The sequence below is a fragment of the Ranitomeya imitator genome, chromosome 2, assembly GCF_032444005.1.
Source record: "Ranitomeya imitator isolate aRanImi1 chromosome 2, aRanImi1.pri, whole genome shotgun sequence".
In the NCBI taxonomy this organism is placed as follows: domain Eukaryota; kingdom Metazoa; phylum Chordata; class Amphibia; order Anura; family Dendrobatidae; genus Ranitomeya; species Ranitomeya imitator.
The window spans coordinates 350,211,900-350,336,424 of NC_091283.1; the positions used below are offsets into that span (position 1 = coordinate 350,211,900).

Below are 124,525 nucleotides of genomic sequence, written 5' to 3' on the forward strand. Positions count from 1 at the left end.
TCCGCAGGCGAAAACTTTCTGGAAAAAAAGCACATGGTTTCATCAAAGAACCATCAGAATCCCTCTGAGACAAAACGGCCCCTGCCCCAATCTCAGAAGCGTCAACCTCAACCTGAAAAGGAAGAGAAACATCTGGCTGACGCAACACAGGGGCAGAAGTAAATCGGCGTTTAAGCTCCAGAAAGGCCTCAACAGCCGCAGAGGACCAATTCGTCACATCAGCGCCTTTCTTTGTCAAATCAGTAAGGGGCTTAACCACACTGGAAAAGTTAGCAATGAAACGGCGATAGAAATTAGCAAAGCCCAAACATTTTTGAAGGCTCTTCACAGATGTGGGTTGAATCCAGTCATGAATAGCTTGGACCTTAACAGGATCCATTTCAATAGACGAGGGAGAAAAAATAAAACCCAAAAAAGAGACCTTCTGAACTCCGAATAGGCACTTAGACCCCTTCACAAATAAAGCATTATCACGAAGGATCTGGAATACCATCCTGACCTGCTTCACATGAGACTCCCAATCATCGGAAAAAATCAAAATATCATCCAAATATACAACCATGAGTTTAGCAAGATAATTGCGGAAAATATCATGCATGAAAGATTGGAACACAGATGGAGCATTAGAGAGCCCGAATGGCATCACGAGGTATTCAAAATGGCCTTCGGGCATATTAAATGCAGTTTTCCATTCGTCACCCTGTTTAATGCGAACAAGATTATATGCCCCTCGGAGGTCAATCTTAGTGAACCAACTAGCCCCCTTAATCTGAGCAAACAAATCAGAAAGCAAAGGCAAGGGTGTTATGATAAGGTAATTCAGTACCACAATGGACATAGAGGTCAGAGCACATACAGTGACCTGACAATAACCCAAAAACATAGAACGAGCTCTGAGACGTGGGAACTCTGCTGACCGCAATCCCTAATCCTCTCCAACCACACTAGAGGCAGCCGTGGATTGCGCCTAACGCTCCCTATGCAACTCGGCACAGCCTGAGAAACTAGCTAGCCTGAAGATAGAAAATAAGCCTACCTTGCCTCAGAGAAATACCCCAAAGGTAAAGGTAGCCCCCACATATAATGACTGTGAGTTAAGATGAAAAGACAAACGTAGAGATGAAATAGATTTAGCAAAGTGAGGCCCGACTTTCTGAACAGAGCGAGGATAGGAAAGGTAACTTTGCGGTCAACACAAAACCCTACAAAAACCACGCAAAGGGGGCAAAAAGACCCTCCGTACCGAACTAACGGCACGGAGGTACACCCTCTGCGTCCCAGAGCTTCCAGCAAGCAGGAAAAAACAAATAGACAAGCTGAACAGAAAAAAACAGCAAACAAAATAGCAAAGCAAAACTTAGCTATGCAGAGCAGCAGGCCACAGGAACGATCCAGGAGGAAACAGGTCCAATACTAGAACATTGACTGGAGGCCAGGATCAAAGCACTAGGTGGAGCTAAATAGAGCAGCACCTAACGACTTCACCACATCACCTGAGGAAGGAAACTCAGAAGCCGCAGTACCACTTTCCTCCACCAACGGAAGCTCACAGAGAGAATCAGCCGAAGTACCACTTGTGACCACAGGAGGGAGCTCTGCCACAGAATTCACAACACAAGGGGTATTGGAATTTGACCGTGATCTTATTAAGAAGACGATAATCTATACAGGGTCTCAAGGAGCCATCCTTCTTAGCAACAAAAAAGAAACCCGCTCCCAATGGTGACGAAGATGGCCGAATATGCCCCTTCTCCAAAGACTCCTTAACATTACTCTGCATGGCGGCATGCTCTGGATGCTCTGGCACAGACAGATTGAAAAGTCGGCCCTTAGGGAACTTACAACCAGGAATCAAGTTAATAGCACAATCACAGTCCCTATGTGGAGGAAGGGAACTGGACTTGGGCTCATCAAATACATCCTGGAAATCCGACAAAAACTCAGGGACCTCAGAAGAGGGGAAAGAGGAAATTGACAGCAAAGGAACGTCACTATGTACCCCTTGACAACCCCAACTAGTCACAGACATAGTTTTCCAATCCAGCACCGGATTATGTTCCTGTAACCATGGAAAACCCAGTACAACAACATCATGCAGGTTATGCAACACCAGAAAACGGCAATCTTCCTGATGTGCTGGAGCCATGTACATGGTCATCTGCATCCAGAACTGAGGTTTATCCTTGGCCAATGGTGTAGCATCAATGCCCCTCAAAGGAATAGGGCTCTGCAAAGGCTGCAAGGAAAAACCACAGCGCCTGGCGAATTCTAAGTCCATTAAGTTCAGGGCAGCGCCTGAATCCACAAATGCCATGACAGAAAAGGATGACAATGAGCAAATCAGGGTCACAGATAAAAGAAATTTAGGCTGTACAGTACTGATGGTAACAGACCTAGCGACCCTCCTAGTACTCTTAGGGCAATCAGAAATAACATGAGCAGAATCACCACAGTAAAAACACAGCCTATTCTGACGTCTGAATTCCTGCCGTTCTGTTCTAGTCAAAATCCTATCACATTGCATAGGCTCAGGACTCTGCTCAGAGGACACTGCCATATGGTGCACAGCTTTGCGCTTGCGCAGACGCCGATCAATCTGAATGGCTAGAGACATAGATTCGCTCAAACCAGCAGGCGTAGGGAAGCTGTTGTGAATTCCGCTCTTGGGCTCCCTCCGGTGGTTGTAAGTGGCACTTTTGTGAGTTCTGCTCTTGGGCTCCCTCCGGTGGTTTTAAGTGGTATGGCTGCTCCTTGGATTTAGCAGTCTGCAGCTGCTTCCACTGATTGTCTTTCTGCTCGGCTATTTATGCCTGGCTCTCTCTTCAGCCAGTGCCACTTGTCAATGGTTCCTGGTTGGACTCACATCTCTCTTGGATTTCCCTGTTATCCTGACCAGTTCAGCAAAGCTAAGTCCTTGCTTGCTCTTTTCTGTCCACAGGTTGTGGACTTATTCGTTCTGTGCTTTCTATGTTTGTCCAGCTTGTCAGTATGAATTAATTCTGTGTAGCTGGAAGCTCTGGGAAGCAGATTTACCCTCCACACCTTTAGTCAGGTGTGGAGATTTTTGTAAACTCTGTTTGGATGTTTTGTAGTGATTTATACTGACTGCACAGTATTCCATCCTGTCCTATCTATCTAGCTAGACTGGCCTCCTGTGCTCATCCTGGTTTCATTCTGTGTATGTCTTTTCCCTCTCCACTCACAGTCATTACTTGTGGGGGGCTATCTATCCTTTGGGGGATTTTCTCTGAGGCAAGATAGTTTTCCTGTTTCTATCTTTAGGGGTAGTTAGTTCTCAGGCTGTGACGAGGTGCCTAGGGAGTGTCAGGAGCATCCCACGGCTACTGCTAGTGTTGTGTTGAGCTTAGGGACTGCGGTCAGTACAGGTACCACTTCCTTCAGAACTCGTCCCATGTTGCTCCGAAACCACCAGATCATAACAGTACAAGTGGCCAAAAATGAATTAGATGCATCTCAAAAGAAGGAAAAAAATCTGAGCCATTTTTTTTCTGTGCTCTGTTCTGTCTTTTTTTTCCTCTTGATCTCTGGGTGGTTCGGGATATATGCTCTGGCATGGATGTTCAGGGTTTGTTTTCTCGTGTGGATCAGCTTGCTGCAAGAGTACAGAGTATCCAAGATTATGTTGTCCAGACTCCGGCTTTGGAGCCTAGAAATCCTACTCCTGATTTGTTTTTTGGGGACAGATCCAAGTTTTTGAACTTTAAAAATAACTGCAAATTGTTTTTTGCTTTGAAACCCCGTTCTTCTGATGATCCCATTCAGCAAGTTAAAATCATCATATCCTTGCTGCGTGGTAACATAGTAACATAGTAACATAGTTAGTAAGGCCGAAAAAAGACATTTGTCCATCCAGTTCAGCCTATATTCCATCATAATAAATACCCAGATCTACGTCCTTCTACAGAACCTAATAATTGTATGATACAATATTGTTCTGCTCCAGGAAGACATCCAGGCCTCTCTTGAACCCCTCGACTGAGTTCGCCATCACCACCTCCTCAGGCAAGCAATTCCAGATTCTCACTGCCCTAACAGTAAAGAATCCTCTTCTATGTTGGTGGAAAAACCTTCTCTCCTCCAGACGCAAAGAATGCCCCCTTGTGCCCGTCACCTTCCTTGGTATAAACAGATCCTCAGCGAGATATTTGTATTGTCCCCTTATATACTTATACATGGTTATTAGATCGCCCCTCAGTCGTCTTTTTTCTAGACTAAATAATCCTAATTTCGCTAATCTATCTGGGTATTGTAGTTCTCCCATCCCTTTTATTAATTTTGTTGCCCTCCTTTGTACTCTCTCTAGTTCCATTATATCCTTCCTGAGCACCGGTGCCCAAAACTGGACACAGTACTCCATGTGCGGTCTAACTAGGGATTTGTACAGAGGCAGTATAATGCTCTCATCATGTGTATCCAGACCTCTTTTAATGCACCCCATGATCCTGTTTGCCTTGGCAGCTGCTGCCTGGCACTGGCTGCTCCAGGTAAGTTTATCATTAACTAGGATCCCCAAGTCCTTCTCCCTGTCAGATTTACCCAGTGGTTTCCCGTTCAGTGTGTAATGGTGATATTGATTCCCTCTTCCCATGTGTATAACCTTACATTTATCATTGTTAAACCTCATCTGCCACCTTTCAGCCCAAGTTTCCAACTTATCCAGATCCATCTGTAGCAGAATACTATCTTCTCTTGTATTAACTGCTTTACATAGTTTTGTATCATCTGCAAATATCGATATTTTACTGTGTAAACCTTCTACCAGATCATTAATGAATATGTTGAAGAGAACAGGTCCCAATACTGACCCCTGCGGTACCCCACTGGTCACAGCGACCCAGTTAGAGACTATACCATTTATAACCACCCTCTGCTTTCTATCACTAAGCCAGTTACTAACCCATTTACACACATTTTCCCCCAGACCAAGCATTCTCATTTTATGTACCAACCTCTTGTGCGGCACGGTATCAAACGCTTTGGAAAAATCGAGATATACCACGTCCAATGACTCACCGTGGTCCAGTCTATAGCTTACCTCTTCATAAAAACTGATTAGATTGGTTTGACAGGAGCGATTTCTCATAAACCCATGCTGATATGGAGTTAAACAGTTATTCTCATTGAGATAATCCAGAATAACATCCCTCAGAAACCCTTCAAATATTTTACCAACAATAGAGGTTAGACTTACTGGCCTATAATTTCCAGGTTCACTTTTAGAGCCCTTTTTGAATATTGGCACCACATTTGCTATGCGCCAGTCCTGCGGAACAGACCCTGTCGCTATAGAGTCACTAAAAATAAGAAATAATGGTTTATCTATTACATTACTTAGTTCTCTTAGTACTCGTGGGTGTATGCCATCCGGACCCGGAGATTTATCTATTTTAATCTTATTTAGCCGGTTTCGCACCTCTTCTTGGGTTAGATTGGTGACCCTTAATATAGGGTTTTCATTGTTTCTTGGGATTTCACCTAGCATTTCATTTTCCACCGTGAATACCGTGGAGAAGAAGGTGTTTAATATGTTAGCTTTTTCCTCGTCATCTACAACCATTCTTTCCTCACTATTTTTTAAGGGGCCTACATTTTCAGTTTTTATTCTTTTACTATTGATATAGTTGAAGAACAGTTTGGGATTAGTTTTACTCTCCTTAGCAATGTGCTTCTCTGTTTCCTTTTTGGCAGCTTTAATTAGTTTTTTAGATAAAGTATTTTTCTCCCTATAGTTTTTTAGAGCTTCAATGGTGCCATCCTGCTTTAGTAGTGCAAATGCTTTCTTTTTACTGTTAATTGCCTGTCTTACTTCTTTGTTTAGCCACATTGGGTTTTTCCTATTTCTAGTCCTTTTATTCCCACAAGGTATAAACCGCTTACACTGCCTATTTAGGATGTTCTTAAACATTTCCCATTTATTATCTGTATTCTCATTTCTGAGGATATTGTCCCAGTCTACCAGATTAAGGGCATCTCTAAGCTGTTCAAACTTTGCCTTCCTAAAGTTCAATGTTTTTGTGACTCCCTGACAAGTCCCCCTAGTGAAAGACAGGTGAAACTGCACAATATTGTGGTCGCTATTTCCTAAATGCCCAACCACCTGCAGATTTGTTATTCTGTCAGGTCTATTAGATAGTATTAGGTCTAAAAGTGCTGCTCCTCTGGTTGGATTCTGCACCAATTGTGAAAGATAATTTTTCTTGGTTATTAGCAGAAACCTGTTGCCTTTATGGGTTTCACAGGTTTCTGTTTCCCAGTTAATATCCGGGTAGTTAAAGTCCCCCATAACCAGGACCTCATTATGGGTTGCAGCTTCATCTATCTGCTTTAGAAGTAGACTTTCCATGCTTTCTGTTATATTTGGGGGTTTGTAACAGACCCCAATGAGAATTTTGTTACCATTTTTCCCTCCATGAATTTCAACCTATATGGACTCGACATCCTCATTCCCTTCGCTAATATCCTCCCTTAAAGTGGATTTTAGACAAGACTTTACATAGAGACAAACCCCTCCTCCTCTCCGATTTTTACGATCCTTTCTAAACAGACTGTAACCCTGTAAGTTAACTGCCCAGTCATAGCTTTCATCTAACCATGTCTCGGTTATTCCCACTATGTCAAAGTTACCTGTAGATATTTCTGCTTCTAGTTCTTCCATCTTGTTTGTCAGGCTTCTGGCGTTTGCGAGCATGCAGTTTAGAGGATTTTGTTTTGTTCCAATCTCCTCACTGTGGATTGTTTTAGAAATGTTCTTACCTCCCTTCTGAGTATGTTTTCCTGGGTCGTCTTTGTTCGAGTCTAATGTTTTTCTTCCCGTCCCCTCTTCTTCTAGTTTAACGCCCTCCTGATGAGTGTAGCGAGTCTTCTGGCGAATGTGTGTTTCCCAGGTTTGTTGAGGTGTAGTCCGTCTCTGGCGAGGAGTCCATCATACCAGTAATTCACACCGTGGTCCAGGAATCCAAATCCTTGTTGTCTGCACCATCGTCTTAGCCAGTTGTTTGCATCAAGGATCCTGTTCCATCTCCTGGTGCCATGCCCGTCTACTGGAAGGATAGAAGAAAAAACTACCTGTGCATCCAGTTCCTTTACTTTCTTCCCCAACTCTTCAAAGTCCTTGCAGATTGTCGGTAGGTCCTTCCTTGCCGTGTCATTGGTGCCAACATGTATCAGAAGAAATGGGTGGACGTCCTTGGAGCTGAAGAGCTTTGGTATCCTATCGGTCACATCCTTGATCATCGCACCTGGAAGGCAGCATACTTCTCTTGCAGTTATGTCCGGTCTGCAGATGGCTGCTTCGGTGCCTCTCAGTAGTGAGTCTCCCACCACCACCACTCTTCGTTGCTTCTTGGCTGTACTTTTTGCTGTCACTTGTTGCTGTGTGCCCTTTTCTTTTTTGCTTGCTGGTATTGCTTCATTCTTAGGTGTGCCATCTTCATCCTCTACAAAGATTTGATATCGGTTCTTCAGTTGTGTGGTTGGTGATTTCTCCATGGTCTTCTTGCTTCTTTTGGTCACATGCTTCCACTCATCTGCTTTTGGAGGTTCTCTGACACTTTTTGCACCTTCTGTGACCAGTAGAGATGCTTCTGTTCTGTCTAGAAAGTCTTCATTCTCTTTGATGAGTTTCAAAGTTGCTATTCTTTCTTCCAGACCCAGCACCTTTTCTTCTAAAAGGGCCACTAGTCTACACTTCTGACAGGTGAAATTGGATTCTTCTTCTGGTCGATCTGTGAACATGTAGCACATGCTGCAGCTCACCATGTAGGTTGTCACATCTGCCATGTTGCTCCTAGATCCTGCTGACTTGCTGTGTGTTTTCCTTCTTGTGTAATCTACTCAGCCAAGCTCTCTTGCAATAATGTCCTACAGGCAAAAATTCGCGCGCCGTAAGGCACGCAGTTTGGTGATGCTTTCGAAGCAGCTGGTCCCGGCTGTACCCAACGATCTTCTAGCTTAGGGAGACTTCGCTTCTCCCAGAAGGCACCTGGAATATGCAAATTAGCCTCCTGAAGCTTGAATCCCTGGTTTGGTGATGCTTTCGAAGCAGCTGGTCCCGGCTGTACCCAACGATCTTCTAGCTTAGGGAGACTTCGCTTCTCCCAGAAGGCACCTGGAATATGCAAATTAGCCTCCTGAAGCTTGAATCCCTGGTTTGGTGATGCTTTCGAAGCAGCTGGTCCCGGCTGTACCCAACGATCTTCTAGCTTAGGGAGACTTCGCTTCTCCCAGAAGGCACCTGGAATATGCAAATTAGCCTCCTGAAGCTTGAATCCCTGGTTTGGTGATGCTTTCGAAGCAGCTGGTCCCGGCTGTACCCAACGATCTTCTAGCTTAGGGAGACTTCGCTTCTCCCAGAAGGCACCTGGAATATGCAAATTAGCCTCCTGAAGCTTGAATCCCTGGTTTGGTGATGCTTTCGAAGCAGCTGGTCCCGGCTGTACCCAACGATCTTCTAGCTTAGGGAGACTTCGCTTCTCCCAGAAGGCACCTGGAATATGCAAATTAGCCTCCTGAAGCTTGAATCCCTGGTTTGGTGATGCTTTCGAAGCAGCTGGTCCCGGCTGTACCCAACGATCTTCTAGCTTAGGGAGACTTCGCTTCTCCCAGAAGGCACCTGGAATATGCAAATTAGCCTCCTGAAGCTTGAATCCCTGGTTTGGTGATGCTTTCGAAGCAGCTGGTCCCGGCTGTACCCAACGATCTTCTAGCTTAGGGAGACTTCGCTTCTCCCAGAAGGCACCTGGAATATGCAAATTAGCCTCCTGAAGCTTGAATCCCTGGTTTGGTGATGCTTTCGAAGCAGCTGGTCCCGGCTGTACCCAACGATCTTCTAGCTTAGGGAGACTTCGCTTCTCCCAGAAGGCACCTGGAATATGCAAATTAGCCTCCTGAAGCTTGAATCCCTGGTTTGGTGATGCTTTCGAAGCAGCTGGTCCCGGCTGTACCCAACGATCTTCTAGCTTAGGGAGACTTCGCTTCTCCCAGAAGGCACCTGGAATATGCAAATTAGCCTCCTGAAGCTTGAATCCCTGGTTTGGTGATGCTTTCGAAGCAGCTGGTCCCGGCTGTACCCAACGATCTTCTAGCTTAGGGAGACTTCGCTTCTCCCAGAAGGCACCTGGAATATGCAAATTAGCCTCCTGAAGCTTGAATCCCTGGTTTGGTGATGCTTTCGAAGCAGCTGGTCCCGGCTGTACCCAACGATCTTCTAGCTTAGGGAGACTTCGCTTCTCCCAGAAGGCACCTGGAATATGCAAATTAGCCTCCTGAAGCTTGAATCCCTGGTTTGGTGATGCTTTCGAAGCAGCTGGTCCCGGCTGTACCCAACGATCTTCTAGCTTAGGGAGACTTCGCTTCTCCCAGAAGGCACCTGGAATATGCAAATTAGCCTCCTGAAGCTTGAATCCCTGGTTTGGTGATGCTTTCGAAGCAGCTGGTCCCGGCTGTACCCAACGATCTTCTAGCTTAGGGAGACTTCGCTTCTCCCAGAAGGCACCTGGAATATGCAAATTAGCCTCCTGAAGCTTGAATCCCTGGTTTGGTGATGCTTTCGAAGCAGCTGGTCCCGGCTGTACCCAACGATCTTCTAGCTTAGGGAGACTTCGCTTCTCCCAGAAGGCACCTGGAATATGCAAATTAGCCTCCTGAAGCTTGAATCCCTGGTTTGGTGATGCTTTCGAAGCAGCTGGTCCCGGCTGTACCCAACGATCTTCTAGCTTAGGGAGACTTCGCTTCTCCCAGAAGGCACCTGGAATATGCAAATTAGCCTCCTGAAGCTTGAATCCCTGGTTTGGTGATGCTTTCGAAGCAGCTGGTCCCGGCTGTACCCAACGATCTTCTAGCTTAGGGAGACTTCGCTTCTCCCAGAAGGCACCTGGAATATGCAAATTAGCCTCCTGAAGCTTGAATCCCTGGTTTGGTGATGCTTTCGAAGCAGCTGGTCCCGGCTGTACCCAACGATCTTCTAGCTTAGGGAGACTTCGCTTCTCCCAGAAGGCACCTGGAATATGCAAATTAGCCTCCTGAAGCTTGAATCCCTGGTTTGGTGATGCTTTCGAAGCAGCTGGTCCCGGCTGTACCCAACGATCTTCTAGCTTAGGGAGACTTCGCTTCTCCCAGAAGGCACCTGGAATATGCAAATTAGCCTCCTGAAGCTTGAATCCCTGGTTTGGTGATGCTTTCGAAGCAGCTGGTCCCGGCTGTACCCAACGATCTTCTAGCTTAGGGAGACTTCGCTTCTCCCAGAAGGCACCTGGAATATGCAAATTAGCCTCCTGAAGCTTGAATCCCTGGTTTGGTGATGCTTTCGAAGCAGCTGGTCCCGGCTGTACCCAACGATCTTCTAGCTTAGGGAGACTTCGCTTCTCCCAGAAGGCACCTGGAATATGCAAATTAGCCTCCTGAAGCTTGAATCCCTGGTTTGGTGATGCTTTCGAAGCAGCTGGTCCCGGCTGTACCCAACGATCTTCTAGCTTAGGGAGACTTCGCTTCTCCCAGAAGGCACCTGGAATATGCAAATTAGCCTCCTGAAGCTTGAATCCCTGGTTTGGTGATGCTTTCGAAGCAGCTGGTCCCGGCTGTACCCAACGATCTTCTAGCTTAGGGAGACTTCGCTTCTCCCAGAAGGCACCTGGAATATGCAAATTAGCCTCCTGAAGCTTGAATCCCTGGTTTGGTGATGCTTTCGAAGCAGCTGGTCCCGGCTGTACCCAACGATCTTCTAGCTTAGGGAGACTTCGCTTCTCCCAGAAGGCACCTGGAATATGCAAATTAGCCTCCTGAAGCTTGAATCCCTGGTTTGGTGATGCTTTCGAAGCAGCTGGTCCCGGCTGTACCCAACGATCTTCTAGCTTAGGGAGACTTCGCTTCTCCCAGAAGGCACCTGGAATATGCAAATTAGCCTCCTGAAGCTTGAATCCCTGGTTTGGTGATGCTTTCGAAGCAGCTGGTCCCGGCTGTACCCAACGATCTTCTAGCTTAGGGAGACTTCGCTTCTCCCAGAAGGCACCTGGAATATGCAAATTAGCCTCCTGAAGCTTGAATCCCTGGTTTGGTGATGCTTTCGAAGCAGCTGGTCCCGGCTGTACCCAACGATCTTCTAGCTTAGGGAGACTTCGCTTCTCCCAGAAGGCACCTGGAATATGCAAATTAGCCTCCTGAAGCTTGAATCCCTGGTTTGGTGATGCTTTCGAAGCAGCTGGTCCCGGCTGTACCCAACGATCTTCTAGCTTAGGGAGACTTCGCTTCTCCCAGAAGGCACCTGGAATATGCAAATTAGCCTCCTGAAGCTTGAATCCCTGGTTTGGTGATGCTTTCGAAGCAGCTGGTCCCGGCTGTACCCAACGATCTTCTAGCTTAGGGAGACTTCGCTTCTCCCAGAAGGCACCTGGAATATGCAAATTAGCCTCCTGAAGCTTGAATCCCTGGTTTGGTGATGCTTTCGAAGCAGCTGGTCCCGGCTGTACCCAACGATCTTCTAGCTTAGGGAGACTTCGCTTCTCCCAGAAGGCACCTGGAATATGCAAATTAGCCTCCTGAAGCTTGAATCCCTGGTTTGGTGATGCTTTCGAAGCAGCTGGTCTCGGCTGTACCCAACGATCTTCTAGCTTAGGGAGACTTCGCTTCTCCCAGAAGGCACCTGGAATATGCAAATTAGCCTCCTGAAGCTTGAATCCCTGGTTTGGTGATGCTTTCGAAGCAGCTGGTCCCGGCTGTACCCAACGATCTTCTAGCTTAGGGAGACTTCGCTTCTCCCAGAAGGCACCTGGAATATGCAAATTAGCCTCCTGAAGCTTGAATCCCTGGTTTTCCCTGGTGGTGACCCTCAGGACTGGGCATTCTCCCTTGAATCAGGGGATCCGGCATTGCTGAATGTAGACACATTTTTTCAGGCGCTCGGATTATTGTATGACGAACCTAATTCTGTGGATCATGCAGAAAAAAACCCTGTTGGCCCTGTGTCAAGGTCAGAAAGCGGCAGAATTATACTGCCAGAAATTTAGGAAGTGGTCTGTGCTCACTAAATGGAATGAGGATGCTCTGGCTTCTATTTTCAGAAAAGGTCATTCTGAAGCCCTTAAAGATGTTATGGTGGGCTTCCCTACGCCTACTGGTTTGAGCGAATCTATGTCTCTAGCCATTCAGATTGATCGGCGTCTGCGCGAGTGCAAGGCTATGCACCATATGGCAGTGTCCTCTGAGCAGAGTCCTGAACCTATGCAATGTGATAGGATTTTGACTAGAACAGAACGGCAGGAATTCAGACGTCAGAATAGGCTGTGTTTTTACTGTGGTGATTCTGCTCATGTTATTTCTGTTTGCCCTAAATGTACTAGGAGGGTCGCTAGGTCTGTTACCATCAGTACTGTACAGCCTAAATTTCTTTTATCTGTGACCCTGATTTGCTCATTGTCATCCTTTTCTGTCATGGCATTTGTGGATTCAGGCGCTGCCCTGAACTTAATGGACTTAGAATTCGCCAGGCGCTGTGGTTTTTCCTTGCAGCCTTTGCAGAGCCCTATTCCTTTGAGGGGCATTGATGCTACACCATTGGCCAAAGATAAACCTCAGTACTGGACGCAGATGACCATGTACATGGCTCCTGCACATCAGGAAAATTGCCGTTTTCTGGTGTTGCATAATATGCATGATGTTGTTGTACTGGGTTTTCCATGGTTACAGGAACATAATCCGGTGCTGGATTGGAAAACTATGTCTGTGACTAGTTGGGGTTGTCAAGGGGTACATAGTGACGTTCCTTTGATGTCAATTTCCTCTTCCCCCTCTTCTGAGGTCCCTGAGTTTTTGTCGGATTTCCAGGATGTATTTGATGAGCCCAAGTCCAGTTCCCTTCCTCCACATAGGGACTGTGATTGTGCTATTAACTTGATTCCTGGTTGTAAGTTCCCTAAGGGCCGACTTTTCAATCTGTCTGTGCCAGAGCATGCCGCCATGCGGAGCTATGTTAAGGAATCTTTGGAGAAGGGGCATATTCGTCCGTCTTCGTCACCATTGGGAGCGAGTTTCTTTTTTGTTGCTAAGAAGGATGGCTCTACAAACAGATGTACATAAACAACACACAACCGTGCACTCTACGATATACCCTACTAATAGAGCCTATTTCCAGCACCTGCCTGACAGCGGAGGTTGGCACCCTACACACAGAAACGAGATTGGCGCCCCCGCTCACCGTCGGCTGACCCTGTGACTCCTACAATGAACCCTATATAGGTGTCACTTGTATACTTAGCCAAAACCAGAGTGGATAGACAGGGCCAAGCGGGCAGTATATAGTATATACACTTTAAATGCTGATAAGTGTACCTATATGGGCTGGAATGTGGCATGGTGAAGTACACGGACAAGGACAACAAGGTGTGAACAAAACAGTGCTCATGTTTAAAAACTAAACCTCACTACCTCTGTCACCTATTACTGAGTAACCTGCCTATCAGTGGAGGTTGGCACCCTACTTTTCAGCGGATATGGCGCCCCCACTCAGCGGCGGCTGACCCTAGGATTCCCTGCAGATAAATAGAAATTCCTTAGATATCTTCTGGTCAGCAACCATACCACACATGTAGGCAGGACCCACAATAGTGAGAACAACAACCAGCTTTGATAATCAGCTGCAGACACACTTAATACCCATAGATCATGATGACAGGGAGTGAGGAATGATACTTATCAAAGAAAAGATGTTTTGTACGCCTCAACACGTTTCACCCCAGCGGATCATCAGGAGGCCATGATATGTAGATGCTACATGGGTTAAGAACTGTTCTTCTTATATACTTGTATTTGGGAATGGTTTGGGGCGGTGTCTTTCATAGTGCCACTAGAGCTAAAACCAAAACCGCCATGATATAGGAGCCTCACATACCACATCAGACTTAAAGCTGCTTGCTAAATCTATAAATGCGCACTGACCATGATTGGAGACAAGTGAAGTCAAGCAGCATAGACGCTCATTGTTGTCTTTGAGTTAACTACCACATCAATTCTGCGCCTCACCTCTCCATATCTTGCTATGTAGCCGGAAACCCTCTCGGCATGCGTGTCAGACCGCGCGTCACACAACTGCACATGTCCGGAAATGATGTGGAACCCGACAAGGATGACGGAAGAACGCGGCGAACCCGCCGGCCCCTACTGATGACATCAGTGTGCGTCTCAGCTGGACCGCACACTACGGCGCATGCTCAGATCACTGCTACCGATATCGGTGCAGTCTGATGATGAGGAGCATTTTTACTAGATGCGCTCAGGCCGTGCAGCCTGGAGATGATGCGGAACCCTATCAGGATACCAGAGAGACAACAATGAGCGTATATGCTGCTTGACTTCACTTGTCTCCAATCATGGTCAGTGAGCATTTATAGATTTAGTAAGCAGCTTTAAGTCTGATGTGGTATGTGAGGCTCCTATATCATGGCGCCTTTGGTTTTAGCTCTAGTGGCACTATGAAAGACACCGCCCCAAACCATTCCCAAATACATGTATATAAGAAGAGCAGTTCTTAACCCATGTAGCATCTACATATCATGGCCTCCTGATGATCCGCTGGGGTGAAACGCGTTGAGGCGTACAAAACATCTTTTCTTTGATAAGTATCATTCCTCACTCCCTGTCATCATGATCTATGGGTATTAAGTGTGTCTGCAGCTGATTATCAAAGCTGGTTGTTGTTCTCACTATTGTGGGTCCTGCCTACATGTGTGGTATGGTTGCTGACCAGAAGATATCTAAGGAATTTCTATTTATCTGCAGGGAATCCTAGGGTCAGCCGCCGCTGAGTGGGGGCGCCATATCTGCTGAAAAGTAGGGTGCAAACCTCCACTGATAGGCAGGTTACTCAGTAATAGGTGACAGAGGTAGTGAGGTTTAGTTTTTAAGCACGAGCACTGTTTTGTTCACACCTTGTTGTCCTTGTCCGTGTACTTCACCCTGCCACATTCCAGCCCATATAGGTACACTTATCAGCATTTAAAGTGTATATACTATATACTGCCCGCTTGGCCCTGTCTATCCACTCTGGTTTTGGCTGAGTATACAAGTGACACCTATATAGGGTTCATTGTAGGAGTCACAGGGTCAGCCGACGGTGAGCGGGGGTGCCAATCTCGTTTCTGTGTGTAGGGTGCCAACCTCCGCTGTCAGGCAGGTGCTGGAAATAGGCTCTATTAGTAGGGTATATCGTAGAGTGCACGGTTGTGTGTTGTTTATGTACATCTGTTTGTAGTTGTCTCATGGTTTTATAGTTATATCTAATAAAATTTAAGATTTTATCTGACCGATTATAGAAAAATTAAGGGTTGCTTGTTTCATATATTGATTTTCCTGACCCTATGCTGTCTATCAGCTTATGATTTATAAGAAGGATGGCTCCTTGAGACCCTATATAGATTATCGTCTTCTTAATAAGATCACGGGCAAATTCCAATACCCCTTGCCTTTGCTTTCTGATTTGTTTGCTCAGATTAAGGGGGCTAGTTGGTTTACTAAGATTGACCTCTGAGGGGCATATAATCTTGTTCGTATTAAACAGGGTGACGAATGGAAAACTGCATTTAATACGCCCGAAGGCCATTTTGAATACCTTGTGATGCCATTCGGGCTCTCTAATGCTCCATCTGTGTTCCAATCCTTCATGCATGATATTTTCCGCAATTATCTTGATAAATTCATGGTTGTATATTTGGATGATATTTTGATTTTTTCCGATGATTGGGAGTCTCATGTGAAGCAGGTCAGGATGGTGTTCCAGATCCTTCGTGATAATGCTTTATTTGTGAAGGGGTCTAAGTGCCTATTCGGAGTTCAGAAGGTCTCTTTTTGGGTTTTATTTTTTCTCCCTCGTCTATGGAAATGGATCCTGTTAAGGTCCAAGCTATTCATGACTGGATTCAACCCTCATCTGTGAAGAGCCTTCAAAAATGTTTGGGCTTTGCTAATTTCTATCGCCGTTTCATTGCCAACTTTTCCAGTGTGGTTAAGCCCCTTACTGATGTGACGAATTGGTCCTCTGCAGCTGTTGAGGCCTTTCAGGAGCTTAAACGCCGATTTACTTCTGCCCCTGTGTTGCGTCAGCCGGATGTTTCTCTTCCTTTTCAGGTTGAGGTTGATGCTTCTGAGATTGGGGCAGGGGCCGTTTTGTCTCAGAGGAATTCTGATGGTTCTTTGATGAAACCGTGTGCTTTCTTTTCCAGAAAGTTTTTGCCTGCGGAACGCAATTATGATGTCGGCAATCGGGAGTTGTTGGCTATGAAGTGGGCGTTTGAGGAGTGGCGACATTGGCTTGAGGGAGCTATGGTCTTGACTGATCATAAGAATCTGATTTACCTCGAGTCGGCCAAGCGGCTGAATCCTAGACAGGCTCGATGGTCCCTGTTTTTCTCCCGTTTTGATTTTGTGGTCTCGTATCTTCTGGGATCTAAGAATGTTAAGGCTGATGCCCTCTCTAGGAGTTTTTTGCCTGATACTCCTGGAGTCCTTGAGCCGGTTGGCATTCTTAAGGAAGGGGTGATTCTTTCTGCCATCTCCCCTGATTTGCGGCGGGTGCTTCGGGAATTTCAGGCTGATAGGCCTGACCGCTGTCCAGTGGGGAAGCTGTTTGTTCCTGATGGATGGACAAGTAAGGTGATTTCTGAGGTTCATTGTTCGGTGTTGGCTGGTCATCCTGGGATTTTTGGTACCAGAGATTTGGTTGCTAGGTCCTTTTGGTCGCCTTCCTTGTCGCGTGATGTGCGTGCTTTTGTGCAGTCCTGTGGGACTTGCGCCCGGGCCAGGCCTTGCTGTTCCCACGCTAGTGGGTTGCTTTTGCCTTTGCCGGTCCCTGAGAGGCCCTGGACGCATATTGCCATGGATTTTATTTTGGATCTTCCTGTTTCCCAGAAGATGTCTGTTATCTGGGTTGTTTGTGACCGGTTCTCTAAAATGGTCCATCTGGTACCTTTGCCTAAGTTGCCTTCCTCCTCATATTTGGTTCCATTATTTTTTCAGCATGTGGTTCGTTTGCATGGCATTCCAGAGAATATTGTGTCTGACAGAGGTTCTCAGTTTGTCTCTAGGTTTTGGCGGGCATTTTGTGCTAGGATGGGCATTGATTTGTCTTTTTCTTCGGCGTTTCATCCTCAGACTAATGGCCAAACTGAGCGAGCTAATCAGACCTTGGAGACCTATTTGAGATGCTTTGTGTCTGCTGATCAGGATGATTGGGTGGCTTTCTTGCCGTTGGCCGAGTTTGCCCTTAATAATCGGGCTAGTTCGGCTACTTTGGTTTTACCTTTCTTTTGTAATTTTGGTTTTCATCCTCATTTTTCTTCGGGGCAGGTTGAGCCTTCTGATTGTCCTGGTGTGGATTCTGTGGTGGACAGGCTGCAGCAGATTTGGACTCATGTGGTGGACAATTTGACGTTGTCTCAGGAAAAGGCTCAACGTTTGGCTAATCGCCATCGGTGTGTTGGTCCCCGGCTTCGTGTGGGGGATTTGGTTTGGTTGTCTTCTCGTCATGTTCCTATGAAGGTTTCTTCTCCTAAGTTTAAGCCTCGGTTTATTGGTCCTTATAAGATTTCTGAAATTATCAATCCAGTGTCTTTTCGTTTGGCTCTTCCAGCCTCTTTTGCCATTCATAATGTTTTCCATAGATCTTTGTTGCGGAGATATGTGGTGCCCATTGTTCCCTCGGTTGATCCTCCTGCCCCGGTGTTGGTTGAGGGAGAGTTGGAATATGAGGTTGAGAAAATGTTGGATTCTTGTTTTTCGAGGCGGAGGCTTCAGTATCTTGTCAAGTGGAAGGGTTATGGCCAGGAGGATAATTCTTGGGTTGTTGCCTCCGATGTCCATGCCGCCGATTTGGTTTGTGCTTTTCACTTGGCTCGTCCTGATCGGCCTGGGGGCTCTGGTGAGGGTTCGGTGACCCCTCCTCAAGGAGGGGGTACTGTTGTGAGTTCTGCTCTTGGGCTCCCTCCGGTGGTTTTAAGTGGTATGGCTGCTCCTTGGATTTAGCAGTCTGCAGCTTCTTCCACTGATTGTCTTTCTGCTCGGCTATTTATGCCTGGCTCTCTCTTCAGCCAGTGCCACTTGTCAATGGTTCCTGGTTGGATTCACATCTCTCTTGGATTTCCCTGTTATCCTGACCAGTTCAGCAAAGCTAAGTCCTTGCTTGCTCTTTTCTGTCCACAGGTTGTGTACTTATCTGTGCTTTCTATGTTTGTCCAGCTTGTCAGTATGAATTAATTCTGTGTAGCTGGAAGCTCTGGGAAGCAGATTTACCCTCCACACCTTTAGTCAGGTGTGGAGATTTTTGTAAACTCTGTGTGGATTTTTTGTAGTGTTTTATACTGACTGCACAGTATTCCATCCTGTCCTATCTATCTAGCTAGACTGGCCTCCTGTGCTCATCCTGGTTTCATTCTGTGTATGTCTTTTCCCTCTCCACTCACAGTCATTACTTGTGGGGGGCTATCTATCCTTTGGGGGATTTTCTCTGAGGCAAGATAGTTTTCCTGTTTCTATCTTTAGGGGTAGTTAGTTCTCAGGCTGTGACGAGGTGCCTAGGGAGTGTCAGGAGCATCCCACGGCTACTTCTAGTGTTGTGTTGAGCTTAGGGACTGCGGTCAGTACAGGTACCACTTCCTTCAGAGCTCGTCCCATGTTGCTCCTAAACCACCAGATCATAACAGGAAGCCCACCATAACATCTTTAAGGGCTTCAGAAAGACCTTTTCTGAAAATAGCAGCCAGAGCATCCTCATTCCATTTAGTGAGCACAGACCATTTCCTAAATTTCTGGCAGTATAATTCTGCCGCTTCCTGACCTTGACACAGGGCCAACAGGGTTTTTTCTGCATGATCCACAGAATTAGGTTCCTCATACAATAATCTGAGCGCTTGAAAAAATGCGTCTACATTCAGCAATGCCGGATCCCCTGATTCAAGGGAGAATGCCCAGTCCTGAGGGTCACCACGCAGCAAGGATATGATGATTTTAACTTGCTGAATGGGATCACCAGAAGAACGGGGTTTCAAAGCAAAAAACAATTTGCAGTTATTTTTAAAGTTCAAAAACTTGGATCTGTCCCCAAAAAACAAATCAGGAGTAGGAATTTTAGGCTCCAAAGCTGGAGTCTGGACAACATAATCTTGGATACTCTGTACTCTTGCAGCAAGTTGATCCACACGAGAAAACAAACCCTGAACATCCATTGCCAGAGCATAAATCCTGAACCACCCAGAGATCAAGAGGAAAAAAAAGACAAAACAGAGCACAGAAAAAAAAAGGCTCAGAATTTTTTTTTTCCTTCTTTTGAGATGCATTTAATTCATTTTTGGCCACTTGTACTGTTATGATCTGGTGGTTTAGGAGCAACATGGGACGAGCTCTGAAGGAGGTGGTACCTGTACTGACCACAGTCCCTAAGCTCAACACAACACTAGAAGTAGCCGTGGGATGCTCCTGTCACTCCCTAGGCACCTCATCACAGCCTGAGAACTAACTACCCCTAAAGATAGAAACAGGAAAACTATCTTGCCTCAGAGAAAATCCCCAAAGGATAGATAGTCCCCCACAAGTAATGACTGTGAGTGGAGAGGGAAAAGACATACACAGAATGAAACCAGGATGTAGCACAGGAGGCCAGTCTAGCTAGATAGGACAGGATAGAATATTGTGCGGTCAGTATTAAAAACTACAAAAATCCACACAGAGTTTACAAAAATCTCCACACCTGACTAAAGGTGTGGAGGGTAAATCTGCTTCCCAGAGCTTCCAGCTTAACTGAATTAATCCATACTGACAAGCTGGACAAAACATAGAATGCACAGAACGAATAAGTCCACAACATGTGGACAGAAAAGAGCAAAGCAAGGACTTATCTTTGCTGAACTGGTCAGGATATCAGGGAAATCCAAGAGAGATGTGAATCCAACCAGGAACCATTGACAAGTGGCACTGGCTGAAGGGAAGAGCCGGGCATAAATAGCCGAGCAGAAAGACAATCAGTGGAAGCAGCTGCAGACTGCTAAATCCAAGGAGCAGCCATACCACTTAAAACCACCGGAGGGAGCCCAAGAGCAGAACTCACAAAAGTGCCACTTACAACCACCGGAGGGAGCCCAAGAGCGGAATTCACAACATACCCCATATGTGGGGGTAAACCACTGTTTGGGCGCATGGCAGAGCTCGAAAGGGAAGGAGCGCCATTTGACGTTTCAATGTAAAATTTGCTGGAATTGAGATCGGACACTATGTTGCATTTGGAGAGCCTCTGATGTGCCTAAACAGTGGAAACCCCCCACAAGTGACACTATTTTGGAAAGTAGACCCCCTAAGGCACTAATCTAGATGTGTGGTTAGCACTTTGAACCACCAAGTGCTTCACAGAAGTTTATAATGTAGAGTCGTAAAAAAAATCAAATTTTTTTCACAAAAAAATGATATTTTCGCCCCAAGTTTTTATTTTTCCAAGGGTAACAGGACAAATTGGACTGCAAAAGTTGTTGTGCAATTTGTCCTGAGTATGCTGATGCCCCGTGTGTGGGGTAAACCACTGTTTGGGCGCATGTCAGAGCTCGGAAGGGAAGGAGCTCCGTTTAACTTTTCAATGCAAAATTGGCTGGAATTGAGATCAGACACCATGTCGCGTTTGGAGAGCCCCTGATGTGCCTAAACAGTGGAAACCCCCCACAAGTGATACTATTTTGGAAAGTAGACCCCCTAGGGAACTAATCTAGATGTGTGGTGAGCACTTTCAATCCCCAATTGTTTCACTAAAGTTTAGAATGTAGAGCCGTGAAAATTAAAAAAATCATTTTTTCTTTCCACAAAATGATCTTTTAGCCCGCAATTTTTTTTCCCAACGGTAACAGGAGAAATTTAACCCCAAAAGTTGTTGTCCAATTTGTCCTGAGTACGCTGATACCCCATATGTGGGGGGGAACCACCGGTTGGTCGCACAGCAGAGCTCGGAATGGATGGAGCGCCGTTTGGAATGCAGACTTAGATGGATTGGTCTGCAGGTGTCACATTGCATTTCCAGAGACCCTGATGTACCTAAACAGTAGAAACCGCCCACAAGTGACCCCATATTGGAAACTAGACCCCTTAATGAACTTATCTAGATGTGTTGTGAGAACTTTGAACGCCCAAGTGTTTCAATACAGAGCCGTGAAAATAAAAATCTTTTTTTCCCCACAAAAATTATATTTATTTATTTTTGTATTTTCCCAAGGGTAATAGGAGAAATTGGACACCAAAATTTGTTGTGCAATTTGTAATGAGTATGCTGATACCCCATATGTTGGGGTAAACTCCTGTTTGGACGCACGGGAGAGCTCGGAAGGGAGGGAGCACTGTTTTAGTTTTTCAACGCGGATTTGGCTGGAATTGAGATCGGACGCCATGTCGCGTTTGGAGAGCCCCTGATGTGCCTAAACAGTGGAAACCCCCAATTCTAACTGAAACCCTAACCCAAACACACCCCTAACCCTAATCCCAACCCTAATCCCAACCCTAATCCCAACTGTAAATGTAATGCAAACCCTAACTTTAGCCCCAACCCTAACTTTAGCCCCAACCCTAACCTTAGCCCCAACCCTAACCCCAACCTTAACCCTAACTTTAGCCTCAACCACAACCCTAACTTTAGCCTCAAACCCTAACCCCAACCCTAACTTTAGCCCCAACCCTAACTTTAGCCCAACCCTAACCCCAACCCTAACTTTAGCCCCAACCCTAACCCTAATGGGAAAATGGAAATAAATACATTTTTTTCAATTTTATTATTTTTCCCTAACTAAAGGGGTGATAAGGGGGGTTTGATTTACTTTTATAGCGTTTTTTTTTGGTGGATTTTTATCACTGGCAGCCGTCACACACTAAAAGATGCTTTTTATTGCAAAAAATAGTTTTTGCATCACCACATTTTGAGAGCTATAATTTATCCATATTTTGGCCCACATCGTCATATGAGGTCTTGTTTTTTGCGGGACGAGTTAACATTTTTATTGGTACCATTTTCGGACACTTTTTTTTTTCGCTTTTTATTCCAATTTTTGGGAGACAGCATGAACAAAAACCAGCAATTCCTGAATTTCTTTTAGGGGGGGCGTTTATACCGTTCCACGTGTGGCAAAATTAATTCTTAGGGTCAGTACGATTACAGTGATACCTCATTTATATCATTTTTTTGTGTTTTGGCGCTTTCACACAAAAACTATTTTATATAAAAAATAATTGTTTTTGCATCGCTTTATTCTGAGAGCTATAACTTTTTATTTTTCTGCTGATGATGCTGTATGCCGGCTTTTTGCGGGACAAGATGACGTTTTCAGCGGTACCATGTTTATTTATATCCGTCTTTTTGATCGCGTGTTATTCCACTTTATGTTCGCTGGTATGATAATAAAGCGGGTTTTTTTTGCCTCGTTTTTTTTTGCGTTGTTCACTGAAGGGGTTAACTAGTGGGATAGGTTTATAGAGCGAGTCGTTACGGACGTGGCGATAATAAATATGTGTACTTTTATTATTTTTTTTATTTACATAAATAAATGGATTTATTGGGAAATATTTTTTTTTTCTTTATTTGGGGATTTTTTTTTATACGTTCTATTTTTTTTTTTTTACTTTCTAACATTGTCCCAGGGTGGGACATCACTATATTAGATCAGATCGCTGATCTGACACTTTGCATAGTACTGTGTCAGATCAGCGATCTGACAGGCAGTGCAGGAGGCTTTCCGGCGCCTGCTCGGAGCAGGTGCCGGCAAGCCACCTCACTTCAGGACCCGGAAGGAGCCCTGTGGCCATCTTGGATCCGGGGACTCCTTCCAGGACACTGGAACAATACGATCGCATCGCGTTTTTCCGGTGGGAGAGCGCAGGGGGGCCCCGTCCCTCCACGATGCCCCTCTGTGTCGCTGTCACTACTGACTGCAGCATCAGAGGGGTTAAATGCCCACGATCGGCGCTAGCGCCGATCGTGGGCATTGCTGCGGGGTGTCAGCTGTCATATACAGCTGACACTCGCATGCGATCACCGTGGCGCTCAGCGTGAGGCCGCGCGATCGTGCCGCCGTACTAGTACTGCGGTGTGCGGGAACTTAGTTCCCACAGAGCAGTACTAGTACGGCGCATGTCAGGAAGGGGTTAAACCTGTCATTGTACTTTCTTGCTTGCCAGATTATTGAGCTCCCAGCTTTTAGTCAAGCTCCCCTTTCAACTGCTGCTTCATCCAAGATTATACTGCAGCTACCATGTACCAAACCCTGGCTTTTCCTGATTTTACGCAAACTGCAGAAAATGATGAAGTGGGGTTTGGTGCCCAAATTGTTGGGCATACACATTTGTCTCTGCCACTATGAGGTTTACAAAATTCTTGGAAAAAAAAGGCTTTGAAATAGTCAATTTCTATGAGGTCGGTAATGTAAAATTAAATTCCTATTTGTGCAACAAAATCCAGAATCTGTAGCTCATAATCTTTGGGAGGTGTGGTCCATAGGAGCTCGCTAATGGGTGCTGGCTCATTTCCTATTCTGGGGTATGTATGTATGTATGTTCAGTATCACTTGAGGAAGACTAGGAGGGGGAAAACTAAAAGAAGGTGGCATCCTCTACCTCAGTATCAGTGTCGGAGGCAAGGAAGGAGTATGCCTTCAAGGCTGAATATAGTGATTGGGACTAATGGGACTTTTTTCATGTGTGTGGTGTGTGTAACATACAACCGGATGACAATCAGTGATGGGCATCGTTAAACTGATTAAAAAAAATAACTTGAATGATGAAATCCATCTCGTGGTTGCTGTGTAATCTTTATTCGTATTTTTCAGTTAATGAGATTCTTGTGCTTTGGGGAGGGTGCCCCGCCCCACAGCACGACATTGTCATTAACTGAAAACTATAAATAAAGATTGAACAACAACAAGACAGATTTTAATCATTTATCATCATTTTAATCACTATAACGGAGCCAACCTGACAGGGTCTGTAGGTTACTCAGCACAATCCTGTTGAGAGGTTCACTTTAACAATTCAGCAATAATAAGAGTAAAACACAGAATCACCACATGGCAAAAAACTCTTTCATTTCTTAATCCATAAATCCAAATACATCCTCACTGGATAGTAGCGAAGCATATGATGCACAACAGGCATTTCATGTCCACCGACTCTTTCTCCAGCCCTGCGTGATGGCATCAGTGCGCTCATAATAGCTCAGTAGTTAATGAGCAAAAGTACTGATTGCTAAATACCAAGTATCAGATAATTATGTTGCAAATGTGACGAGAGCACGATAGATGGAGGACTCCCATCCTGTCCTTTATAAAGTTGAATGGAAAGAACTTCTGGAATATCATGTAATCGGCACAATTGTAACAATAAGCCTCCTACACCATACATTGTGCGTCAATGCTACCTCACAAAGTCATCACAATGTAATAAATGCCAGATCTGATTCTTACGCATCTAGTATTTTCCTCTTCCAGTATTTGTACCTTTTAGACTGAAATTAAGGATCTGTCAGAGGTGGTCCAATTTCCAGTTCTAGTTACTACTGAGGTAATCCTGTTGGGTCTTCTCGATGATAATAAGCAGTGGCTTCATCATAATGGTAATTGATATCTGAAACTTTTTACTAGAATAGATGGATGTATAGGTGCCCACAAGCTTGGCTCAGTGATGCAAGATGATTAATAGAGGAAAAAACAAGAAATCAGCTCACCCTTGAGAATAATCCAGAGAATAATCAAGAAGGCAAAATGAAGAACAGGATCAAGTTGCTGATGAACGTCAGGTAAATATGCAGAAAGAAAACATCCAGCTTCATATAGAAATGCACAGAACCAAAATGTCTTCTTCTTTCATTTACTTATTAAAAATGTATATATAAAGGCAATCCTACATAGCACACAGGCATAGGTTCAATTAGGGATGAGGAGTACAGAGAAGAATAAAAAACAAACGCGTTTCAAACGCTCTATGCGTTCTTTGACTCGGTCTGAATTAAATGAAAGGAGATTGGGAGATTGTTATGATCCGGTGACCTTGGAGCTGCATTAGAACTATCACTGGAGAAGGTGGCCACTATACTGACCGCAAACCTGAACTTAACACGGCAACTAGAAGTAGCCGTGGAGTGTACCTAACACACCTAGACACCTCGTCACAGCCGGAGGACTAAATACCCCTAAAGATGGAAATAGGAATACTATCTTACCTCAGAGAAAATCCCCAAAGGATAGACAGCCCCCCACAAATATTGGCGGTGAGTCGGAGAGGAAAAAACATACACAGGCAGAAAAACAGGATTTAGCACAGGAGGCCACTCTAGCTAAATAGGACAGGATAGGACAGAGTTCTGTGCGGTCAGTATTAAAACCCTTCAAAAACATCCACAGCAGAATATACAAAAACTTCCTACATCTAACTAAAGATGTAGGAGCGTAAATCTGCAACTCCAGTGAATCCCACAATCAGAGCAGGAATTGTTGTGAATTCTGTTGTCGAACTCCCTCCTGTGGTCGTGAATGGTACTTCAGCGAGTTCTGTCCATGGACTCCCTCTGGTGGCTGTGAGTGAAGCTGCTGCTTCTGAGGTTCCTTACACAGGTGACGTGGTTTATCCTTTGGTTGGCTGCTCTATTTAACTCCACTCAGATCGTTACTCCATGCCAGCTGTCAATGTTCCTGCATTGGTTCAGTTCGCTCTTGGATCTTTCTGGTGACCTGTCTTCTCCAGCAGAAGCTAAGTTCCTGATAGTTATTATTTGTTCTTTGTTTCCTTGTCCAGCTGGTTATCATGATTTTGTCTTGCTAGCTGGAAGCTCTGGGATGCAGAGTGGCATCTCCGCACCGTTAGTCGGTGCGGAGGTCTTTTTGCACACTCTGCGTGGTCTTTTGTAGTTTTTTGTGCTGACCGCAAAGATACCTTTCCTATCCTCTGTCTGTTTAGTAAGTCTGGCCTCTCTTTGCTGAAACCTGTTTCATTTCTGCGTTTGTGACTTTCATCTTTACTCACAGTCAATATATGTGGGGGGCTGCCTTTTCCTTTGGGGGAATTTCTCTGAGGCAAGGTAGGCTTTATTTTCTATCTCTAGGGCTAGCTAGCTCTTAGGCTGTGAAGAGGCGTCTAGGGAGAGTCAGGAACGCTCCACAGCTATTTCTAGTTGTTGTGATAGGATTAGGGCCTGCGGTCAGCAGAGCTCCCACATCCCAGAGCTTGTCCTGTGTGAGTTTAACTATCAGGTCGTGTCGGGTGCTCCTAACCACCAGGTCATAACAGTACAGCTGGCCCAAAGTATTAATGCATCTCAATAGAGGGATAAGAGAAGTTCTGAGACCATTTTTTTTCTTTGCACTGTGTTTTGTCTTTCTTTTCCCCTAAACCTTTGGGTGGTTCAGGACACAGGTGTAGATATGGACATTCAAGGTCTGTCCTCTTGTCTGGATCATCTCACTGCAAGGGTACAAAACATTCAAGATTTTGTAGTTCAGAATCCTATGTTAGAGCCTAGAATTCCTATTCCTGATTTATTTTCTGGGGATAGATCTAAGTTTCTGAATTTCAAGAATAATTGTAAACTGTTTCTAGCTTTGAAACCCCGCTCCTCTGGTGACCCCGTTCAACAAGTAAAAATCATTATTTCTTTGTTGCGTGGTGACCCTCAAGACTGGGCATTTTCCCTTGCGCCAGGAGATCCTGCATTGCGTGATGTTGATGCGTTTTTTTCTGGCACTTGGATTACTTTATGATGAACCAAATTCAGTGGATCAGGCAGAGAAAATCTTGCTGGCTTTGTGTCAGGGTCAGGATGAAGCGGAGGTGTACTGTCAGAAGTTTAGAAAGTGGTCTGTGCTTACTCAGTGGAATGAGTGTGCCCTGGCGGCAATTTTCAGAAAGGGTCTTTCTGAAGCCCTTAAGGATGTCATGGTGGGATTTCCCATGCCTGCTGGTCTGAATGAGTCTATGTCCTTGGCCATTCAGATCGATCGGCGCTTGCGTGAGCGCAAAGCTGTGCACCATCTGGCGGTATTCTCTGAGCATAGGCCTGAGCCTATGCAGTGTGATAGGACTTTGACCAGAGCTGAACGGCAAGAACACAGACGTCGGAATGGGCTGTGTTTTTACTGTGGTGAATCCACTCATGCTATCTCCGATTGTCCTAAGCACACTAAGCGGTTCGCTAGGTCTGCCACCATTGGTACGGTACAGTCTAAATTTCTTTTGTCCGTTACTCTGATTTGCTCTCTGTCGTCCTATTCTGTTATGGCATTTGTGGATTCAGGCGCTGCGCTGAATTTGATGGACTTGGAGTTTGCCAGGCGCTGTGGTTTTTTCTTGGAGCCCTTGCAGTATCCTATTCCATTGAGAGGAATTGATGCTACGCCTTTGGCCAAGAATAAACCTCAATACTGGATGCAATTGACCATGTGCATGGCTCCTGCACATCAGGAGGATATTCGCTTTTTGGTGTTGCATAATCTGCATGATGTGGTCGTTTTGGGGTTGCCATGGCTACAGGTCCATAATCCAGTGTTAGATTGGAAATCTATGTCTGTGTCCGGCTGGGGTTGTCAGGGGGTACATGGTGATGTTCCATTGTTGTCAATTTCGCCTTCCACTCCTTCTGAAGTCCCTGAGTTTTTATCAGATTACCGGGATGTATTTGAAGAGCCCAAATCCGGTGCCCTACCTCCTCATAGGGATTGCGATTGTGCTATTAATTTGATTCCTGGTAGTAAGTTTCCTAAGGGCCGTCTGTTTAATTTATCTGTGCCAGAGCACGCCGGTATGCGGAGTTATATAAAGGAATCCTTGGAGAAGGGTCATATTCGTCCGTCGTCATCACCATTGGGAGCAGGGTTCTTTTTTGTGGCCAAGAAGGATGGCTCTTTGAGACCTTGTATTGATTACCGCCTTCTTAATAAGATCACAGTCAAATTTCAGTACCCTTTGCCGCTGCTGTCTGATTTGTTTGCTCGGATTAAGGGGGCTAGTTGGTTCACCAAGATAGATCTTCGAGGGGCGTATAATATTGTGCGAATTAAACAGGGCGATGAATGGAAAACAGCATTTAATACGCCCGAGGGCCATTTTGAGTACCTGGTTATGCCATTCGGGCTTTCTAATGCTCCATCTGTGTTTCAGTCCTTTATGCATGACATCTTTTGAGAGTACCTGGATAGATTCATGATTGTATATTTGGATGACATTTTGGTCTTTTCGGATGATTGGGAGTCTCATGTGAAGCAGGTCAGAATGGGGTTCCAGGTCCTTCGTGCGAATTCCTTGTTTGTGAAGGGGTCAAAGTGTCTCTTTGGAGTTCAGAAGGTTTCATTTTTGGGTTTCATTTTTTCCCCTTCTACTATCGAGATGGACCCTGTTAAAGTTCAGGCCGTCTATGATTGGACTCAGCCGACATCTGTGAAGAGCCTGCAGAAGTTCCTGGGCTTTGCTAATTTTTACCGTCGCTTCATCGCTAATTTTTCTAGTATTGCTAAACCGTTGACTGATTTGACCAAGAAAGGTGCTGATGTGGTCAATTGGTCCTCTGCTGCTGTAGAGGCTTTTCAGGAGTTGAAGCGTCGTTTTTCTTCTGCCCCTGTGTTGTGCCAGCCAGATGTTTCGCTCCCGTTTCAGGTCGAGGTTGATGCTTCTGAGATTGGAGCAGGGGCTGTTTTGTCGCAAAGAAGTTCTGATGGCTCGGTGATGAAACCATGTGCCTTCTTTTCTAGAAAATTCTCGCCTGCTAAGCGCAATTATGATGTTGGAAATCGAGAGTTGTTGGCCATGAAGTGGGCATTCGAGGAGTGGCGACATTGGCTCGAAGGAGCTAAACATCGCGTGGTGGTCTTGACGGATCACAAGAATTTGACTTATCTCGAGTCTGACAAACGGTTGAATCCTAGACAGGCTCGATGGTCGCTCTTTTTCTCCCGTTTTGATTTTGTGGTTTCATACCTTCCGGGATCTAAGAATGTGAAGGCTGTTGCCCTGTCAAGGAGTTTTGTGCCTGACTCTCCGGGTGTTCCGGAGGCGGCGGGAATTCTTAAAGAGGGGGTAATTTTGTCTGCCATCTCCCCTGATTTGCAGCGCGTGCTGCAGAAGTTTCAGGCTGATAGACCTGACCGTTGTCCAGCGGAGAGACTGTTTGTCCCTGATAGATGGACTAGTAGAGTGATCTCTGAGGTTCATTGTTCGGTGTTGGCTGGTCATCCTGGAGTCTTTGGTACCAGAGATTTGGTGGCTAGATCCTTTTGGTGGCCTTCTTTGTCACGGGATATGCGTTCTTTTGTGCAGTCCTGTGGGACTTGTGCTCGGGCTAAGCCCTGCTGTTCGCGTGCCAGTGGGTTGCTTTTGCCCTTGCTGGTCCCGAAGAGGCCCTGGACACATATTTCCATGGATTTTATTTCTGATCTCCCTGTTTCTCAAAGGATGTCGGTCATTTGGGTGGTTTGTGGTCGCTTCTCTAAGATGGTCCATTTGGTACCCTTGTCTAAATTGCCTTCCTCCTCTGATTTGATGCCATTGTTTTTCCAGCATGTGGTTCGTTTGCATGGCATTCCAGAGAACATCGTCTCGGACAGAGGTTCCCAGTTTGTTTCGAGGTTTTGGCGGTCCTTTTGTGTTAAGATGGGCATTGATTTGTCATTTTCTTCGGCTTTCCATCCTCAGACTAATGGCCAAACCGAACGAACTAATCAGACTTTGGAAACATCTGAGATGCTTTGTTTCTGCTGATCAGGATGATTGGGTGTCCTTCTTGCCTTTGGCTGAGTTCGCCCTTAATAATCGGGCCAGCTCGGCTACTTTGGTTTCGCCTTTTTTCTGTAATGCTGGTTTCCATCCTCGTTTCTCTTCAGGGCAGGTTGAGCCTTCGGACTGTCCTGGTGTAGATACGGTGGTGGACAGGTTGCAGCAGATTTGGACTCATGTGGTGGACAATTTGACATTGTCCCAGGAGAAGGCTCAACGTTTCGCTAACTGCCGGCGCTGTGTTGGTCCCCGACTTCGTGTTGGGGATTTGGTTTGGTTGTCATCTCGTCATGTTCCTATGAATGTTTCCTCTCCTAAGTTTAAGCCTCGTTTCATTGTGCCATATAAGATTTCTGAAGTTCTTAATCCTGTGTCATTTCGTTTGTACCTTCCAGATGCTTTTGCCATCCATAATGTGTTCCATAGGTCGTTGCGGAGATACGTGGCGCCTATGGTTCCCTCCGTTGATCCTCCTGCCCCGGTGTTGGTCGAGGGGGAGTTGGAGTATGTGGTGGAGAAGATTTTGGATTCTCGTGTTTCGAGACGGAAACTCCAGTACCTGGTCAAGTGGAAGGGTTATGGTCAGGAAGATAATTCCTGGGTTTTTGCCTCTGATGATCGTGCTGCCGATCTTGTTCGTGCCTTTCATTTGGCTCATCCTGATCGGCCTGGGGGCTCTGGTGAGGGTTCGGTGACCCCTACTCAAGGGGGGGTACTGTTGTGAATTCTGTTGTCGAACTCCCTCCTGTGGTCGTGAATGGTACTTCGGCGAGTTCTGTCCATGGACTCCCTCTGGTGGCTGTGAGTGAAGCTGCTGCTTCTGAGGTTCCTTACACAGGTGACGTGGTTTATCCTTTGGTTGGCTGCTCTATTTAACTCCACTCAGATCGTTACTCCATGCCAGCTGTCAATGTTCCTGCATTGGTTCAGTTCGCTCTTGGATCTTTCTGGTGACCTGTCTTCTCCAGCAGAAGCCAAGTTCCTGATAGTTATTATTTGTTCTTTGTTTCCTTGTCCAGCTGGTTATCATGATTTTGTCTTGCTAGCTGGAAGCTCTGGGATGCAGAGTGGCATCTCCGCACCGTTAGTCGGTGCGGAGGTCTTTTTGCACACTCTGCGTGGTCTTTTGTAGTTTTTTGTGCTGACCGCAAAGATACCTTTCCTATCCTCTGTCTGTTTAGTAAGTCTGGCCTCTCTTTGCTGAAACCTGTTTCATTTCTGCGTTTGTGACTTTCATCTTTACTCACAGTCAATATATGTGGGGGGCTGCCATTTCCTTTGGGGGAATTTCTCTGAGGCAAGGTAGGCTTTATTTTCTATCTCTAGGGCTAGCTAGCTCTTAGGCTGTGAAGAGGCGTCTAGGGAGAGTCAGGAACGCTCCACGGCTATTTCTAGTTGTTGTGATAGGATTAGGACCTGCGGTCAGCAGAGCTCCCACATCCCAGAGCTTGTCCTGTGTGAGTTTAACTATCAGGTCGTGTCGGGTGCTCCTAACCACCAGGTCATAACAAGGAATATAAACAAAAACAAGCACACATCAGTGTGCCACAGATACAAAAACCAAACACTTATCTTTGCTGAATTTGGCAGCAAGCAGGAGAAGCCAGAAAGTGATCCAACACTTCACAAGCAACATTGACAATTGGAAAGGGCTAATGGACCCTGCACACCTAAATATCCCAGTCAGAATTGTAATCAGCAGATACACCTGGCCAGGACTGCGACTCAGAGACAACTGTATTCCCACCTACAACCACTGGAGTGAACCCAAGAGCAGAATTCACAACAGTACCCCCCCTTTGAGGAGGGGTCACCGAACCCTCACCAGGGCCCCCAGGACGACCAGGATGAGCCAGATGAAAGGCACGGACCAAATCAGCAGCATTGACATCAGAGGCAAAAACCCAAGAATTATCCTTCTGGCCATAACCCTTCCATTTGACCAGGTACTGAAGCTTCCGCCTCGAAAAACGGGAATCCAAAATCTTCTCAACAACATATTCCAACTCCCCATCAACCAACACAGGGGCCGGAGGATCAACAGAGGGAACAAAGGGCTCCACATATTTCCGCAACAAAGATCTATGGAAGACATTATGGATAGCAAAAGAGGCCGGAAGCACTAGTCGAAAAGACACCGGATTAATAATCTCAGAAATCCTGTAAGGACCAATAAACCGAGGCTTAAACTTAGGAGAAGAAATCTTCATAGGAACACGACGGGAAGACAACCAGACCAGATCCCCAACCCGAAGCCGGGAACCAACACACCGACGACGATTAGCAAAATGTTGAGCCTCCTCTTGAGACAACACCAACTTGTCCACCACATGAGTCCAAATCTGCTGCAACCTGTCCACCACAGAATCCACACCAGAACAGTCAGAAGGCTCAACCTGCCCAGAAGAAAAACGAGGATGAAAACCAAAATTACAAAAGAAAGGCGAAACCAAGGTAGCAGAACTAGCCCGATTATTAAGGGCAAACTCGGCCAATGGCAAGAAGGCCACCCAATCATCCTGATCAGCAGACACAAAGCATCTCAAATAAGTCTCTAAGGTCTGATTAGTTCGCTCGGTCTGGCCATTTGTCTGAGGATGAAATGCAGAAGAAAAAGACAAATCAATGCCAAAACCTAGAAACAAACTGGGAACCTCTGTCGGACACAATATTCTCCGGAATACCATGCAAACGAACCACATGCTGAAAAAACAACGGAACCAAATCTGAAGAGGAAGGCAATTTAGGCAAAGGCACCAAATGAACCATCTTAGAGAACCGGTCACAAACAAGCACAAGAACAAGCACAAGCGTGCGTTAGGGAGGGGGTTCCGGTTCATGCCTCCTGAAGAAGTCTGAACGAAACGTGCGTTGGGGCGGCGGGGACCATATGTGTACCGGCACCATGCCTGCTGTATAATTTTGTAAGTATAGCTCACCTCGTTTTTACTATGCTAATGCATTTCTAAGGATAGTCCACGTTCGGACATGATGCACGTTGCACTTTTTCCCTTTTATAAATGCTGCTATGTAAACTTTAGCTATTTGCACAGACGTTTATGTCTATAATTTGCACATTTAATTATGAGGTATTGAGCATTCAGATTCTATATGGGCATTGGTATCTTGCTGGTTACAGCGCTCCCCGTTACTGTGGTTTCCAGTAGTTTCTTTTTATCTATTGATGTGATGTATGTGCTAATTTTGCTATACTAATGAACTACTGTTTCAAGGATTATACTCTGTTTGTGGTTTTTATACCACCTGTCTGATCCATATGTTTGCCTGAGTTTATGTCCTATTTTGATTTTTGGTAGGACATCTGTTTTGGTGTAATTGTAACTATTTTCTGTTTTTTTGAACAGTGTTACTGGTGTCCTTTTTGATCACTATGGATCATAAAGCCAGGGAGAAAACCTGGCTAGACCGTGTCGGTGATGTTTTTAAATCTAGAACTACTGGTGCTACAAATGAGGTTTCTAATAATTTTAAGGATTCAACTCGAAAATACAGAAATTTATTGCATAAAAAAATTAGAATTTGGTGGACTCGTGCTTCGTTACAAAATTACCTTAAATGCAATATTATCCCTAGAGGCCTTCACATACAGCTTTACCCCACTTTTGAGCTTGGTGACATTGCATTGAACACAAGATGGGAGGAGGCTGCTACTGCCTGCTCCCTGAAGTTCATTGAGATTATCAACGATAAAAACACTGCATTGTTAAATGAACTGGACTTGCAGATTACGGCTATGCAGCACAAACGACTAGTGAATTTTCTAAAGAACAGTTGGACCTATTTTTTCTTGAGGTGTCTAAAGATATGGAGAAATGGGAGAAAGATGTGTGTGAAACTAAGTCCAAAAAATATGAGCGGGATATAAACGATTATGACACAAAGAGGATATTTAAGTGGCAATATAGAAAAGAGAAAAAATCCCATATATCAAGGAGCTCATCTGTCACCTCCATTGCCTCTTTTTCAAGTCAAACTTCTATGCAGGAATGTCATACGCCTAGACCCTCCAATATGAAAACTAGATTTGGTGGGAAATGGACTGATCAGAGTTCCTCCAACAAACATCAGGGATCAAAAAATAGACAATCTCAGGTAATTAATTTGTCTGATCATATACTCACCCCAAAACAGGAGGAGCTCTTACAACGGGGTTTAACATTCTCTCCCGCTAAATCTCTAGATGCCTTCACGGCGATAAAAGATGTTCACCTTTTCGTTCGGAAATTGGTCCTAAAAAGATATCATGAGAAATCTACATCAGATCGCCAGTTGGATGTAGTTGATGACCAACAGGTGGTAGCCATGTTGGAATCCCTGTTGGATGAAGAGAATCCAACTTCGGTAAGTAGCTTCCCTACTCACTTATATCCCAAAATCAGGAATTTTCCTGCTCTAAGTACGTGCCCGGCGATTGATGTCTTTGTGAAAATGGTGTCCAGCGATGTTGAACAGCTGTGTGCTAGGAAGATATATAGTAGGAATCGCCAAATTGATGAGACTATAAAGGAGATACAGCAATGGACTGATGTAACAATTAAACAGGCTGATAAGGGGGGCAATGTTGTCATCTGGCCGAATCACTTATATGAGAAACAAGCATACAAATTATTGACCGACAAAGCATGTTACAGGAAGCTTTATTATAACCCCCTTATTGAATTCAAACAGGAATTAGTGACTATTGTTACACAGGCTTTTGAGGCTGGCATCATTCCTAAAAAACTCATGGATGCAATTGTTCTTGTTAAACCAAGGATGCCCACTCTGTATTTGATTCCCAAAGTTCACAAGGATCCCTCAAACCCACCTGGGAGACCAATTGTCTCTGGGAATGAGGGTCTTTGTGAACTAGCGTGTAAAGTAATAGACTTCTACTTGAAACCTTTGGTACATACTCTTCCTTCTTTTATTCAGGACACCACGGCAGCCTTGCGTAGTCTTGATGGGCTTGTCATACATGACAATATGGTCCTTGTAACAGCTGACATTGAGAGCCTGTACATATCCATCAAGCATGAGGACGGACTCAGGGCGGTCTCCTGGTTCCTTGAGGCTGGCGGTTTTGACAGAGGTTTGGCTGATTTTATTTTACAGCTTCTTCATTTTATTTTAACACACAACTGTTTTCTATTCTCTGATCAGATATACCTCCAGCTTCAGGGGACCTCTATGGGGGCCGCCTGTGCTCCGTCCTATGCAAACTTATTTTTGGGTGCCTGGGAAAGGGGTATTTTTCTCAGTGATCCAGTGGTGCACGTTGACAAGGTGCACCACTGGATTCGCTATATTGATGATGTTTTTTTCGTTTGGGATGGTACGGTTGAAGAACTTCATGGATTTATGTCTCTACTCAATATGAACAGTCTTAATATCAGATTGACCTTTTCCCAGGGCCATCAAGTTAATTTTTTGGATTTGGATGTGTGTGTCTCGTCACAAGGATTGATTGAGACTAATGTATATCGGAAGCCTACGGCAACCAACACATTACTACATGCGAGCTCATCTCATCGCCAATCAACTATCAATGGCATTCCTATTGGGCAACATCTGCGGATTAAGCGGATTTGCTCCAGTCAGGAGAATTTTCAAAACCAGGCCCAAGATTTGTATCAACGCTTTAGGGAACGTGGATACAGCCACAGACAGATTCGTAAAGGATATAAAAGAGCATGCTCAACTTCTCGCAATGAGCTCCTGTACCAAACTACGCCAAAGAAAAATGATGATGCCCAGGTGAGATTAATCACTCCTTTTAACAGTCAATGGAGTGAATTTACTCAAATAATCAATAAACATTGGGCTATATTGCAGTCGGACCCGATTTTGAAAAATGTCCTTTCTGGTAAACCTATGATTACTGTAAAAAGATCTGATAATCTCCGTGACTTGCTTGTGCACAGCCATTATTCTCCTAATGATAAAAAGAAGGGTACGAATGGTCCCATACATGGTTTTTTCCCCTGTGCTCTGTGCAAAGGCTGTCAGAACCATGTTAAAAGCAAGGAATTTTCAAATCCCCAGGATGGTCGGGTTTTTAAAATCCGTCACCAACTTACCTGTGCCTCCAAAGGGGTGATATATCATGCGCTATGTCCTTGTAATAAGGTGTACATAGGAATGACGACGCGTGAACTCAAGCTGAGAACAAGGGAACATGTACGTGACATCGAAAGGGCTAAAATCGCAAAAGATGTTGATTCACTCAAAACCCTTGCACGACATTTCTATTTATATCATGATTGTAATGCAAGTAAGCTTAAAATCAAAGCTATTGATCAGGTCGTGTTGGGACCTCGGGGTGGGGATCTATTCAAAGCACTTGCCAAAGTGGAAAGCCGGTGGATTTATCGACTTAATTCGATTGCCCCAGTCGGCCTTAATGAGTTTCGGGTTTGTGTCCTTTCTTTAATTGACATCATTCACGTTCTTTAGGGGGGTTGGGTTATGGTGTTTTTATTATGTATTTGTTTTTAATTGTTCTTTCTTTCAAATATTCCAGTTCTGGTTTATGTTATCTGTCTGACCGAAGCATATCCTTCTTCACGTCCTTGATGTGTCTATAACTCACTGAGATGGAAACTCTCTACAGCGACTTCAAAGAATTCTTCTCATGATTTTTTCGGATGTGGATATTCATATTAGTCTGTTATCTTGAGGTTATATTACTTATATATCATCAAAGTTACTGTATGTTTATGTTTTAATATTATGGGGCTAGTGGCCTTTGTTATTTCCGTACGGATTAATGTGTTTCACTTATTTGTATACATTTTTATATTTGTCTGTTTTTCACTCTCTTATCAGCATTATGCTTATGTCGTCTTTATTTTTTCTTTATTGTTAACATGTTCATCGTCACTATTATGCAGTTTCCATTACAATACTGTATTTCCACCATGTCTGTGTACCGATATTTCGGTTCTCTAATGGCACCACACATGTTCACCTTTTATCTTTATTTCTCTGACTTTGTGTAATTGATTTACCTCTGGATTCGCTGTATTATGACGCTGTATATGCGCCCTATGCACCCGTTCGTCCCGGTTCTCTTATGCGCATGCGTGGGCTTCCGTGACTCCCGGCCTTCTTGGGGGCGGCACCCGGCGCGCAGCATATGACCGCCGTCTCCATGACGGCGCTCGCTTGCTTGCGTTTCACGGCGCCTCTGTGAGGGTCATGCTGGTTGTCTTGGAGGCGGCGCATGCGCCATCTATGCAGAGCCTGAACAGGGGTGTTACTTTGCTTACGTCATTTCCCTTCTGTGTACCGGCGGATTTGGGGTGTGTGCAGCGTTCAGCGGCCACTGTTGCATTGGAATTTGGCAGCTGATGTTAATTACTAGTATTGCTTGTTTATTATTGGCCAGAATTTGTTTAAATAACCGGAACCCCCTCCCTAACGCACGCCTCCTGAAGAAGTCTGAACGAAACGTGCGTTGGGGCGGCGGGGACCGTCTGTGTACCGGCACCATGCCTGCTGTATAATTTTGTAAGTATAGCTCACCTCGTTTTTACTATGCTAATGCATTTCTAAGGATAGTCCACGTTCAGACATGATGCAAGTTGCACTTTTTCCCTTTTATAAATGCTGCTACGTAAACTTTAGCTATTTGCACAGACGTTTATGTCTATAATTTGCACATTTAATTATGAGGTATTGAGCATTCAGATTCTATATGGGCATTGGTATCTTGCTGGTTACAGCGCTCCCCGTTACTGTGGTTTCCAGTAGTTTCTTTTTATCTATTGATGTGATGTATGCAGTGGCGTAACTACCGCGGTTGCAGTGGTCGCCACTGCGACGGGGCCCGGCAGGTCAGGGGCCCGCCGCCCGGCAGGTCAGACCGGCAGCGATACTACATAGCGGCACGCACTATCCCTCCAGCCGGCCCTTTAAATGTTCCTGTATGCTCGTGTTTAGTTGTTCGCACTGACAAGGGCCGCCCACGGCGGCCGGCGTCAGTGCGGGTCGCGGGAGCAATGAGCATGGCCGCGGTCTTTGATCCTGCCACCTGCGTGTGCTCGTCTGCTGCTGCTGCCCTTGCGAGCGCGGGCAAGCAGGAGACCCCGCGTGCACATTGCGATATTTGAAAAGGCTGGCACGCAGTAGGGCGCGCGCCTCCACCTGTGTCTGACGCTGGCCGGCCCGAACCAGCGTCAGAGAAGACTACGTGCTCGCCAATGCTGCCTGGCTGCGGCCTGGATCCTCTACCGCCGACGCTGGGACCTCCACCTGTGTGTCTGACGCTGGCCGGCCTGAACCAGCGTCAGAGAAGACTGCTCTGCCTCTCACTAATGCTGCCAGCCTGCCTGGGATCCTCTACCGCCGATGCTGGGACCCGACCCACCTCAGCCCTTTATCCTACCTCCCCCCCATCTCAGGGACCTGGGTAAGTCCCACGATGATTTTTTTTTAATGTGTATATACAGCAGTTGCACCTATATAATGTGTAAAGACTGCTATATATACATTATATAGGTGATACTGCTGTATATAATCACTGTATCACCTATATAATGTATGTATAGCATATCAGACACTAAAGAACATGGAGTACAAAAAGCACCAACCGATTGCAAAAATAAAACAATCATTTTATTGATACATTAAGACATACAAAAGCAGCCCAATCACAGGGCACAATATAGTAAAGAGGAAAAATTATATATGAGTAGTACACCTATGACTATTTTGGTTTCATCCATGTACTTACGGAGAGAGCAGGGCTTTCGCCCCTCTCAGTCTGGATATTTTGCTAGATTTGTTGTGATTTTTGTTCTCAATGTATGTATAGCAGCCTATATACATTATATAGGGAATGCTGCTACTGATTTATATAGATTGTATAGCTGACACTGCGGTGTGTGTGTATATATGTGTATATATATATACACACCCGTACATATATACACAGCAGTATCACCTATATAACGTATATACACATCAGTAGCAGTATTCACTATATAATGTATATAGACTGCTATACATACATTATATAGGTGATACAGTGATTATATACAGCAGTATCATCTATATAATGTGTATATATATGTCTATATACATTATATAGGAAATACTGCTATTGATGTGTATATTCGTTATATAGGCCATACTGGTGTGTGTGTATATATACACACATACATGCTAGCCACCTTAGGGAGAGACCCAAGTTGGGCTAAATGTAGCGGGACGAAAGAGACCGAAAAGCCCTCTACTTAAAGGAAATACATAGTGGATGCTTTCCTGAAACGGAAAGTACTTGCAAGCAGCATAATACAAAGAATAGCAGGTTTACCCAGAATCCTTTGCAGTAGGCAGAGCTATGCAAATCATCTCTTTCCACCCCTGTCTAATCCACAGCGCTTGGAACCGCCAAGCGTGCAATGCTGCGGATTAGTTTCTAAATTTACACAGCCAACCAATTCCTACCTGTGGACACGTGTTTCGGGCTTTAGGCCCTCATCAGCACAGGGCTGGAATTGGTTGGCTGTATGGAGTGGGGCTCGGTGAGCAAGCGATACATACATGCTAGCCACCTTAGGGGGAGACCCAAGTTGGGCTAAATGTAGCGGGACGAAAGAGACCGAAAAGCCCTCTACTTAAAGGAAATACATAGTGGATGCTTTCCTGAAACGGAAAGTACTTGCAAGCAGCATAATACAAAGAATAGCAGGTTTACCCAGAATCCTTTGCAGTAGGCAGAGCTATGCAAATCATCTCTTTCCACCCCTGTCTAATCCACAGCGCTTGGAACCGCCAAGCGTGCAATGCTGCGGATTAGTTTCTAAATTTACACAGCCAACCAATTCCTACCTGTGGACACGTGTTTCGGGCTTTAGGCCCTCATCAGCACAGGGCTGGAATTGGTTGGCTGTATGGAGTGGGGCTCGGTGAGCAAGCGATACATACATGCTAGCCACCTTAGGGAGAGACCCAAGTTGGGCTAAATGTAGCGGGACGAAAGAGACCGAAAAGCCCTCTACTTAAAGGAAATACATAGTGGATGCTTTCCTGAAACGGAAAGTACTTGCAAGCAGCATAATACAAAGAATAGCAGGTTTACCCAGAATCCTTTGCAGTAGGCAGAGCTATGCAAATCATCTCTTTCCACCCCTGTCTAATCCACAGCGCTTGGAACCGCCAAGCGTGCAATGCTGCGGATTAGTTTCTAAATTTACACAGCCAACCAATTCCTACCTGTGGACACGTGTTTCGGGCTTTAGGCCCTCATCAGCACAGGGCTGGAATTGGTTGGCTGTATGGAGTGGGGCTCGGTGAGCAAGCGATACATACATGCTAGCCACCTTAGGGAGAGACCCAAGTTGGGCTAAATGTAGCGGGACGAAAGAGACCGAAAAGCCCTCTACTTAAAGGAAATACATAGTGGATGCTTTCCTGAAACGGAAAGTACTTGCAAGCAGCATAATACAAAGAATAGCAGGTTTACCCAGAATCCTTTGCAGTAGGCAGAGCTATGCAAATCATCTCTTTCCACCCCTGTCTAATCCACAGCGCTTGGAACCGCCAAGCGTGCAATGCTGCGGATTAGTTTCTAAATTTACACAGCCAACCAATTCCTACCTGTGGACACGTGTTTCGGGCTTTAGGCCCTCATCAGCACAGGGCTGGAATTGGTTGGCTGTATGGAGTGGGGCTCGGTGAGCAAGCGATACATACATGCTAGCCACCTTAGGGAGAGACCCAAGTTGGGCTAAATGTAGCGGGACGAAAGAGACCGAAAAGCCCTCTACTAAAGCCCGAAACACGTGTCCACAGGTAGGAATTGGTTGGCTGTGTAAATTTAGAAACTAATCCGCAGCATTGCACGCTTGGCGGTTCCAAGCGCTGTGGATTAGACAGGGGTGGAAAGAGATGATTTGCATAGCTCTGCCTACTGCAAAGGATTCTGGGTAAACCTGCTATTCTTTGTATTATGCTGCTTGCAAGTACTTTCCGTTTCAGGAAAGCATCCACTATGTATTTCCTTTAAGTAGAGGGCTTTTCGGTCTCTTTCGTCCCGCTACATTTAGCCCAACTTGGGTCTCTCCCTAAGGTGGCTAGCATGTATGTATCGCTTGCTCACCGAGCCCCACTCCATACAGCCAACCAATTCCAGCCCTGTGCTGATGAGGGCCTAAAGCCCGAAACACGTGTCCACAGGTAGGAATTGGTTGGCTGTGTAAATTTAGAAACTAATCCGCAGCATTGCACGCTTGGCGGTTCCAAGCGCTGTGGATTAGACAGGGGTGGAAAGAGATGATTTGCATAGCTCTGCCTACTGCAAAGGATTCTGGGTAAACCTGCTATTCTTTGTATTATGCTGCTTGCAAGTACTTTCCGTTTCAGGAAAGCATCCACTATGTATTTCCTTTAAGTAGAGGGCTTTTCGGTCTCTTTCGTCCCGCTACATTTAGCCCAACTTGGGTCTCTCCCTAAGGTGGCTAGCATGTATGTATCGCTTGCTCACCGAGCCCCACTCCATACAGCCAACCAATTCCAGCCCTGTGCTGATGAGGGCCTAAAGCCCGAAACACGTGTCCACAGGTAGGAATTGGTTGGCTGTGTAAATTTAGAAACTAATCCGCAGCATTGCACGCTTGGCGGTTCCAAGCGCTGTGGATTAGACAGGGGTGGAAAGAGATGATTTGCATAGCTCTGCCTACTGCAAAGGATTCTGGGTAAACCTGCTATTCTTTGTATTATGCTGCTTGCAAGTACTTTCCGTTTCAGGAAAGCATCCACTATATATACACACACACATACATATATACACAGCAGTATCACCTATATTTAACGTATATACACATCAGTAGTAGTATTGCCTATAGAATGTATATAGACTGCTATATATACAATATATAAGTGATACTGGCTGCTTCTGTATATAATGATAGTATCCCCTATATAATGTATATACAGCAGTCTATATACATTCTATAGGCAATACTGCTACTGATGGGTATATTCGTTATAGGTGACACTGCGGACGGTGTATGTATATATACACACACACATACCCAGCAGTATCACCTATACATAACGTATATACAGTAGCAGTATCTCCTGTAAAATATATATAGACTGCTGTATATACAATATATGTGATACTGGCTGCTTCTGTATATAATGATAGTATCACCTATATAATGTATATACAGCAGTCTATATACATTCTATAGGCAATACTGCTACTGATGTGTATATTCGTTATAGCTGACACTGCGGACGGTGTATTTATATATACACACACACACAGCAGTATCACCTATATATAACGTATATACAGTAGCAGTATTTCCTATAGAATGTGTATAGATTGCTGTATATACATTATATAGGTGATACTATCATTATATACAGCAGTAGCAGTATATATAACGAGTATCCAACATTTGCAGTATCATCTGTGTAATGCATAGACTACTTTATATTCGTTATATAGGTGATACTGCTGTATATAGTCGCAGTATCTATCTATATAATCGTCTAAGGGTCACTTCCGTCTGTTTGTCTGTCATGGAAAGCCGGCCGCGACCAATCCTCGACAGGCACAGTCCGGCCACGAATTGGCCCCCTCCCTACTCCCCTCCAGTCAGTGCCCCCATAGCGGTTTAGCAGTCCGTTAAACGGACTGCGTTACACCGTGGCATAACACGGTGTAATGCAGTCTGTTACCGCTGCTATTAACCCTGTGTGACCAACTTTTTACTATTGATGCTGCCTACGCAGCATCAATAGTAAAAAGATCTAATGTTAAAAATAATTTAAAAAAAAAAATCGTGCTATTCTCACCTTCCGGTGCCTTTCCCGCTGCTCCTCGTGACGCTCCGGTCCCAATATATTTAATATATGGAGGACTATGTGGAGTGTATCATACTAAATGGAGGACTGAGGAGTGTATTATACTATATGGAGGACTATGAGGGGTGCATTATACTATATGGAGGACTGAGCAGTGTATTATACTATATGAAGCACTAGGAAGAGTGTATTATGCTATATGGAGCACTATGAGGGGTGTATTTTAATATACGGAGGAGTGTATTATACTATATGGAGGACTGAGGAGTGTACAATACTATATGGGGGACTATGGGGAGTGTATTATACTATAAGGAGGACTATGAGGGTGCATTATACTTCTTATATGTCTCCCCATGACTTCTATGTTAGCCCCTGATGAGTATAATGGTTTATTTTCTTTTATACATTACATAACAATGGCAGTACGGGGGACAAATATATGCCAGGATGCGGCACTGGATAGTTATGCAACTGAGGTCACACTATACAACTTTGCAATAAAGCTATAGTGTGCAAAATTAATAGGGAAAATGTGAATTTGGGTGGAAAATATTTTGGCATGGTGGGGGGGCCCCATTTGAAAGTTCGCACCGGGGCCCATAACTTTGTAGTTACGCCACTGGATGTATGTGCTAATTTTGCTATACTAATGAACTACTGTTTCAAGGATTATACTCTGTTTGTGGTTTTTATACCACCTGTCTGATCGAGATATTAATAACATCTAGTATGGAGCTTGGCTGTTACTGCTCAGATGATTTTTGAAAAAAGTTGATGTGTTCGCTGTGTTTTCTACCTCCTCTTCTGCCTCGTTCTTTGAATATTACTTTTTTGTGGTTTCTTATAGTAATTAGATTGAGATTTATTGGAAGGATGGTTATGATTAATACATTTTATTGCATATATACATATATTCACATTCTCTGATGGATAAAAAAAATTAAATTTCTTTGTTAGTTTCCTATTCTCAATACGAAAATGGCTTCTCCTAGGTTTATATTCATTTATTCGTAACAAGAGCTTATTTACGGGAACAATTCCAACATTTTGAACATGAAAATGGATTGTACTCTGTGAATTCTCAGATGTGCAAAAAGATTTGGTTTTGTAGTAAAACATTTTCCACATTCTGAACGTGAAAACTGCTTCTCCCCTGTATGAGTACTTTTATGCCTAACGAGATCTCCTTTTTGAGAAAAATATTTCCCACATTTGTGACATGAACAATGAACATGGCTTCTCCCCTGTATGAAGATTCTAATGTGCAACAAGACTTGTTTTGTAGGTAAAATATTTCCCACACTCTGGACTTCAAAATGGCTTCTCCCCTGTGTGATCTCTGTTGTGTATTAGAAGACCTCTTTTGCAAGTAAAACATTTCCCACATTCATGACATGAAAAAGTCTTCTCCCGTGTGTGATTTCTCTGATGTGCAGTAAGATTTCTTTCTTGGAAAAACATTTCTCGCATTTTGAACATGAAAATGGCTTCTCCCCCTTGTGAGCTCTTATATGTTTAACGAGATGTCTTTTGCAAGTAAAAAATTTCCCACATTTATGACATGAAAAAGACTTCTCCCCTGTGTGATTTCTCTGATGTACAGAAAGATTTCTTTCTTAGTAAAACATTTCTCGCATTTTGAACATGAAAATGGCTTCTCCCCCATTTGAATTCTTATATGTTTAACTTCTCCCCCTTGTGAGTTCTTATATGTTTAACGAGATATCCTTTGCAAGTAAAACATTTCCCACATTCTGGACATGAAAATGGCTTGTCCCCAGTGTGAATTTTTGCATGTGCATCAAGACCTCTTTTATATGTAAAATATTTCCCACATTCTGGACATGAAAATGGTTTCTCCCCTGTGTGAGTCCTCTGATGTATGCTAAGATTTTCTTTCTTGGTAAAACATTTGTCACATTCTGGACATGAAAATGGCTTCTCCCCTGTGTGAACTTTCTTATGTGCTTCAAGATTTCTTTTATATGTAAAATATTTCTCACATTCTGGACATGAAAATGGCTTCTCCCCTGTGTGAACATTCTTATGTGCATCAAGATTACTTTTATATGTAAAAGATTTCCCACATTCTAGACATGAACATAGCTTCTCTCCTGTGTGAATTCGCTGATGTACAGTTAGATTTTCTTTCTTGGAATAACATTTCCCACATTCTGAACATGTAAATGGATTCTCCCCTGTGTGAGTGCTTTTATGGTTAACAAAATCTCGTTTGTAAGAAAAACATTTCCCACATTCTGGACATGAAAATGGTTTCTCCCCTGTGTGATTTCTCTGATGAACAGTAAGACTTTCTTTATTGTTAAAACATTTCTCGCATTCTGAACATGAAAATGGCTTCTCCCCCGTGTGAGTTCTGATATGTTTAACGAGATGTCCTTTCCAAGTAAAACATTTCCCACATTCTGGACATGAAAATGGCTTGTCCCCAGTGTGAATTTTCGCATGTGCATCAAGACCTCTTTTCTGTGTAAAATATTTCCCACATTCTGGACATGAAAATGGTTTCTCCCCTGTATGAGTTCTCTGATGTCTGCTAAGATTTTCTTTCCTGGTAAAATGTTTGTCACATTCTTGACATGAAAATGGATTCTCCCCTGTGTGAGTATTCTTATGTGCATCAAGACTTCTTTTATATGTAAAATATTTTCCACATTCGGGACATGAAAATGGTTTCTCCCCTGTGTGAATTCGCTGATGTGCAGAAACATTAGCTTTCTTGTTAAAACATTTCCCACATACTGAACATGAAAATGGCTTTTCCCCTGTGTGAATTTTCTTATGTGTATCAAGACCTGTTTTATATGTAAAATATTTCCCACATTCTGGACATGAAAATGGTTTCTCCCCTGTGTGACTTCTCAGATGTCTGCTAAGATTTTCTTTCCTGGTAAAACGTTTGTCACATTCTGGACATGAAAATAGATTCTCCCCTGTGTGAATTTTCTTATGTGCATCAAAATTTGCTTTGTAGGTAAAATATTTTCCATGTTTGGGACATGAAAACGGCTTCTCCACTGTGTGAGTGCTTTTATGTTTAATGAGATCTCGTTTGTAAGTAAAATATTTCCCACATTCTGGACATAAAAATGGCTTCTCCCCCGTGTGAACTCTCTGATGTACTGTAAGATTTTCTTTCTTGGTAAAACATTTCCCACATTCATGACATGAAAATGGCTTTTCCCCAGTATGAATTCTCTGATGTGCAGTAAGGTTTGTTTTATTAGTAAAACATTTCCCACATTCTGAACATGAAAAAGGTTTCTCCTCTATATGATTTTTTTCATGTTCAGCATCCTTTTTGTTATTTTCACTTTGTATAGCTGCCTGGAATGAATCAGAAAATAGGGCTGACGGTTTATCTGTAATATTGTGATGCTGTTCATATATATATGGTGTGATACCATAATCAGCTTCTTCAAAATCAGTAAATGTCAGATGTCCCTCTGACGCACAGTCATCTGCCAAGGACAAAAACAGAAACAGTATTTTTTTGTTATAAATGCTGCCTTTTGAAATAAATCGTATTAAAAATCAATTACTAGCTGACATAAAAGCAAGGACTAATAAATTATTTTATTAAGCCAAAAGGTTGTGCTCTTTCAATTTTTAGTTTCTCTTCTAATGCTAGCTGTCATAGATATAATGGTAAAATGGGGTCAAAATCCATAAAGTCATCTCATAAGAGGAGACATGTCATCTTCATTTGAACATTGAAACATGTCTTAATTACGGTATAACTTGGGAAGGGAAAAAGAGTTTTGACTTCATTCCATTCAACTATGACTCCCTGATGTGAATAGGAACTGAAGTGGGTAACTGTTCTAGTCTTCACAGGAATTATAGCAGACTTTGTGGAGGCGGATTAATATTTTACAGATGGATAACGGCACATAGGGCATGATCCATATCTATGTGAAACTAAATTCATGATAGGAAAAATCTCATTTATATCTCCTGCCTGGGACATCCAGGTAGGCAGATATCCCAAAAATTGGTGATCTTGTAACTATTTGGGACCAAGCCACATCCCATTGACAAGCCCCAATCTGAGGTCACGCAGCAGAGGTATGTGGGCGTGACTTATCTAATAAAAGCAGATTTTGAATTATTGTCATTGACAGTTCTGGAAGACTCAGTTCAATGTAGTTCTGTACCATAGTGACACTGATGGTCCACAGTGGCGAATGCTGCAGAGAGATCCAGGTGAATAAAAATGGAGTTTTACATTAACTAGGATGGAAGAGATAGCATGTTTTATTACTTGAACGGAATTACTTGGGCACTGTATGTTCGTTTAATTTGGGTATTGCATATTTGTATTATTTTGCTAGTTTGGACACTGTATGTATATGTAATTGGCCACTGTATGTGGTCATTATTTGGTTTCTAATATTTGAGCTCTGTTAATTGGTATTATTTGGAGACCATATATTGTTATTATTTGGGCAATCTATGTTGGTATTTGTTTTGTTGGTATTATATGGACACTGTACATTACCATTATTATTATTCTTTGGGTGTATGGAGTATCCAGATAAAGATAGCACCTCTGATGGAGGGCTTGCCATGTCCTTTCAGGACAGCTCGCCCATCTTTTGTCTTCATTTGATACTCAACTCTCACCTGTACCTCCAAGTAACTGCTAGCAGGCAACAGTGGGTACACCCTTGAACGCCGTCTCAGCAGGCGGGCCAAACTAGATGAGGGTTGCCGTTGGTTTTGAGGCTCGCAGTGACAAAGGGTTAGCCTACCCATGCATGTGAAGGCATAATTCGGCAGACAGAAAAGCAGTTCCCAGCAAATCGTTATGGAAAAAGGAGAGGGTGCAGCGAGGAACATATAGGACACTGCTGGCCATCCATTGCATCCTGACCTATCTCAAAGTAATCTTGACAAATTCTTACCACTAGGGCTCGATAGGCACGGATGGATGAGTAAGGCTGACGAGCTGCACAACTCTTGCTCACTTTAATCCAAGTCAAGCGCAAATCATGACGTCAATCACTGCTCTTCAAAGTCCTGTGGCGATGGTGGAGCGGTGAATCAGCAGGTGTGGAATCACTGGAAGCTGTAGTCACGACCTGCATACAGGCGGCTCAGGTCATAGGGTTACTCCCCACTGGACCTAAGCAGCAGTGGAGTTCGGCAGCCCTCTGGGTGTCTGAGCAGCCCTATTTAGGATCACTTTGCTCACCTCATTTGAGGAAAAGGCTAGAAATGATGCCTCAAACATAGTTTGCTTCATCTTCACATGGCCAGCCAACCGCAGCTGGCGGGTATCCCTCATAACAGTAAACACAAAGAAAAAAAAAATCGTAGTTACTTACCGATAACGGTATTTCTCTGATCCCATGATGGCACCACGGAAAGAGGGGATCCACCCCATAGGGACAGGAAACTTACAGATAAAAAGGCGGTACCTCTCTCTCGCATCAGTTGGTTTGCAGAGCATTAACAGAACTACAGACTGCAATTAGAACAGCTATACAAAAATATTTAACATTAAAATAAGCTTAATAGAGGCACCGCGTGGATATTTTCCAAACTAACTAATTTCAGTGTGCGCACCCACACGTGAAGGGAGGGAATGTACAGGTGCCATCATGGGATCAGAGAAATACCATGATCGGTAAGTAACTATGATTTTCTCTTTCCCCAATGATGGCACCATGGAGAGAATTACATAGATTGTACATTAGTGGGGGACCACTGACTCCAGAACCCTTCTCCCAAAGGTAAGATCTGAAGAAGAAGTCTAGCCAACAGTGATTAAAGAACATAGAGCAGATATGTAGAGCTGCTGCTTGGTCTTCTCCCTCTATCGAAGCGCCGGCTCTCTCTGCCCAGGAAGGCGCCACTGCTCTGGTTGAATGGGCTCTTCTCTCTTCAGGAACGGCTGCCCCACATGAGGAATATTATAGGGTGATAGCGTCTCTTATCCACCTTGCCAGTGTAGCCTTCGATGCTTTTTGTCCTTTCCGTGGACCCTGGAAGCATACAAAAAAGAGACCTGTCCTTCCTACACTCCCACGTAGCTACCAGATACTGGATTAGGCATCTCTTCACTTCTAACGTATGTAGAACTTTTTCCCCCTTACTTTTGGGATTGGGGCAGAAGGGGGGTAGTGAAATTTCTTGCGACCTGTGAAACCGTGATGCCACTTTCGAAAGATAGGCTGGGTCGGTTTTAAGGACAACTCTATCCTCCAGTATCTGTGTGAAAGGCAGGTATGCTGACAAAGCCTGAATATCGCTAATTCTATGTGTGATGTTAAAGCTACGAGCAGGGAGGTTTTAAGGGATATACCGTATATACTCGAGTATAAGCTGACCAGAGTATAAGCAGAGACACCTAGTTTTGCCACAAAAAACTGGGAAAACTTAATGACTCGAGTAGAAGTCTAGGGTGGGAAATGCTACAGCTACTGGTAAATTTCAAAAATAAATTTAGATACCAAGAAAAGTAAAATTAATTGAGACATCAGTAGGCTGTGTTTTTGAATATCCATATTGAATCAGGAGCCCCATATAATGCTCCATAAAGTTTATGATGGGCCCCATAGGATGCTGCATACAAAAAATATGCCCCATATAATGCTGTACAAAGGATTATTATGGCCCCACAAGATGCTTCATAGAAACATTTGCCCCATAAAATGCTGCACAAAGGTTGATTATGGCCCCATAAGATGCTCCATAAAAACATTTGCCCCATACAATGCTCCACAAAGGTTGATTATGGCCCCATAAGATGCTCCATAGAAACATTTGCCCTATATAATGCTGCACAAAGGTTGATTATGGCCCCATAAGATGCTCCATAGAAACATTTGCCCCATATAATGCTGCACAAAGGTTGATTATGGCCCCATAAGATGCTCCATAGAAACATTTACCCCATATAATGCAGCACAAAGGTTGATTATGGCCCCATAAGATGCTCCATAGAATATTATGCCCCATATGCTGCTGTTACGATTAAAAAAAAAAACTGACATACTCACCTCTTGTCCTGAGCAGGCAGGGACACCGGCACTTGCAATATTCACCTGTCCCCGTTCCACCGCCGCGCCGCTCTGTCTTGCGTCTATCTGCACTGACTATTCAGGCAGAGGGCGCGTACTGAACACATTATCGTGCCCTCTGACCTGAACATCACAGCCAGAGGACGCAGCAGACAGAGCCCGGTGGTGGAACGGGGACAGGTGAATATCGCAATGCTCACCCTCACTCGTCATACTCACCCTACCGGCACGGTCCCTGGCAGCTTTTACTATGCGATGGTCTCTCCTGCGCTGGCAGCTTGTTGCGGTGTGCAGCGGTCACTGGTACCACTCGATAAAGTAATGAATATGTGCTCCACCCCTATGGGAGTGGAGTCGCGTCCATATTCATTACTTTAATGAGCGGTACCATGTGATCGCTGAACACCAGAACAAGCTGCCGGCGCCCGGAGACCATCGCATCAGAGAAGCTGCCAGGGACCGTGCCGTTAGAGTATGATGTGACACATGCCGTTCCCCCTTCCCGCCGACCCCCTGGGACAATGACTCGAGTATAAGCCGAGGGGGGCACTTTCAGCCTAAAAAAATGGGATGAAAATCTCAGCTTATACTCAAGTATATATGGTAACTTTCAGCAGGGCTTCTGACAGGGGTTCAAAGGCAGCCTTACTTAATGTAGAAGGACTAAATTTAGGTCCCAGGGTGGAGTAGTATGAAGGGAAATAGGTCTGGATTAACTTGAAGCCGCCTTAATAAACCTTGCTACCCAACAGTTCCCAGCCAGGTCGCAGTTGTACAGGGCCCCTAACGCTGCAACCTGAACTTTTAAGGTGCCTGTGGACAAACCCTGCACCAAACCCTTCTGTAGGAATTCTAGGATTTTGTTTATTGGAACTTCCTCGACTACATTGGCACCCAAGAATGAAATACATTTTTTTCAAACCCTCCCATACGCCTTGGTAGTTACGGGTTTCCTACTTTTTAGTACAGTGGTAACTAAGTTTGAAGAGAACCCCCTATTGCTCAGAAGTTCCCTTTCAAATTCCAAGCTGTCTTATGCAAGTTTTCTACCTGCGAATGAGTGACCGGCCCTTGGGACAACAGATCCGGGATGTCCAGAAGAACCCATAGGTCTGAGATGGACATCATCCTCAGCCACGAAAACGAGGTGCTCCTCGGCCAAAAAGAGGATATTGCGATCACCCTTAGCATTGCCCTCCCGAATTGTCCTCAGCACTAAGGGAATCAGGGCTATTATCATTTATTTATATAGCATTATTAATTCCATGGTGCTGTACATGACACGGGGTTACATCTAAATACAAATATCACTTAAAAGTAATCAAACTAACAATGGCAGACTGATACAGAGGGAAGAGGACCCTGCCCTTGCAGGCTTACATTCTACCGGATTATGGGGAAGGAGACAGTAGGTCGGGGGTTGCAGTAGCTCCGATGGTGTTGAGGTGGCCGTGTGGTCATTACAGGTAGTAAGCTTCTTTGAAGAGATGGGTTTTCAGGTTCCGTTTGAAGGATCCAAATGTGGTGGATAACCGGATGTGTTGGGGCACAGGATTCCAGTGGATGGGGGATATTCGGGAGAAGTCTTGGAGGCGATTGGGTGAGGAGCGAATAAGCGTAGAGGAGAGATGAGGTCTTGGGAGGACCGGAGATTACATGAGGGAAGATATTGAGTGATTAGTATGGAAATATGCGGAGAAAGGTTATGGATGGCTTTGTGGGTCAATGTTATTAGTTTAACCTGGTTACGCTGGGAAACTGGGAGCCAGTGAAGGGATTTGCAAAGAGGGGAAGCAGGAGAGCAGCGAGGAGAGAGATTAATTAGTTGGGCAGCAGAGTTAAGGACGGACTGGAGAGATGAAAGGGTGTAAGTAGGGAGGCCACAATGGGGGATGTTGCAGTAATCGAGGCGAGAGATGATTAGGATATGCACAAGCATTTTGCTATAGTGAGGGTTGAGGAAAGGATGGATTCTGGAAATATTTTCGAGCTGGAGGCGACAGGAGGTGGCGAGAGCTTGGATGTGCGGTTAAAAGGACAGGGCAGAATCCAGGGTTACTCAGGCAGTGGATTACTGGGACGGGGGAAAGTGTGAATTAATTTATTGTGATAGATAGATCAGGTAGGGATGATGTGCGAGATGAAGGAAAGATAATTAGTTCAGTTTTGTCCACATTGAGTTTGAGGAAGCGAGAGGAGAATAAGAAGGATATGGCTGATAGACACTCTGGGATTCTGGACAGCAGAGAGGTGACATCTGGAACAGAGGTAGATCTGAGTGTTATCGGCATATAGATCGTACAGGAAGCTATAGGACTTTATGAGTTGTCCCAGGCCAAGGGTATAGATTGAGAAGAGAAGAGGTCCTAGGACAAAGCCTTGAGGGACACCAACAGAGAGGAGGCGAGATGAAGAGGTAGTATGGGAGTAGGAAACGTTAAATGTGCGGTTGGTAAGGTATGAGGAGACACCAAAGGCTATTGGCGGGAAGGCATAAGCTAGATGGTAATTCCAGGGTACCTTAAGAGCGTCTAGAGTAATTGGGCCTCCCCCAGGGATCGATTGAGCAGAAAGCTTCAATTTTCTGGTTTCGGCTGTTTGCGAACAGGTCTATCTCTGGCCAACCCCAAAGTTCTACGATCTGATTGAATACTGCCTGATTCAGTTCTCACTCCCCTTGTCTCAGTTGTGTTCAACTTAGGAAATCTGACGTCCGATTTTCTGTGGCCTTTATGTGGAGTGCTGACAACAAACCAAAGCTGGTCTCTGCTAGATGAAGGATGGACTTTGTCACGTCCATCAAGGACCAAGATCTGGTGCCCCCCTGGTGGTTCAGATATGCTGCCACCACTTGGAACACCCTTACAAGTTTTACCGCTAACAGCTCCTTCATGTTTGAAGAAGCTAACTTTTGTTCCTCTGACCAAGGACCTTGGGTTATCTGATCTCCTAGGCGCACACCCCACCCCCAGAGGCTTGCGACAGTGGTTAGGGTTTGGGATATTGGCCATACCCAGGGAACACCTCTGGCTAAATTATTTGAATCCGCCCACCATGCTAGAGAGTAGGCCATTCCTGATGAGAGGTTTAACCACCCTTCTAAATTTCTGCCTAGGGGTGCTCCTGCTTCTAATATTTCCCATTGTAGATATCGGGTATGGGCTTGGGCCCACTGGACCGCTGGAATATAAGCTGCCATCGATCCCAGCAGAGATATTGCCTTCCGCAAGGTGATGACAGGGGAGTCTCTCATACGTGTTACCAGCTGTATCATATTTTGAATTTTCCCCTGTGGGAGATGACATTCTTGATTGTTTGAGTCTAGGATTATCCCCAAGTACTCTTGCACCTGACTCTGTATGATTTGGGATTTGGATAAATTCAACAGCAATCCCAGACTCGTCAGAGGCCTCATAACATTGTCTAGCTGTTGTTTGCAATGATGAGAGGAAACATCTATTACCAGGAGGTCGTCCAGATATGGAACTATCAGAATGTTTTGTTCTCTTATGTGGGCCATAACTTCTGTCATTATTTTGGTAAATACCCTCGGAGCAATGGCCAGGCCAAAGGGGAGTGCCCTGTACTGGTAATGTTTTAAATTCCCCCTGAATTTTCACTGCGACTCGGTGAAAAAGCCACGTCCAGGCGAAATGTGCATTGGAGCTAGCAGGATACTATTGGGTATGGATTGTACAATGTTATAGGATATTCCTTTTATCCCACTCCTTTTGCCTTTCTGATTTTTGAATGCATGTTTAATGCATGTTTGCAAACATATGTAGGTTATGTGTAATGGGATATATTCTTAGTATTATTATATCAAATTTACTATTTTGTCCAAAAGCCCACTCCAATTATTGCACTAGGGTTTTTTTGTACTGCTCTGTATTTTTCCCCTTTTTTATGTGTATTTTAATATTATTAAATAAATCTATATATTTCTATCATACTGGTTTTGTACTTTCATTTTTTTCACCCTTTTCTTTTGAGTAGGTGTTGTTAGCATTATGGGGTGATATCTGATATGTATTCATATTCTATTGATTGTGCAGTTGTATGTAATGTAACCTAGCCTAAAGGTACCTTCACACATAACGATATTGTTAACGATATCGTTGCTATTTGTGACGTAGCAACGATATCGTTAATGAAATCGTTATGTGTGACAGCGACCAACGATCAGGCCCCTGCTGGGAGATCGTTGGTCGCTGAATAAAGTCCAGAACTTTATTTCGTCGCTGGACTCCTGCTGACATCGCTGGATCGGCGTGTGTGACACCGATCCAGCGATGTCTTCACTGGTCACCAGGGTAAACATCGGGTAACTAAGCGCAGGGCCGCGCTTAGTAACCCGATGTTTACCCTGGTTACCATGCTAAAAGTAAAAAAAAAAAACACTACATACTTACCTACAGCTGTCTGTCCTCCAGCGCTGTGCTCTGCACTCCTCCTGTACTGGCTGTGAGCCGGAAAGCAGAGCGGTGACGTCACCGCTCTGCTTTCCGGCTCACAGACAGTACAGGAGGAGAGCAGAGAAGCAGAGCGCAGCGCTGGAGGACAGACAGCGGTAGGTAAGTATGTAGCGTTTGTTTTTTTTTACTTTTAGCATGGTAACCAGGGTAAACATCGGGTTACTAAGCGCGGCCCTGCGCTTAGTTACCCGATGTTTACCCTGGTTACCGGCATCGTTGGTCGCTGGAGAGCTGTCTGTGTGACAGCTCTCCAGCGACCAAACAGCGACGCTGCAGCGATCCGGATCGTTGTCGGTATCGCTGCAGCGTCGCTTAATGTGAAGGGGCCTTAAGGCTCTGGCTGTGCATGTGGTGGTTATGGCTGGTTTTAATCCCCAATAGCCCTCCCCCCCCCCCCCCGCTGCCTCACAGGAGCCTTTTAGAAAAATGTCTGCCTTTTTATCCATGGGGTCCTTCAATGTCCCCATGTCTTCAAAAGGCAGGGCAAATTTATTGGAGGCTTTTGCAATCGCCACATCCAGCTTTGGCGCTTTCCCCCTAAAAGGGCATACTGGGTCAAAGGGGTACTTTTTCTTTGGGGTTACAAGACTCTTTTTTTCCAGTCTCTTCCACTCGCTTTTAATTAGGGACTGGATTTTGTCATTTGCTGGCAATGCGCTCTACTTTTTTGTTCTAGTCCACTAAACATTAAGTCCTGGACTGTTTTCTTGGGTTGTGAGTCTACAAGCCCCATGGTTGTTCTTACAGCTTTCACAAGCGCGTCAGTCTCTTCAATCGGGAAGCAGCTGCGACCCCCTTCTGAGGATGATGAGGAAGGAGGAGAAGATGATGAATTGCTTGAATTGGACAAGTCGCTCCCCGCCTCACTAACACTTGATTCAGGGGACCTGTGCCTGGACCTACGCTTTTTCTTTGAGCCTTTAAGGCCTTTGAGGGCGTCTTCTACCTGACAGAGCCTTTTTTCCCACGTGGTGGGTAGCTCTTCTGTGCAGATTGCACACATCCTATGTTTGGACTTTGCTACACATTTCTTTCGCGGCTTTGGCCCAGGGACCAATTCCGCAGATGGTTCCACTTTTGGCCCGCGGTTCTGCTGGAGCCTCTGCTGCGTAAGACCCCGAATAGCTGCAGCCGTGTTGCTGGCGAGAATCCTCTCCCTGCCGTTGTCGTCAATGCGGATGCTGGCGTTGCTGCTGTTGGCGCTGCCTCTGCTTTTGCTGTCCATGATGAGGGGACTGATCTTGCAGGATCTGCTCCTCCGGCTGCTCCTGATCACTCATGGTGCCTCTGAGTGCCGTTTCCCGTGAGTTTGCCGCATTTAAATCTTCAAGGCCCTCCCCTTGCTTCCGTCGACGCAGCGCATCGGGATCACTGGGTTTCCCAGTGATGCACCGCGCTAACCCCAACATTGCCCCCGCGCATGCGCAATACTGATTTCCCAGTAGTGCCTTGCGTTTGCTCGCATCATAGGGGCGCCGGTTCGCGAGTGCGCACAGCTCCCTCCAGGAATCCTGACATCGCGCCGCCTGCACATTCCTCATGGAGAGCTGGTGAAATTGCAGTAAGGCGACTGCCGTTACCTCCTCTGCCGTGGATGGTTCGGCGTCCTTCCAAACGCGGCAACCGCTGTCACCCCGATGCCAGCATCCCCCTGTGGATAATCCGCAGCCCTCTGCCGTAGATAGCCCGGCGGTGTTCCCATAAGGTGACCGCTGTCAATTAGCCACCTGGCCTGTGACTATGTCAGGAGAGGCAGACTCGGACTCCTTTCTTCACAGCCTCTCTCCGCACACACTCAAGGTCCGCAGACCCCAGCAGTGGGGCTTCGGGAAAGAAAACCACCCCAGCCAAGGGAATCCCGCTGCCTGGATCGGACTTGTCGGCCCCTGGCATCCCACGACGATCTACAGTTATGTCAACTGTATGTTCCCCATCAGGGACAGGAAACCAACCGATGCGGGAGAGAGGTACCGCCTTTTTAACTGTAGGTTTCCTGTCCCTGTGGGGCGGATCCCCTCTCTCCGTGGTGCCGTCATGGGGGAAAGAGAAAATTATGGTATTCAACCTTGGCACATGGAATGTGAGAACTCTGCTAAACAATATCAAAACCGACAGACCAGACAGATGAACGGCATTGGTTGCTAAGGAACTAGCTCGCTACAATATGGACATAGCAGCTCTCAGTGAAACACGCTTAGCAGAAAAGGGCCAACTGACAGATTGAGGTGGTGGATACATGCTTTTTTGCATTGGTCGAGGCAGCAATGAACGATGAGAAGCAGGAGTGGGATTTGCTATCAAATCTCACCTTGTTCGTAAACTTGCCCAGCTTCCAGAGAGCATAAATGACTGCCTGACAACACTTCAGCTTCCACTTAGAAACAAGAAGTGTGCTACCCTGATTGGTGTCTATGCTCCCACCATGACCAATCCAAATGACATTATGGATAAGTTCTATGATGAACTTGACACACTTATCTCAGTGATCTCATAGTCAGACAAGTTCATTAAACTTGCAAGACTTTCATGCCAGAGCAGAAATTAACTATCAAAACTTGGAAAAAGTAACGGGAGACACGGCATTGGCAAGTGTAGCGCTAATGGCCTTCTGTTATGATCCGGTGACCTTGGGGCTGCATGAGAACCTTCACTGGAGATGGTGGCCACTGTACTGACCGCAATCCTGAACTTAACACCACAACTAGAAGTAGCCGTGGAGTGTACCTAACACACCTAGACACCTCGTCACAGCCGGAGGACCCTTTTGCCCCTAAAGATGGAAATATGAATAGTATCTTGCCTCAGAGAAAATCCCCAAAGGATAGACAGCCCCCCACAAATATTGGCGGTGAGTCGGAGAGGAAAAAACATACACAGGCAGAAAACAGGATTTAGCACAGGAGGCCACACTAACTAGATAGGGCAGGATAGGACAGAGTTCTGTGCGGTCAGTATAAAACCCTTCAAAAACATCCACAGCAGAAATTACAAAAACTTCCTACATCTAACTAATAGATGTAGGAGCGCAAATCTGAAACAAGCACACAGCCGTGTGCCACAGACACAAAAAAACAAACACTTATCTTTGCTGAATTTGGCAACAAGCAGGAGAAGCCAGAAAGTGATCCATCACTTCACAAGGAACATTGACAACTGGCAAGGGCTAAAGGATCCTGCACATCTAAATATCCCAGTCAGAATTGTAATCATCAGATACACCTGGCCAGGACTGTGACTCAGAGACAACTGCATTTCAACCTATAACCACCGGAGGGAACCCAAGAGCAGAATTCACAACAGTACCCCCCCCTTGAGGAGGGGTCACCGAACCCTCACCAGGGCCCCCAGGACAAGCCAGATGAAAGACACGGACCAAATCAGCAGCATGGACATCAGAGGCAAAAACCCAAGAATTATCCTTCCATTTGACAAGGTACTGAAGCTTCCACCTCGAAAAACGGGAATCCAAAATCTTCTCAACAACATATTCCAACTCCCCATCAACGAACACAGGGGTCGGAGGATCAACAGAGGGAACAACGGGCTTCACATATTTCCACAGCAAAGATCTATGGAAGACATTATGGATAGCAAAAGAGGCCGGAAGCGCCAGTCGAAAAGACACCGGATTAATTATCTCAGAAATCCTGTAAGGACCAATAAACTGAGGCTTAAACTTAGGAGAAGAAACCTTCATAGGAACATGACGGGAGGACAACCAGACCAGATCCCCAACCCGAAGCCGGGAACCAACACACCGACGACGATTAGCAAAACGTTGAGCCTCCTCTTGAGACAACACCAACTTGTCCACCACATGAGCCCAAATCTGCTGCAACCTGTCCACCACAGAATCCACACCAGGACAGTCAGAAGGCTCAACCTGCCCAGAAGAAAAACGAGGATGAAAACCAAAATTACAAAAGAAAGGCGAAACCAAGGTAGCAGAACTAGCCCGATTATAAAGGGCAAACTCGGCCAATGGCAAGAAAGCCACCCAATCATCCTGATCAGCAGACACAAAGCATCTCAAATAAGTCTCCGAGGTCTGATTAGTGCGCTCGGTCTGGCCATTTGTCTGAGGATGAAATGCAGAAGAAAAAGACAAATCAATGCCCAGCCTAGCACAAAAGGCCCGCCAAAACCTAGAAACAAACTGGGAACCTCTGTCGGACACAATATTCCCCGGAATACCATGCAAACGAACCACATGCTGAAAAAACAACGGAACCAAATCTTAAGAGGAAGGCAATTTAGGCAAGGGCACCAAATGAACCATCTTAGAGAACCGGTCACAAACAACCCAGATAACAGACATCTTCTGGGAGACCGGAAGATCAGAAATAAAATCCATCGAAATATGCGTCCAGGGCCTCTCAGGGATTGGCAATGGCAAAAGCAACCCACTAGCACGGGAACAACAAGGCTTAGCCCGCGCACAAGTCCCACAGGACTGCACAAAAGAATGCACATCACGTGACAATGAAGGCCACCAAAAGGACCTACCAACCAAATCTCTGGTACCAAAAATGCCAGGATGACCAGCCAACACGTAACAGTGAACCTCAGAAATCACTCTACTAGTCCATCTGTCAGGAACAAACAATTTCCCCACAAGACAGCGGTCAGGTTTATCAGCTTGAAATTCCTGAATAACCCATCGTAAATCAGGGGAAATGGCAGAAAGGACCACCCCTTCTTTCAGAATACCGACCGGCTCCAAAGACCTCAGGAGAATCAGGCAAAAAACTCCTAGAGAGGGCATCAGCCTTAATATTCTTAGAACCCGGAAGGTACAAGACCACGAAATCAAAACGGGAAAAAAACAAGGACCATCGAGCCTGTCTAGGATTCAGCCGTCTAGCAGACTCGAGGTAAATCAAATTCTTATGATCGGTCAAGACCACAATACGGTGTTTAGCTCCCTCAAGCCAATGTCGCCACTCCTCAAACGCCCACTTCATAGCCAACAACTCCCGATTGCCGACATCATAATTGCGTTCAGCAGGCGAAAATTTACGGGAAAAGAAGGCACACGGTTTCATTAAGGAATCAACAGGATCCCTCTGAGACAAAACGGCCCCTGCCCCAATCTCAGAAGCGTCAACCTCAACCTGAAAAGGAAGAGAAACACACTGTGCGCAACACAGGAGCAGAGGTAAATCGACGTTTAAGCTCCTGAAAGGCAGAGACAGCCGCAGAGGACCAATTCGCCACATCAGCGCCTTTCTTCGTCAAATCGGTCAAGGGTTTAACCACACTAGAAAAATTAGCAATGAAACGGCGATAAAAATTTGCAAAACCCAAAAATTTCTGAAGGCTCTTCAAGGATGTGGGCTGAATCCAATCATGAATGGCCTGAACCTTAACCGGATCCATCTCTATAGAAGAGGGAGAAAAAATGAAGCCCAAAAAAGAGACCTTCTGCACCCCAAAGAAACACTTAGACCCTTTCACAAACAGGGCATTGTCACGAAGGATCTGAAATACCATCCTGACCTGTTGCACATGAGACTCCCAATCATCGGAAAAAATCAAAATATCGTCCAAATATACAATCAAGAATTTATCAAGTCCGGAAAATATCATGCATAAAGGACTGAAAAACAGATGGAGAATTAGAGAGTCCGAATGGCATCACAAGGTATTCAAAATGGCCTTCGGGCGTGTTAAACGCAGTTTTCCATTCATCACCCTGCTTAATACGAACAAGATTATATGCCCCCCGAAGGTCAATCTTCGTAAACCAACTAGCTCCCTTAATCCTAGCAAACAAATCGGAAAGCAAAGGTAAAGGGTATTGAAACTTGACCGTGATTTTATTCAAGAGGCGATAATCTATACAGGGTCTCAAGGAACCATCTTTTTTAGCAACAAAAAAGAACCCCGCTCCCAACGGTGAAGAAGATGGTCGAATATGCCCTTTCTCCAAAGACTCCTTAATATAGCTCCGCATGGCGGTATGTTCAGGCACAGATAGGTTGAAAAATCGACCCTTAGGAAACTTACAGCCTGGAATCAAGTCAATAGCACAATTACAGTCCCTGTGCGGTGGAAGGAAACTGGACTTGGGCTCATCGAATACATCCTGAAAATCAGACAAAAACTCTGGAATCTCAGAAGGTGAAGAAGAGGAGATTGACATCAAAGGAACATCATTATGAACCCCCTGACAACCCCAACCAGTCACAGACATGGTGGACTTCCAGTCCAACACAGGATTATGTACCTGCAACCACGGAAAACCCAGTACGACAACATCATGCAAGTTATGCAACACCAGAAATCGACAATCTTCCTGATGGGCTGGCGCCATGCGCATGGTTACCTGTGTCCAAAAACTGGGGCTTATTTTTAGCCAAGGGTGTAGCATCAATGCCCCTTAAAGGAATAGGGTTCTGCAAAGGCTGCAAGGGAAAACCACAACGCATGGCAAACTCAAAATCCATTAAATTCAAGGCGGCGCCTGAATCCACAAACGCCATGACAGAAAATGATGACAATGAGCAGATCAAGGACACAGATAACAAAAATTTAGGTTGTACAGTACTGATGGTAATTGAACTGGCGATCCTCTTTGTCCGCTTAGGGCAGACAGAAATGACATGACAAACGTCGCCACAATAATAACACAACCTATTTTGACGTCTGAAACCCTGTCGTTCCGTTCTAGACAGAATTTTATCACATTGCATAGGCTACGTTCACATTAGCGTTATGCTAGTTTGCGTCGGGTTTGCGTTGGGCGACGCAGCGGCGACGCATGCGTCATGCGCCCCTATATTTAACATGGGGGACGCATGCGTTGTTTGTTGCGTTGTGCGACGCATGCGTCTTTTTTGCCGCAAGCGTCGGACCAAGAAAGCGCAACAAGTTGCATTTTTCTTGCGTCCAAATTTCGGCAAAAAACAACGCATGCGTCGCAAAACGCAGCGTTTTTGCGTGCGTTTTTGCGTGCGTTATGTCGCCGACGCAGCGGCGCACAACGCTAATGTGAACGTAGCCTTAGGGCAGACAGAAATGACATGAGAAGCATCGCCACAATAATAACACAACCTATTTTGACGTCTGAAACCTTGTCGTTCTGTTCTAGACAGAATTCTATCACATTGCATAGGCTCAGGAATTTGCTCTGAGGATAACGCCACAGCGCGCACAGTTCTGCGCTCCCGCAGGCGTCGGTCAATCTGAATGGCCAGAGACATAGATTCACTCAGACCGGAAGGCGTGGGAAAATTGCCGCTAAAGCATCATTATTCCATTTAGTCAACACAGACCATTTTCTGAATTTCTGACAATACAATTCTGCCGCCTCTTGACCCTGAGACAGGGTCAACAAGGTCTTCTCAGCTTGATCCACAGAATTAGGTTCATCATACAATAATCCTAAAGCCTGAAAAAAGGAGTCAATATTATCAAAGCCGGATTCCCAGATTCCAGGGAAAACGCCCACTCCTGCGGGTCGCCACGCAGTAGTGAAATAACGATTTTTACCTGCTGAATGGAATCACCAGAGGATCGAGGTCTCAGGGCAAAAAAAAGTTTACAGTTGTTTTTAAAACTCAAAAATTTAGACCTGTCACCAGAAAGCAAATCAGGAGTAGGAATCTTTGGTTCTAAAGCAGGAGTCTGAATAATAAAATTAGAAATACCTTGCACCCTAGCAGCAATCTGGTCTACACGAGAAGCTAAATCCTGAACATTCATGCTTGCACCAGGCTCCTCAGCCACCCAGATATTAAGAGGGAGAACACAAAACAGACTGGAGAAAAAAAAAATGGCTCAAGAGCTTCCTTCCCTTCTTCGGAGATGCATTTAACTCATTGTGGGCCAGTTGTACTGTTATGATCCGGTGACCTTGGAGCTGCATGAGAACCTTCACTGGAGATGGTGGCCACTGTACTGACCGCAATCCTGAACTTAACACCACAACTAGAAGTAGCCGTGGAGTGTACCTAACACACCTAGACACCTCGTCACAGCCGGAGGACTAATTGCCCCTAAAGATGGAAATAGGAATACTATCTTGCCTCAGAGAAAATCCCCAAAGGATAGACAGCCCCCCACAAATATTGGCGGTGAGTCGGAGAGGAAAAAACATACACAGGCAGAAAACAGGATTTAGCACAGGAGACCACACTAACTAGATAGGGCAGGATAGGACAGAGTTCTGTGCGGTCAGTATAAAACCCTTCAAAAACATCCACAGCAGAAATTACAAAAACTTCCTACATCTAACTAATAGATGTAGGAGCGCAAATCTGAAACAAGCACACAGCCGTGTGCCACAGACACAAAAAACCAAACACTTATCTTTGCTGAATTTGGCAACAAGCAGGAGAAGCCAGAAAGTGATCCATCACTTCACAAGGAACATTGACAACTGGCAAGGGCTAAAGGATCCTGCACATCTAAATATCCCAGTCCGAATTGTAATCATCAGATACACCTGGCCAGGACTGTGACTCAGACAACTGCATTCCCACCTACAACCACCGGAGGGAACCCAAGAGCAGAATTCACAACAGCCTTCTGCGCCATTACATATGTACCACACATGAACTTGTCATCACCAACACTTTGTTTCTTCTACTCGCAAGAAGACAGGTTCGAGGCACTGGCGTATCATGGAATTTGTCTGTGCCAGGAAGAGGGATAGGATGGACTGAAGAGTAACGAGAGCCATGAGTGGTCAAGACTGCTGGACCTACCACCGCCTCATTGAGCCTAAGTGGCGACTTTGCATTCTGCCATCGAAGAGACCCCCAAGGGCAGAAGACTACAAAGAGGCTGAATGTCTCCAAGCTGCAAAGCAGAAGAGTTGCAGATTAATTTTCCGATGATGGTATTTTGATACTATCCTTGTGTAGTAGTTTTGTCTTGCATCATTTGGACACTGAATATTGGATTATATATTGTTATTTTTAAGCACTGTATATTAGTATTAATTTGACCTAATTTCTTGCTATATAGGGTTGGCCATGTATATGGATACACCTAAATAAAATAGGAATGGTTGGCGACATATACTTCCTGTTTGTGGTACATTAGTACATGGGAGGGGGAAAACTTTTCAAGATAGGTGGTGACCATGGCTGTCATTTTGAGGTCGGCCATTTTGGATCCAACTTTATTTTTTCCAATGGAAAGAGGGTCATGTGACACATCAAACTTACTGAGAATTTCACAAGACATTGTGACATATTCTTTCATGAGTTGCTATTTACAAGTTTCTCTTTATTTTCAGCCACTGACATGTCCCAGAGGTTAACACGTGAGGAGAGGATTGAAATTGCGTTGATGTCTGGTGAACGCAGTACCCGGGTCATTGCAGCAGATTTCAATGCAAGACACCCTACGCAAGAAAACGGTCACCATTCCCATTTTATTTAGGCGAGTTACTAATATCTGCCGAAGGGATGTTCGACTGATGCCAGATCGGCACGATGAATTTGCAGAAGGGGCAAAACAAAAATTGGAACAGGACCCTCAATTTACACAGAACATCATGTTCAGTGATGAGGCAAAGTTCTTTGGGTGGGCCATTTATATGGATACACCTAAATCAAATGGAAATGTTGACAGTTTTCTTGCATAGGGTGTCTTGCATTGAAATCTGCAATGACCCAGGTACTGCGTTCACTAGAAATCAACACAATTTATAGGCACTCACGTGTTAACCTCTGCAACATGTCATTGGCTGTGAACAAAGAGAAACTTGTAAATAACTCATGAAAGAATAAAGTTAAGTTAAAACCAAGCACACCATTGTTTGTTTTGTGAAATTCTCAAAAATGATGTGTCACATGACCCTCTTCCCTGTTGTGAATTCTGTGGTCAAGCTCCCTCCTGTGGTCATGAGTGGTACTTCGGCTGGTTGTGTCTATGAGCTTCCTCTGGTGGATGTGAGTGGGGCTGCGGCTTCTGAGTTTCCTTCCTCAGGTGACGAGGTTAAGTCGTTAGGTGCTGCTCTATTTAACTCCACCTAGTTCTTTGTTCCTGGCCTTCAGTCAATGTTTCAGTATTGGCCTTGCTATCTCCTGGATCGTTCCTGTGGCCTGTCTGCCTTGCATGAGCTAAGTTTTGCTTATGTTACTATTGTTTCCTATATTTTCTGTCCAGCTTGTTATATTGGTTTTTCTTGTTTGCTGGAAGCTCTGAGACACAGAGGGAGCACCTCCGTACCGTTAGTCGGTGCGGAGGGTCTTTTTGTCCCCTCTGTGTGGTTATTTGTAGGTTTTTGTGTTGACCGCAAAGCTATCTTTCCTATCCTCGGTCTATTCAGTAAGTCGGGCCTCACTTTGCTAAATCTATTTCATCTCTGTGTTTGTATTTTCATCTTACTCACAGTCATTATATGTGGGGGGCTGCCTTTTCCTTTGGGGAATTTCTCTGAGGCAAGGTAGGCTTATTTTCCTATCTTCAGGGCTAGCTAGTTTCTCAGGCTGTGACGAGGCGCCTAGGTTCTGGTCAGGAGCGCTCCACGGCTACCTTTAGTGTGGTATTATAGGATCAGGGATTGCGGTCAGCAGAGTTCCCACGTCTCAGAGCTCGTCCTATTTAGTAACTAACGGTTCACTTGTGTGCTCTTAACCACTAGGTCCATTGTGGTTCTGAATCACCTGTTCATAACAGTACTGAAGGCCCAAAGTACTAATGCTTCTCAATAGAGGGAAAAGGGAAGTTCTGAGACCATTTTTTTTTCTTTGCACTGTGTTTTGTCTCTCTTTTCCCCTAGACATTTGGGTGATTCAGAACACAGGTGTTGTGATGGACATTCAAGCTCTGTCCTCTTTTATGGATAATCTCGCTATAAGTGTACAGAACATTCAAGATTTTGTGGTTCAGAATCCTATGTTAGAACCTAAAATTCCTATTCCTGAGTTATTTTCTGGAGATAGAACTAAATTTCTGAATTTCAAAAATAATTGTAAATTATTTCTGGCTTTGAAACCCCGCTCCTCTGGTAACCCAGTTCAACAAGTAAAGATCATTATTTCTTTATTACGCGGCGACCCTCAAGATTGGGCATTTTCTCTTGCGCCAGGAGATCCGGCATTATGTAATATTGATGCGTTTTTTCTGGCGCTCGGATTGCTGTATGAGGAACCTAATTCAGTGGATCAGGCAGAGAAAAATTTGCTGGCTCTGTGTCAGGGTCAGGATGAGGTAGAGATATACTGTCAGAAGTTTAGGAGGTGGTCTGTGCTCACTCAGTGGAATGAATGCGCGCTGGCAGCAATTTTCAGAAGGGGTGTCTCTGAAGCCCTTAAGGATGTCATGGTGGGATTTCCTATGCCTGCTGGTTTGAATGACTAGGTCTTTGGCTATTCAGATCGGTCGACGCTTGCGTGAGCGTAAAACTGTGCACCATTTGGCGGTATTATCTGAGCATGTACCTGAGTCTATGCAGTGCGATAGGACTTTGACCAGAGCTGAACGGCAAGAACACAGACGTCAGAATGGGCTGTGTTTTTATTGTGGTGATTCCACTCATGCTATCTCCTATTGTCCTAAGCGGTCCGCTAGGTCTGCCACCATTGGTACTGTACAGTCGAAATTTCTTTTGTCAGTTACTCTGATCTGCTCTTTGTCATCCTATTCCGTCATGGCATTTGTGGATTCAGGCGCTGCCCTGAATTTGATGGACTTGGAGTATGCTAGGCGCTGTGGGTTTTCCTTGGAGCCCTTGCAGCATCCTATTCCATTGAGAGGAATTGATGCTACGCCTTTGGCCAAGAATAAGCCTCAGTATTGGACCCAACTGACCATGTGCATGGCTCCTGCGCATCAGGAGGATATTCGCTTTTTGGTGTTGCATAATCTGCATGATGTGGTCGTGTTGGGGTTGCCATGGCTACAAGTCCATAACCCAGTATATGATTGGAAATCAATGTCTGTGTCCAGCTGGGGTTGTCAGGGGGTACATGGTGATGTTCCATTTCTGTCTATCTCATCATCCACCCCTTCTGAGGTCCCAGAGTTCTTGTCAGATTACCAGGATGTATTTGATGAGCCCAAGTCCAGTGCCCTACCTCCGCATAGGGATTGTGATTGTGCTATCGATTTGATTCCTGGTAGTAAGTTTCCTAAAGGTCGACTGTTTAATTTGTCTGTACCTGAGCACGCCGCTATGCGGAGTTACGTAAAGGAATCCTTGGAGAAGGGTCATATTCGCCCGTCGTCATCACCATTGGGAGCAGGGTTCTTTTTTGTGGCTAAGAAGGATGGTTCTTTGAGACCTTGTATTGATTACCGCCTTCTGTCATGATAAGGTAATTCAGTACCACAATGGACCTTGAGGTCAGAGCACATACAGTGACCTGACAATAACCCAAAAACATAGAACGAGCTCTGAGACGTGGAAACTCTGCTGACCGCAATCCCTAATCCTCTCCAACACACTAAAGGCAGCCGTGGATTGCGCCTAACGCTCCCTATGCAACTCGGCACAGCCTGAGAAACTAGCTAGCCTGAAGATAGAAAATAAGCCTACCTTGCCTCAGAGAAATACCCCAAAGGAAAAGGCAGCCCCCACATATAATGACTGTGAGTAAAGATGAAAAGACAGGTACACCCTCTGCGTCCCAGAGCTCCCAGCAAGCAGGAAAAAACAAATAGACAAGCTGGACAGAAAAAAAACAGCAAACAAAATAGCAAAGCAGAACTTAGCTATGCAGAGCAGCAGGCCACAGGAACGATCCAGGAGGAAACAGGTCCAATACTAGAACATTGACTGGAGGCCAGGATCAAAGCACTAGGTGGAGTTAAATAGAGCAGCACCTAACGACTTCACCACATCACCTGAGGAAGGAAACTCAGAAGCCGCAGTACCACTTTCCTCCACCAACGGAAGCTCACAGAGAGAATCAGCCGAAGTACCACTTGTGACCACAGGAGGGAGCTCTGCCACAGAATTCACAACAGCCTTCTAAATAAAATCACGGTCAAATTTCAGTACCCCTTGCCCTTGCTGTCTGATTTGTTCGCTCGGATTAAGGGGGCTAGTTGGTTCACCAAGATAGATCTTCGTGGTGCGTATAATCTTGTGCGTATTAAAAGGGGCGATGAATGGAAAACAGCATTTAATACGCCCGAGGGCCATTTTGAGTACCTGGTGATGCCATTCGTGCTTTCTAATGCTCCATCAGTGTTTCAGTCCTTTATGCATGACATCTTCCGAGAGTACCTGGATAAATTCCTGATTGTATACTTGGATGATATTTTGGTCTTCTCGGATGATTGGGAGTCTCACGTGAAGCAGGTTAGAATGGTGTTCCAGATCCTGCGTGCTAATTCTTTGTTTGTGAAGGGGTATAAGTGTCTCTTTGGTGTTCAGAAGGTTTCATTTTTGGGATTCATTTTTTCCCCTTCTACTATTGAGATGGACCCTGTTAAAGTTCGAGCCATTCATGATTGGACTCAGCCGACATCTCTGAAGAGTCTGCAAAAGTTCCTGGGCTTTGCTAATTTTTATCGTCGCTTCATCAATAATTTTTCTTGTATTGCTAAATCGTTGACTGATTTAACCAAGAAGGGTGCTGATGTGGTCAATTGGTCTTCGGCTGCTGTGGAAGCTTTTCAAGAGTTGAAGCGTCGTTTTTCCTCTGCCCCTGTGTTGTGCCAACCAGATGTTTTGCTCCCGTACCAGGTCGAGGTTGATGCTTCTGAGATTGGAGCAGGGGCTGTTTTGTCGCAAAGAAGTTCTGATGGCTCGGTGATGAAGCCATGCGCCTTCTTTTCCAGGAAGTTTTCGCCTGCTGAGCGTAATTATGATGTTGGCAATCGTGAGTTGCTGGCCATGAAGTGGGCATTCGAGGAGTGGCGTCATTGGCTTGAGGGAGCTAAGCATCGCATGGTGGTCTTGACTGATCACAAGAACTTGACTTATCTCGAGTCAGCCAAGCGGTTGAATCCTAGACAGGCTCGTTGGTCGCTGTTTTTCTCCCGTTTTGACTTTGTGGTTTCGTACCTTCCGGGCTCTAAAAATGTGAAGGCGGATGCCCTGTCTAGGAGTTTTGTGCCCGACTCTCCAGGTTTGTCTGAGCCGGCGAGTGTTCTCAAGGAGGGGGTAATTTTGTCTGCCATCTCCCCTGATTTGCGGCGGGTGCTACAAAAATTTCAGGCTAATAGACCTGACCGTTGCCCAGCGGAGAAACTGTTTGTCCCTGATAAATGGACGAGTAGAGTTATCTCTGAGGTTCATTGTTCGGTGTTGGCTGGTCATCCTGGAATTTTTGGTACCAGAGATTTGGTGGCTAGATCCTTTTGGTGGCCGTCTCTGTCGCGGGATGTGCGTTCATTTGTGCAGTCCTGTGGGATTTGTGCTCGGGCTAAGCCCTGCTGTTCTCGTGCCAGTGGGTTGCTTTTGCCCTTGCCAGTCCCGAAGAGGCCCTGGACACATATCTCTATGGATTTTATTTCGGATCTCCCCGTCTCTCAAAAAATGTCAGTCATTTGGGTTGTTTGTGATCGCTTTTCTAAGATGGTCCATTTGGTACCCTTGTCTAAATTGCCCTCCTCCTCTGATTTGGTGCCATTGTTCTTCCAGCATGTGGTTCGTTTACATGGTATTCCGGAGAACATCGTTTCTGACAGAGGTTCCCAGTTTGTGTCGAGGTTTTGGCGAGCCTTTTGTGCTAGGATGGGCATTGATTTGTCTTTTTCCTCGGCTTTCCATCCTCAGACAAATGGCCAGACTGAACGAACCAATCAGACCTTGGAAACATATCTGAGATGTTTTGTTTCTGCCGATCAGGATGATTGGGTGTCCTTTTTGCCTTTGGCCGAGTTCGCCCTTAATAATCGGGCCAGCTCGGCTACTTTGGTTTCGCCGTTTTTCTGCAATTCTGGCTTCCATCCTCGTTTCTCTTCAGGGCAGGTTGAGTCTTCTGACTGTCCTGGCGTGGATACTGTGGTGGATAGGTTGCAGCAGATTTGGACTCATGTGGTGGACAATTTGACATTTTCTCAGGAGAAGGCTCAGCGTTTCGCTAACCGCAGGCGCTGTGTGGGTCCCCGACTTCGTGTTGGGGATTTGGTTTGGTTGTCATCTCGTTATATCCCTATGAAAGTTTCTTCTCCTAAGTTTAAGCCTCGTTTCATTGGTCCGTATAGGATTTCTGAGGTTCTTAATCCTGTGTCTTTTCGTTTGACCCTTCCAGTTTCTTTTTCCATCCATAACGTGTTCCATAGGTCATTGTTGCAGAGATACGTGGCACCTGTGGTTCCATCCGTTGATCCTCCTGCCCCGGTTTTGGTTGAGGGGGAGTTGGAGTATATAGTGGAGAAGATTTTGGATTCTCGTATTTCGAGACGGAAACTCCAGTACCTGGTTAAGTGGAAGGGTTATGGTCAGGAAGATAATTCCTGGGTCTTTGCCTCTGATGTTCATGCTGCCGATCTGGTTCGTGCCTTTCATTTGGCTCATCCTGGTCGGCCTGGGGGCTCTGGTGAGGGTTCGGTGACCCCTCCTCAAGGGGGGGGGGGTACTGTTGTGAATTCTGTGGTCAAGCTCCCTCCTGTGGTCATGAGTGGTACTTCGGCTGGTTGTGTCTATGAGCTTCCTCTGGTGGATGTGAGTGGGGCTGCGGCTTCTGAGTTTCCTTCCTCAGGTGATGAGGTTAAGTCGTTAGGTGCTGCTCTACTTAACTCCACCTAGTTCTTTGTTCCTGGCCTTCAGTCAATGTTTCAGTATTGGCCTTGCTATCTCCTGGATCGTTCCTGTGGCCTGTCTGCCTTGCATGAGCTAAGTTTTGCTTATGTTACTATTGTTTCCTATATTTTCTGTCCAGCTTGTTATATTGGTTTTTCTTGCTTGCTGGAAGCTCTGAGACACAGAGGGAGCACCTCCGTACCGTTAGTCGGTGCGGAGGGTCTTTTTGTCCCCTCTGTGTGGTTATTTGTAGGTTTTTGTGTTGACCGCAAAGCTATCTTTCCTATCCTCGGTCTATTCAGTAAGTCGGGCCTCACTTTGCTAAATCTATTTCATCTCTGTGTTTGTATTTTCATCTTACTCACAGTCATTATATGTGGGGGGCTGCCTTTTCCTTTGGGGAATTTCTCTGAGGCAAGGTAGGCTTATTTTCCTATCTTCAGGGCTAGCTAGTTTCTCAGGCTGTGACGAGGCGCCTAGGTTCTGGTCAGGAGCGCTCCACGGCTGTCATTTTGAGGTCGGCCATTTTGGATCCAACTTTATTTTTTCCAATGGAAAGAGGGTCATGTGACACATCAAACTTACTGAGAATTTCACAAGACATTGTGACATATTCTTTCATGAGTTGCTATTTACAAGTTTCTCTTTATTTTCAGCCACTGACATGTCCCAGAGGTTAACACGTGAGGAGAGGATTGAAATTGCGTTGATGTCTGGTGAACGCAGTACCCGGGTCATTGCAGCAGATTTCAATGCAAGACACCCTACGCAAGAAAACTGTCACCATTCCCATTTTATTTAGGTGTATCCATATAAATGGTCCACCCAAAAAAGTTTGCCTCATCACTGAACATAATGTTCTGTGTAAACTGAGGGTCCTGTTTCAATTTTTGTTTTGCCCATTCTGCAAATTCAGAGTGCCGATCTGGGTCATCCTCATTGAGATACTGCAACAGCTGGATTTTGTAAGGGTGCCATTTGTGAGTTACTAACATCTGCCGAAGGGATGTTCGACTGATGCCAGATCGGCACGATGAATTTGCAGAAGGGGCAAAACAAAAATTGGAACAGGACCCTCAATTTACACAGAACATCATGTTCAGTGATGAGGCAAAGTTCTTTGGGTGGGCCATTTATATGGATACACCTAAATCAAATGGAAATGTTGACAGTTTTCTTGCATAGGGTGTCTTGCATTGAAATCTGCAATGACCCAGGTACTGCGTTCACTAGAAATCAACACAATTTATAGGCACTCACGTGTTAACCTCTGCAACATGTCATTGGCTGTGAACAAAGAGAAACTTGTAAATAACTCATGAAAGAATAAAGTTAAGTTAAAACCAAGCACACCATTGTTTGTTTTGTGAAATTCTCAAAAATGATGTGTCACATGACCCTCTTCCCTGTTGTGAATTCTGTGGTCAAGCTCCCTCCTGTGGTCATGAGTGGTACTTCGGCTGGTTGTGTCTATGAGCTTCCTCTGGTGGATGTGAGTGGGGCTGCGGCTTCTGAGTTTCCTTCCTCAGGTGACGAGGTTAAGTCGTTAGGTGCTGCTCTATTTAACTCCACCTAGTTCTTTGTTCCTGGCCTTCAGTCAATGTTTCAGTATTGGCCTTGCTATCTCCTGGATCGTTCCTGTGGCCTGTCTGCCTTGCATGAGCTAAGTTTTGCTTATGTTACTATTGTTTCCTATATTTTCTGTCCAGCTTGTTATATTGGTTTTTCTTGTTTGCTGGAAGCTCTGAGACACAGAGGGAGCACCTCCGTACCGTTAGTCGGTGCGGAGGGTCTTTTTGTCCCCTCTGTGTGGTTATTTGTAGGTTTTTGTGTTGACCGCAAAGCTATCTTTCCTATCCTCGGTCTATTCAGTAAGTCGGGCCTCACTTTGCTAAATCTATTTCATCTCTGTGTTTGTATTTTCATCTTACTCACAGTCATTATATGTGGGGGGCTGCCTTTTCCTTTGGGGAATTTCTCTGAGGCAAGGTAGGCTTATTTTCCTATCTTCAGGGCTAGCTAGTTTCTCAGGCTGTGACGAGGCGCCTAGGTTCTGGTCAGGAGCGCTCCACGGCTACCTTTAGTGTGGTATTATAGGATCAGGGATTGCGGTCAGCAGAGTTCCCACGTCTCAGAGCTCGTCCTATTTAGTAACTAACAGTTCACTTGTGTGCTCTTAACCACTAGGTCCATTGTGGTTCTGAATCACCTGTTCATAACACTTCCCCTTGGAAAAAATAAAGTTGGATCCAAAATGGCCGACTTCAAAATGGCCACCATGGTCACCACCCATCTTGAAAAGATTTCCCCCTCCCATATACTAATGTTCCACAAACAGGAAGTTGATATCACCAACCATTCCCATTTTATTAAGGTGTATCCATATACATGGCCCACCCTGTACATTTGGGAACTGTATGTTAATAGTTTCACTGTATATTGGTAGTATAGTATTTCACTGTATACTGGAAATATTTTAGCTCTATATAGTTTTTTTTGTCTGTACTGTGCATTTGTTATCTGTATTATGTATTTGATGTATTATTGTGTATTTTTTTCTGTGTATTGCAAATTTGATGTCTGTATTGTGCCCTTCATACATTGATTGTGTATTTAATGTTTGTATTGGGTATTTGTTGTGTGTATAGTGTACTCTAAGTACAGTCGGGAAAATAAGTATTTGATATACTGCCACTTTTACAATTTTTCCCACCTACAGAGAATGGAGAGGTCTGACATTTTTATCATAGGTAACACTTCACCTGTGAGAGGCAGAATCTAAAAATAAAAAAACAGAAAATCACATTGAATGATTTTTAATTAATTAAATTGCATTTTATTGCATGAAAAAAGTATTTGATCACCTACCAACAAGCAAGAATTCTGGCTGTCACAGACCTGTTAATTTTTCTTTAATAAACCTTCCTACTCTGCACTCATTACCTGTATTAATTACACCTGTTGGAACTCGTTACCTGTATAAAAGACACCTGTCCACACACACAATCAATCACATGCCTAAATCTCTACCACGGCCAAGACCAAAGAGCTGTCCAAGGACACCAGAGACAAAATTGTAGACCTGCACAGGCCGAGATGGGCTACAGTACCATAGCAGCTTGGTGAGAAGGCAACAACTGTTGGCATGATAATTAGAAAATGGAAGAAACAGGAGGACTGTCAAACTTCCTCGGTCTGTCGTTCCATGCAAGATCTTGCCTCGAGGCAAAGATTAGTGTTAGTAACAAATTACGCCGTCATGGACTAAACTCCGGAAGGGCACGCAAGGTTCCCCTCCTCACGCTAGCACATGTCCAGGACCATTTGAAGTTCAGCAATGACCATCTGGATGATCCAGAGGAGACATGGGAGAAGATCATGTCGTCAGATGAGATGAAAATAGAACTTTTTGGTATCAACTCCATTCGTTGTGTTTGGAGAAAGAAGGATAACTACAACCCCAAGAACACAGTCCCAACCGTGAATCATGGAGGGGAAATCATCATACTTTGGGGGTGCTTTTCTGCAAAGGGGACAGGCGACTACACTGAATTGAAGGGAGGATAGATGGGGTCACGTATCGCAAGATTTTGGCCAACAACCTCCTTTTTTTTTCTTTTAACTCAAGTAGATTTTTATTAAGAATATCAGCACAATTTACATATTATATTCTTTTTTTCAATACAAACTTTCCCCCCTAACCAATCCCCATCATTCCCAACTTTTCCCGCCCCCGCCCAAGAAGACAGCCCACCTCTTCCAATATCGCCACCATCAATAATACTGAATGAATATCATCCCATGTAAGACCGCAGACCTCTTATGTCTCTTATGACCTCTGTCCTTACCGAGTCAGGCCCTAGACTCTCCAATCCCGCGTGTCTACCTCATCCCATTTCTAGCCATGAAGACCACAGTTTATCAAACATTTCTATTTTCCCTCTTTTCTTATAGATTCCCTTTTCCAATGTCAGACCCTGCTTTACATATTGGAGAGATTCGCTTCTTGTAGGTGGTTTAACCTTAATCCAATTTCGCGCTATTACCTTTCGAGCCATATACAACAATCTGGCAATTGCTATCTTCAGGGTGTTATCCACTCCAATCTCATCCACATATCCCAGCAAACATACCAACGGATCCCTTGGCACCTTGCATCTATACGCTCCTTCCATACGACTCAAAACCACCAACCAAAAAGCAGCCAGTCTCGGACACGTCCACGACACGTCCACATCATATGAAATATATCAGCATTTGAAGACTTACACCTTGGACAATCAGAGTCAGCACGCAGACTTGCTTTATATGATACTTCCGGAGATTTGTAGACCCTGTGCACTATATAGAGCTGCGACAGCCTTTACGGCTCGCTCAGTGACAGTCGTGGAACTCACTCCAGCACCGACTCCCAAATTTCATTTTCCAACGGGCCCAGATCCCTCTCCCGTTTAGCTTTTGCATTTATCGGAAATCCCAAAAGGTATGTATGCAGTAAATCTTTATAAAGAGTGGAGATAACCCCCCTAGTAGTCCCTTCCGTGCACACATATTCCAACACTATATCCCTTTGGATTCTAATGCATCCATCCCTATTCTGAGCTCCAAATGCGTGTCTCATCCGCAGATACTGATATTCCCCCGAAGACCCAAGATCAAAATCCGCCTGCAGTTGGGAAAAGGATAAGGATATCAGCTCCCACTGCTCAAGTATTTGATACACATATTGAATCCCCTTAGCCTGCCACTCTGGTAATACCCCTAATGCCACAAACTCAGGTAGGTTATTATTATGCCATAGCGGGGAGAACCTGGTTAGTCCCGGGATGCCACAATTTTGTTTCAATCTACCCCACAGCTTACCTATCAAAAATATAGTTGGATACAATTTCCCCAATGCCCCCAGGGATCCATCCTCTAGACACTGTACTACTGGCCTTCTTTTCGTCACCCTTTCCATCAATTGCTGTACCGCACTGGACGACCCCTCATGCGCCCAGCCCTTTAAATGCTGACACTGGGCTGCAAGAAAATAAACTTCAGGATTGGGCAAAGCCAAACCCCCATCTTCCTTGGGTCGCTGAAGCATCTCCAGTCTGATACGTGGATAATGTCTCCCCCATACCATTTTCCTGAACATGGAATTAATCTGTCTAAATTTTTCACGCGATATTCACACTGGCGCATTATGGAAAATATATAGTAATTTTGGCATCAAAGTCATTTTAATAAGATTAACCCTGCCCACCACTGACAAGTGCAACTTAATCCAAGTGTCAACTTTTGCCTTAAGGTCGCCTAAAACCGGAGTCAGATTTCTATGTAAGTAGTCTGTAACAGGCACAGAGACCCATATCCCCAAGTGTTTAAATTGACTAACCACCTTAAGTCGCCCATCCGCAGGAAGCTCACTCCCGTCCTCCCCCATATCATCGACTTTAAACAGAATCGACTTACTCCAATTTATCGTCAGTTCCGACAAAGAGACAAATCTTTCAATAAGCCTAACAGCAGCCCCCAAGGAATCGGCTGGGTCAGCCAGAAACAGTAGAATATCGTCTGCGTAAAGCGCTACCTTCTCCTTATTCATCCCAAATTTGAACCCAGACACCTCATCAGACTGCCGAATTTTGGCAACCAATAGTTCCACAGCCAGGGGGAACAAAAGAGGAGAGAGCGGACACCCCTGCCTCGTCCCTCTAGCTAGATGTATAGTCTGAGATAGCTCCCCATTCACTCTAACTCTAGCCACCGGCTGCGAATACAACAGCCGAATCCAGGACACAAACTGTGAGCCAAACCCCATATATTGCAACACCAGCCAGAGATATCCCCATTCCACACTGTCGAATGCCTTATGGGCATCTAAGGATGCGATAACTCTCTGGCCACAGTTGTCGGACCTAAGCTGCAAATTCATAAACAGCCTTCGCAGGTTAACCACTGTGGATCTATCAGGCATAAAACCAGACTGATCTGGGTGTACCAGGTTGGAGATGACACTAGTCAGACGAGTCGCCAACACCTTGGCCAGGAGCTTGGCATCCACAGTTAGCAGAGAAATTGGCCGGTATGATTCAGGTTGCCCCAGATCTTTACCTTCCTTAGGAATTACCACTATTATGGCTTCTCTCATGGACGCTGGCAAGCACCCTCTACTCTTAGCCTCATCTAAAACCGCCTTTAATCTAGGAATCAGCACCTCCCCCATATTTTTATAAATTTCAGCGGGAAACTCATCTACTCCAGGCGCCTTCCCATTAGCTATAGATTGTAATGCCCGACTCAGCTCCTCCTCCGTGATGGGAGCCTCTAAACCTTCTCTGTCTACATCGCTCAGCCTCGGGAGTCCCAGCCCCTCCAAAAAAGCCACTGTGTCTCCCGCCGACGCATCAACCCGAGAGGAATATAGGTCCGCGTAAAAATCCGCAAAGACCCTCGCGATCTCTGAATTTTCGGAGACTCTAGTGTCACTCCCAGAAGCCAGGAAATGGACAAATAAAGTACTCCTCTGGGCAGAAGCCACCAGCGACAGCATGTGGCCAACAGTTTCACCCTCCTGAAAATAAGCCAGTCTCTGAAGCTCCCGCTTCCTTTCCGCCTTTCTTAACAGAATTTCCTCTAGATGATTTTGAGCCGTTTTCAATCTATTCCCAGCCTCAGGAGTGCCCTTTGTTACCATCTCATCCTCCGCCGCCCTCAGCCCATCAATCGCTACCTTCTCCGCCTCTCTTGTCTTCCGCTTACATCTACTGATATCTCTGAACAGCAGCCCCCTTAAGTACGCCTTCATGGCCTCCCATACAGTAAGAGGGTCTGTACTCCCATCATTCAGCAAAAAGAATTCCGTCACCTCCTGTTTTATTTTATCTAAATCTATACTATTCAACCAGTTAGGGTGAATCTTCCAATCTCTTCTGTTTGTAGCCTGCGCCCCCAGCAATCGGAACTCCACCTCAATTGGACTATGGTCTGAGAGGGCCCTAGGTAAGTACCGCACATCCCCCACCATTGTGTCCAACAGACGATTGCCCAGAGCCAAATCAATCCTGGACAGAGTACTATGGGCCGGCGAATAACATGAATAACCCCTTTCCCCAACGTGTCTAACTCTCCATAGGTCAGTCATACCAATTTCATGAATATAAGTCCCAAACGTGATAATGTGTCCCACTGTCCTATTCTGGGAATTTTTATTTTTGTCCCAAAAGTCATCACAGATATTATTGAGATCCCCAATGATTAGAAATGGTGTCGGGCCCCAGCGTTCCACCCGTTCCAGCACCTCTCTAATTTTCTTACTTGAATACGGGGGCGGAATATACATTGCCGCTATACACATCAACACTCCATTTATTTTACATTTTACCACCACATACTGACCATCCACATCCACCTGCACTTTCACCTCTTCAAAATGCACTCCCACAGGTATCAACACAGACACACCCCTAGAATACGTGGAAAAGGTAGAATGGTATGCCCTCTGTATCCAGCGCCTATTTAGTACATCCACCCTCTCCCGCACCAAGTGCGTCTCCATCAGGCAAATCATTCAAGTGCTCTGATCTCGAGCATACTGCAAACTCGCTGCCCGCCTGTGCTTATCCACAAGGCCTCTTACATTCCAACAATATCTTAATGCGACCCCCCATCATGTGACTCATCATCCTTCATAATATCTTCACTCCCAGGTATGAGCTGTCTAATCCCTCCCAACCCCCTACCCAAACCCAACTTACCCCCCTAACCCTCCCAATGCTACACATTCTGCCTCTTCTCAAGAGTGGGGCTCCACCGCCCATTGCGAACACTCTCCCTTGCTTTACCCTCCCCGCTCACCTCCCGCTGCCATAAAGATCAGAATTTCCCACAGTTTTTTTTTTTTAAACACAACAAAACTTTTCAACATATATTAACATGTCGAAAAACTACAAACTTGCGGTACCCCGCATAACCCTCCTCTCCCATACTTATTAATCATTACTGCTCCCGCCGGCCCTGCCTCCAATACGGCCCAGCTCAGCCCTCAGCAGCCGCCCATCTCTTTAGCAATTATGCTATTAAACACGGATCCCTCCTCCAGCGCCAGAGAGATATCTCCTATCTGGATCTCCCCTAAAAGTCAATCACCTTTCCCTTTAAGTTTTTTAGCATTAGTGTCAATCCACTGGGTAGCGTCCTCAGGTGTCAGGAAAAAGTGGGTTTTGTCAAAAGCCACCACTCTTAACTTTGCAGGGAACAGCATAGAATATTGCACTCCCAGCTCCCTCAGTCGTCTCTTGACCCCGGTGAACTTCATCCTCTGTTTCTAAACCGCAGCAGAATAATCCGGGTAAATAACAATCTTTTGACCTCCAACCATCAGATCCTCCGTTTCTCTGGCCTTCCTAAGGATAATGTCTCTGTCCCTGTAATTCAGTATTATGGCAAACATGGTACGGGGATTCGCTCCTGGGGCAGGAGGCTGCGGCGGGACCCTATGAGCTCTCTCAACAGCAAATACCTTCGTCAGCACTGTGCCACTAATTTTCTCCATCAGCCAATTTTCAATAAACATAGTGGGGTTACTCCCCTCAGTTTTTTCAGGTAGACCCACTTTACGTATATTATTCCTTCTGGATCTGTTTTCCAAATGCTCATTTTTGGCGGTCAGCTCAGATATTGCTTGGGCGAACTTTTTCTCCGCTTTTTGCAGTTTTATTATGTGGTCTTCTGCAGTGCTCACCCTCACCTCCACCACCCCCAAGCGTCTGTCCATCCTCTGCAGGGCTGCACTTATCTGTGCTGTGTCTCCTTTAACCTCCCGTATCTGGAGGGTCAGGGACTGTTTACATGAGAAGAAACCAGCACAAACATGTCCTTGAGGGTCGGCTCAGCTCCCAGGATCATATCTTCAGGTCCCCCTATTGCCCCCACCATACTGCTCTTCTCCCTCCCATTCTGTACCTCATGCTGTCCTGCCGGGCTCACATCCTCCTCCATATCAGCTCCAGCTCCGGTTTCCTTCTCTGCCTCCTCCGCTCCTTCCACTCTGGAAAACTGCTGAAGCTTCGCCGCCACCTCCATGCGCCTCTGACATGCTGCGTTCACCTTATCAGCATCCTCTCTCGCCTTGGCACCATCTTGGCTGGCTCCTGCATCGCCGCCTCCTGGTCATTTCCTCTCACACCGGGACCACTGCTCAGCACCGCCGCACTCCTCAGACCCTCAGTCAGCCGGTAGGGGGCAGAAAGGTCCGGTCAGCAGCGTCCGCACAGGATTTTAGCAGGTTAGCAGCGGGAGCGATCTTCTGTGCGTCCACTCACATAGGAAGTCAGGACACGCCCCCCATGGCCAACAACCTCCTTTCCTAAGTAAGAGCATTGAAGATGGGTCATGGCTGCATCTTCCAGCAAGACAATCACCTGAAATACATAGCCAGGGCAACTAAGGAGCGGCTCCGCAAAAAAGCACTTCAAGGTCCTAGAGTCGCCTAGCCAGACCGGAAACCAAAATAAAATCTTTGGAGGGAGCGGAAACTCAATGTTGCCCAGCGACAGCCCTGAAACCTGAAAGATCTGGAGAAGATCTGTATGGAGGAGTGGGCCAAAAATCCTGCTTCAGTGTATGCAAACTTAGTCAAGAACTACAGGAAACATCTGACTTCAGTAATTGCAAACACAGTTTTCTGTACCAAATATTAAGTTCTGTTTTTCTATTGTATCAAATACTTATTTCATGCAATAAATACAATTTCATTATTTAGAAAAAAAAATGTGATTTTCTTTTTCTTATTTTTGGATTCTCTCACAGTTTAAACCGTTACAATCTCTTGGAGTTTTGAGTTCTGCAGTAGTTGTATGTGTGCGGATGTGGGACGCTGCACCTCCCACAGATTTTTCTGCCAGGGGGACATGTGACTCTGCTTTCAACAAGTGCCAGGCAACGCAGGACGTTGCTGTGTCTGGTACTATGCACTGGTGGGATTGTGTCCATTCTGCTGTGCAGGTTAGCAGTTAGTGGTTATCTGGGGATGACTGGAAGGTATTCAACATCTGATCAATTCATTTAGTATCTGGCGGGCTATTTAACCCTGCTCACTGGTCAAGCCTTTGCTGTTTATTATATACTTTAGAGGTGAGTGGTGCTGGCAATATTGTTTGCTATTAGTGATAAGCGAGTATACTGATTATTCGAGATTTGAGACATGCTCGGGTGGTCTCCGAATATTTGGGCTTGATAGGAGATTTAGTTTTTGTTGCTGTATCTGCATGATTTGCGGTCGCAAATCATGCAGCTGCAGCCACAAAAACTAAATTTCCTATCAAGCCCAAATACTCGGAGACCACCCGAGCATGCTCAGGAAATCTCGAGTAACGCGTATACTTGCTCATCACTATTCGCTATCTTTCAGGGTTTTTCCAGGGTTCTTCCCCTTGTCTCTTTGTGCTTCACTCCCAGGGGTTCTTACAGTTGTACCCACCTAGATCTTGACAAGGCACCAGCTGCATCACCAGATGCAAGCTGCCAGTTGGCCTGGGAAATGCTCTGCCAAAATCCCCCTTCCATCTCTGGGAGCTGGGGGAAGAGTATTCCCGGACCTCAAGTGTCCATCTAGCTGGACAACTTGCGCCTAGAGAGCCTGTGGCTACATCTTTGCTGGTTTGGTGCCAGTTTTGCCAGGTCTCTCTGCATAGCACATAACACAAAGAACTTGGATGTGACAATATTCCAAAACAGCTAATAAAGTCTTCTGAAGCAGCAGTTGATATCCTGACGCGCCTGTGTCAGCAGGTATGGACAAGTGGTAAAAGGTCCAAGGACTGGACAAGATCTGCGACTATTCCAAAGACAGATGCTGCCAACAGTGGAAACTATAGGACTATTGTGCTCATACCTCATGCCAGCAGAATAATACTGAAGATCCTACAAAGATGGATACAACCTTACATTAATAAAGAGCTGCCAGAGAAACAAGCAGGATTCAGAAAAGGCAGAGGAAGAAGAGATGTAATTGCTAACATTAGATGGATAATGGAAAAGGCCAAAGAATACAAGGAGATCTATTTTAACCTTTACATCGACCAAGAAGCAACAGCCTGAATAGTAACACAGCATGGTTCAAAGTAGAGCGAGGCATCAGAGAAGGCTGCATCCTGTCACCACTTCTATTTAATTTATATGCATGAGCTATTTTCAGGAAGGCTGGCGTTGTGGAAATAGAAGGAATCAAAATTGCTGGACTAATCATCAACGATCTTACATACGCAGACGATATAACATTGATAGCAACAAGCATAGATGGAATTAAAGACTTATCAAGAGTGTCAAGAAGGAGAGCTTGCAGATGGGACTGCTACTCAACACAAAAAAGACAAAGATATTCACTACTGCCAGGTATGACCGGGACCCATTTAAGATGAACACCGATGAGCTGGAAGTCGTAAAGGACTTCAACCTACTCGAATCAATGCCGCAACAGCACAGGAAGTTAATAGGAGAATTGCTATCGGAAAATCAAGAATGAAGTTACTGGACAAGTTATTCAAATCAAGGAACATTTCACTGACGTTGAAGACATGGCTTGTACATAATTTAAGCTTTTCTGTGGTAACAGAAGGATGCAAAATCTGGACGATAAAGAAACAAAACAAAAGAAAAACTGATGGCTTCTAATGTGGTGTTTTAGAAGGACATTATCAATACCATGGAAGGAAAGAAATCAATTTTGGAAAAAATTAAACTAGATCTGTAACTCGAAGCAAGGATCAACAAACTATGACTTGCCTACTTTGGACACATCATAGGAAGAGACCAATCACTGAAGATGCACATGGTCAGTAGAAAGAACAAGAAGAAGACCAGCAACCCGATAGTTTGAAATTATCAAGATGACGGGGGAGTGTCCTAGCTGGCCATGTGAGTGGAAGCAGGGAAGAGTGCTCCCGCTGCCAGAAGGACAAAAATCCTGCTTTAACCCCGATTTTCGGGTAAACTCACCTAAATCCGGCTGGCTGAAGGTCCGGAGAGTGCAGCGGTGCGGAGCAGCAGGTCCGGAGTCGGCAGCGATGACCAGGAGGCGGCAGAAAGACGCTGGCACCAGCGATGCAGGAGCCGGCCAAGATGGCTCCGATGCTAGGGAGGACGCCGAGAAGGAGAACACCGCATGTCAGCGGCGCATGGAGGTGGCCGCAAAGCTGCAGCAGTATGCCAGAGTGGAGGCTGCTGAGGAGGCAGAACCAGGATCTGGAGCTGGAGCTGACCAGGAGGAGGAGGAAGCAAGCACAGCCAAGCAGCATGAGGTACAGAGGGGGAAGGAGAGAGGCAGCATGGCGGGGGCTAGTGGGGGACCTGAAGCCATATCACAGGGAGAGGAGCCGACTCTTACAGATGTTATCACACTGATCTCTTCATGTCAGCAATCCCTGAACTCCTTGGCCCAGCAGATGCAGGAAGTTAAAGGGGACACAGCACAGATTAATGCGGCTCTGCAGAAAATGGACAAACGTATAGGAGTGGTGGAGGAGAGGGTGAGCACGGCAGAAGATCACATAGTGAAATTACAAAAAGCTGAAAAGAAGTTCGCCCAAGCAATAGCCGAGCTCGCTGCCAAAAATGAGGATCTGGAAAATAGATCCAGAAGAAATAATATACGTATAGTGGGGCTGCCTGAAAAGACTGAGGGGAGAAATCCCACAGAATTTGTTGAAAACTGGCTGGTGGAGAAGATTGGGAGCACAGTGTTGACAAAAGTTTTTGCTGTTGAACGTGCTCATAGGGTCCCGCCGCAGCCCCCTGCCCCAGGAGCAAATCCCCGTACCATGCTTGCTAAAATACTCAACTACAGGGACAGAGACATTATCCTCAGAAAGGCTAGAGAGATGGAGGATCTGACGGCTGGAGGTCAAAAAAAAATCGCCATTTATCCGGATTATTCCGCTGCGGTTCAGAAGCAGCGGATGAAGTTTACTGGAGTCAAGCGGCGACTGAGGGAGCTGGGAGTGCAGTACTCAGTGATGTTTCCCGCCAAGCTGAGACTGGTGGCTTTTAATAAGACCCACTTTTTCCTGACACCGGAGGACGCTACCCAGTGGCTTGATACTCATGAGAAAAAACTTAAGGGAATGGGCGACTGACATTTCGGCGAGATCTGGCTGGAAATTATTTTCTCTGTTGTTGGCGGAGAGTTTTGCGCTTGTTAGCGTCGGTTAAATAGTTGAGCAACTGCTGGGGGCTTTGCTAGGCCTTGTTGAGGACTGGCCGAAGGGGACAGTACCGTCTACTAAATGTGGGGGAGGAGGGTTATGCTGGGTACTGTGAACTGGTTTGGTACTTTTCTTATATGTTATATAAGTGCAATGTTAAGTTATAATAAAGTGGAAAGTTGGGGGAAATTATGTTTGATATGGCAGCGGGACGCGAATGGAGAGGGTTAAGTGAGGGAGAGTGTTCGCAGTGGGCAGTGGAGCCCCACTCTTGCTGAGAGGAAGAATGCGTTACACTGGGGGGGATAGGGGGGTGAGTTGGGAGGGGGTAGGGGGGATGGGAGGGGTGGGGCAGCTTATACTTGGGAAATTGGATATTATGAGAAATGATGAGCCACAGGGGGGGAGAGTGTATTAAAATATTGAGTTGGAATGTGAGAGGTCTGGCGGATAAAACACGGCGAGCGGCAAGTTTGCAGTATGTCAGAGAACAGAAGGTCTCAATGATATGCCTGCTGGAGACGCATTTAGTGCGGGAGAGGGTGAACGTATTGAATAGGCGCTGGATACAGAGGGCGTATCATTCTACTTTCTCGACGTACTCTAGGGGTGTGTGTGTTGATTCCTGCGGGGGTGCAATATGAGGAGGTAGCGGTAAGGGAAGATGTGGATGGTCAGTATGTGGTGGTGAAATGTAAAATGAATGGAGTATTGATGTGTATAGCGGCAATGTATATTCCGCCCCCATACTCAAGCAAGAAGATAAGAGAGGTGCTGGAGAGGGTAGAGCGTTGGGGACCGTTACCATTACTAATTATCGGCGACCTTAATAATATATGTGATGACTTTTGGGATAAGAACAAAAACCCCCAGAATAGGACGGCGGGACATATCACTACGTTTGGGACTTATGTCCGGGAAGTGGGCATGGTTGATTTATGGAGAGTTAGGCATATCGGGGAAAGGGCGTATTCATGCTACTCACCAGCTCATGGTACGCTGTCTAGGATTGATCTGGCACTGGGTAACCGATTATTAGATACGATGGTGAGGGATGTGAGATATTTACCTAGGGCTCTCTCAGACCATAGTCCAGTTGAAGTGGAATTTCGACCAGTGGGGACGCAGACCGGGAGCAGGAGGGAGTGGAAAATTCACCCTAATTGGCTACACAGTATAGACTTGGTGAAGATTAAGAAGGAGTTGGTGGAATTTTTTGAGATAAATGAGGGAAGTGTAGACGTGCTTACTGTGTGGGAAGCCATGAAAGCGTACTTGAGAGGACTGTTGTTCAGGGATATTAGTAGGTGTAAGCGGAAATCGAGAGAGGCAGAGAGGTTGGCGATTGATGGGCTGAGGGTGGCGGAGGATGAGATGGTAATAACGGGTACTCTGGAGGCTGGGAGGAGGTTAAAGGCAGCTCAGAGTCAGTTGGAGGCGGTCTTGCTGAGTAAGGCTGAAAGGAAGAGGGAATTTATGAATCTGGCCTACTACCAGGAGGGTGAATCAGTGGGTCATTTGCTTTCGCTGGTGGCATCTGCCCCGAGAAATACTTCCTTTGTTCACTCTTTGGTGTCTGGGAGTGGTGTTGCTGTTTCTGAGACTTCAGAGATTTTGGAGATTTTTGCAGAATTCTATGCAGACTTATACTCCTCTCGGGTAGATGGGTCGGTGGAGGACACGGTGGCGTTCCTTGAGGAATTGGAGCTCCCGAGGCTGAGTGATACAGATAGGGAGGATTTGGAGGCTCCCATTACGGAGGAGGAATTGGGACGGGCATTGCAGTCGATGGCTAATGGGAAGGCGCCTGGCGTAGACGGATTTCCCTAAATTGAAGGCGGTCTTGGAGGAGGCTAGGAATGGTGGAAGGCTACCGGCATCTATGCAGGAGGCCACAATAGTGGTGATTCCAAAGGAGGGGAAAGACCCGACACAGCCGGACTCATATCGGCCAATTTCTTTGCTTACTATCGACGTTAAACTCCTGGCTAAGGTGTTGGCGATGAGGTTGACAAGTGTTATTTCTGGCCTGATACACTCAGAACAGTCTGGCTTTATGCCTGATAGGTCAACTGCGATTAATTTACGAAGGCTGTATATGAACTTGCAACTCAGAGCCGATAACTGTGGCCAGAGAGTTATTGCATCTTTAGACGCTCACAAGGCGTTCGATAGTGTGGAGTGGGGGTATCTCTGGTAGGTGTTGCGAAAAATGGGGTTTGGGCCGCAGTTCATATCCTGGATTCAACTAATGTATTCGATGCCGATGGCCAGGGTTAGGGTAAACGGGGAGTTGTCACGGACCATACAATTGGCTAGAGGGACGAGACAGGGGTGTCCGCTTTCCCCCCTTCTGTTTGCTCTGGCTGTGGAACCGCTGGCCGCTACACTTTGACGGTCTGATGAGATGACGGGGTTTAAATATGGGGTGATTGAAGAAAGGGTGGCGTTGTATGCGGATGACATTTTGTTGTTTCTGGCTGATCCAGTTGCATCCTTGGAGGGAGCCATAGAGATTATTGAACGATTCGGATCAGTGTCGGGGCTTAGGATAAATTGGAGTAAGTCTATCTTGTTTAAGGTGGACGATGAGGGTGGGGAACCATTGGAGGATGGATGACTGGAGGTGACGAGTAAATTTAAATACCTTGGAATATGGGTATCTATGCCGGTCACTGAGTATATACATGAGAATCTGACTCCAATCTTGGGTGCCCTCAAGGCAAAGGCGGATGCTTGGCTTAAGCTGCATTTACCAGTGGTAGGTAGGGTGAATCTTATCAAAATGATTCTGATGCCGAAATTACTGTATATTCTCCACAATGCACCAGTTTGGATACCACGCGGGAAGTTTAGACAGATTAACTCTCTGTTTAGGAATTTGATATGGGGGAGGCAGCATCCGCGTATCAAACTGGAGACACTTCAGCGACCCAAGGATGATGGGGGTCTGGCATTGCCTAACCCGGAATTGTACTTTCTTGCAGCCCAGAGTCAGCATCTAAGGGGCTGGGCGCATGAGGGGTCATCTGGGGCGGTACAGCGGTTGATGGAGGTGGTGACAAAAAGAAGGCCAGTGGTGCAATGTTTGGAGGATGGATCCTTGGAGAGTCTGGGGAAGTTATATCCGACTTTGCTGTTGATACGCAAGCTGTGGAGTAGATTGAGGCATATACGTGGGATCACGGACTTGACTAGATACTCGCCGCTATGGCATAATAACAATCTGAAAGAATTTGAGGCATTGGGGGTACTGATAGAGTGGTTGGGCAAAGGGATTCAGTACGTATACCAAATAATTGAGCAAGGTGAACTGAAATCATTTTCCCAATTGCAGGCGGAATTTGGTATCGGGACTGCAGGGGAGTATCAGTATTTGCAGATGAGGCATGCTTTTGGAGCTCAGAGTAGGAACGGAGGTATTAGGATTCAAAGGGATATAGTACTGGAGTATGTGTGTAATGACGGGACGACTGGAGGAGTCATATCCACGCTGTATAGGGATCTGTTGCACACTTTCCTATTGGGGTTTCCAATAATGGCGAGAGCTAAATGGGAAAGGGATCTGGGTCCAATGGATAATGAGACTTGGGAGTCGGTGTTGGAATGGGTCCCAAGACTGTCACTGAGCGAACCGTATAGACTGTCACAGCTCTATGTGATACACAGGGTTTATAAGTCTCCAATGGTGCTATATAAGGCAGGATTGCGTAATGACTCTGAATGTCCGAGGTGTAAGTCTACGGATGCAGATATTTTCCATATGATGTGGACATGTCCGAGGTTGGCTGCCTTCTGGGTGGTAGTTTTGAGTCGTATAGAAGGTGCGTATGGATGCACGGTGCCAAGGGATCCAGTTGTATGCTTGTTGGGATGCGTGGATGAGATTGGAGTGGATAAACACCTAAAGATAGCTATAGCCAGATTGCTATACATGGCTAGGAAGGTGGTAGCTCGAAATTGGATTAGGGAAGAGCCGCCGTCAAGAGGAGAGTTCCTCCAGTATGTGAAGCAGGGCCTGACACTGGAAAAGGGGATTTATAAGAAGAGAGGGAAAATTGAAACGTTCAATAAAATGTGGTCTTCATGGATAGCTATGGGATAGTAATGTAAAGTGTGGCTTATACGATAGGTTGAGGGATTAGATACTCTATTGTCTTAATGATGGAAGTAATTAACAAGATGAGCTGCTTTGTGGGGTAGGGGTGGGGGGCTTTGGGATTGAAGGGGGTTGTTTGGAGGGGAGGGGGGGGGAAATACTCTGCATTGAAAATGTAAATGTAACATGTTAATTGTCTTGTTATTCTTAATAAAAATTTATTTGAACGAAAAAAGAAATTATCAAGATGACGATGGAGAAGAGCCTGGTGGACCTATCTGGGCTTACACAAGATCGACCTTCCTACAGAGCGTTCATCCATCAAGTGGTTTAAGATAAAGGTGGAAGGCTGTTAAACAGCAATAGTGAATAAAAGAAACCATTGCTCCTTCACGGCTGGTGGACCTATCTAGGCTTGCACAAGATCGATCTTCCTACAAAGCGGTCATGCATCAAGTAGCCATGGGTTGAGATCACGTTGAAGGCCATTAAATAATAATAATGAATACAAGGAGCCATTGCTTCTTCATGGCTCCTAATGTCCTTCTCCTGAAAGAGATGCTTACACTTCCAAGGCAAAAATATGTACCATAATACTAAACAGATTCCCAGCAAAAATGTAATTTTTCATAGCTAAAATTAGGAATTGCTTCTTCATTTGGAATACTGTTCTGCTCCATGTAGGCAAGGAAATTACCATGCACTGGAAAAAAAAAAGTAAAAACACACATTGCTGCCAGTGTAACAAAGATCATTTATGGGACAAATGCTGCTCCCACAAACACCCTGGGCCTGCTGCACCGATACCTGAAGTAGGTTCGCAGCGCTGCATATGACAAAATCGGGGCAGCACGGTGGCTCAGTGGTTAGCACTGCAGCCTTGCAGCGCTTGAGTCCTGGGTTCAAATCCCACCAAAGACAACATCTGCAAGAAGTTTGTATGTTCTCCCTGTGTTTGCGTGTGTTTCCTCCTAGTACTCTGGTTTCCTTACACATTCCAAAGACATACTGATAGGACATTTAGTTTGTGAGCCCCAGCGATGATAATGTGTGCAAAAACTGTAAAGTGCTGCAAAATATATTAGCGCTATATAAAAATAAAGATTATTATTATTAATAAATGCTGCTCGCATGATGATGGCTCTCCACACTGCAGCTCTCCTCCTCTCCCAGCGTGTAATGGCAGGAAGAAACGCAGGTGAATAGCGCTCAGCTAAATCAAACTAAAAATGACTGTTTTGACATTCTCTGAGCTTTTGTTTGCTTTCCCCCCTCTATGACTCTGCCTTCACATGATTGGGTAATGTCATATAGGGGAAAAAAGTAAGCCCCTCCCCAGTGGAATCTCTGTTAACACCCCTTTTGTTGAAGGGGAGATTTGGCTGAAGGGGAAATTTATATATTGGGCACCTTAAACTATGATAGCCCTGATCTCCTCAATTCAGTGGTGAAAAAAAGTTGTTGTACACAGCCTCTCTGCCCCTTTTTTAGTGATATACACAGTTTAAACTAAAAATTATTCAACTCTTCAATTGACAGATCGATGGATGGCCGGGTCCTGAGACCTGCACCAATTGCTTAATAAACTGATGACAAATACATAGCTTGTGAGGTATGTGCACAAAACATAGTACAGATTCAATAGAAAGTCTACAAAACTGAATATATAATTGTACCAACCAGTTAAAAAAAAAATAGAGAGGCTGCTACTCACTTGGGTGGTTATCAGTAGGAATCGCCTCTTTACATTGCTCATCACCCCTCATATATGTCTCTGTAGTATAAATATGGGTCAGATCTTCACCCTGAAAAAGATATTGTAAAAGTAACCGACAGATGGAGAAGTCACATCTATGATCAGCTCACCCAGAAATCTTCACAGTTCTCATTGCACAAGCACAAAACATATAGTGTATTTTTCGTACGCGAACACGTACCCCAAATTTTGAGAAGGAAAATAGGAAAAAAATGTAATGGAAAAATAGGGGTCCGTCTTATTGTCTGAATTTAGCTTACTGGGTGGCAGCGGCAGGGTCGCTGCTGCAAGAAGACGAAGGTGGCAGGAGCAGGGATGTGGAGTCGGTGTCCATTTTGGTGATGTCAGAACTGGTATAAAATGTACCGACTCCGAAAATTTATAACAAATTGGGTACAGTAGTTCAATGCAGGATGTGCTGTCAATTTTTCAGAACAATTTGGGAAAATTATGAAATTTCCTATAGATGTCTGTTCCATTCCTGATCTAAGGATCTAGGCTTTTAGTTGAGGTGAATCTGTGCTGCGCTTTATGTGCATGCTCAGTAGTGATTCAGTGCTTTGTAGTCAGTCCTGTAGTTGGGATTCAGGGAAATTGATGAGTCAGAGTCGGAGGTTTGGCTTACCGCTTCAACACCTCTGAGCAGGAGTGGAGTGATGTGGCGTGCCCTGAGCTGGGAGGAGGGGATGTCCCCACGGTACAAGGCTGCAGGCCCTGGGCTTGAAGAAAATGTCAAAGAGGCAGGAGCGGAGTCCCTGCTCTGTACATTGATTTCCCGGTGGTGGGCTTAATGAAAATGGCCGCCACAGGTGGCACATGAGCAGATTTACATCTCGGCTCAATGACAATTCCCATTCCAGCCGCCAGCTTACTGCATCTGTGACCCTGCTCCGCTTCTGCTCTGCCCCCTCCCCAGTAAGCTACATTTGGATTATAAGATGTACCCCCATTTTAATCCTACTTTTTTGGGGTAGTGTGTCTTATAGTCCGAAAAATACGGTAATACCAGTGGACTGAGCACAAAAGCTTCACAGCCGTCTACACTTCATAGAAGTCTCATGATATCTTCTCTCCATCTACCTGATAATCCTGAGGAACATCAGGACTTTCTTGTTTACGGTCATGTGGAAGAAGAGGACGGGGACATCTCTCTGTTCTTTTCCTCTTACTGGATAGATCTGGAGGGAACACATACAGGGCCTGAATTCATTCATTACATACAGATAATTATAGGCTGTGTGTATTTAGTCCTGTCTATTACCTGCTGATGTGAGGGGCTGGGGAACCTCCATCATGACGTCCTTATACACATCTTTGTGTCCTTCTAAATACTCCCACTCCTCCATGGAGAAATAGATGGAGACATCCTGACACCTTATAGGAACCTGACACATACAATGAAACGTCATTTTCTCGATCCCTTCATGTTACTATAGAATGCCCCAGCATTCCCAGCAGTGTCACCTCTCCAGTCAGCAGCTCCATCATTTTGTAGGTGAGTTCTAGGATCTTCTGAATATTGATGTCCTCATGTATCAGGGAGGGAGGTTGAGGCCCTGTGATAGGACTCTGGGGTGTTTCCCAACCCTCAGACACAGGGTCCTGACAGCGCTCACTAGAGGTCTTCTTCACTACTGTGTAATTCTGGTTATGGAGAGACACATTAATAAATCTCATTACAGACATTTCCAGAGTCCTCACCTCTCCAGTTCTGTCCATCTGTTATTCCCATAGATAAGAATGATGTAATGTGACGTCATCAGAATCTCTCACCTCTCCAGGAAGCCGGAAGAGGATCTCTAGAGTGAGGTGTAATATCCTCTCTGCCATCTTGTCTCTGTACATAACAATCTGTGATGGGTAAATTAAAAAAATTCTGTTATGTAGAAGATCTCTACTGACAGGATCCGATATTGTAGGGACCTGAACGGGAAGATGAGTTAATATAACATAAAAGAATCCCACGTAACAATACAGTTACTGAAGACTTTATATCTAATCACCGAGCGCAGAAATGATGCTGACATATATGGCAAGTGATTGTTTTATAAGTGTTTATCTGTGTTTTTTTTATTTTCTCCAATAAGGCTGTGGTTTCAGATGTTTTTGGCTGAATTATCATCTGCAACTGTTTAAAAATTCAAAAAAGTTGTCAGAAATGTACTCCAGTTCACTCCTAAGCCATTTTATGTATTCCAGATGTCTTGGAGCAAATTTTGTGCCATTTAGCAAAACTTCAGACTTTTTATCCTAAGAGCATTTTTATTTTATCAGGGCTTGCTCTTATCGCTCCGGTATAACAGACATAAATACTACTCTCAGTCTCCAACCGTGGCATTTAAATGCTGCAATCCTGGTGTGGCTTATTTCTCCTGTATGACACAGTCATGGGGTGCCGATGAATTGCTATGGTCGCCTGGATCCTGCTGAAGGGTTCTAGTAACAAAATCTTAGTATAGGCAAAGAAGTACGGAAAAGGGTATTATCTTCTGCACTGCTGCTGAATCTAAATTTTAACAGTGTGGTATTGGAAATCATGCCGTTTAATTCTCATATTCTCTACATACAGTATTTCAGATCATAATCGTAGATGCTTTCAAAAACACTCATGAAAAAGTTGGCATACATAGGTGCCACCAGTGTCCCCAGTGTACCTCTCGTTTTGGTGGTAGATGACATTTTGAAATTTTACAAAATTGTTTTTAAAAATAAATTCTGATCCTTCTAGGATGAATCTTCTATGGTTGACCTCAATTCTGGTGTGTATATATAAACCTTTTTTGGATAAATAAGAGCCCAATATCAAGTCATGTATTGGAATACTATACGGACACATCCAAGGGGATGATAGAATGGGATTTCCTCTATGTGATACCTTGAAGGAGTTCAATTAGTTGTGCAAAGTGTTTAAGTTGGCTGGGTGAAGAGCGTACATGGGGCTGAGCTTACAAATCAATATAAGAAGAGAGGTTACTAGTTATGGAATTTATCACCGAAATTAACCCCTTCGGCTGGTTTCACATTAGCGTATCTGTGCGCAGTGTACATATCTTTAACATGGTGCACGCAGGGATAGGTGTACGCATGCGTCGTTTCGCTGTGTGCGGCGGTGTCTGGCCAACGCAATACAGGTCCTTCTCAAAAAATTAGCATATAGTGTAAAATTTCATTATTTACCATAATGTAATGATTACAATTAAACTTTCATATATTATAGATTCATTATCCACCAACTGAAATTTGTCAGGTCTTTTATTGTTTTAATACTGATGATTTTGGCATACAACTCCTGATAACCCAAAAAACCTGTCTCAATAAATTAGCATATCAAGAAAAGGTTCTCTAAACGACCTATTACCCTAATCTTCTGAATCAACTAATTAACTCTAAACACATGCAAAAGATACCTGAGGCTTTTATAAACTCCCTGCCTGGTTCATTACTCAAAACCCCCATCATGGGCAAGACTAGCGACCTGACAGATGTCAAGAAGGCCATCATTGACACCCTCAAGCAAGAGGGTAAGACCCAGAAAGAAATTTCTCAACAAATAGGCTGTTCCCAGAGTGCTGTATCAAGGCACCTCAATGGTAAGTCTGTTGGAAGGAAACAATGTGGCAGAAAACGCTGTACAACGAGAAGAGGAGACCGGACCCTGAGGAAGATTGTGGAGAAGGACCGATTCCAGACCTTGGGGAACCTGAGGAAGCAGTGGACTGAGTCTGGTGTGGAAACATCCATAGCCACCGTGCACAGGCGTGTGCAGGAAATGGGCTACAGGTGCCGCATTCCCCAGGTAAAGCCACTTTTGAACCATAAACAGCAGCAGAGGCGCCTGACCTGGGTTACAGAGAAGCAGCACTGGACTGTTGCTAAGTGGTCCCAAGTACTTTTTTCTGATGAAAGCAAATTTTGCATGTCATTCGGAAATCAAGGTGCCAGAGTCTGGAGGAAGACTGGGGAGAAGGAAATGCCAAAATGCCTGAAGTCCAGTGTCAAGTACCCACAGTCAGTGATGGTGTTGGTCCACTGTGTTTCATCAAGGGCAGGGTCAATGCAGCTAGCTATCAGGAGATTTTGGAGCACTTCATGCTTCCATCGGCTGAAATGCTTTATGGAGATGAAGATTTCATTTTTCAGCACGACCTGGCACCTGCTCACAGTGCCAAAACCACTGGTAAATGGTTTACTGACCATGGTATTACTGTGCTCAATTGGCCTGCCAACTCTCCTGACCTGAACCCCATAGAGAATCTGTGGGATATTGTGAAGAGAAAGTTGAGAGACGCAAGACCCAACACTCTGGATGAGCTTAAGGCCGCTATTGAAGCATCCTGGGCCTCCATAACATCTCAGCAGTGTCACAGGCTGATTGCCTCCATGCCACGCCGCATTGAAGCAGTCATTTCTGCCAAAGGATTCCCGACCAAGTATTGAGTGCATAACTGAACATTATTATTTGATGGTTTTTTTGTTTGTTATTAAAAAACACTTTTATTTGATTGGATGGGTGAAATATGCTAATTTATTGAGACAGGTTTTTTGGGTTATCAGGAGTTGTATGCCAAAATCATCAGTATTAAAACAATAAAAGACCTGACAAATTTCAGTTGGTGGATAATGAATCTATAATATATGAAAGTTTAATTGTAATCATTACATTATGGTAAATAATGAAATTTTACACTATATGCTAATTTTTTGAGAAGGACCTGTATATTTCATTTTTTGAGGGGTCAAATATTGCGCAAACATGCGCATGATTGCGATTGAGTGCGTCAAAACAATGCATTAGTGTCTATGGGAACGCGCGTATTAGTACGCAAGAACATGCGTACACATGCATTTGTTACGCAATTTTTACTTCAGAATGAGCAGGTCCAGGAAGTGATTTCACCACCTGCTAATTGCCAGCTGTATAAAAACAAGGGTCGACCCTGTAAGGCCATTATTCTCCAGACTCTGGATGTAAGCACTCTCTATGTATGTATAGAAGCTTTGCAAATGTCTGTCTGTCTCTGCAGTCTGTACTAGTGGTGCTCCTCCAAATCTCAGAAAATATAAATACTCTATTCTGCTTTTGTTTCTGAGGTCTGCGGTTGCTCAGCGAATGTGAGTATCTTTTGTGTTGTCTTACTATTATATAAACTATATAATTTTTTTTACTAATGTTTTTCATTTATTTACCACACAGAACAGTGGAGCAGCACAACACAACCTGGATTATCCTTAGTTGGAGTTGCCCCTCATCGACCAGCCAATGAACTGGCCCAATCCCAATCATTCACCAGCGATGGAGCAACCAGGCAGGCTTCACAGGCTGGGGAATAGGCAGCCAGTCCATCTGGTTTTCCCCTCTCCCAGACCTCTGCCACTGGTTGTGTTGGGTATCCTCGTCAGCAGTAGAGGGCCTAGGAGAGGCCTGTCATGCCCAAGTTTATTCACTTAGGCTCGATCTTCCAGGATGGGATGAAGGTGGTTTTAGAAAGACTGGATAGTGGGTTCACTCAGGTGAACACATTAATCCAGGAAGTCCACAGATGCCTTGACCACTTGGAAGCCGACCTTCAGAGACCGGTGCAACATTTTTTTCATCAATAGAGTAGTGCAACCTACCACCTGATCTCCAGCTGAACGTGATGCAGGCCTGCCAGGCTGCTTACAGCCAGGCATTGCAGCAGTCCAGATATCAGCAGCAGGCACAAACTTCATTTCCTACAGGTCAACAAGGGGCAGCACAGCAGCAGTGGCAGAATCACCCAGCACCTTTCCAAACATCTCAAGGACTTGGACACCAGTCTGCTCAACAACTGACAGCGCAAGTGACCTATCCACCACCACCGCTGGACATTAGGACTGTTCCTACAGTACCCAGCTACACCACACAGCCGAGTGCAGTAGCCTTCAACTTTCAAGATGCAGCCGAGTGCAGCAGCCATGCAGCCTTCAACTTCCACCACGCAGCCATGTGCAGCACCCCAGGAACAGGAAAAAAAAACGCAGAGGAACTAGCAAAACGGCCAGGAAAAGAAAAGTTGGCAAGAAACATTACCCACCACCTCCACCCTCACCTCCTAATATGTCTCCCAAATGTGTCTGTTTTCAAGTCTGTCCCCAACTTCCCTTGGTTCTTTCCCTTCCAATGTGTCAGTCCTTTCCAATTTGTATTCTACTCCTAATGTGTCCTCTTCCCCCAATGTTACATCTGCTGTCAATACATCTGACCTAATCCCAATCCTTCAGTTAACTACCACTTCCCCTGTAACCACTTACCCAACCACTCCTAGCCAATCATCACAGCCCGACACCCCCCAGGTCCACAACATCACACCTTTGGGCAGACCCCAAAAGTAAAACTCATTTTTTTTTTTATTGATGTTAAATTAAACTTTGCGATCTCGCGAGATGATGACATGGTGATGGCACCGCGCGACCAATCAGCGACATTGTCGCAGGATGTAAATTCCGCTTCGCTGATTGGTTATGCCCAGCCGACATTGGCGCGGGATTTAAATCCCACTTCGCTGATTGGTAGCGCCCAGCCGGCGCGCCCAATCAGTCACATTGGCACGGGATTTAAATCCCGCTCACACAGGGTTAATGCCAGCGGTAACGGACCGCATTATGCCACGGGTAACGCACTACGTTACCGCTGCTATTAACCCTGTGTGTCCCCAACTTTTTACTATTGAAGCTGCCTATGCAGCATCAATAGTAAAAAGATGTAATGTTAACCCCTTAGCGACAGCCGATACGCCTTTTAACGGCGGCCGCTAAGGGTACTTAAACCACAGCGCCGTTAATTAACAGCGCTGTGGAAAAAGTGTATAGCGCCCCCCAGAGTCGGATTTTCTCCGGGGTCTCGGCTGCCGGGGGTAGCTGAGACCCCGGAGAACATGATTCGGGGGGTTTTGTACCCACCCCGCATTTGCGATCACCGGTAATTAACCGTTTACTGGCGATCGCAAAAAAAAAACAAAACGCGATCTCTTTTTAATTTATCTGTCCTCCGATGTGATCGCACATCGGAGGACAGAGAAAGGGGGTCCCAGATAGCCCCCCGATACTTACCTATCTCCCCCGGTGCTCCTCGTGTCTCCCGGTGGGCGCCGCCATCTTCAAAATGGCGGGCGCATGCGCAGTGCGCCCGCCGGCCGGCCCCGCGAGAATCCAAAGAGCATGATCGGGGTCGGTTTTACCGACCCCTGTTTTGCGATCGCCGGTAATTAACTGTTTACCGGCGACCGCAAAAAAAAAAAAAAAAAAAAAAGTAAAGTGTAATTCTCTGTCCTCTGATGTGATCGCACATCAGAGGACAGAGAAATAGGGGGATTCGGGGACCCTATCATACTCACCTGTATCCCTGGATCCTCCTGCTGCTCCTCCTGGCCGCCGGCAAAAGAAAATGGCGGGCGCATGCGCAGTGCGCCCGCCATCTGTCTCCATCTGCTGGCCGGCAGGAGAACAGCAGTTGGGGCTAAAGTTAGGGTTAGGATTAGGGGTAGGGTTAGGGGTAGGGTTAGGGGTAGGGTTAGGGGTAGGGTTAGGGCTAGGGTTGGGGCTAGGGTTAAATTTAGGGTTAGGGTTGGGGCTAAATTTAGGGTTAGGCTTCTTTCACACTTACGTCGGTACGGGGCCGTCGCAATGCATCGGCCCGACATACCGACGCACGTTGTGAAAATTGTGCACAACGTGGGCAGCGGCTGTAGTTTTTCAACGCATCCGCTGCCCAATCTATGTCCTGGGGAGGAGGGAGCGGAGTTACAGCCACGCATGTGCGGTCAGAAATGGCGGAGGCGACGTACAAAAAAATGTTTCATTGAACGTTTTTTTGTGCCGACTGTCATGATCCCAATGGCAGGGGATCACAAAAGGACAAGCACAAAAACATAACAAGCTCTAGGAAGATGGAACCAGAGCTGACCGCGATCCTGAACCTAAACACACAACTAGCAGTAGCCGGGGAACGTGCCTACGATGATTCTAGACGTCTCGCTCCAGCCGGAGGACTAGCTTCCCCTATAAGAAGAAACACAGACCTCACTTGCCTCCAGAGAAACCCCACAGAAATAGCAGCCCCCCACATGTAATAACGGTGAAATGAGAGGAAAGCACATACGTAGTCATGAAAACAGAATCAGCAAAAATGAGGCCCGCTAAAGCTAGATAGCAGAGGATACAAAAGTGAACTGCGCGGTCAGCGAAAAACCCTACAAAAAACCATCCTGAAATTACTTGAACTCATGTGCCAACTCATGGAACATGAGGAGTAATTTCAGCCCACTAGAGCAACCAGCAGCAGGAAACACATAACTGCAAGCTGGACAAAGACAAAAAGCAAGCAAAACGTAGAACAGGAAAATCAAAACTTAGCTTGTCCAGAAGAATACAAACGCAGGGAGCAGAGGTAAACAGACACGCTGATTACATTGATAGCCGGCGAGGAAATGACAAAGAAGCCAGGTTAAATAGGAAACACCCATAACCTGATGGAACAGGTGGACACCAGAGACTGCAGAAAACACAAGTCACCCAGTACCATCAGTAACCACCAGAGGGAGCCCAAAAACAGAACTCACGACAGCCGACGGTCCGCCAAAACACAACTGATCCAGTGCACGACAGATGCGACGTGTGGCCATCCGTCACGATCCGTCGGCAATACAAGTCTATGGGCAAAAAACGCATCCTGTGGGCACATTTGCAGGATCCGTTTCTTGTCCAAAACGACGGATTGCGACGGATGCCAAACGACGCAAGTGTGAAAGTAGCCTTAGGGCTAGGGTTAGGGTTGGGGCTAAAGTTAGGGCTAGGGTTGGGGATAAAGTTAGGGTTAGAGTTGGGATTAGGGTTAGGGTTTGGATTAGGGTTGGTATTAGGGTTAGGGTTGGCATTAGGGTTACGCTTGGGATTAGGGTTAGGTTTGGGATTAGGGTTAAGGTTAGAGTTGTGATTAGGGGTGTATTGGGATTAGGGTTAGGTTTGAGGTTAGGGTTGAGATTAGGATTAGGGGTGTGTTGGATTTAGGGTTTTGATTAGGGTTATGGTTAGGGTTGACATTAGGGTTGTTTTGGGGTAAGGGTTATGATTATGGTTATGGTTAGTGATTAGGATTATGGATCAGGTTGGGATTAGGGTTAGGGGTGTGTTGGGGTTAGGGTTGGAGCTAGAATTGGGGGGTTTCCACTGTTTAGGTACATCAGGGGGTCTCCAAACACGACAGCCAATTTTGCGCTCAAAAAGTCAAATGGTGCTCCCTCCTTTCTGAGCTCTGCCGTGCGCCCAAACAGTGGGTTACCCCCACATATGGGGCATCAGCGTACTCAGGATAAATTGGACAACAACTTCTGGGGTCCAATTTCTCTTGTTACCCTTGTGAAAATAAAAACTTGGGGGCTACAAAATCTTTTTTTGTGGAAAAATATATATATATATTTTTTTATGACTCTGCATTATAAACTTCTGTGAAGCACTTGGGCATTCAAAGTTCTCACCACACATCTATATAAGTTCCTTGGGGGGTCTAGTTTCCAAAACGGGGTCACTTGTGGGGGGTTACTACTGTTTAGGTACATCAGGGGCTCTGCAAACGCAACATAACGCCCACAGACCATTCTATCTAAGTCTGCATTCCAAAACGGCGCTCCTTCCCTTCCGAGCTCTGCCGTGCGCCCAAACAGTGGTTTACCCCCACATATGGGGCATCAGCATACTCAGGATAAATTGGACAACAACTTTAGTGGTCCAATTTCTCCTGTTACCCTTGTGAAAATAAAAACTTGGGGGCTACAATATCTTTTTTGTGAAAAAAAAAAATATTTTCTATTTTTACGACTCTGCATTATAAACTTCTGTGAAGCACTTGGGCATTCAAAGTTCTCACCACTCATCTAGATAAGTTCCATGGGGGGTCTAGTTTCCAAAATGGGGTCACTTGTGGGGGATTTCTACTGTTTAGGCACATCAGGGGCTCTCCAAACGCGACATGGCGTCCGATCTCAATTCCAGCCAATTCTACATTGAAAAAGTAAAACGGCACTCCGGCGCATGCGCGGACCTTGGTGAGGACGGACATGCCTTGCTGAGCTCCGCTACTCGCTCAGCCTGATCAGGCCCTAATTAGCACCGGGAGCCCGCAAAACACGCCGCCGCCGGACTCGCCTCACCCACTAGTGCCACCCTCCCTGGCGATGCCAAAAAAAGGAGCCGCAGCGCTGCCACCGGGACGCACCATCTCGGATCTTCTCCTCGGCGGTAACACTCCCAAGATGGCCGCCGCAACACTTCTCCCTTCGGCAGCAGCAGGAAGCATGGTAAGCGATCCAGACCAGGGGGAAGCCGCTCCTCCATCAGAGCTAGAGGTCTCCACTGCAGCACTTACTAAATCGCTGCAAGAAACGTTCAGGTCAGAATTAAGCACAGCTATGGGGACAATCTCATCTCAAATTCAGGACATCATGCAGCGCACAGTGGCTCTGGAGGAAAAAATGGACGCCACTGCAGACGCCCTAGAAGAAGACCGAGAAACACTTAAGTCCCAAGCGGATCGCATTACTGAGCTAGAACTCCGGTGCGAAGATTATGAGAATAGGTCTCGCAGGGGTAATCTACGGATCAGAGGGCTCCCTAAAAATATCATAGCACTTAAAGACACAGCCTCTGCTTTATTTGCAGCACTACTCCCTGACATAGACCCAACTATCCTTCACATCACCAGGATCCATAGAGCTCTGGGTAAGCCTCGCAACAGTGATATGCCCAGAGACGTGATTTTAAAGTTACACTATGAAGAGGCGCGAGATTTAATTCTCAATGCTGCTAGAAGTAATCCTGTTCTACCTGACCTGCCAGCGACAGTACATATCTATGCAGACATCGCAGCGGCCACACTTGCCAGAAGGAGAGACCTCAAACCAATTACTGCAGCCCTACAATTAGCGCAAGTTAAATACAGATGGGGCTTTCCCTTCGCCCTCATTTTTTCAATTAACTCTCAAGTATTCACTTGCCGTTCACTGGAGGAAGGGAAGCAGGCCATGAACATGGTCGGGATCCCGATTCACATAGAAGCATCAGCCATGCCGCAGCGAAAAACGCGACCAGCAAAGGAATGGCAAAGCACTCCCAGAACGAGGAGCCGGAACGCAAAAATCACCTGATCTGACCTGTTTATATGAACACCTGCTCAGCTCTTTTGGATGGGCTATGGGGAGATGCAAGCCGTTCTGATTATACCTGATATTAGGGAAATACTGGCTGCAATACTCCAATGCCCTTACTTGGTTCTAACTAGACCCCCCACTTATTTTTATATTTACGACTGCTTAAAAAAGTTAGCCTGTTCCGGCTTTGGCACTAGTAACTCACCAAACTCTTCAAATTTTTTCCCATTTTGTTTTTTCTTTGTTCCTTAGCAAGGGCCTGGCTGTCGGGTTTGTAGCATGTTGCCCGAATCTGGTGATTCCTGGTATTCCCATTAATATGGTAAACCAGCTCGCCATACGTTTTGGATTTGTTATCCATTTGTTGATGTTATTTGTTGTGTCTGTCTTCGTCTTTCCCCAGTCCGTATCTTCCCCTTCGTTTCCCCACAGAGGTTGCTACTATGTGCTCCAGTTCTTGCAGCGGTTACCTGATGAGGCCATGATCCAGAACACCATCTATGAATCCTCTTCCTTTAGCGGTAAATATCACTTACATAATGTGTAATGTTATCTCACATAACGTCCGGGGATTCAACTCTCCCATAAAACGTAAGAAAGCCTTTATCGACTACTCAAAACATGCTCCGGACATTATCTGTCTACAGGAGACCCATTTCTCAAACTCATCCCACCCCAGATATTTTGACGCCAATTACTCACAATATTACACGTCGACATGGGACAAAAAAACGAGGGGCGTCATTACCCTTATTAAAAATACCTTCCCATTTCAACTCGTCAGCACATATTCTGACCCTGAAGGAAGGTTTATTGTCACACTTGGAACATCGCGAAGCCAAATGATCTGCGTCGTTAACAGTTATTTACCTAACGCATCCCAGTTGTCGACCTTTCAACTAATTATATCAAAACTAGTCACCCTTAAATATGACCACCTTATTTGGTGCGGAGACTTTAATTTCACCATTAACCCTAGCTTAGACAGCAGCGCCCAGAAGCGGTCGGATATACCCAATGCGGATAGGAAAAAAATACTGCATCTAATGAAGAATAATTGTCTAGTGGATGTATGGAGGGAGATGGGTGGCCCGGTGAGAGGCTACACATACTTCTCCCCGGCACACCAAACATATTCTCGAATTGACCTACACCTAACTACAGCAAAGACGCTTACCTCCGCCCTATACTCTCGACACGTTCCATCGTCGTGGTCAGACCATGACGTAGTCCTATCAGCATTCAAATTCAACCTCACCACCTCTAAATTATTCAAATGGAGACTGAATGAATCTCTACTCACAGACCCCGCTGCTCTCTCTAAAATTAAAGAAGAATTGGAGTTATATTTTCAAACCAATTCTGGAGAGAATTCCTCCCCAGGAGTCGTGTGGATGGCGCACAAAAAATTTATCACCGGCTCCATAATCAAAATAGCTACTACCAAAAAAAAGCAAAGATCTGAGATACAAACACGCCTAGAAACCAAACTCATGAAACTTGAACTAGCCAACCAGAATAACTCTTCTCTCTTCCTGACTAAACAAATTAGAGATATTAAACTGCAACTTGATGTCATCCTGACAAATAAGACTGAGAGAGCACTAACATGGACTAGGTCCACCTTTTATAAATATGCTAACAAACCGACTGGCATGTTGGCTCGTAGGCTTAGAAGCAAAGAACTTCTCAACAATGTTACCTCCATTAGAGATTCTGGAGGTCGAGTTTCGTCACACCCAGATGTAGTTTACAATGCATTTCGGGACTACTACCAAAAGTTGTATTCCTCCCCACAACCTCCCTCACCACAACTTTTATCATCCTTCCTAGACGCCTTAAAATTGCCCAAAATCTCCAATCCCGCAGTAGACCTACTCCAATCGCCTATATCGGCAGATGAAATATCCAACACAATTAAAAATCTCAAAAAAAACAAAGCCCCTGGACCTGACGGCATCACTGCACTATATTACAAAAAATTTAAGGATAGTCTAACCCCCCACATTTTGAACTACTGTAACGCCCTACTGAACGGTTCCCAAATGCCCCCAGAATTCTACTTCGCCCACGTAGCAGTGATCCCCAAACCTAAGAGAGATCACCTTCTTCCCAAAAATTACCGACCCATATCGCTATTAAATATCGACCTTAAAATTTTTACATCTATTATCACCTCTAGGCTTAACAAACTACTACCTGACCTCATTCATCGTGATCAGGTGGGGTTCATACCCAACAGGCAGGGCCCTGACAACATCAGAAGGAACTTGAATATTATTCACGCGGCGAATCATCGTAAACAAGCCTTACTATTACTAGCTTTAGATATAGAGAAAGCCTTTGATTCAGTCTCCTGGCCCTACCTATTTGAAGTCTTATCAAGATTTGGAATCCCCCATAATCTCATTTTGTGTCCACAGCTACTTTATGACAGTCCTGCAGCATACCTAAAGCTTCCGTCCACCCGACCCACCCCTATTATCATTCAAAGAGGGACAAGACAGGGCTGCCCACTCTCGCCAGCTTTATTTGCCATGGCCATGGAACCACTAGCTGAAACTATACGACTTAATCCAGACATACTTGGCCCTACGGGATTTGACACACAATATAAAGCTAGCTTGTTCGCAGACGACCTGCTGCTGACTCTCTCCAGCCCACTCACCACTCTCCCAAACCTGTTTTCAGTTCTCCATACATTTGAGAAGATCTCAGGTCTCAAAATCAACGTAGATAAGTCTGAAGCATTATTCCTCAACACCCCCAAAAATCTCCAAACAAATATAATCTCCCAATTTAAGTTTACGAAAAATGAGCACTACATAACATACCTTGGAGTAAACCTCACCTCACACCGATCAACTCTTTTTAAGTGGAACTACCTCCCTCTAATAAAGAATCTTCGAACAGACCTTATCAGGTGGGCCAATATGAAACTATCATGGCTGGGCAGATTGCACGCAATTAAGATGGTCTCCCTACCTAGATTCCTGTACCTCTTCCGCTCCCTCCCCATTCCGCTGCCCCACAAGACGCTCCATGAAATCCACTCATTAATCTCAAAGTTTATCTGGCAAGGGAAAAAACCCAGAATTCGACAAAAAACCATGTTCATACAAAGAAAGCAGGGAGGGCTATCCCTGCCCAACTTTACCATGTATTACAAGTCCGCCCAAATAGCTCAGCTGACCAACGACTGTGCCTCTAGCCGCGCACCCAGATGGGTTCGATTGGAATCGTCATTCCTACACCCATTTTCCCTATCTAGCCTTATGTGGACCACACAGAATCTTCCAAAAAATTTGCACAATACGGCGCCATTTGCGGCTCATTCCCTTATCCTTTGGAGGAAGGAGAGGTTTAAGTTTGGCCTCCAATCTATAGCTTCCCCGCTGACCCCTCTTTTCCACAATCCCATGTTTGGACCTGGAATTGACCCTCGCTCATATATTTGGTGGACAGCTAACGGAATTTTCACTTTAAAACAGCTCTGCTCACCCTTCAATATACTCCTAACTAAACAAGAATTCCTCCAAAAGCACAATCCACCCGCCGGGGAGGCCCTACGTATTTGCCAGGTTTTTCATTTCGCGGAACGACTTCTACAACATAAGATTCCATTCCAAATGACTAGCTTTGAACAAAGGTGTTTAGACGACCCGTTGGGAAGAGGAACTATCTCCCTGTTATACTCATCCCTAAACGTTACACATGGGACTGACAAACTAAAATACATGACCCAATGGGAGGAGGACCTGGGTATTCAGCTATCTTTGGAGGAGTGGAGACGATGCTGCGACACTCTCTCTAGGGGTAGCCATCAGGCCTCTCTGGCGGAAACGTCCATTAGACTCTTACACAGGACATACCAGGTCCCGAGTAGACTACATGTCATATATCCTGGTGTATCGGATAGATGCTTTAGGGGATGTAACGCTGTGGGTGACATGAAGCACATTTGGTGGGAATGTCCGGTCGTCATGGCATTGTGGCGGGAGGTTCGGTTGCTGATTGAGCAGATGTGTGAGAGGTCGGTGCAGGCAGACCCGGCTGCCTTTCTCTTAGGCGCCAAGTACCCGGGATTCACCAATCGGTTCCATAGATTGACTAATCAGCTATGCATGGCCACTAAGCTACATATAGCTACCAACTGGAGGTCCCCCTCCCTCTCTATGCAAATAGTCAGAGACAAGATGAATTCATTCTTACTATATGAACGTATTCACGCAACAAGAGAAGATTTATGGGACACCTTCTACCAGGTCTGGAGGCCATGGATGGATCTCAACACGAACTTGAACTTAGACCAGACATTGTCATTATCCATATGATACCCTTTTGAAGCATTAACTTGGGAGCTTTCGGTGGGAGGTGGGAGGGAGGAGGAGGAGTTAATAGCTTTGAAAAACTTTGCCTTGTCTTGTGACTGTACTGTACTCGGTTATGAAAAATAGCACAAAACCTTATTTTCCACCCTGAATTTCCCCGTGTAAGTCTCCCCTTGTACTTGTCCTGTCATTGTCTGTCTATTGATGTTATGTTTAAAATGGTTTACATATATGTACATTTCTTGATTTATACAGAAGTATATCTATACCCCCTTCGAGGGAATTTGTTGTAAAATTATTATGCTAATAAAACTCATTGAAACTGAAAAAGTAAAACGGCACTCCTTCTCTTCCAAGCTCTGCGGTGCACCCAAACAGTGGTTTACCCCCACATATTGGGTATCGACGTACTCAGGAGAAATTGCACAACAACTTTAGTGGTCTAATTTCTCTTGTTACCCTTGTGAAAATAAAAATTTGTGGGCAAAAAGATCATTTTTGTAGAAAAAATGCGATTTTTTTTTTTCACGGCTCTACGTTATAAACTTCTGTGAAGCACATGGGGGCTCAAAGTGCTCACCACACATCTAGATAAGTTCCTTAAGGGGTCTAGTTTGCAAAATGGTGTCACTTGTGGGGGGTTTCCACTGTTTAGGCACATCAGGGGCTCTCCAAACGTGACATGGCGTCCAATCTCAATTCCAGTCAATTCTACATTGAAAAAGTAAAACGGCGCTCCTTCACTTCTAAGTTCTGCAATGCGCCCAAAAAGTGGTTTACCCCCACATATGGGGTATTGGCGTATTCAGGAGAAATTGCATAACAAAATTTATGGTTACATTTCGGTTTTTACACTTGTGAAAATAAAAAAAATGGTTCTAAATTAAGATGTTTGCAAAAAAAAGTTAAATGTTCATTTTTTCCTTCCACGTTGTTTCAGTTCCTGTGAAGCACGTAAAGGGTTAATAAACTTCTTGAATCTGGTTTTGAGAACCTTGAGGGGTGTAGTTTTTAGAATGGTGTCACACTTCATTATTTTCTATCGTATAGACCCCTCAAAATGACTTCAAATGTGATGTGGTCCCTAAAAAAAAAATGGTGTTGTAAAAATGAGAAATTGCTGGTCAACTTTTAACCCTTATAACTCCCTAACAAAAAAAAATTTTGTTTCCAAAATTGTGCTGATGTAAAGTAGACATGTGGGAAATGTTATTTATTAACTATTTTTCGTGACATATCTCTCTGATTTAAGGGCATAAAAATACAAAGTTTGAAAATTGCAAAATTTTTAAAATTTTCGCCATATTTCCGTTTTTTTCATAAATAATCGCAAGTAATATCGAAGAAATGTTACCACTAACATGAAGTACAATATGTCACGAAAAAACAATCTCAGAATCAGCGGGATCCGTTGAAGCGTTCCAGAGTTATAACCTCATAAAGTGACAGTGGTCAGAATTGCAAAAATTGGCTCGGTCATTAAGTACCAAATTGGCTCTGTCACTAAGGGGTTAAAAATGATAAAAAACCTGCTATTCTCACCTTCCGTAGTCCGCCGAGCCGCGCGCGGCTGCCGCCATCTTCCGTTCCCGGCGATACATTGCGAAATTACTCAGAAGACTTAGCGGTCTCGCAAGACCGCTAAGTCATCTGGGTATTTTCGCAATGCATCCTGGGAACGGAAGATGGCGGCAGCCGCGCTTATCGCCAGAGCTTCGCTGGATTGGATCCCGGCGGGTGAGTATAGAACTATTTTTTATTTTTAACGGGGATATGGTCCGGCCGCTAATTGGCACCTCCCTACTCCCTATCCCGGACCAACTTTTTTACTATTGATGCTGGCTATGCAGCATCAATAGTAAAAGATATAATGGTAAAAGTAATAAAAAAAAATAAAAAATCATGCTATTCTGACCTTCCGTCGCCTCCGCAGCTTTCGCGCTCCTCCCGATGTTCTTGGCAGCTTCCGTTACCAGAGATGCATTGCGAAATTACACAGATGACTTAGCGGTCTCTGGCAAAGACCGCTAAGTCATCTGGGTAATTTCGCAAAGCATCTCTGGGAACGGAAGCTGCCGGCCGCATCGCGAGGAGCGGGAAAGCTGCGGAGGCGACGGAAGGTGAGTATATAACTATTTTTTATTTTCAAGTATTCAAGAATAACCCGGCACTCAAAAATTGTAAAAAGTAACAATTACAGTTTATTATTATCCAGACATAGAACCAGTTTGTTTGTTGAACGTTTTCGGTCCCAGATGGACCTTTTTCAGAACAGTTCAATTTATGGAATTGAAGGCGTGCTTTCCCCTCGGCGACCTAGCACGCCACCAGCGCTGCAGCTTCACCACGTGCTGACCTCCGGATCTCTGTAGCGCCGCTGTGCACTACACACCCCAGATGTACACATTGCATTTAGTTTGGTGATAGCCATTACATTGTCAGAGGGATCCCCCTACTGGCCATACGCATTATCCTTCCATTCCAGATAAATTGGACTGTTCTGAAGAAAGTCCATCTGGGACCGAAAACGTTCAACAAACAAACTGGTTCTATGTCTGGATAATAATTAACTGTAATTGTTACTTTTTACAATTTTTGAGTGCCGGGTTATTCTTGAATACTTGTAACTGAGGGTTGGATACCCTACTCGAGCACCAAAACTCATATCCTCACAGAGTGCGGTGTTTATCTACTTTTATTTTCATTCTTTTTGTGGGCTGTGTTATTTACTACGTGGCTGCTATATACTACGTGGCTGTGCTATCTACTGCGCTGGCTGTGCTATATATTACGTGGCTGTGCTGCCTACTGCGTGGGCTGTGTTATATACTACATCGCTGTGCTATATACTACGTGGGCTGTGCTATATACTACGTGGCTGCTATATACTACGTGGCTGCTATATACTACGTGGCTGCTATATACTACATCGCTGTGTTATATACTACATGGGCTCTGTTATATACTACGTGGTTGTGCTATATACTACGTGGGCTGTGCTATATACTACGTGGGCTGTGCTATATACTACATGAATGAACGTTTAATTTAAAAAAAAAAAAAAAAAAATGGGAAAAAAACGGCGTGGGCTCCCGCGCAATTTTCTGCACCAGAGGGGGAAAGCAGACGGCCAGGGTCCAATACTTGTAGCCTGGAAAGGGGGTAATACCCATGGCCCCTCTCTAGGCTATGAATATCAGCCCGCAGCTGTCTGCGTAGCCTGTTGTGAATTCTGTGGTCAAGCTCCCTCCTGTGGTCATGAGTGGTACTTCGGCTGGTTCTGTCTATGAGCTTCCTCTGGTGGATGTGAGTGGGGCTGCGGCTTCTGAGTTTCCTTCCTCAGGTGATGAGGTTAAGTCGTTAGGTGCTGCTCTATTTAACTCCACCTAGTTCTTTGTTCCTGGCCTCCAGTCAATGTTCCAGTATTGGTCTTGCTATCTCCTGGATCGTTCTTGTGGCCTGTCTGCCCTGCATAAGCTAAGTTTTGCTTATGTTACTTTTGTTTGCTATATTTTCTGTCCAGCTTGCTATATTGGTTTTTCTTGCTTGCTGGAAGCTCTGAGACGCAGAGGGAGCACCTCCGTACCGTTAGTCGGTGCGGAGGGTCTTTTTGCCCCCTCTGCGTGGTTGTTTGTAGGTTTTTGTGCTGACCGCAAAGCTATCTTTCCTATCTTCGGTCTATTCAGTAAGTCGGGCCTCACTTTGCTAAAATCTATTTCATCTCTGTGTTTGTATTTTCATCTTACTCACAGTCATTATATGTGGGGGGCTGCCTTTTCCTTTGGGGAATTTCTCTGAGGCAAGGTAGGCTTATTTTTCTATCTTCAGGGCTAGCTAGTTTCTCAGGCTGTGCCGAGGCGCCTAGGTTTTGTCAGGAGCGCTCCACGGCTACCTTTAGTGTGGTATGATAGGTTTAGGGATTGCGGTCAGCAGAGTTCCCACGTCTCAGAGCTCGTCTTATGTTAGTAACTAACAGGTCACTTGTGTGCTCTTACCACTAGGTCCATTGTGGTTCTGAATCACCTGTTCATAACAGTAGCCTTTACTGGCTATAAAGATAGGGGGACCCACCCCAAAAAAAGAAGTGGGGTCCTCCTATATTTTCTAGCCAGTAAGGCTACGCAGACAGCTTGCTATTGTAAGGTGACATTAAGCCGGGTTAATAATGGAGAGGCGTCAATAAGACGCCTAGCCATTATTAATCCTAGAATAGTGAAAGAGTTAAAAAACAAAATAAAGACACAGCCAGAAAAAAGTATTTTATTATTCTTAATTTAACCATACTTACCATACTCGATCACCTGCAAAAAACTAAAAATAATAAACCGTATACTCCCTGTCCGCAGTAGTCCAATTAATAACGAGTGTCCCAAGACGATCTCCCCTATAGAACAGTGACAACTGGTGATGTCACTGCTCTATAGGCCCTCCAGTGACACACTGACAGGAGACAATGGCTCCTGCAGTGTATCACTGAGGTTACCTCAGTTCAGGGTCTCACTTTATGGCATTGCTATGTGGGAACTTTCTCACACAGCAGTGCCACAAGTGAGACTAGGGACTATTTTTTACAGTGGCGGAGGAATACAGTGCGGAAGGATACCTTCCTTCATTGTATTCCTGGAGCCCCTGGAGAGCGGTCGCATCAGCTAATGCTGCTGCTCTCCATGGGAGATAGTCGTGGGACACTCGTTTTAATTGGATTTCTGCGGATCAGGGAGTATAGTATTTGTTTATTTTTTTAATATTTTTTACAGGCGACACTGGCTTCGGGGATCAAGGTGACAAGTGATGGGGAGTATGTAATCTATGTTTAATGTACTGTATGTCTATATGTATGTACTGTATGTATGTGTTGTATGTTGTATGGTGCATGTCGTATGTTGCATCAACATAGAGTTTACAGGAGAAAAAAAAAGAGGCATTCAAAGAAAAGAACAAGGTCCCTACAGTCAAACATGGCAGAGGTTCCCTGATGTTTTGGGATTGCTTTGCTGCCTCTGGCACTGGACTACTTGACCATGTGCATGGCATTATGAAGTCTGAAGACTACCAACAAATTTTGCAGCATAATGTAGGGCCCAGTGTGAGAAAGCTGGGTCTCCCTCAGAGGTCATGGGACTTCCAGCAGGACAATGACCCAAACACACACTTCAAAAAGCACTAGAAAATGGTTTGAGAGAAAGCACTGGAGACTTCTAAGGTGGCCAGCAATGAGTCCAGACCTGAATCCCATAAAACACCTGTGGAGAGATCTAAAAATGGCAGTTTGGAGAAGGCACCCTTCAAATATCAGGGACCTGGAGCAGTTTGCCAAAGAAGAATAGTCTAAAATTCCAGCAGAGCATTGTAAGAAACTCATTGATGGTTACCGGAAGCGGTTGGTCGCAGTTATTTTGGCTAAAGGTTGTACAACCAAGTATTAGGCTGAGGGTGCCAATACTTTTGTCTGGCCCATTTTTGGAGTTTTGTGTGAAATGATCAATGTTTTGCTTTTTGCTTCATTCTCTTTTGTGTTTTTTCATTTAAGACAAATTAAATGAAGATAATAATACCAAAGAATTTGTGTTTGCAATCATTTTCAGGAAGAAACTGAGTATTATCTGACAGAATTGCAGGTGTGTCAATACTTTTGGCCATGACTGTACACTACAGCATTCTCGCGTCAAACACGCAGCGTTTTCTGAACGTGGAAACATACCCTAAGAGTGTGTCTTTATATAGAAATCACATGAGACACGCGCATTGGGTGTCTGGTGTCAAGGAAATTCTACTGGAAAAGCATTGGAAATATCGAACGCATGCTCATTAACAACGCAAAAGCATGCAAAAACGTATGCACATGCAGCTTTTTTTTGCATCATGTGTAAGATGATGCGGATAAAAAACGTTGCATAAAACAGGATTTTTGGTTGCTTACCGTAAAATCTGTTTCTCGGAGCCTTCATTGGGGGACACAGGAACCATGGGTGTATGCTGCTGCCACTAGGAGGCTGACACTATGCAAATAAAAAGTTAGCTCCTCCTCTGCAGTGTACACCCCACCGACAGGAAGTAGGATCTTCAGTTAGTGAGAAAGCAGTAGGAGAAGCAACGTGTAAAAGAGAAGGATAATATAATAATAATAAACTTTATATAGCGCCAACAAAATCCATGGCGCTTCACAGATTAACAGCTTCAAACACTCAGAGTGTTCAAAGAACTCAAACGTAGACAGTAAACAGAGCTGTTCAACTTGGGAGGGTGCTGTGTCCCCCAATGAAGGCTCCGAGAAACAGATTTTACGGTAAGCAACCAAAAATCCTGTTTTCTCTATCGCCTTTCATTGGGGGACACAGGAACCATGGGACGTCCCAAAGCAGTCCCTGGGGTGGGAAAAAACAGACTTCCATCAGGCCAGAGGACTCACCACTGCCGCCTGCAGGATCCTTCTGCCCAGGCTGGAGTCCGCCGTAGTTCGGCGAAACGTGTGGATGGAAGACCAGGTTGCCGCTTTGCAAAGCCGTCGGCGAAAGCCCTGTGACGTACCGCACTGGAAGCGCCGACTGCCCGGGTAGAGTGAGCCTTCATCTCAGGAGGGGGCCCCCTGTGCTTGACCCGGTAAGCTTCCAAAATTGCCATTCTGATCGAGCGAGCAATCGTCGCCTTGGAAGCCGGCAGGCCTCTACGCCGCCATCAGGGATGGCGAAAAGAGAATCCATCTTTCGGAAAGCGGCCGTGCTAGCAAGGGAGATCCTCACTGCCCTGACGAGGTCCAGCCTGTTTGCTCCAGAGGATGAGTCGGAGCTGGACAAAAGGAAGGTAGAACGAAGTCCTCGTTGAGGTGGAAAGATGAAAACCACCTCGAGAAAGGAAGGAAGGCGGAGGCCTGGGACCACCTTATCCTGGTGGAAAAATCAAGAAAGGAGGACGGCAGGAAATGGCCGTCAACTCAAAAACGCGGCGGATCGAAGAGATGGACCTGAGAAAAACCACCTTCCGAGATAGAACTGACAGGGAAAACTCCCTGAGAGGCTCAAAGGGGAGAACCCCTAAGAACAACCAACACAACCTTTAAATCCCATGAATCCACAGAGGCCCTGAACGGAGGGACAGCGTGGACTACTCCTTGAAGGAAAGTCTTAACCTGTGGCTGAGGAGATAAGTCTTCTTAAAGGGAAGAAGAGCGCAGGAACCTGGCCCTTTTGAGAACTGAGAGCGAAGCCCGAATCCAGTCCTGCCTGAAGGAAAACCAAATGGAAGGCAGGGAAAAGGGACATAGGTGAAAAGCGGTTGGACTCGCATCAGCAAAGTAAGCCTTCCAGGTACACTAGTAGATCCTGGAAGAAGACGAAGGCTTCCTAGCCTGGATTATAGTGTGACTCATCCGGGCCGAAAGGCCGTACACTCTTAAAAACAGTGGAGTCCACATCCACGCCGTTAAACTGAGCGACCGATAATTCGGGTGGCAGATCGGACCCTGAGACAGCAGATCGGGGTCCGTTTGGAAGGCACCAGGGGTGTCCGCGAGAAGATAGACGATGTCTGCAAACCAAGACCTCCAAGGTCAATCCGGGACGATCAGAATGACCGGCACCCATCCCGCCTTGATCTTTTTCGACAGTTTGGAAAGCAAGGGAAGGGGTGGGAACCGATAGGGGAGCAGGAACTGCGACCAAGGAATGGCCAAAATATCAACACCACTGTGAGAGGATCACGGGACCCTGGGCCGACCCGAGGGACCTCCTGTTCAATCGGGACGCCATGAGGTCCACCTCTGGAGTCCCCCATCGAAGAGCAATCCGACGGGAAACCTCCTAAAGTACCATTCCCCTGCCGCGAGGCCCTCGAAGCCGAGGAAGTCGGCGGCCTAAATGTCCACGCCGGGGACATGCACTGCGGAGCTCACCAGGACCGTTGCCTCTGTCCAAAGGAGGATCCTGGAATCTCGGCCGAGGCCAGAGAACGCCGAGTACACCCCTGGTGGTAGACGTATGCCACTGCTGTGTCATTGTCTGTCTGGGTTCGAATTGGCAGGCTGCTGAGAATCCTTACCCAGTGAAGGCAAGACGGAAAGATGATCCGGAACTCGAGAACATTGATCGGCAAAGAGGACTCCTGCGCCGACCAACAACCCTGAAAGAACAGGAGACAAAGCCCTGAGCCTCCGCCGAGTGGGCTGGCGCCCGTCGTCACCACCTGCCAGGGAACTGGAAGGAAGGATATGCTGAGAAGGATCTACTCTGGGATAAGAGAAGTGACCTCGGCCACCAGTCGAGGAACCATTTGACCCGGGAGAAAACCGGATCGGACGATGCAGGGAGAAGACAGACCTGTCCCCTGTGATAGAATAGCCTGCTGAAGAAGTCTTGAATGAAACGGGCGAAGGGAAAATTGCTTCCGATGTTGCAACCAACCTCCTTAGGGCCCCTAAGGCCCATCGGAAAGGAGGGGAGCCGAGAACCCTGGAGCAAGTGAACTTCCTGACAAAGGAGGGATATCTTGTCTTCGGGAAGGAAGACTCTGGTCCGACAAGTGTCGAAGAACATGCCCGGAGATACGAGGCGCTGAACAAGACGGAACTTCTTCCTGTTGACGAGCCACCCGCAACAGTTAGAATGTCGGGAAAGATGGATAGACTTTCGGGTGCCTGAAACCGAAAATCCTGAGCCTCCATGGAAGCGATTACTGAACGAGGGGATATCGTCCTGAAGTGTCTCCGACGAAACTTCTTGTTCAGCAAATTGAGATCCGGACTGGGACGACCCTTGTCGTTCTCTGTCAGTACAAAAGGATTCGAAGAGAAGCCTGTGAACCGTTCCTGTTCTGGGACGGGAACGATTACTCCGGATTTAAGGAGGGAAACAATGGCAGTAAAGAAAACCCGGGACTAGAGCGGGGTCTCTCGTAGGTTGGGATTTGAAGAAAACGATCCCAGGACCGTGAAAAGAAGATTTTGTGTCTAGAGGGAACAGGTGCCCTGGCCCATGCGACCTCTGCTGAGGAGACCCAGACGTCCCTGAGGAACAGGAGACGGTTGCCCAGTGTGAGAAACGGGCTGGGGTCTAGTCGTGGGTCATGCCTAGGTGGAACTTCCAGTCCTGGACCTGGAGAATCCACCTTAGGAGTAGCGGGCACGCCAGGGAAGAGTGAGCCGAAGAAAACCTTCTTCTCTTAACATGCCTGTGGCCTCTGCAGTTGCGAAGAAGAATCTGATGCCGCAAACTACGAGAAAGGTCGAAAAGACCAAAGTAGCCGCCTAAGGGGAACTAGGTGAGGTCTGGAGAAGGGGACTGGTGCCCCCAGTGGCGTCCTTAATAATTTGGTCCAGCTTGGAACCGAAAGGACGTGAACCTTGAAAAGGCAGGCTAGTGAGGGACTTCTTCGATGACTCTTGAGTCAAACAGTGCGACAGCTGGCAACGACATTACTGGGCGCCCGTGCGGCAGAAGACGCGACGTCCCGGGAACAAATTATTCCCCGGCATGAGTAATCTGGGTGGCAAGTTCCGCCAGCCGGCCTGACGGAGCTCCAGCTTGAATGCCCCAACGGAGTTGTTTAGCCCCTCAGATACAGACTTCGAAACCCATGAGGAAGCCAAAGCCGGGCATTGGGATGATGCGGCAGTTTCGAAGGCCGACTTCACGAAGGATTCCATGATCCTATCGATGGAATCTTTCAGAGCCGCCCACCGGACAGCGTAAGGACTGTGTTGGCGGCAAGTCTAGCGGCCGACGGATCCACAGGGGGAGAGGTCGTTCTCTAACGCCTCTCATTCCGGTTGGCAATGAGATCCGGAGGAAAGAGATATGAGCGTCTTGCTTGTCTCTTTGAGAACGTCTGGTCGAATTCGCTCTCTCTGGCCAGAAGCTCCTCGAATTCAGGATGAGGAGCAAATACCTTGGGAGGTAGTTTAGACCGTCTAAACGAAACCGCCTGATCTGCGGGTTTCGTAGAGGAATCTTCGATGCCACAGGTCTGATTGGTCGCTCCAATGAGGCTTTGAACCATATCCCTCATGTTAGCGATTTGGTTCGAATCCGGCCCCAAATTATCCTCCGAAGGCGCATCAGAGAAGCCTCGCCTGACTCAGCGGATGAGGATCGGGAGGACGCCGACCGCAGAGGAGGACCGAGTGGCGAGATGGAGCGAGAAGAGGACTCAGACCGGCGTTCCTGTCTGGACCTTTTGCAGCTAGCCTTGGAAGGCTTGGACGGAGCTTCCTGCGACCCGGTGGCTACTGCGGGGGTCTGCAGGGGTAACCGATCCAGCACGGAAACCAGGGTTTGAGACACCCATGTTAAATTGGCCACCGATTGAGACAGAGAGGAGGCCCAGCCTGGGATGGGTATCACTCTGGGGCGGATCAGCTGGGGGATCCTGGGCGGTGGGAACAATCGGGTTGCTGCAGGACAGACATAGCGGAGTGTCAGTCTGCGGTGCAGAGCTACTTACGGCAGACGAAATCCGGAGGAAGCTGTCCGGCTAGATGGTATGGACCTCCGGCGAGAAATAGACCCTTAGGCAGGAGGGTGGTAAGGCCTGCTGCCGTAATCTTGATCGATCTGCGTTGCTTAAAATTAACTTTCATTGCTGGGGTTCGAACTCACAGCTCTCTGTTTGCAAGCCTGCACACCTTACCACTGTACTATCTCACTCTCTTGTTCCGGAGGAGGGGACTCGTGGTTCAGGAGTCCCAAGATGGCGCCGGTGGGAGGAGAAAAGGCGGTTCTCAGTGAAATTGTCGGGCGGGAGAAAAGCCCGCCCGACGAACAAGGAAGGGGGGCGGAGTCCGGCACCGGAAGTAGGCCCAGGCAGAAGCCGGGGCCTAAATTAGCGATCGGTGACCGGCATGGAAGGGCCGCAGCGGAGAACCGTGCGCCGCAGAAGGCGATGGTGAGCGGCCGCCTACAGCGGCGGGAGCAGCGCAGCCGCAGGTCCCAAGTGGTGTGGCGGTCTGGCAAGCCGCCGCGCTGAGGGAGGATGAGCGGCACTGTAAGCGGCCAGAGGGACGCAGCTGCAGGGGGCCCGAAGCGATGCGGCGGCCGGCAAAGCCGCCGCGCTGAATAGAAATGAACAGCCGCATACAGCGGCCGGAGCAGGGAAGCCAGAGAGGGCCGAAGCGATGTGGCGGCTGGGAAGCCGCCGCGCTGAAAAGAACGGCCGCATACAGCGGCCAGAGCGATGCGACGGCTGGCAAAGCCACCACGCAGAAAAGAAATGAACGGCCGCAAACAGCGGCCGGAGCAGGGGAGCCACTGAGGGCCGAAGCCACCGCGCTGAAGCTGGGGCTGGGAAGCCTGCAGGACCCGAGGTGGAAATGTCCCCCCCCTGAGCAAGGCCACGCAGATAGCGTGCCTGGACAAGAAGCGGCGCGGTGGTCCGTAAAGGCAGCCGCGCCGGAACAGGGAGGCCGCATCCACGGAAGTGGCGCGGCTGAAAAGAGATGCGATTCGCATCAGAAAACCCCCCTAAATAGGATTTTTTTTTTTTTTTTCCTCTGGGATCCAGGGAAGCCACAGGGTGGGGCGGGAAAATACTCACCTAAAGATCCCCCGCCGGTACTAACCTGGAAGGAATGAGACGTCCACGGAGCTGATGGACGTCCTCGTCTCCTCCGACCGACAGGCTCTGGTGGGCGAGTGGGTGGGGGACGGAGCCAGGACCGGACTTCTGAGCACGCTTGTGTGCTAGGATCTTGGTCCTGGAGAGGAATCTATGAGGATACGGGGTGGCAGTACACGCCGTACTCATAGTCCGCATAGTGGGACTACAGGTGTGACTGTTCACCCTGTATCCCTCCGGAAAAACCTGAAGGTAAACGACGCACATTGAGGTAGATAAGGGTCTAATGAAAGACCCGTGTCCACCTCCTACTGACACTAAGCTAAACTGAAGATCCTACTTCCTGTCGGTGGGGTGTACACTGCAGAGGAGGAGCTAACTTTTTATTTGCATAGTGTCAGCCTCCTAGTGGCAGCAGCATACACCCATGGTTCCTGTGTCCCCCAATGAAAGGCGATAGAGAAACATGCTTTTGCATGCATTTGCGCATGCAGATGATACGCTGCACACAGAAACACTAATGTGAACCTAGCCTTAATGACGGAGTCAATTTTTCTGTTTCCCTTGTTTGCTCATGAACAATTTTCAATAAAACTTATTGGAAATGTGGCAAAAATGTTGAACATTTCACAATTCCAAACTTTTAGTTCTTATGCACTTAAACCAAAGAGTCATGTCACAGAAAATAGTTAATAAATAACATTTCCCACATGACTACTTTATATATGCATCATTTTTGAAGCATAATTTTTGTTAGGAAGTTAGAAAAGTTAAAAGTTCAACCGCAATTTATTATTTTTCCAACAATATTTACAAAACCATTTTTTAGGTAACACATTACATTTGAAGTGACTTTGGGGAGTCTATACAACAGAAAACACCTAAAGTGACACCGTTCTGAAAAAAAATATTTTTACAAGCGTAGCAGGAGAAAATAGACCCCAAAATTTGTTGTGCAATTTCTCCTCAGTATGCAGGGGGAAAATTGTGGGGGAAAATTATTGTTTTGGCACACAGCAAAGCTTGGAAGAGAAGGAGCACTGTTCAACTTTTTAAAAGGAAAAATGGCTGGAATCGATAGTGCTGTGCAGTGCTGTGGAGTTGGGGAAGTTGCGGAGTCAAAATACTGTCTTAACAACTCCACAGCCCTGGGCACGAGTGGGGCGATGCGGTGGGCCCTGGGCTGGGAGGAAGAGGTGTCCCAGCTGTGCAATAGTGCAGCCCTGGGCTTCAAGAAAATGTCAGCGATGAGGCTGTAGCAGAGTCCCTGCTATGTACATTGATTTTCCAGCAATGGGATTCATGAAAATGGCAGCCGGAGGCAGTACGGGTGCAGATTTATATCTCGGCTGAATGACGAGCTCCACACCTGCCGCCGGCTTTCTGTTCTCCTGTGACCCCGCTCTACCACTGCCCCCCTCCCTTGTAATCTACATTGGGACTATAAGACGCACCCCGATTTCCCCCCGAAAAAAAAAATTGGGGGGAGAAAAAGTGCGTCTTATAGTTCGAAAAATACTGTAATACTGGTGGATAAAACAAGACTGAGCACAAGACCTTTATAGCCATCTACACATCATAGGGGAGCTCTCATGACACCTTCTCTCCATCTACCTGATGATCCTGAGGAACATTGGGATCTTCTTGTTTACAGTCCTGTGAAAGAAGAAGACGGGGACATCTCTCTGGTGTAGTCCACTTACTGGATAGAGCTGGAGGAAACACATACAGGGACTGAATTCATTCTTTACATACAGATAATTATAGGCCGTGTGTATTTAGTTAGTTTAGTCTGTTACCTGGTGATGTGAGGGGCTGGGGAACCTCCATCAAGACGTCCTTGTACAGATCTTTGTGTCCTTCTAAATACTCCCACTCCTCCATGGAGAAATAGACAGCGACATCCTGACACCTTACAGGAACCTGACATACAATGATACGGTCATCCCATGATCCCTTCATAGTGTTACTGTATAATGTCTCAGCATTCCCAGCAGTGTCACCTCTCCAGTCAGCAGCTCAATCATCTTGTAGGTGAGTTCTAGGATCTTTTGGTCATTGATGGCCTCATGTATCAGGGGGTGAGGTGGAGGCCCCGTGATTGGGCTCAGAGTTTTTTCCCATCCCTCAGACACAGGGTCCTGACAGCGCTCACTAGAGGTCTTCTTCACTACTGTGTAATCCTGGTTATGGAGAGACACATTAATAAATCTCACTACAGACATTTCCAGAGTCCTCACCTCTCCAGTTCTGTCCATCTGTTATTCCCACAGATAAGAATGATGTAATGTGACGTCATCAGAATCCCTCACCTCTCCAGTAAGCCGGAAGAGGATCTCTAGGGTGAGGTGTAATATCCTGTCCACCATCTTATCTCTATCTCTAGCCATCCTTGACGGGTCTATCAGGTAAGTTCTCTTATACAGATCTCCACAGAGAGGATCAGATATCATAGGGACCTAAAGATGAATGAGATGGGAAGAAGATGAGCCAATGTAACATCATAAAGAATCCCACGTAACAATACAATTACTGAACACTTTATATCCAATTACCTACTGCAGAAATGATGTGTGAAGTGTTAATCTGTGTTTGCTTTAATGTTCACCAATAAGGCCATGGTTTCAGATGTTTTTGGCTGAATTACCAACTACAACTTTTTAAAAATTCACAAAATTTGTCACAGATTTTGGGGTTTCCATATAAATTCCTTAAAAATGCGATTCAGATGAAACCACCCACCATAGTGATGCAGATGGAGACACATGGTACTCAGTTTGGCATCTGCTCAGGTTGTATCCATCTTTTCAGGAGTGCACACTTTTTAGCCGTCCACACTTGTTCACTGAAAAGATTCCTAAAACACGGGGCACCGCTGGAACACAGACCAAAGTGACTCCACTGTCTCATAAGTGAGTAGCTCCCTGAGCTAAGCACTAAGCTGAGAGTGCAGGATAAATAGGAACTGAGCCTTATTCCAATTTTTGAGAGGTAGAATGAACAAATAGACGGCAGTATAAGAATAGTTGATATTTTTATTTTTGCATAGTTTACCGTGCGGTATAATTGATAAGGCAAATTTATTCTTTGGGTCGGTGAGATTACAGTGATACCAGAGTTATATTTTTTTACTGCTTTCACACAGTAAAAGTGTTTTATGATAAAAAGTAGGGTTTTTTTGTCTGAGAGCTGTAAGTTTGTTATTGTTTAGTGAACAGAGCTGTATGATGGCTTATTTTTTTAGATTTTATTATACTATTTTGGGGCACATAATATTTTTTGATCGCTTGTTATTCAGATTTTTCAGACACAGAATGAAGAAAAAATAGCAATTCAGTTAGTGTTTTTATTTTTTATGCCGTCCACTGTGCGGTAAAAGTGACAAGACTAATTTGTTCGTCGGGTCGGTCAATTACAGCGATACCACTCATTTTTTTTAAGCTTTTCTCTTTTTAGACACTAAAGCCAATAGTTTACTAAATTAATTTGTTTTTGCATCATCACATTTTGAGAGCTGTAACCTTTTTTATTTTTTTGCTGGATGAGCCATGTTCGGCTTGTTTTTTGCGGGACATTTACACCATTTTTTTTTTTAAATTACTTTTTAGTCAGAAAGATGAAAAAATGACTTTCATTTTGGTTGTGTGTTTTTTTATGGTGCTTTCCATAAGGAATAAATAACAAGCCAGTTTCATAGAGCAGGTTGTTCCGGATGCGGCTATACAGCTTATGTGTACTTTTTTTTGTTTTATCACAAACACTGCGTTTTAAGTGGCAATGGTTTTTCGTGATGAATGAGCTTTGTGGGTTTTTTTTACATACATTTTATTTTACGTTCGATCTTAGTCCCAATGTGGGACATGTATAATTTTTATTTTTTATTACTTGTCTCACACATTGCTGTACTCGCGTACCACGGTGCAAGAGACTGTCAGTGCCTCACTGACTGTGCCTGTGAGACTCAGCTTATGGCCGGAGTCACACTAGCGATGAATACGGAAGAGTGCGATGCGATAAAACATCACATAGCGCTCGGACCAGTATTCATCTATGGAGCAGCTTTCAATGTGCGAGTAAAATCCCTGCTGCTGCGATTGTCACCGACACTCGGCCGAGTCTCTGCTTACTCGCACCCATGTAAGCCTATGTGTGTAAGTGAGACAAAGCCCATCACTCGGATATTATCTGAGTGATGTGCGTTATACGCTGACCCCGGCAATGGAGGAGATGGAGAAATTCATTTCTCCGCCTCCTCCGTAGCTGTGTTCTGATCCTCTCTGTGCAAGAGACTCGGAGCACAGACGCATGACACTCGGCTCCCACTCGCAGCAGAACAGGAGCCGAGGGTCATTAGCATATCACATCCGACGCTCTCACATTGGATGCCATACGCTAGTCTGACCCCGGCCTATAGCTGGTTCTCACAGGCCACCATACCCTGGGGTCATCACATGACCTCAGGTTACCATGGTAACCATCGGGACCCACAATTCTTATCACGGGGGTTCGACAGTTACTAAGAGAGTCTTGTGACTTCTTTGCAACCAATTACTTGACAGCGGTATGTAAGGGATTAATTTTCCCTAATCGGCTTAAAACCCACAGTAGTTGTGGCCTCCGGGTGGCGCTATTCCCTAATTCTTCCGACTCTCGGAGCAGCAGCGGGAAGTTATCAGCCTCTTTTTGTGTGTTTCACAACCCCACAAGGTGAGCAAATATCACAACACCAATGCCCCATGTATCCGGTCAGTCCCCCATAGTGCGCTCTTATGTCACCCCACAGCCTATTATCGCCATCTCGGTGCCCATGTGAAGCTCAGCTCCAGGCTCAGCACCTGTAGAACAAAACATGTAATGGTAATAATGTTCTGGGAGATCTTCAAGGGGGCAAATACTTATGGCCCCGACTGTATGAGGCGCACAGGGGTCACTGTCCTCAGCCGTCTGTAAGGTAAAGTTCACATTTGCGTTGTGCGCCGCAGCGTCGTCGCCGCAACGCACAACGCAAACAAAAACGCAGCAAAACGCATGCACATGCGGCCCCATGCGGCGCCAATGTTAAAGATAGGGCCGCACGACGCATGCGTTTTTTAAAAGGTTGGCGCCGCACAAAAAATCCAACATGTTGCGTTTGCCGCGCCCAGACAGGTGCGCCCTAACGCCGCATGCGGCGTAAAACGCAACACAACGCATGCACATGCGGCCCCAATGTTAAAGATAGGGCCGCACGACGCATGCGTTTTGTTGCGGCGGCGACGCTGCGGCGCAAACCGCAAATGTGAACGTACCCTAACCCGGATATTAGCGGCTCAGACAGGTCCGATGTGGTGACAGATTCCCCTAATGCTGCGCCATAAAGAATGGAGGCCGAGCACAAACCCCCCAGACACCCAGGACTGCAGAGTCCGATCTCAGGGTCTCCGGGTCACAGGTCAGACCCCAGCGACCAGCAACTGGGGGGGAACGTGTGTATTCAGGGGAAAACGGAACAGCACAGAGATGGGAAAGACCATTTATTACATGGTGAGGAAAAATGGCCGAGTGTGACCAGCGGCTAATCCTGATAGAGAATAACGGGGCTCCAGCACCTACCTCCACCTGCAGAGCCGCACTCCACATATATGGCTGCTCTGTGCGCACAGGACCTGTGATGAGGTCACAGGGGGGAGGAGTCAGGGGTCACATGATCAGGGGCCTCAGTGTATGCAGGACTCTGCTGTGCTGGTTGTCATGGTGCTGGATGAGGGGAAGTTTATGTGTGGGGTCAGGAGGGGTTTACAGTGTGGATGTAGCAGAGCCGCGTGTGTACAAGGTGTACAGAGCGGAGCCATGTGTGTACGAGGTGTAGGGAGCGGAGCCGCTTGTGTACGAAGTGTACGGAGCGGAGCCGTGTGTGTAGGAGGTGTACGGAGCAGAGCCGTGTGTGTACAAGGTGTACGGAGCAGAGCCGCGTGTGTATGAGGTGTACGGAGCGGAGCCGTGTGTGTATGAAGTGTACGGAGCGGAGCCGTGTGTAGGAGGTGTACGGAGCGGAGCCGCTTGTGTACGAGGTGTACGGAGCGGAGCCGTGTGTGTAGGAGGTGTACGGAGCAGAGCCGTGTGTGTACAAGGTGTACAGAGCGGAGCCATGTGTGTACGAGGTGTAGGGAGCGGAGCCGCTTGTGTACGAAGTGTACGGAGCGGAGCCGATAGTGTACGGAGCTGAGCTGCGTGTGTACGAGGTGTACAGAGCGGAGCCGTGTGTGTACCAGGTGTGCGGAGCCGCTTGTGTACGACATGTACGGAGCAGAGCCGCTTGTGTACGAGGTGTATGGAGCGGAGCCGTGTGTGTACGAGGTGTACGGAGCAGAGTCAGGCGTATATGATATGTGCAGAGCAGCTTGTGTCTATGACGTGCATACAATGTGAATGGAGCACAGACAACTTGTGGGAAATGTAGCCATGTGTGTAAGATGAGTACAGAGCTGTGTGTATGACGTGTATTTGAAGTGCTGAGAAAAACTGCTAAAATACTTGACTGGCAGAAAATACTATTCAAAGACCCTCCAAGACTACAGACAGCCTCTAAACTTAAGTAATCTCAGAAAGTTAATACGATTAATCCCCAATCCCCACAGTTTTAAGCGTGCCTTAAAAACGCATTTGTTCAGATTGGCCTACCGCCTCAACGCATTAACCTAACTATCCCTATGTGGCCCATTCAAAAAACAAACAAAACCTTCTACTATATAATTGTCTAAGGGGTACTTCCGTCTGTCCTTCTTTCTTTCTGTCACGGATATTCATTCGCTGATTGGTCTCGGCAGCTGCCTGTCATGGCTGCCGCGACCAATCAGCGACGGCCACAGTCCGATAAGTCCCTCCCTACTCCCCGCAGTCACCGCTCACACAGGACCATAATCAGGTTCCTCACATCATGTTCTCATACACTTTATGCAGTTAATAGCCCTCTGTGTCTGTACTGTTACATACTTAGGCAGTTAACTGGTTCATGCAGCTTTACATGAACACCTGAACCTTAGGCCGGGGACACACACAACGTATAAAAAAACGGTCCGTTTTTGACGGACGAGAGTCGCACAAATGTTACCAAAACATTAATCCGTGTGCAGTGCGAGGATGCGATTTTCTCGCATCAAATGATCCGTTTGACATCCGTGTGACATCCGTATGGTGAGATTTTCTCACACACTTGCAAAATGAGCAAATAATGGCTGAGCCTTTCCTGTCACCTGCCCAATGCTTGAGAATTTCTCTCAAGTCACACTGATGGTCCGTGTGCTGTGCTATTTTTTCTCGCCCACATAGACTTTCATTGGCGATTCTCGGCCGAGATACGCTGACAATCGCAGCATGCTGCGATTTCACTCGGATCCTGAATACGGCCGAGAAAATATCGGATGATGGGAGCTGCCCCATAGATTAACAGTGGGACGAGTGCTATGCGAATTTTTATCGCATTGCACTCGTCCGTATTACGGTCTAGTGTGACCCCGGCCTTACACTATGGCTGGTCCGAATAACTAAAGCAATTGTTATCATCCACCTCTCGTGTCTCCCCTTTTCCTCATAGATTGTAAGCTTGCGAACAGGGCCCTCATTCCTCCTGGTATCTGTTTTGAACTGTATTTCTGTTATGCTGTAAAGTCTATTGTCTGTGCAAGTCCCCTCTATAAGTTGTAAAGCGCTGCGGAATATGTTGGCGCTATATAAATAAAATTATTATTTATTATTAAGCTCAGTGCCCTCTGATCCCCCAAGAGGAACTTATCCTTGCAGTGTGAGGATCTGCAGAACCTGCACTCATGTAACGACCACAGACAGGATACAGATCCCCAACAGAAAACAGGAACATAAATTCCTGGAACATTCCCATGTCTTTTCCACAGTGGTGTACTTAATCTTGTATCTATATGTGTTACTGGGGGTCTCTCTGTTGGGAAATGGGAAAAGAAATAGTGCATTACACACACAAAAAAAACATCTACCTGAGTCCAAACATCTCTGTTCTCCAAGACACATCAGCAATATGAAAGTTTTCATATTAAAATACAACTTCAAATCACAAAACACCAAAGGGTCTGGGAACAAAAATTAATTACAGTCTGTGATATCCTCCACACAGGACTAAATCTGTCACAAGGATTTATGACACCACTTTTCCAAGCTAATAATGGATTGTTTGAACTCAGTTTGTATGTTTTATCCATTTGTTTTGTCATGTCTCTGCTCTTTTGTGTATATACAGTCATAGCCAAAAGTGTGGGCACCCTAGAAATTGTTCCAGAAAATTTAGTATTTTTCCCAGGAAATTGTTTCAATTACACTTGTTTTGTTATACACGTTTATTTCCTTTGTGCGTATTGAAATAACACAAAACAATAGAGCAAAAAAGGCAAATTGGACATCATTTCATAGAAAACCGCAATGATGGCATGGTTAAAATTGTTGCCACCTTTTCAAAATTGTGGGTAAACAACTTGGTTTCGAGCATGTGATGCTCATTCAAACTCACCTGTGGCAAGTAAAAGGTGTGGGCAATATGAAAATCACACCTGAAACCAGATGAAAATTGCATTGTGTGTGCCATACTGAGCAAGGAGAAAAGAAAGAGAACTTTCTGAGAACTTGAGAAGCAAAATTGTTGAATAATATCAACATTCTCAAGGT

At 45.6% G+C, this 124,525-nt stretch overlaps 1 protein-coding gene across 1 annotated transcript; it reads right to left on the reverse strand.

Moving 5' to 3' along the window:
- Nucleotides 1–43,153: 43,153 nt before the first annotated feature.
- Nucleotides 43,154–121,489, reverse strand: LOC138663732 (zinc finger protein 665-like). The gene is made up of 11 exons (XM_069750055.1): nucleotides 121,448–121,489; nucleotides 118,168–118,314; nucleotides 117,859–118,038; nucleotides 117,655–117,778; nucleotides 117,470–117,567; nucleotides 90,592–90,669; nucleotides 90,283–90,462; nucleotides 90,080–90,203; nucleotides 89,899–89,996; nucleotides 88,777–88,867; nucleotides 43,154–46,079 (listed from the first exon to the last, which is right to left on the reverse strand). Exons 1-11 carry the CDS (start codon nucleotides 121,472–121,474, stop codon nucleotides 44,272–44,274), a joined length of 2,955 nt encoding a protein of 984 aa, XP_069606156.1. The 5' UTR covers nucleotides 121,475–121,489; the 3' UTR covers nucleotides 43,154–44,271.
- Between the last annotated feature and the right edge of the window lie 3,036 nt (nucleotides 121,490–124,525).

Excerpts from the sequence above, each read along its gene's own strand:
- LOC138663732 (XM_069750055.1), bottom strand. The coding sequence starts at position 121,474 with ATGTGGAGTGCGGCTCTGCAGGTGGAG. Across the intron at positions 118,315-121,447 it reads GTGCGGCTCTGCAGGTGGAG|GTCCCTATGATATCTGATCC; the intron begins GTAGGTGCTGGA and ends ATTCATCTTTAG. Across the intron at positions 88,868-89,898 it reads ATGTTCCTCAGGATTATCAG|GGTGAAGATCTGACCCATAT; the intron begins GTAGATGGAGAG and ends TATCTTTTTCAG.